Source organism: Mesoplodon mirus (genome assembly GCF_964341445.2).
Source record: "Mesoplodon mirus genome assembly, chromosome: X".
NCBI lineage: Eukaryota > Metazoa > Chordata > Mammalia > Artiodactyla > Ziphiidae > Mesoplodon > Mesoplodon mirus.
In genome coordinates, this window is record NC_138981.1 from 138951273 (window position 1) to 139085383 (window position 134111).

Sequence of the window (134111 nt, forward strand, 5' to 3'; positions counted from 1 at the left end):
AGCAGAAAATCAAATGAGAAAATTAATGAAACAAAAGATCAATAAAATTGACAAACCTTTAGAAGACTGACAAAGAAAAAAGGGAGGGACTTCCCTGGTGGCACAGTGGATAGGACTCCGTGCTCTCAATTCAGGGGGCCTGGGTTCGATCCCTAGTCAGGGAACTAGATTCCACATGCATGCTGCAACTAAGAGTTCACATGCCACAACTAAGAAGCCCATGTGTCGCAACTAAGGAACCCGCCTGCTGTATCTAAGACCTGGCACAACCAAATAAATAAATAAATATTTTTTAAAAAGGAAAGAAAGAAAGAAAGAAAAAAGGGAGAAGAAACAAATAACAAGTATCAGGAATGAAATAGGGGATATCACCATAGACCCTTCAGGCATCAAAAGGATCATAAGGAATTCTACCAATAATTTACATAAATGTGACAATTTAAATATAAATGGAAATGGACAGGAACTTCCTTGGCAGTCCAGTGGTTAAGACTCCACGCTTCCACTGCAGGGTGCAGAGGTTCGATCCCTGGTTGGGGAACTAAAATCTCAGATGCTGTGCTGCATGGCCAAAAATAAAAGTAAAAAACAGAAATTGAAATAGACAAATTCCTCAAAAACACGAACTACCAAATCTCACCCAATATAAAATAAATAATTTGAATAATCCTATAACTATTAAGGAAATTGAATTGATGACTTTAAATCTCCCCCAAAAAGAAACTTCTAGGGCTTCCCTGGTGGCGCAGTGGTTGAGAGTCTGCCTGCTGATGCAGGGGACGCGGGTTCGTGCCCCGGTCCGGGAAGATCCCACATGCCGCGGAGCGGCTGGGCCCGTGAGCCATGGCCGCTGAGCCTGCGCGTCTGGAGCCTGTGCTCCACAACGGGAGAGGCCACAACAGTGAGAGGCCCGCGTACCACAAAAAAAAAAAAAAAAGAAAAAGAAAAAAAAAAGAAAAGAAACTTCTAGTCATAGACGGTTTCACTGGAGAATTCTGCCAAACATTTAAAGAAGAATTAATATCCATTCTACACAATCTGTTCCAAAAAATGGAAGAGGAGAGAGTATTTCTTAATTTATTTTATGAAGCTAGTATTACTCTGACACCAAAATCAGACAAAGAACATTTAAAAAGAGAAGACTACAAACCAGTATCCATCATGAACATAGACCCAAAAGTGCTTAACAAAATATCAGTGAATGGAATTCAACAAAATATGGAAAGACATATACCATGACCAAGGAGAGTCTTATTCCAGAGATGCAGGCTGGTTAAATATTTGAAAATTAATCAGGAACTTCCCTGGTGGTCCAGTGGTTAAGCCTCCATGCTTCCACTGCACGGGGCGCAGTTTCAATCCCTGGTCAGGGAACTAAGATCCCACATGCTGCCTGGCGTGGTCAAGAAAAAATTACAATATCATTTATATCATTTACAAGAGCTCAAAAAAATTAAATGCTTAGGTATAAATCTAACAAAACTTATATAGGACTTACATGCTGAAAATTACAAAAATCTCATGAAAGATCTAAATAAATGGAGAGACACAACTTGTTCATGTATTGGAAGACTCAACATAGTAAAGATATCAATTTTCCCCAAATTGACATGCAGATTTAATGCAATTCCTATAAAAATCCCAGGAAGATCCCTTATAAACAACAGTATTCTAAAATTTATATTGAAAGGCAAAGGAATTAGAATAGCTAAAATAGTTTTCGAAAAGCAGAATAAAATGAGAAGAATCAGTCTACCCAATTTCAAGACTTATTACACAGCTACAGTAATTAGGATGGCATGTTACTGTCAGGAGAAAGTAAAATATGAATGGAAGAGAAGGGAGACCCAGAAATAGACCTGCACAGATATAACTAACTGATTTTTGACAAACGTACAAAAGCAATTTAATGGAGGAAGGGTAGACTTTCAAGTTACTGTCCTGGGGCAACTGGACATCCAGAGACAAAAAAATAAACCTTGACCTACGTCTCACACTTTATTCTCAGAATTAACTCAAAATGGATCATGGACATAAATGTAAAACTTTTGGGGAAAAAAAAAGAGAGAAAAACTTTGGGACCTAGGGCTAGGTGAAGAGTTCTTAGATTTGACACCAAAAGCGTGATCCATACAAGAAAACATTGATAAATTAGACTTCATTAGAGTTTAAACACTTTTGCTTTCTGAAAGACTCTGTTAAGTAAGAGGATGAAAAGACAAACAACAGACTGGGAGAAAATATTTACAAACCACATATCTGAAAAAGGACTAGTATCTTGAATATATAAAGAATTCGAGATCCCAAAGTAAAAACAAACAATCCAATTAGAAAATGGGCAAAAGACATGAAAAGACATTTTACCAAAGTAGGTATACAGATGGCCGATAAGCACATGAAAAGATGTTCAACATCATTGTCCACTAGGGGAATGCAAACTACAATCATAATGAGATTATCACTACACGCCTGTCAGAATAGCTAAAATAAAAAATAGTGATAATGCCAAATGTCAGTAAGGATGCAGAGAACTGAATCACTCATACGTGCTGATGGGAATGCAAAATGGTACTGCCTCTCTGGAAAACAGTTTGGCGGTTTCCTATAAAATTAAACATGCAGCAACCATATGACCTAGCAATTGTAGTCCTGGGTATTTATCCTAGAGAAGTGAAGGCTTATGTTCACACAAAAATCTGTACATGAATGTTTATTGCAGTATGTCGTTCATTTGTAATAGCCAAGAACTGCAAAGAATTCAGAAGTCCTTCAATAAGGGGTGGTTAAACAACTGTAGTCCATCCACACCATGGAGCATTCAGCAATACAAAGGAAGGAACTAGTGATATGCTCAATAATTTGGAAGAATCTCCAGAGAATTGTGCTCAGTGTAAAAAACCAATTCTGGGACTTCCCTGGCAGTCCAGTGGTTAAGACCCTGTGCTTCCAGTGCAGGGGGGCACTGGTTCGATCTCTGGTCGGGGAACTAAGATCCCACATGCCACATGGTGCAGCCAAAAAAAACAAAACAAAACAGATCATGGCTACCCGGGAATAAGGAAGGGGTGGGGCCGAGGGAAGTGGGTGTGATTATAAAAGGGAACAGGAGGGAACCTCGTGGTCAATGTCAGTACCTAGTTGTAATATCACACTTTAATTTTGCAAGATGTTACCACCATTGGGGAACTAGGTGAAGGGGACAGGAGAGCTCTTGGTATTGTTTTTGTTGTGGTTGTTTTTACAACTGCATGTGAATCTGCAATTATCTCAAACTGAAAAAGTTCAATATAAAAAATGGACAAAAGATTTAAATAGGGCTTCCCTGGTGGCGCAGTGGTTGGGAGTCCGCCTGCCGATGCAGGGGACGCGGGTTCGTGCTCCGGTCCGGGAGGATCCCACGTGCCGCGGAGCGGCTGGGCCCGTGGGCCATGGCCGTTGGGCCTGCGCGTCCGGAGCCTGTGCTCCGCAACGGGAGAGGCCGCGACGGTGAGAGGCCCACATACCTCAAAAAAAAAAAAAAAAAAAAAAAAAAGATTTAAATAGACATTTTACCAAAGAAAACATATGAGTGGATAATAAGCACATGAAAAGAAGCTCATCTTATTTGTCCTTCGGGAAACAATTTAAAACCAAAATGAGAGGACTTCCCAGGTGGTGCAGTGGTTAAGAATTCGCCTGCCAATGCAGGGGGCACAGGTTCGATCCCTGGTCCCAGAAGATCCCACAAGCTGTGGAGCAACTAAGCCCTTGTGACACAACTGCTGAGCCCGTGTGCCACAACTACTGAGCCCACGTGCCACAATTACTGAAGCCCGCGCGCCTGGAGTCCGTGCTCCGCAACAAGAGAAGTCCCTGCAATGAGAAGCCCGCACACCACAGCAAAGAGTAGCCCCTGCTCGCCGCAACGAGAGAAAGCCTGCACACAGCAACGAAGACCCAACACAACCAAAAATTAATAAATAAATAAATAAATTAATTTTAAAAAATGAGATGTCACTTTACACCCACTGGAATGGTCAGAGCAAAAAACAATTGTTGGAGAGGATGTGGAGAGACTGGAACCCTCATCTATTGTTGGTGGTTGTGATTGTTCATTTTATGTGTCCACTTGGGTGGGCCCTGGAATGCCAGATATCTGGTTAAACATTATTTCTGGTGTGTCTGTGAGGGTGTTTCCAGAAGAGATGAACATTTGAATCGGTTAGACTAAGGAAAGCAGATGGCCCTTCCCAATGGGAGTGGACCTCCGCAAACTCCTTGAGGGCCTGAATAGAACCCAAAGACCCAGGGAGAATCTCCTCTCTCTGCCTGACTGCGAGCTGATGTCGTTGGTGGTCTCTCCTGACCTTGGACTGGGATTTACACCATCAGGTCCCCTGGTTCTCAGGCCTTTGAAGTCAGACTGGAATTTATATCATCGGCTTGCTGACTTTAGATTGTGGGACTTCTGAGCCTCCATAATTGCATGAACCAATTCCTTATAATAAATCTCATGGGGTGTGTGTGTGTGTGTGTGTGTGTGTGTATAAAATCTCCTGTATTCCAGACATTGCAGACATAGTCTTCCTTACCTCCAGTGTGGACCAGCAGTCCAACTTCCCCTTGGTAGTCAGGATCAATGACCCCAGCCAGCACAGGAAGTCCATTCTTTGCCTGTTGATTCAGATGCATAAGGAGCCCAAGGTGTCTGAGTGACAGTTCCAGTTCAATGGAACCATTGCTGTGTTTCCTTGTGGAAGCCTCCACCCTCTGGAGCTAAGACCTCTAGGCCAGCAGAGCATAATGCTGCAGAAACAGGAAGCAAAGCTTTTGCCCGTGGGTCACTGGGGGTAATAGAGAGTGGTGCCACCCCCCTTTCCAGCCCCTGATGCCTGCACCGTGAATCCTGGCTGTGGGAAAAACAGCATCGTACACTGAACGCTGACTCTGAGTGTATACAGCCTTCTGGAGAACCTTGCCCCTGCACCAGAGGGTATCTCCACCTAGCTGGCACTGTAAGTGAGTCTGCAAGGGGCCCTTCCACCCATCTACCAAGCCAGCTGCCCTTTCCACAGTGGAAGTGGTCCAATGTAATCAACCTGTCACCAGGGAGCTGGCTGATCAGTCTGGGGATTGGTACCATATTGGGACTCGGTACTAGTCTCTGTTGTTGGCAGATTGGGCACTCAACAGTGGCCATAGCCGGGCTGGACTTGGTGAGTGGAAGTCCACGTTGCTGCACCTTCCATCATAGAATGAATACCATATGCACGAATATTTAAAGTGCTTTCGTTTGGTAAATTATCTTGCTTCTTGCTTATTTTATTGAATTTAGGTCAGATTGAGAACAATTTACTTTCAGGGAATAATGTCTATCATCTCAACTGTTTTAATGTTTTATGTTAATAAATCTCATGGTAGCAAAGCAATGATATATTGTCAGGAATGGAAGAAGAGTTTTTAAAGTAATTTTCACAAGCTCAGGATATTCGTTTTACACTTTTCTCTAAAATGAAGCAAGTGATGCTGTATTTTCAAAATTCATCTTCAATCTTCCTTTTTTTCATGATTTTTTTAAATTTGGTTGCACTGGGTCTTAGTTGTGGCAGGCGAGCTCCTTAGTTGTGGCACGTGGGCTCCTTAGTTGTGGCATGGAAACTCTTAGTTGCGGCATGCACGCGGGATCTAGTTCCTTGACCAGGGATCGAACCTGGGCCCCTTGCATTGGGAGTGAGGAGTCTTATCCACTTCGCCACCAGGGAAGTCCCTTCAATCTTTCATCAATAGTCAGTTCCAACAAATTATCCTGTAAAGTTGTAGTCAGATTTAAAGAATCTTTTAGAGAAATGCAAATCAAAACTACAATGAGGTATCACCTCGCACTGGTCAGGATGGCCATCACCAAAAAGTTGACAAATAGGGAATTCCCTGGTGGTCCCTTGGTGAGGACTCAGGTCTTTGCTCCAGAGATAACCTATATTTGCATCTGGCAGACAGTTGGGTCACTAGAAATCCCGGATTTCCTTAATCCAGTTTCCAGGGATCTAAATAGCTCAGATCTTGAGTACAGTCCCTTACAGGACAGAGCTGCAATCTTTCAGAGGGCTATTCTCGTTCCACCTTACACTTACTCCTAGACCTTTGGGTCTTTAACCCAAAGCATGAGGTGCCATCTCTTTGGTGGGCCCTGAACTCCAAGTTTTGATCCCCTGCCACATAAGTCTGTCAACAGCTGTGCTCAGCTTCTCAGACTCTCAGCTGCCTCTCCTGGACTCAGCAGGTGGCCTTAGGGTATAAGTCCCCTTAAATGCCGAGCTCACATCTCTTTCACTTTCCTCCTTCTTCCATATTTTGGCCTCAATTCTTCACCACCGGTTATCACTTGGACATTTTCAAGCAAATGTTTTTCATACTTTGTTGAGCTTGTCTACTTGTTCTCAATGAGAGCTGTGGTTCAAATTGCTTATTCTATCATCGCTGGCCACAGAAGTCATTCAGCACCATGATTTGAGGCTCTCTTTATGTCAGTGGGTCTACATGTAAATCTTTTTTTGTCTGTTTGTTTGTTTCGTTGGTTGTTTCTTTTTGTTTTGTTTTGTTTTTTTGCGGTACGCGGGCCTCTCACTGTTGTGGCCTCTCCCGTTGCGGAGCACAGGCTCCGGACGCGCAGGCTCAGCGGCCATGGCTCACGGGCCCAGCCGCTCGGCGGCACGTGGGACCAGGGCACGAACCCGTGTCCCTCTCTGCTGCAGACTCTCAACCACTGCGCCACTAGGGAAGCCCGTAGAAGGCAGATTTTAGAGGCCAGTGGGTGGGGAGGAGTGAATGGTGCCTTCAAGCCGAAAGATGCAAACAAACCCATCCCCAAAGCCCCTCTCAGGATGTGATTCCTGACACCACCCCTGTTACCAGTTTCTCCATCAGCCTAGATCCAATCAGGAAGCAGAAATGATGGCAGGTCCTTCCCTAGCGCTCTGCACAAGCCTGCCAACCCCTTGATCCTGGACTTCCAGCCTCCAGAACTGGGAGACAATTCATTTCTGCTGTGTAAGCCCCTCAGCTTGTAGTCCTTTGCTACAGCAGCCCCACAAACTCATAGAGCCCCTAAGCCTGGAAGGAAGGGAAGGGGCTGCGACTCCTCAAACTTAGCAGCTTGGACAGGGGCCCTGATCAGTGACGCTCAGTGTCTGAGTGGGGGCAGAGCCTAGCTAGTGCTGGGGTCTCTGAGCTCAGAAAAGAGCCCCAGGGGGCGGGGACCCAGACCTGTGAGGAGGACGGGCACTGGTTGCCTGGTGTTGGTGTCTCCGAAGTGGGATGCAACAAAGCTGTTTTTGTAAGTGTTGGGAAATCTGAAAATTGGATTCAGCTGGTGCCATGCAAACGAGCTGCTGACAGCTAGGATGAAGAGGACTCACGAGGGTGATGCTCCCAGGAAGGCGCACATCCCTTCTTCCTCTTCTGGCCTTGCAGTCTCCCTCTAACACCCTGTGAGAGCAGAGCCTAGGATGGGGCCAGCTGGCAAAGCAGGAATGTGGTTTGCAGAGCCTCTGCTCAGGCATCAAGAAGCAGAGGACAACAAAGTGGGTTGGGACTCAAGAGACAATGGCTTAATACCCGGCCCAGCCACGTTCCTTCTAGGGCATACACCCCCAAAAACGGACTGCGTAGATCCACTGTACCCAGAATAGCCAGAGCTGGAAACAACCCAAATGTCCACCAACAGGCAAATGGATGAGCGAATTGCGGTGCATCCACACGATGGATACTCCCCAGCAATGAACGGGAGGGAAGACGTCACAAGAAGGGCTGTCTCTGGAGCAAGGTGTTGGCTGGGTAGGGGCATAGAGGGGCTTTCTGCAGTGACGCAAATGTTCTGAGTGGTGAACTCAAAAGTGAAAAATGCAGGTGTGCACTTTATGTCATGCGTGCTAACTCCCAACAATGACATTTTTGGGGGATTTTTAGGGCAGTGAAATTACTCCGTATGATACTGTACATTTGTCCAAATCCATAGAACATACAACGCCAAGAGTGAACGCTAATGTAAGCTGTGGACTTCAGTTAATGAAAACGAATCACTACCGGATCATCACTTGTAACAAATGTAAGACGTGAATAATGAGGGAAACCGCTGAGGGACGGGACTGAGGGACTCTGTGTGGGAACTCTCTACTCTCTGCTCAGTTTTTCTGTAAACCTAAAATTGCTCTTAAAAACAAGTATGCAGCCCAGGGCAGACATGGCAGCTCCATCTCAGCAGGACCCCAGGCTCTTTTTATGTTGCTGCTCTGCCATCCTCAACAGCCAAGTTCCATTCAGCGGTGCAAGACGACTCTCCTCTCAGGCTGGGGAGGAGATGGAGCCGGGCAGGGAAGGGCACACTGTGCTTCTTTAAGGGCACAGCCCAGAGGTTGCCCCTGCATTCACATTCCACTGGCCCTACCTAGATGCAAAGGAGCCTGGGAGATGTATCTTCAGCTGAGCGAAATTCTATTGTTATGTAACAACAAGAAGACAGGTATTGGGGACAAGAAGCAGATGCTGCTGCAGGTGATTAAGTGGGGCTGATGAGCGTAGACAGCTCTTGAGGGGCGGTGCGGTCAATAGGGGCAGAGAAGCGGGGCAAGAGCTGGAGGGGCGCGTGGTGTTAGTAGTGGGTGTTTTTAGTGATGGAGGCTGTTACAGCATGTTTGCCCATGGAACTGATCAACAGGGACAGAAAAATTAGAGATACAGGAAAGGCAAGGAAAGCAGAGCAGGAGAACAATCGTTGATGGGTCCTGGTGGGGCGGGACCCAGTGCCTGGGTGGTGGGCTGACCTCAGACTTCCGCTCACCCACAGGGGCCAGAGGATAGAGCGTTCGGGTCTGGGGCTGGGGCTGGGCGGGGGTGGGGGAGGGGACGGATTTGATGGTGGTTCCTAGTGGCTCAGTTAAAGATGAAACCAAGGCCTCGGCTGAGTGCAGAGGGCAGGGGCTGGGGAGAGGTGCGGGAATCCGGCCTGGGAAAGCCAGGGAGTGAACCGACGCAGAGATCCCCAGGGTAGGCTGGCTGTCCCTGTGGGTCCACTTGCAGTTTTTGGTCATTGGTTTAAAGCACGCTTTACTGCTTTAGAGGGCTGGGCAGCCCAGGGAGCATTACTCCCCTGGGGCCCGAAGCTGCGGGAACAAGGGGCCCAACCGTGGTGAAAGCCTAGAGCTCAGCTCCCCTGGAGGCCAGTGGCAGCGAGGAGCAGGCAGCAGGGCCCCGCGGAGAGGCGGGCCTGGCGGGGCAGGTGGACTGCAGTGTGGAACACGGTAGGGGGGACAGGGTGTTTGGTAAAATGACAACAGCTCCTCTTTGTTTCCAGGTTTTTATTTGCCTTTTATAATTCTGATATTTATGTACATATATATATATACTTTTGCTTTTTGTAAAGGGCTCATCAACAGACCAAGCAAAGGCATATGGGGAGATGGTGGCTGCTGGGCGGGAGCACAGCAGAGCTGGGAGAACCAATCTTTCCTTTTTTTTTTTTTTTTTCCTGTTTTTATTTTTCCTGGGATGGGATCATCAAAGCTAATTGCTATAAAACCTAGAAACCACCTAGAGACTCAGACATCTGCCTACACACTAGTGGCATATGGGGAAAGGGCAAGGGTACAGACTTTCAAAGTCACGGTGTATTTACATTCCCAAGGTGGGGCTGGGGGAGGCTGAGGAAGGGAACTGTTCAGACTGGGGGCGGGGGGCTGCTAAGGGGTCCTGGGGTGCGGTGGAGGCTGGGAGAGGCCAGGGCCGGGGGGGAGGAGGTGTGCCTGCCCCGCACCTGGGCAGCGACGGAGGCCACTTGGATGTCGTCTGGTGGGTACCAAAGGCAGCGTGTGTATGGAACTCCTGAAAGCCGGCCGCAGGGTGGGGTGGGCCGGGCGCGACACCGGCAGTTGGGACTCTGGGCTCTCCAGATGGCCTCCTCTGCACCCATGGCCAGCCTGCCCAGCTCCCATCCCAGTTGGAGCAGAGATGGCAAAGAAAAGGGAGCAGATGGTGGGGACACTGAGTTCTGTCCCCTGTCCCAGCCAGGCTGGCCAAGGAATGGCTGCGGGTGCAGGTGCCAGCCGTGGTCCTGAGGAGACCCCACCAGGCAGCATCCCTGCTTCCTCTGCCCTGACCACAGCCTCTCTCTGCCCAAAGGCTGGCGAGGCAGCACCTGAAGGCTCCTGATGTGTGGGTGATTGGCTCCCGAGCTGGAGCAAAGCAGTATGTGCCCAAGAAGGGGTGCAGCTGGGTTTTGGCAATCAAGAGGGGACCAGGTAGTCAGAAGGGGATTAGAGGCAGTGAGTTCCTCTTCTCTGCCCCCGACTTAAGCCTCCCTCGGGCTCGGGGTCAGAGGGCCGGGCCACAACCTGGTGAAGAGAGGGAGGGGCCTCAGTCCCAAGGTCAGGGACCCAGCACAGGCCTCGGACTGGGGGGTCTTGGCCTCTGACTCCGCTGCGGCCTGGCCCTGGGCTGGCTGGACCCTGCTACTCCAGGGTCCCCGCAGGGTTGATGGGGGAGGCGGCCCCTGAGCTGTCGTTGCCTCCTGCCGCCTCCTTCTCCTTCTTGCCACTGTACTGGCCGATGAAGGAGCCGTCCTCGTTGAACTGCACGTCCACGCTGCCCCCGTAGTCGGCCAAGCTGTCATCACTGCCCAGGGGCTTGATGTCTCCGTTGAGGGATGGCTGGCTGCTGCCAAAGGCCTTCTCCTCGTTGTCACTGCAGGGGGAGGGCGGAAGGGAGTGGGAGGCTGCCCAGCCGTGCCCAGCAGGAGCTGGCAGGTGCTGGCCTGTGGAAGGAGGCCTGGCTGGGAGCGGGGCAGAGCCCCAGGGGCCTGGGTTCCGCCCGTCTTCCGTCTTCCGTCTTCCGTGTGCTCTGAATGTATTGGGGCAGAGGCACTCAGCCTGGACACACTGCCGGGAGGGCAGGTGGCATGCATAGCACGAGTGGGGCGAGGCTTGGGCATGCCCTGGATCCTGGGGGAGGTGGGGGGCTCGCGGGGCCTGGCTCCCATCTGCAGACGAGATGGGCAGGGGTACCTGTACAGCTGTGGCCCCGGCAGAGCCCAGAGAGTGGCAGCTGGGATGGGGACAGGCAGGCCCAGGAGCTGAGTGTCAGCGTTGGCCTCTCCCTGAAATAGGGAGCTGCCGGGCCGGAGAGCCGGGGGAGTGCAGAGGCCTGGCAAGCAGGGGCCAGTGGCACTCCCGGGCACACGGCGGCCATGGGAGGCCCCCGGCCCTGCAGTCTAACAGCATCTCCCCACCAGCCCTGCCTTACCTCTCCAGGGACCTGCCGGCACCCCGCAGCACGAAGGAAAGAGAGAGAGACGGGGTCAGGCCTGAAAGTGAGCAGCTGGGCGGCCCAGCAGTGCCTGCCCCAGCCCGGCTCACCTGTACTCGCCGAAGGTTTCGTCCTTCATGGGCCGGGCCTCCGAGTCCACCTGGGTGTCCTCCTTGTCCTTCACTGCAGACACAGAGAGGGCCCAGCTTCTTCTCCCGCCCCAGCCTCTCACTGGACAATGGGCCTCGCCCCAGGCGGGGACGCAGGTGAGGCTGTCCCTTTGGGCCCTGAACGCTGACAGCACCCTGTTTCAGCGGCTCTCAGGAACCGAGAAGCCTTCAAGGGTGGACTGCTCACCCCACGTGGGCCTGGCCACCACGCGCTCCGGTGTGCGCAGAAACTCCCCTCAGGCCTCCTGCACGCCCCCAACACGTCCACCCCATCCTGCCAGGGGCTCCCGGGACCAAGGAGAACTCGTAGGAGGGACGAACGGGGGCCCTTGGCGCGACCATCCTCCCTGAGCCCTGGGGTCAGGAGTTACCTGAGTACTTGCCACCCTTGCTGCGTTTGATAAAGCAAAGGATGAGGAAGATGAGAAGCAGGACGATGATGGCGCTGACGAAGCCGATGAACCAGCCCTCCGTGGCAAAGCCGGCGGGAGGGAGTCTCACTCGGCCTGGCAGGGACAGTGGGAAGGAGAACGGGCCCAGGCCCGGGGTAAGATGCTGGGTCCCGGGCGCTGCACACCCACCACCTGAGCCCGCCCCTCCAGTTCCCAGCCTTGTGCGCGGGCTTCCCTCAGAGCCTCTAGCTCCATCGGTCCACTCCCAACCCCTCCAACCCTGGGGACCGGGCAAGGGCAGGTGAGGGCCAGGCCCGTGGACGCCAGAGGGCCCAGGAGGAGCGATAAGCTGGGGCGAAGCGTGCTTGTAGCTGATGCTTGTGGGGGACCCTCTGGGGGGCAGGGAGGAGGACCTTCTGCAAAAATGGTTGCCCTGGCAACAGTTCAAACGGAGGATACAAAAAGGGATCGTTCCAGGGATCCAGACTTCTCCATCCTGGGCCGAGGGGCCCCCACGTACTGGGGGAAAGAGCCGAGCCGTGGCCTGGGGCCTGAGGAGGCTGTAGCCCGGCCGGGGCCGGAGGGGAGCTGACCAGGCAGCGCCCAGGCTCCCTTTACCAGTGCCGTTGGTCTTCACGGCCATCTGGTGCAGGAGCACCCTCTCCTTGAGCAAGTGGATCTCGTAGTCGGTGTCAGGCTGCAGGTCCCACTGTGTGTAGGAGCTCTGGTTGTAGCTGACGTACTGCGGCGGGAGATGAGCACCCAGCTTCTCATCTGTAGGGGTCAGAGGGCAGCAGGGGTGACCAGGAGGGCCCGGCAGCACCCTGGCTCCACACCCCGCCCCAAGCCCCTCTGGGCCCTGAGCCCCTTCCCCCCACCACAGGGTCCCCTTTTGCGCTCACCCCCCAGGGCTTTGAACCAGATCTGGAACCCGAAGTTGCACTGGCCCTCCTTGGGGACCCAGGAGACCACGCTGTAATTCTCGCCAGCCATGGCCGAGATGTTGCCAAAATCCGGGGTCCCTGGGGATTGAGAGGAGGGTGTGGGACCTCGAGGCAGCCCCCGGGCCGCCCTCGTGGGCCCGGCTGCGTAGCCCGCCGCCTCAGCCCCCTCCAGCTCACCAGATAAGGCCATGGTGCCTCCTTCCCGCACGATTGCCTCTCCAGGGCCCTCCTTCGTTGTGGCCTGGAGCTGGAAGCGGTACCGCAGGTGGGGGCTGAGGTTGGTCAGGTTGTGCATCCGCAGCTCAGGGTCCGGGAGGTCGAAGGACAACTGCTCTTTGCCCCCATCATCCACTGCGAGGACAGGCGAGGAGTCGGCTTTGGCCACCAGCACTGCCCACCCCCCGGCTCCCCTCCACCTCCCAGCCGGGCTGGGCCGGAGCTCTGGGCCCACGACACACGTACGAGGTTGGTAGGAGAGCACGTAGCCCGTGAGCACGCCATTGTGGCTGAGCGGGGGCTGCCAGTGCAGCAGCAGGCTGGTGTCCGACTGGCACTCCAGGTGTAACGCCTCGGGGTGTCCAGGTACTGTGGGGCACAGAGACCAGCGGCAGGTCCTCGCCCTGGCAACCCGGGTGTGGGGGAGGGCGGGGCAGGGGTGCAGGGCGCAAAGCTCACCTCCCTCGGGGGTGCTGAAGGTCATCTCGCTGGCAGGCCCCAGTCCCCGGCCGTTAAAGGCCTGCACCTCCAGATGGTAGGAGCTGTAGGGCCGCAGGCCTCCCAGGATGGTGCTGGTGCTGTTGGCAGGCACCACCACGTGGCCTTTGTGGACATGCCTCTTGCTGTGCTTCCTCTGACTGCCCTCCCACCAGTATGTCACCTGCAGGTGGACAGGAGACCCCGAAAGGGCAGAAGGCCTCTGGCAGTGACCCTGGGGCACGTGGAGCCTTCCTTCCAACCTGAGGACTTCCGGCAGAGCAGCTGGCAGAAGCCCGCCCCCAATCTTGTCACTCCCGGTAGCCTCACCCCTCACCCCGGGGATCTCCCCAGCCCCTACGCCTTGGACTCTTACATTGTATCCCCGGAGGTGGCCCTTGACCTGGGCTGGGTCCACAGGCCACCACCTGACCAGCACAGTGCTCGAATTGAGGATCTTGATGCCTTCCAGCTCAGGGCTTGCCTGGGGGTCTGGAAACGGCCAATGACATGGATGAGGGCCTGTGGCATCCTGCGGCCAGCCCAGAACCCTGCCCTCCCACAGCGGGAAGGCGGATCTGGATGCGATATGAGGCGCGGGCAGTTTGATGAGTAGGGCGTTCGCATGGTCTCAGGGTCTCTCCCTGCAGACTGTTTATTAGTCGCGAGAGAAAACGGGAACTACACTGAGCAGTAACTAGAAAACATCTTGACGTCTGGCAACGCTCTACGTTCAAGGAAAGGAAAGAAGCAGGATAACTAGACCCCATGCAGGATCCTGAATGGGACCCTGGACTGGGGTGAAGACAGCACCGGTCCATACCACGGGGGTATTGGCTGTCACTCAGGTAGATGCAAAGTCATAGATGCCAACTTATTGACGGTAAATTTCTTTCTGGATTTTCGTAACGGCACTTTGGTTATGTAAGGAAACATCCTTACTCTTAGGAAATGCACTACTGTATATGAAAAGGTAGGAGCTGGGCACCTGGGTGGATCCCTGAGGGGTGGGAGGGGAGTGGGCCAAGCGGGCGCACGCAGGCGGGGCCAGCCCAATACTCACAGTCCTCCCCAGAGTAGCCGATGGTGATCTGGGGCTCCGGGCCCTTGCCCTGGCTGTTGACGGCCTGGACCTTGATCTCATAGGGCACAAAGGTGGAAGTGTTGGACACCACCAGGAAGGGGTCGCTCACAATCTGTTCCTGCCAGGCCCCCTGTGTCTTCTGAGGGCGCCACTGCACGCGATACTGAACCTGGGGGGCATTCCAGTCCATCCACCGGAGCGGCTGGAGCAGGAGAACAGAAAAGGAGCTGGTTGGCCAAGAGCCCCTTCCCCGGCCTCTGACCCGCTCCCCAGCCCAGCCTCAGGGCCCTGGTCCTTAGGACGGCCAGGGGGAGCTGCAATATCTGGGTCCCGGTCTTATGTCTGAGGGTGAGCTCAGCCCAGGGGCCCCCGCACCTTCCACGTGACGACCATGTTGTTGGTCTCGTTTCCTTCCCCCTTCACATCCACGGGGTTCTTCTCCGGGGCTGCAAAGTAATGTGTTAACACATCAGCGCTGTGGGGCTCCTGCTGAGGCCGTGAAGGCCAGGGACCAAGGAAGCAATGAGCCTGGGCCGTTCTGGCCCTGGAAGCAGAGGGGCTTGGGCACAGTCATTGCTCTAGACTCTCCTTGAAGAGCCCAGGGGGCCCGGCGCCTGAGGCCCCTCCCAGGTGCTCACCTGCTTCTGGCGTGAGCACAGTCTCCGAGGCTGGGCTGGGCTCCCCAGGGCCGTATTTGTTGATGGCAGTAACTCTAAAGGTATAGTGGACATAAGGCGACAGCTTGAGGGTGGTGGAGGTCTGGTTCCCGGGCACCTTGCCCAGACTGTGCCACTTCTCAGGCGCCATCTCCTTGTCCTCGAATTCAATGTCATACTCTGCCAAGAAATGGAGTAATCGGCGTGTGGCCAGTGGGGGAGCAGTGATGGGGCGGCAAAGTCTGGCCCTCCCTGAGGAAGGGAGAGGGGGCCCCAGGCAAGTGGTGTTCTCGGGCTCCTGCGAGCAACCTGGAGCCCCCGAACACAAGTGCGTGCTTCAGTGAGCTGGGCGGCCACGAAGCCGCAGCTCTGGGAGGAGGGTGGGCCCGCCAGGAGGGAGGGCTAATGGGGCGCCACGCTGGGGGCCTCTTACTCTCAATGGGGGCGTTGTGGTCGTCAGCGGGGCTCCAAGACAGGCGCACCTGGCTCTGCTTCAGCAGGTGGCGATCAGACAGCTCCAGCTGAGGCACGGGGCCCGGGCTCCCTGAGGGCCAGAGAGGGTGGATCTCGGGCCCACTCACAAGCCGGCCGCCCCACCCCCCTGTCCGAAAGCGCCCTGCAATGTAAGCCTGGGCTCCCGTGCCCCCGCACCTCTGGGCCGCGAGCCTCATCCCATGCGGGACTCACCCACCACCAGGAGCCCTGCCCTGCTCTCCACGGCGTCCAGCTTGGTGCTGGCCACACAGCTGTAGTTGCCCTGGTCGCTGTAGTCCAGGCTGTGGATGACCAGGCGCCCGTCCTCTATGAAGTACCTAGAGGGGGTGGGGGGCACACGTGTCCTTCTGCTCCCGGCGGACCAGCTACTTCCTGCCACCTGCACTCTGCTCGCCCCGCTTCCCTCTCCTGCCAGCACCTTCCCCCTCAAAGCGGGGCACCCCCCCCCGCCAATGGATGATGTCCTGCCTTTCCCATTCTTCCCCCTTCCACCAAGCCCAGGTTGGGGCTGGGCCCGCACTTGTCACTGTCCCCAAGCTCCTGGAGGTCGCGGCCATCCCCACGCCAGGTGATGCTGTGCTGCAAGGAGGGGTCAAAGGAGGCCTGGCACGTGAACGTCACTCGCGAGCCTTTCTTCTCGATCGCGCTGCGGGGACCCTGCGTGATCTGAGTGGCATCTGAGGGCAATGACGGGAGGGGAGGGTCACTCCGGGGTCCCCCAGAGACCCTGACCCCCCTCCTGGAGGGGCTGTGCTGATCACATCAGCGATGTGCAGCGGTGTCATCGCACCTTTGACCTGCAGGTTAGCCACAATGGTCACGTTGTTTTGGTCGTTGGCAGCCTGGCAGAAGTAGTGGCCGGTGTCATTGGCCTGGAGGTCTCGGATGCCCAGGGTCCCATTGGTGTAGGGGAAGAAGCGCTCGTCCTGAAGCACCGTCTTTCCTTCCCTGTCCAGCCTGGTGTGAGCAGGGCAGGCCTGGCTCAGACACCAGTGGGCTGGGCCCCCCGGCCCTCCCTGGTTCCCTGGGCCAGAAGATGGTGCCCCCAGCTGGGGTTGGGGCACTTACCACTGGACGCTGGGCACAGGGGCTCCAAAGGCCTTACACAGAAGGTAGGCGGTGCTGCCCTGGACCGCCATGTACGTCTCGTTGTCTGGGGTCAGGATCTTGGCCGGCAGCTCTGAGGCAGGAGACACGGCAGGACTCAGGGTTGGTGAGCCCATGCGCGATCAGGAGGCACGTGCGGGGATGGGCAGGGCAGCTTCTCCCAGGAGGGCTTGCAGCCTCTGGAAGCTGCCAGTGACTCTTCCAGGCATTCTCAGGCCCCCAAGAGCCCTGCCCATCTTGCTTGCCCGCACCCGGCTCTGGCCCCTGCCAGGCTGAGCCTCTCTCAGCCTTAGGACACGCCATCCCCTCTGCCTCAGATGTGCCTCCCGTCCCAGCCACCCATGTCGTACCAATTATTTGAGGCCCCCCTGACAGTCTACCTCTTCCCAAAAGCCCCCCCAGGCCTAGCCCCCTAGCCTTCCCCAAGACTCTTGGGAGAGGAGCCGCTAGGCTGGCCTCGGGCACACCCTGGCCAGGATGAGCCTCTGCTCAGTGACCTGTGGTGCGCCAGACCACTCTCTGAGGCTGCTTCTTCACCTGGAAATACGGACAAGAGCCTGCCTCTCCTCCATGATCCCCACCCCGCTGTTGGGAGGATGGACGGGAGAAGAGGGGAAGGCTCCAGAGAGGAGAAAGGCAGCCACGGTAGACAGACCAGTTGCTGGCTGAGTCAGTCTGGTGGCCTTGCCTGGTGGGCTGCAGGGACGGACTAGGGGATACGAGGCAAAGAGACGGTGGCGGCTGGCTCCATCTGGCTGGCACTCACCGACAACATAAATGTAGGCATTGGCCAGCAGGAGCCCGTGCCGGTTACGGGCCTCACACTGGGTCACCATCGTGTCACTGGGCTGCACGTTGCTCAGGATCAGGGCTCCATGGTGGATCCGGTACTTCTGGTCCTTGGCCAGTTCTGTGTGTGCAGAGGTGGCCCGCGGGCCCAGCGCCAGAGCAGTGAGCCACGCCAAAGCCACTCCTCGTCCCCACCGTCCCCAGGGCTCCGCTCCCCGCGCTCACTCCCTGTCCCTGCCCGAGGCCCTGCTCACCCTCCACAGGGATCCCATTGATTCTCCAGGTGACCTCTGGTTGGGGCCTGCCCTGCACTTGGCAGTCCAGGCGGGCAGTCTCTCCCGGCCCGTACAGATGGCTCTGGGGCTTGTGCAGCCAGTACGGGGCAGCTGCAAGGAAGCAGGGAGCTGCCTTGAGCCCGCAGCCTGCAGCCAGCTCTTGGGGCCCTGGCCCTGGCCCAGGCCCTGCCCACCCCTGTGACAGTGAGTGCTGCATTCTGGGGAGCCTGAATGGGATGAGCCGGCAGAGGCACCATACCCTCCACGGTGACGTAGTAGGCATGCTGGTCACTGCCCAGGGAGTTCTCAGCCAGGCAGCGATACTCGCCGTCGTCCTCCTCAGCCACGTTCAGCAGCTGCAGGGTCTTGTTGTGGTTCTGGTAGGTGACCCGGTCAGCTGGCATGGGGCCGCTCGGGCGCAGCCATTTGATGGTGGGCGTGGGGCTGCCCGGGGCCACGGTGCATGGGCAGCCAAGGGAGAGAGCACAGGGGAGAGAGGACCAGGCCACTGAGCCCTGCCCCGAGGCAAAGGCTCTGCCCCGCCCCACCCCTCCCCTCACAAGGGGTCCAGACTCACAAGCCCTCCGCGATGCACTCCAGGACCAGCGGCTGCCCCTGCAGGGCCACCAGGTGGCTGCTGGAGTCGGTGGGGAAGAGCAGGCGCGGCTTCCTGTCCATCATGCTGTTGGCTGTGAGGACACAGAGTGGGCGGCACGGCTGACTCTTCCCTCCACCCACGAAGTTCCCAGGCTGGGTGATCCGGACACCCCAGCAAGCCCCCAGGGCTGCAGTTTCCTGCTCTGTGAAAGAGAGGGCCCCATCTCTGCCCTCACCACCCGGGGAGGCGTTTGGGCCAAGCTGTCTTCGAGGAATGCCGGGCTGGCCTGACCGATGGGATGGGCCATGCCTGGAGGCGAGAGAGCGGTAGGGCGGTATATCAGAGCCTTTGGGACTCACTGGCCTTGACCCGGAGGTCAATGGGCTCCTTCTGAATGATGGTCCGGGTGCCAGGGAAGTGGGCGTGGCAGATGTAGTCCGAGTGGTTGTCCGAGGTAAGCACATTGGCGAAGTAGAGGTTGCCGTTCTGGCCCATGGTCACCCGTTCATCTTGCTTGATGTGTAAGATCTCTGCGGGGTGGGGGACGCAAGGAGGCAGAGGTCAGGACCCCCAGCCAGGAATCACACCCACTGACACCCTCCCGCCCCCAGGCAGCAGCCCCTTGTGGGCACCCACTGCTGTTCATCCAGTAGATGCGGAGCGGCTCTGCACTGGGGGGTGGGTGGCAAGGCAGAATCACCGACTCCCCTTCCTCCGCCTCGACAGGTCTCACTGTCTCTTTTGGCCACTTGGGGGTACCTAGAAGGGACAGAGAGGCTGGTACTGTGGGTCTCAAGTCTCCTCCCGGCCAAGGCAGAGCAGGGGAAAGGAGGAGGGATAGCCAAGGGGGTGGGTCAGAGGGCCAGGCCATGAGGAAGTTCACGTAAAGCAGGCAGAAACTCTGGGTCCTTTTGGGGCTCAAGGCAGAGACCAGCACTCCATGCAGAGGAGAGGACGGGCAGGAGGCCAGATGGCTGTGAAGGGTTAACTCCACAATTCTCAGCTCCCACCAGGAGGACAGGACGAGGGCGGGTGGGGGAAGGCTGAGGTGCAGCGGTGGGGGGAGGGGAGCTGCGGAGGGATGCTGGAGTCACAGACCCTTCCATCATCCTGACACAGAAACCATGGCAACGGTTCCCAAGGTAACTGGAGGGGCAGAGAGGGGAGAGGAGTGCAAGCTCAGGAGGCAGAAAGCTCAGGGAGGATGGAATGCAGAGGGAAAACCCCAGGGAAAGGGCGACACAGATAAAGACAGAGCCGGGAGAGCAGGAAGGAGGGAGCTGGAGAGGCCAGGTGAGAGGTGGAAAGCAGAGGGGAGAGGAGACAGAGCGATGGGGTAGGCGGGAGGAGGTGACCCGAGAGTGGTAGAGAGGAGATGGTCATTCGGGGATAGGGACGGGGCAGAAGCCAAAGCCCAGGTAGTGGCTCAGACAGGCTCAGTCCTCTGCCCACTCAGTCAGTCAACAAGCCCAAGCCCACGCGCATCCCCCAGGCGGCAGGCCCCCGAGGCCAAGATGGGGTAGAGCACAGAAGAAGAAGAGAGGGAAGGGGAGATGGAGCCGACCAGGAAGAGCAGAGAAAGAACAAGGCAAGGAAGGAGGATGTGGCTACGGGCACACTTAACAGCCAGCTGAGGCTGGACTCTCACACGAGCTCCCCAGGCCTGTTTGGGGACCTTCTCATGTGCCCCAGGCCCTCCCCGGTCCCTGCAGCGCCTCGCACCCTCGGCCATGAGCTGGATCTCGTGGGACATGGCGGTGCCCAGCTTGTTGCTGGCAAAGCAGCGGTAGGTGCCCTGAAAACTCTGGGCGAAGTTGCTGTTGTTGCCCGCGATGGTGAAGGAGCCAGAGTGGGGGGCCTGGTTCACGGTCACACCCAGCTCCTCCCTGGGTTTGAAGAGGACGCCGTCCCGAGTCCAGCGGAACCTGCGGGCAGAAAAAGGCTCGGAGGCCTGAGGCCGGGAACCCAGGACCGGGGCTGGCACAGGCCAAGGCAAGGCTGCAAGCCGCCAGGGGCCCCGGGGATGGGCGAGGACCAAGGGTGATGAGGGAGATCTGGGGTGTCTGCACCCAGCAGTTGGGAGGCCCTGGGAGACACGAGGGCTGGAGATAAAGTCAGCGGTCAACCCCAGGGCTTAGAGGGTGAAGGTCACTCACTGCACTTCGGGTTTGCCGCTGGCCTCGCACTTGAGGCTGATATCATCTGTGGGGAAGACGACCACGCGCCGTGGAGACTGTTCCGTGATGACGGGGGGCTCCATCACTGGGGACAAGATGGGGACAGTGGTGGTGAGGATGGCCTCTGGCGGGCAGCGCGGCCTTAACCCCTGTTCCGTGGTGAGGGAAGCAGGGTCTGGAGCCTTATAGGCCCCACGGCAATGGGGTTGCGGGGAGAGGAGGAAGAAGCCCGGCCAAAAGCTGCTGGGGCAGATGCGGAAGGAGACAGAATAGAGAGAAGACGGCGCTAAAGGTTACAAAGAAAGAAACTAGAGGGGAGACATGAAGCCAAAGAGAAGGACAAAGAGTGTGAAAGAAAGAAAAGAGAGACAAGGAAAGCCAAAGACACAGAAACCAAAAAGGGCAAACCCCTCACAGGGAGAGAGGGGACCAGAGGGAAGGGCGGAGCACCAGAAAGAGACGGGAAGGTGAGGCAGGAAACCCAGCGGAGACAGAACAAAGATGTCCCCCAGGCACCCCAGGAGAGAGGAGGGAGGCTGATGCGGCCTCCAGGCCTCCGGCACAGGACCCAAGAACCAGAAAAGACTGCAACCTGCGCAGGGCGCACGGCACACAGGGAGAGCTGAGCATGTGCGGGAGGGGCAGGGACGTGCTGACACCCCCCCTTTTCCTCTCTCCTTGGCCTTCTGGGAAACACTCCCACCCTCCCCGTAACTTACCGTGATGTCCTTCATCTGAGAAATCCAGGCAGCAAGGGAGAGAGGGAGAGAAGAGCTGACATGCCGCCCCAGCAGGGGGCCCTGGCACGGGTAGAAGTAAGTGCGGGAAGACACCCCTGGGGGAGGGGAGGCCGGGAGAGGAGGTGCTACGTGGGGACACGTGCTGGCCTAGAGCTGTGGCAAGTCAAGACCCGGAAAGAGGGGACACAGCTCGCATCACCAGTTCTGGGGTGGGTCAATGCCCAGGGGGAGCCAGGCCTCGGTTCCAGCAGGCAGGCAGCAAGAAATCCGTGACTTTAGCAAAGAGTGTGCTTTGAACAGACCCTTGCGTCTTCCTGGCAGGGCCTGCAGAACTGACCCCCAGCCCACGCAGGATGCCTCAGAAGGCTGGGAGGCAGACAGTCCTCAGCCAGGGCACCCTCCCCTGCTCAGCCCGCTTCCCTCCTAATCCAATTAGCACAGCTCGGTGTTTTCAATTACCCAGGACCAGCCTTCAGAGCCCAGCTGCCCCCTCCCCTCCAAACCCTCCCAAAGGCCCTGCTGAATCTGAGTTTCCATTGCCTGCAGGGCCGGTGCCAGCCCTCATTTTCTCCCCTTCCTTCCTCTCAGCCTGCCACCAAGCTCCCTGGAGCTGAGGCCAGAGCTACTGCCCCCAGTGCCGCTGGACTCAGCCCAGCACTGGCCAGGGTGGCTGTGAGGAGGGGAGAGAGGGGAGGGAAGGGTGGAGAGCAGTGGGCTGCCTCTGAAAGCTTTGTCTCTGCTCAAGACCTCAGTGTAAGGGCCCCCAGGAGAGAAGGGGGGCTCCCTGGGGACACTGCGGAGAGGGCCCTGCGCTGGGAAGGGGCCAGTGAAGGCAGCCCAAGAGCCAGAGACAGAGAGAGGGACGACAGGATGGGGAAGGCAGGAAAGGAGACAAAGGGGGCCTGGAGTGGCCGGGGAGGGAGAGAGCTGGAGGATAGTTTCCAACAGGGAGGCCAGGCCGCCCGCCATATTGTATTGGGGTCAATAACAAGTGCCAGCCGGTGCCCAGGGCAGCCTCAGACTCGCCGTGGTCTTTGATCTACTTCTCTTTCCTCTACCCTGCCTTTCTCCAAACTCTCCCTGCCCCTCCACACACAGGTGTAGCAGTGCAGGCTGATGCTCAGGGCAAGGCCTGACAGCAGTTGAGAGGAGGGGAGGAGGACAAGCACGTGTGTGGGAATGTGGAAAAGTGGGAGTCTGGGCACGTGTGCGGATGCTCCAGGCTGAGCTGCAGTGACTTTGTGAGCATCCGCTCATGTGTCTGTACGTGGGTGTGTCTTGCCAGAGTACATCTGAAGGCTGTGTGTGCCTGCTTACATTCAGTGTACAATTTTGTGTTGCACACCCACTTCTGTGTTTGTGTGGATGACTGTGTTCCTTTGTATCTAAACTTCTCACTGTGTGCCTCTGAGTCTCTGTGCCTGGGTGGATACAGGTGGCTCGTCTGCGTCTACCCACATGCTTGTCCGTGTGCATCCGCAGCTGGGGGACTGGCATAGGCGTGACTGCATGCACCTATGTGTGTGTATCTAATGAGACATCCCCAACCTTTCTTCCCATCAACCCCTCTCCACCTCCTCCAAACCCTCACTGTCCCCCCAGTGCTAGGTACTTTCCAAACCCACCTCCCTCAGCCCCTGTCCCATTCCTGGCATGGACAGTCCCCACCTTCAGCCCAGGGCTCCTCTCTCAGTGATGCTGGCCTCCAATAGGTCCAGGCTCAGAGACAAAGGTGGAAAGGTGAGGGGGGGAGGGAGTGGAGCTACCGAGGATACTGCCCCTCACCCAAGCCCAACAGCCACTTACAACGGTGTGTTTTCAGGAGAAAACATCATCACAGTAACACACATTCCACACACACACAGGTACTCACATACTCACACGACCCACTACAATCCAATGTTAACAAATACCTACAGACCTTCACAAATGTGACCAGTAAGTAACGGTTATACTGACTCACAAACTTACCCATATAGGAAATCAAACTCACACTCGGGAATACCCACACTTAGCCCATTACACCACACACATCCACAAATACATCCAGACAAATGTAACGTCTGGCCAGCTCACAAGCATACACCAATACTCATGTTCGTTCAGTCACAACCCTCCAGCCACACTCCCCAACACCCACGCACCTACCCGTGACCCCCCCAAAGGTAATACTCCATCAGCCCCACCCCCAGCCCCACCAAGTAACTACACATCAAATCGCGAGGATCCAGAAGGCTAAGGGGTCTGTTCTTGTCTCAGTTCACAGAAAGGGCTACCAAAGGCCCAAGATAGGATTACCCAAGCCAGAAGCCGGAGCGAGGCTAGATCGAGCTAGCTGAGGACTGGGGATGGCCCCATTCACCTGCGCGCCCCATCCTTGGAGGAGGGGTGGGGCGGGCCGAAGGAGAGCGCGGAGGCCGGGAGGAGGAGGGTCCAGGGCCTGGCCCGCTGTCCGTGGTGCTGAAATCGCACCGGCCCTCCCTCACCTCTGGTCCCTGTCCGTGGTACTGAGATACCCCGAGTCTTCCACCCTGTCCTTTCCGGAGGTACTCACGTCCTGGGTACCTCTTGCCCACTCCATGCCCAGGAAAGGAGGGGTGAGGGGCCGGAACCGGGAGAAGGTGAAGAGGTAGAAGATAAAGAGAAGCCCAGCGCGGCGGTGAAGGGAGGCGCCGAGGCTCCCTCCGGTTACTCACATTCCTCGGGGATCTGGATGAGCAGGCAGGGGCTGCACAGGAGGAGAGGCCACAAGTACCGCAGCGCCACGGCCATCTTCCCGGCGGCGCCGGCGGCTCGGCGCGGCAAAAGCCGGCCGGGCTCGGCTCAAGCTCCGGCCAGAGGGAAGGGGGCTGGTGGGCGGCTTGGGGAGGGAGCCGGGGGTGGGGACACTGCGAGAGGGGAGGAGGGAAGGGAAAGGTAAGGGAGGAGAGAGAACGGACGGATGTTAGTGACTAACATCTGGGCGAGCCTGGGCTCCTGGCCCCGCCCCCAGCCCCGCCCCCGGCTGTCCGGCTCCTCCAGCCCTCCCTCCCCCCCACCTTGGAGAAGGCAACCTGCAAGAGACAGCAGAGGCTGGGGCTCGTTTGCCTTTCATCCCCTTCCTACTCTCTGTCTGTGCCTCCTCCGCCAGCTGTCTCTCCAGCACCAACTTGTTGCCCCGATCAGCTCCCCTGGGCATGCCACAGGCTGCTCTGTGCATGTCATCCCCGTGTGTGACTCAACATCCCAGCAAGCAGATGCCTACGGGCATGAGTGGGGATGTGGGTTTGCATGTAGCCAAATATGCACATCAGATCAGTATCTTCTTTGTGGCTGTGTGTGTCCATTTTCATCTTCTCACGGAGGGGGATGCACTCATGAGTGGGTGTGCGCACGCAGAAGTATGTGTGTGTCTTGTGTGTCTGTATCTATGGGGGATGAATCCTCATGTCTGCTATCTCTGTTTGCACACACAAGCATGCCTGCGCACATATGTAGAGAAAAACTCGTCACCGTCTCATTGCTGTGGGTTTCAGAGCCAACTGATCCCTGGGTGCTGTTCAGGCCTAAAAAGCTGGTGAGGGGCAATGGGGACTTGGGAAGTGGGAACAGGGAAAGAAGGAAAGGGGCCCAAGAAGGCTGCATTTCACAGAACAGGTTGAGGAAAAGGAAGTCTGCCCTCAAAAAGTGGCAGGAGGGAGGCAAGGAGGAAAGCACCTCCCTGCTGTCCCTCAGGCTCCTGGGGGGACAATAGAAGCGACTGTGGCCTCTCCTCTTCCAGATGCTCCAGGCCAGGGTCAGAGCAGGGGTCAGGAAAAGCTCTGGGACAGTGTTTCTGACATCTCGAGTGTCTGGCAAGCCCACCTTCTGGGTCTTTTTCTGAGTCTTCAGGGCTCAACTGATAGATGTGTCCACCGCAAGCCCAAGTGATGCCAGCTATATGCACATCCCACCTGCATGCAAGAAGCCCCAGCGACTGAGGGCCCGGGGGAGGGGGCTTCTCTGCCAATGACTAGAAGAGAAGACACTCCCAAGAAGACAGATCGTTTTGACTCCAAACAGGAAGAGGTGTGAGAAAGAGACAGTGGTAAAAGTGCAAGAAGGGCAAGAGCAGGTTGCTGGGTGACTGAGAGGTTGGAGGCTGGGGCCTGGGTCTGGATGCGTTCACCAAGTCCATGCCGGGCATCCTCGCTGTGCCCAGCCAGGACCTTATCAAAGCGTGGACCAAGCCTCAGCCAGAATGCTGAAGGGGTGGGTGGGGAGGCCTGGAATGCCATGCTAAGACATCCAGAGTGTCAGGAGGCAACCAGAAGCCACATATTGGTTTTGTGTAAGGTGACCCGAGAAGAGTGAATCCAGCAGACTGCCTGGGGACTGGGCAGGGAAAATGGACGGTAGCGAATAGCAATTAGATTAGAGCTCTCAGACTCCCAGACCCAAAGCTGGAGGGGGAGGGGGAGAAGCACCAGGGTGGGTCAACATGGATGGGTTGAAGGCCAAGAGAATGACTCGGAGGGTAAGAAGTGGCAAAGGCATGGCCAATTCCCAACTTGCAGGAGCCAAGCTGGGGCCCAGAAAGGAGGAGCAACAGCGGACCTGTTCTGCCCCCACCTTCCTCCACAAAGCCAATGCAAGCAGGGTGGGCCCCATGCAGCCTTGGCCTCAGCTTCAAGGCCTGTAGAAAGCAGTAGGAGACTCAGATCAGAGGGCAGGTGATCAAAAGGCAGCCTTGGGAGCTCTGAGCGCTCTGGTCTTAGGAGGGGGAGGGGAGAGAAACGAGAGAGAATCTCAAAGGCAGACCTTCCCCCATGAGAGACTAGAGCACTCCCTTTGCTGGAATGATGATGGCCGTTTGTCCCCAGACTAGGTTCCCAGAATTGGGTTTGGCATGTGTACTCCAGTGTATATGCAGGGGATATATGATACCGTCAAACCCCCTGGTCCCCACTCTCTGCCCCATCCCAACACCCCACAGTCTCACATCCAACCTCTTTTAGTCTCTGGTATTTGCCACCCAGCTCACCACCTTCCCAGGCACTCAGAGACGGGCAGGAGCCAGAAGGCTGAGAGGCCCCCGACAGCTGGGAGGGGCTCTGTCTCCTCCTGTCCCACTGCTGCCGGCTCTCTGATCTCTCCCCATTCCTCAGGCAATTACAGAGCAAGCAGCTCAGGTTGTCAGCTCGGCAGGCCCCCACCCCCCATCAGCACCTCCAGGGGCAAAGGAGGCGGGGGAGTGTTCCACAAGCTGGTGTACAGATGGAGCGAAGGCCATGTCTGCAAAGTGGGGGCAGGCTGGGGAAGACTGAAGGGTGACAGACAGGGTGAGAAAGAGGCAGGAGGGAGCAGGAGAGACAGAGAAGTAGGGCTGGGGGAGGGAGGGCAGGGAAGGGGAGACAAAGACGGATGCTGGACCGCCACAGTAACCAAGGTGGAGAAATCCAGAAACAGAGACCCAGGCAGTGGGGAAAGGAAGAGAAGAGGGGAAAGGAGCACAAAGGATGAGAGACAGCTCCAGAAAGCACTGATGAGAAATGGCCGAAAGAGCAAGAAGCCTGGGCGGGGTGGGGGGTGGGGGTGGGTGCGCGCGTGCGTGCACACCTACGCGCAAACCCAGTGGGGCCTCCTCGGCAATCCTTGTCCCTGGGGGGTGTGCCAGGCAAGAGACAGGAAAGGAGGAGAGATGGACCTGACTCAGAGGAGGTGGGCTTCTTGGGCTTGGAGGTGAGGTTGGACTGACAGGTAGGGTGGAGAGACAAACAGAAGGCAGAGAAGCTGCGAGCCAGGACCACAGACAAACAAAGCCCACAACGACAGACACAGAGCAGCACGTCCCTGGCCACTTGTGGCACTAGGGCAAGGAGACGGTTATAGACGAGATGAGCAAGCCACTGCTGGCCAGCCCTCAGGGAGCAGGTGGGGAATCCCCACAGGGGAGGAGGGCGAAGCAGCCAGAGGACCCCAGTGACTCCCTCCAAGATTGCTGTTGGCACGGAGAGAGCAGCCGCCTGGCTGAGGGGGTGCCGATGCGTCCACGGGCCGGCACAACCGTGAGTGCCCACGTGCTGGGGGAGGCAACGACCAAGGCAGGCTGAGTACCCATCCTCTCTGGAGGCCTCATGCACACTCACGGGGGCAGGGAAGGAGAAAGGGCGTGGTGGGCTCTGAGGTGGCAGAGCCAGCAGGGAGGGGCTCAGTGGGACCCTAGGAGAGCGCCAGCCCTGGCCACACCCTGGGTCCCACGGCCAGTCCTCTCCTCCGGCCTCCGTCCTTTGACCGGGGGGGTGGGGGACACTTGGGAGGTCGTGGAGCCAGGCTGAGACCTGGGATGGCTGCTTTTTTCTCTGTGCACACACACACCCTGGGGACCTCCAAGGGTGCCCTGTGCGTGCTCGCTGCACACAGGCCCGCCAGCTCCCAGGTCCTGCCTGGAGTCCTCTCTGCCCCTCCCATCTGAGGGAAATGCACCTGCCCAAGGAGAAGTCACAGGCAGGTAGCCCAGCCCGTCTGTTCCGAGTGGGGGCAGCGCTGGGGGCTCAGCCCTGGTATGTGAGATGGTCAGAGTGTGAGTGCCAGGTCCACGTACTTGTAGGCTTGTGGGGGCACCTATGCCTGGGCTGTCCCCTCAGCAGGGCTGCTGGGGGCCTTCCAGCCTGTCGGTGTGTATATGAGGGTGTGGGTGTCACCTACACCCCAGGCACTGTGTTCCTTTAAGGCTCCTCCTCACCCTCCCCCCCAGGCTGTGGCTGGCGGGTTTCCATGGAGATGGAGCCAGCTCCCTCCACTGGCAGAGATGGGGGAAAGCCTGCCGCAGCCTAATGGGTTATTTAGATAATACATAAAAGAGGCTGCTGGGTGGGAGCCCCCAAATGTACCCGGGGGCCCCAGAAGTCTTCGAGGACGGCTGCTTAGTCCTTGGTGCTCTCTGGCTCGCCCCTCCCTAAGGGAGAGCGCGCCCTCAGCCCCGTTAAGGCTGCGGTCTCCAAGGCAACGACAGCTCACCTGTAATGGACCATTCTCCTTACAGGATAAGGAAGGGGCGGGCCAGAGGTTAACCCTTTGTGGGAGAGGGGAGAACAGACAGTCTCCATTGAGAAAGGAAGGGGGTATCTCACCATCGGCAGCCAGACAGACATTCCGCCCCACTTCCCTATTTTATTAACTGAATTCGCGGATAGCACTTACCACACACCAGGGACTCTTCTAAACACCCCTACACGCGTTACTCGTTGAATCCTTAAAATTACCCTGGGGAAGGAGCACTATCATTATCCCCATTTTATAATTGAGGCAACTGAGGCTCAGAAGCGGAGCACCATGTCCAAGGTCACGGAGGTGGCACTGATGATCAGCAGGTATGGGGTTCTAGGTGGGGTGGAGGCGCCCAAAGCCGCCAAAGACGACTCGGGCGGTTGGCTCTCCTCCCAGTGTCTCAGGCATCGCAACATGTATGCCTGCTTGCGTTCGCAGAGGGCCAGGGCCTGGACAAGGATGGGCTCCAGGCCGGCCTGCCCCCTGGGGAAGGGCCTTATTTGCTAGGCAGATGGCAGGCAAATGCAGGGAACTGGGAGGGAAATCTTGGGAGGAGGCCACACGGAAGTAGGATGTGACCCACATCACGCCTCAGCGCAGGGCAGGAACCCCCCTATCCCTCAACCCCCCAAGGACTCCGCGCAAGAGAAGGCAAACAGCTCCAGGACAGCCTGGGTTTCTTGCTCCCCTCCCTGGCTATGCAGAATCTTGGGCTGCTCTGACTGCTTTCTCAAAACCAAAGGCTCCAGGGCCCCCTCACAAAGAGCACTTGGCTACCTGGGAGGCCCCTCTCTCCAGACAGACCTTAGGCACAGCATGGACTCCCTTCCCATGCAGAAGGGAAAACTGGGGTCCAGTGAAGCAGGCGCCAAAACTCCGGCCTCTCAGGCCCCTAGAATGCAAGCACTATAGCCAAGTTGCCCATGCACGGTTGGGGAAATTGACGCCCACGGCCTAAAAACTCTGCCCTTTCACCCCCTCTAAGCCCTCCTTCCAGCTCTGGAAAGTGGGCTTAGAACAAGATCAGAAGCCCCCAACCTGAGAAGTGAACCTGGCACCAGCGGGGGCTTCAGGGGCCGGGCAAGAGAGGGAGACATATGTCGGCTCCTATGGGCCAGCAGGGCTTGCCCCAGGACCCAGAGGAGGGAAGGAAGGCAGTGCGGGGAAGGGAAGGTGCCAGGCAAACAGAGAGGTGGGAGGGGCCCAGCCCGAGGCCCACCCGGAGCTGCTCAGCCCTGCCGGCCCTGGGACACCTGGCCCAAGTGAGGAGGGCAGGGGGCGCCTGGAAAAAGCTCAGACACTGTCAGGCCCCTCCAGCTGCCTTGGGGCTCCCCATTCCAAAGGGTAAAGAGCAGAGGGGGCACAGGAAGCCTGGGAAGGGACAATGGAGCCTCTGTTGTTCCCTGGGCTTCAGCATTCCTAAGGCATGAACGCAGGCGGTCAGGGGAAGGGCCAGAGGGCACCCCCCTCAGCGGGAAGCCCCACGTCTTACAGGGAGACACTGCGGCCTCCGCAGCCACCACCAGCAGCCCCGCCCCTTCCCAGCACAGGATCAGTGCAGGCACAGGAGGATCTGTGTGCGCACTCTCACCAGCACACACACACACACACACACACGATTGCACACATGCAACCAGATGGCTAATGCCCACACATGCGAATAGGAACACGGGACGCCATGCACACACTCCCACACCCAAAGCTGCCCCGCGCAAACCTCCCGATCTGCCTGGCTCTAACACTTCAGAGGGAAGTGTGGCTCCCGGGGACTCATCACCTCCCTTCAAGCTCCACCATCAGACTGGTAGGAAGACGGCCCGGCTCAGAAGGGCCCCTCAGTGTCTGGGCCCCTGACCCGAGTGCGCAAAGCCCAGGACACTGGCGCCTTCCTGCTCCACCCAATCCGAGGCCGTCCCTGCTGGGTTCAGGGCCAGAGACTGGGTTGAGCTGCCGGGTGGCAGGACAGCGGCCAGGTCCTCCCCCCACAGCTTCGTGACCTGGGGAGAACACGGAGGGGGGCGTAGGCAATAGCCCGAGGCTTTGGATGGGGGCACTGGACAAAGAAAAGCTTCTGGAAAGACTAGCAGTCCATCCAGACCCTCCCCGGCTCCTCCCCCTCTCAGACCACAGCCTCTAGGAAGCCACAAAGATCCTGTTGATATCTGGGGAGAAGGTGGGCTGGCCTTGCTAACCGCCAACTGCCTCCCCCAGGGTCCTCTGCTGGTGGCCACCAGGTGCCCCCTGTACACCTTCCAGGTCAGACGAGGCCCCCACGGGAGGTCTGGGCCCAACCCAAAGGCCTAGAGTCCAGGGGACGTGTTCTGGGTGGCGGTCACCCCCGTGCTGAGGTGCAGAGCGCGGGCCGAGCTTGGGCTTTAGGAATCAGGGTAGGGAGAGGTGCAGAGAGAGAAGATGGACAAAAGGGGAAGTGGGGAGGTGGCGACAAGGGCATCCAGGGAGGGGTGGGGCAGGCAGAAGCAGGGGAAGGAGAGGAGGGCAGTGCTGTGCGAAACTCCAACAGAGCAGGGAGGAGAAAGGTGACAGTGTGGGAGTGGAGGTGTAAAGAGGAAGGCGAGGGCAGGGAAAGCAGGACCAGGGCATCCAGGACGGGCCAGGTCAGCGAGCAGGAGGGAGAAAGACTGGGGGGGGGGTAAAGCCCCCCCCACGGACCTCAACCCAGCCTTCCCAGTTATGGGAGGAGGGGCAGGGCGAAGACAGCAGCCCCGTGGTCTGCATCACAAGGTGGGACAGAGCCCCTGGGATGGCGCTCTGGGTCGCCACTCACGCCCAGAGCGGGGCCTGGTGGAGCAGGGCAGTTGGCTGGGATGCCCATCTTGGCCAACCTTTGCCCAGGGCCCCCCTTTGCTCCATTCTCCCCAGACAGGCCCCTCCTAGGCCCAGGGCACCCCCGGAAAGCAGCCCCCCTCCTCACTCCAGACCTGTTTCAACCTTTTGCCCCAAGAAGGGGTTGGGGGAAAGCTCCCCTCATACCTTCACCCTGACTCTCCTGAAGGCAGGCCCGGCAAGGCAAGGCCACTTGCCCCGCTGGCAGAAAGGGTGCCCCAGGAGACGTTCTGTCCAGCTGCAGCCATTTAGACTGGCACCAGGGACCTTTTGCCTTGAAAGGGACCTTGGAGATTAACGAGTCCACGCCCCATGTGATAACCAAGAGGGCTGAGACTCAAAGAGGGGAAAGGACTGAGGGTCCCATGTCGCTGGCCTGGGCAATGGCGGGTGTGGCACACGGGCTGCTCCCCCACCCTCCCCAGCTGGCCTCGCCCGAGTGCCCGAGTGCGCACCACGGAAGGCATCCGCCTCAGCAGGGGAAGAGGCTGATGGGGGCACATCCTCAATCCCGGCCTCCCCTTTCCCTGAGAATAGTCACAAAAGAAAACAGAAAACCAATCCACACCCCATGAAGACAAAGACGGTGTTGGTCCAGTTTGTTACTGGCTTTTCCATGGGTAGCCCCGAGCCTGGTCCAGGCAGGCACCTGGCAGTGCAGCTGCCCAGCGAATGACTGCCCGCCCCGTGGGCCACTGAGCTCCTGGGCTGGGAGGAGCTCCTTCCTGCGCGCTAAGCGCCGGCTCCGAGCTTTGCAGGGGGCTGGGCGCTGGGCGTTGGGGGAGGAGCCTCTTGGGAGTGGGTTGTAGCAAAGCAGGGAGACTGAGGCTGGGGTGTGCTGAGCGGGATTCTCCCTCGGTAAACCGATCACCCAGGATCCTTAATTTCTTTTGTTCTTTTTTGTACATTTCAAGCATACCACAATAAGATGTATCACTTTTGGGATCGCACACACACAGATATAAATAAGTAGGAAGAGACAGAGACTAGGATGCAGCAAAGAAAATGTCCAGGAGCCGGGGACGGGTTGGGGGGGGGTCCCCAGCCTCAGCACTGACAAGAACTTGCCATGTGGCCACAGATTAGCTAAGCCCCCCCGCGAAAGCTAGGGGGCCCATGGGTGCACGTTGCATGGGCGCTGTGCCAGGTGAGAGGCCAGGCCAGGCTGAGTCCCATCGCCGGCAGCAAGGAGTTGGTCAGAGGAGAGAGGCCCCAGGCCACCTCCTGTCCCAGCCACCTCACAGGGGTCAAGAAAGATGGGGCTCTGGAGCAGTTCTTGGGAAGAAAGGGTGACTGGCTTATTCACCCTCGGGGTCACGTGAGTCAGCAGAGATGGCACCGGGCTGCCCAGAAGCCCCTGCCTCTGGGTGGAGTTAACTGGAAGCAGGGCACCTACTTAGAGGGGGGTGTCAGGCCCCCCACTTCTTGGGTGGGGGCAGATGGCCCTGGGCCTGCCTTCCTGAGACAGGCAGCGAAGGGCCGGGCTCCAGATACCCTGTAGGGGCAGCAGGTTGTACTAGGGGCTCTTTGCAACCCCTGACGACCAAGAGTCCCCCAAAATTTGCCCTAGGAAGGGGGGAAGAGGAATTGCAGACCCCTCTCATAACCAGACAGCGATAGGGAGACTTGGCAATGGGCGAAAGACCTGCAGTGGGCAAGGCAGGGCCCCAGGAGCTGAGGCCCTCCCTGCGTCCCCCTACCTACTGGGCCCACCTTCTACACTCATGTGCGCAGCCGCACCCTGCTGGGTGCCCAGGCCAGCCTCACTCAGTGCGCCCTTTCTTGGCCACAAGAGCCTGCAGAATCTGCGGCTCCAGAGGCACCCCACGCTTCCAGGGCAGGAGACTCTGGTCCTGGTGCAGGCTGGGAGCGTAAGCCCGGGGAGTCCAGGCTGGGGTTTAGAAAGGAGGAGGAGAACAAAGCCCCCCTTCCCACCTTAGGGCTGAGGGCCAGGCAGCGCCCAGCCCAGTTCTTTCCCCTGCCCCCCACTGCAGGGGCAGCCTAGTCTAACCTCCCCCCAACCGTGCTGGCAGCTGGATTTTCGGCCAAACAGGACTCTGGACTGGGGAAGGGGGGCAGCCACGCCCAGGGCCACACCCCACGGCGGCCGATGGGGGGGATGGGGGTCACGGCCCCACCGCGCTCCCCTTCTCACCCACTCACACACCCGGAGGGACGTGCCACCTTCAGCACCCGCCAGCCAGCACAGACCCTGCCTGACTTCCCCCGGAGCATCCCTCCCCGGGTCGGCATTTCGGGCGCCGCCCAGGTACTCTTCACCTGTCGGGCTCCGGCCCCCGGCCTCCATTCCCTGCCCCGCTGCGCTCCGCGGGGCCCGGAGCCGGGTGCCCGGCCTGGGTGGGGCTCTGGCCGCTCCGTCGGTGGTCGCGGGCTGGTCCGGGTGGGGCTCCCCGCTCTCGCCCCCGGGGCAGGGCTGGGACGGGAGGCTCGGGGAGCTGCATGCGCGGCCCGGGCGCGAGGGCAGGCCTGCCCGCCTTACCTGCGCTGCGGCCGCCGCTCGGGTTACCCGCCCAGCCTCCGCACTCGCCGGCCTCGGACCCGCCGCCCGAGCGCGTCTGCGATGCTGATGCTGCGGCGGCCGCGGCGCCGGGGCGGGGGCGGGGCGGGGCGGGGCGGGCGTGCGCGCAGGGGAGGGGGAGGGGAGCGCTGGGGAGGCGGGGTAGGGGGAGTGAGATCACCTCCCCGGCCGCCCGCCCCGCCCCGCCGCGCCCCTCGTCCCGGCGGAGTTGGGCTGCCGAGGCCGGCACTGGGAACTGCGGCGACCCCCTCCGGGAGGGAGCTCAGTGGGACCCCCGCCGCCGGGTCCCGCCTGACCCGCGCCCGCAGCTCTGTCGTCCCTGGCCCGGCAGTGCCCCGCAGCAGGGCACCCACGCAGCAGTGGAGGCTCCGGGCAGGAATCTCGAGGCAGGGGTGCCCCCGGGGCGCGGTGCTGGGCGGTGGGGAGAGGAGTCAGGTGGGGAAACAGATCCCCTCAGCCTCCACCCGGCCCTCGAGGGCGCTGGCGAGCGCCCGGAACCCACACGCGACGCGGTCTCGGCCGCGCCCTGGTCGTGGGGTGCTTGGCCGCCCCCCCCAGGGCAGGATTCCCGAGGCCCTGGGCTCTTCCCGGAAGCACCCCCCTCCCATCCTAGGCGCTTGGTCCGGGAGGGGCGCACGGGCGTCGATCTCAGCCCTCCAGGGAGGCGCAGAGGGGCGCGTGCTCCTGCGCAGCCCAGAGCCGGGGGTGGGGGGTGGCGGGGAGGTTGCTGAGAGAGCGCCCCCCGAGCTGCCATAGAGCATCCCCAGATCTTCCTCCGACTCCCTGTCGGTTTCCCCGGCGTCCTATTTCTTTGTCGTGGGGATTGGCCCTATCCCGACCTCTCCCGGCAGCCCCACTCCTCTCACTGGGAAGCGTGGGGACGCATCTCCTCCCCAGCGCCCCCCCACCCCAGGCTCGCGGTCGTGACCTCCGAGGCCAGGCCGAGGGCACAGCTATTCCGGAGTGAGCCGAGCCCAGCCGCAGGGCAAGGAAGGCCTAGGGCCCAGATGGCAGATTGCGGCCCTGTTGGCCACGGTATTTTTATGGGCATGCCTGTTGCCCAGTGAAGCATGCCCGGGCCCTCAGCTCAGCCTCCCCAGACCCTCCAAGCCATGCAGGGGGCCCACGTGGGAAGGGGCCTGGAGTCCCCCTCCCATCCGACCATCTCCTCGCCAGCTTCAGTTTCTCCTGGAAGGGGAGGGCTGGAGTGGCCCCACTTGCCCTCAGGGAAGGTCCGGACTCCAGGATTCTAGGTGCCTTTAGAAGGGGCGTGGACAAGACCAGAGTCTTGAGTGAAAGTGCGGGCTGGAGTTGCGGGGGACCAGGGAGCTGGGGGCAGGGTGTTCCCCAGAGTTGCCAGTGGCCCACCCTTTGGTTCCAGCAGACCCAGGGTGGGAATGCTGGCTGGGCCCTTGTGCCATGGTTGCAGCCCTTTCAGGAGCAGTGAGGAGGCTGGGGCTGGGGAGGTGGGGTTTAGGCTGGTGGGCGGGGCGGTGGGCGCGGAGGAAGCTGGGCCAGAGGGCAGGCCTGGGCGCCCAAAAGGGGGTATTTTCCATGAGGCACTGAGCTGCGGTTCACTTCCTGCCTGCTCTGATCTGACCTCCGATAGGCCTGGCCTCTCTGCTCTCCAGCCGCCTCCGCTCACCACCCTCCCCGCCAAGTTCCCAACCTCTACCTCCAGCCCCAACTTCCACAAATCCTTTAAGGAGCGTAGGGTTCCATGCTGATCCCTGGGATGAGAATGACTAGAGTGAAGTAAGAAGGGGATAGAGCCACTTCCTATGCTCCTACTAAGTGCATAGTGACGGGTTCAGTCTCCATTTGTTATACTATATTCATTACTATTATTCCACTAAATCCCGTTTATTGAGCATTGCCCCGGGCCTGCCAGTTATAAGCACATGTCATGTATTGGCACAATTATTTTGCACACCAACCAGGGAGGTCAGCCATTAGTCCACATCACAGATGAGAAAACCGAAGCCCAAAGAGCTCAAGGAATGTGCCCAGGGAGCAAGGCTGGGAAGAGTGTCTTTGTCTCATTAGCTCACTGCATCCACAGGTAACCCTGTGAGGAAGGTTCCATTACCCACCTCTCCAAGCAAAGAGCCCGAGAGGCAGAGGAGCAATCACGCAGCAGAGAGGCTCTGTGCTGAGCACTCCGCAGGCATTCACCCACCTGCTACTCAGCCCATCACTCTAAGTAGGCACCAGTATTGCCTCCATTTCACAGATGAGGAAAGTGAGGTTCGGACCAGTCAAGTGACTTACCCAAGATCTCCCAGAAGGTAAACGGCAGAGCTGGGATTTGAACTTTCTTCTGTGTGACTGCCGTGTGCAGAAATGGAGGGGCCAGCGGGAGCAGCAGCAGGAACAAGGGCAGAGCAAGTCCCAGGGGAAGCTGGAGGGGTTGGCCTCGAATAAGAGGGAAGCCATCCCTGCACTGATGCATGCTTGCCGGGAGGTTGGGAGGCACTGAACAGACAGACGGCTGGGTCTTGCCCAGCCACACCTGCTTCGAGGGCAAGTGCTCCTCACAGCCCCCGTGACTCACCCCTCTTGGGCACAGTCAGCTGGAGAGGGCAGCCCCCCAGAGTCCTGCCAGAACACCCCCAAGATGAAGGGCCATGTGATGAGGGGGCGGGAATCACAGAAGCCAGTGATGGGGGAAGAAAGCGCCAGTGGGCTGCAACACAGCCTAAATAAATAAATAAATAAATAAATAAATAAAATAAAATTGAAAGGAAAAAAAAGAAAAAAGGAGTTAGTTAGGACTGAAAGCTGAGCAGCAGCGACCATCCCAGCCATTCCCTCAGCTTTGGGCTGCCTTTTATTTTTTTATTATTTAAAAAAATGTGTGTATGTATGTATGTATGTATGTATTTATTTATTTGGGGCTGTGTTGGGTCTTCCTCTGGGCTAGTTAGCATTCCAAAAGGAAGGGACCAAAGAGGGTAACAGTGGGATTCCCCACGAAAACAGCCCAGGTACTTCAGCCTACAATGAAGCCCATACTTGACAAGCCCCCCCCCTTCCAATAAGCTTTATAGTATCCCATCCTTAAATATGAGATGACAACCACGGCTCACTAGACATCTGAGGATGCCTCCAACGTGAAAGCATAAAAGATAAAGATCAAAACGAAGAAGAAAACAATTAGTGGGAAACAGGATTGTAAGGGATAAGAAATATTTTCTTAAAAACTCCTTACTTTTGGACTTCCCTGGTGGCACAGTGGTTAAGAATCCTCCTGCCAATTCAGGGGACACAGGTTTGAGCCCTGGTCCAGGAAGATCTCACATGCCGCGAAGCGACTAAGCCCGTGCGCCACAACTACTGAGCCTGCGCTCTAGGGCCTGCGAGCCACAACTACTGAAGCCTGCGCACCTAGAGCCTGTGCTCCACAACAAGAGAAGGCACCGTAATGAGAAGCCTGTGCACTGCGACGAAGAGTAGCCCCACTCGCCACAACTAGAGAAGGCCTGCCCGCGGCAACAAAGACCCAACACAGCCAAAAATTAAATAAATAAATAAATTTATTTTTTTAAAAAACGCCTTAATTTCCTCAGGGAGATAATAGGATGAATATCCATGAGAGAAGAATGGGTGCCATCAAAAAGAACATTCAGAGAACAAACAAGAACTTCTGCAGTAGCAGAAATTCAAAAGTCAGTAGCTGGCTATTTTGCTTCTGCCTAGGATACAGAAAGTTGCAATACAACATCCCTACAAGATCATAGGTTCTTTTTCTTTGAAGCCTATCAGGGAGCTGAAGTTGCAACAACAACAAAAGTGGGCCAAAGTCTGAAAAATGGCAAGTCCTTCCCAGGGAAAAGACCCATTGCTGCTTTCATCCTTGGCAGAAGGAGGAACTTTTAATAAAATCTTTGAACGTCGAGTATGGGATGATGTGACAGTTTGAATCCCTAGGGGCCTTAGACACACAACACACACACACACAAGTAGCCTAACAGAAGAAGAGGCATGTCCTTTGTGGGGCATAAATGTTATTTATTATATTCCCTACTGTTCTATTACAATCAGTGTCTGGCATTCAATAAAAAAAAAAGATACATGTGGAAAAGCAAGGAAATATGACCCATGATCAAAAGAAAGGTATCAATAAAACCGGACTCATAGATGGCCCAGATGTCAGAATTATCAGAGACTTTAAAATATTAACATTTATCATAATTCCAGCATCCCCTAGGCACTTCATTGTCAAACTGCTGAAAAACAATTTAAAAAAAAAAAAACCTAGAAAGCAGTCAGAGAAAAAAAGACACGCTACATCCAGGGGAACAATAAGAGTGACAGCAGACTCCCAATCTAAAACCAATAGAGGCCAGAAGACAATGAAACCACACCTTCAAATGCGAAAAGGAAAAGAAAACATTTCAATCTGGAATTCTATATCCAGTGAAAATATCCACCAAAAATTAAGACAAAATAAAGTTGCACCCCCAGATGAGAATGAATAATTCATCTCCAGCAGACTTGCAATGAGAGAAATGCTAAAATAAATTATTTAGACAGAAGATCAATTATAGCAGACTGAAGAAAGGAATGAAAAACACCAGAAAGAGTAAATATATGACTATCTACTCTTTAAAGTAAAAATAAAAACAATGGAATGTGGAGTTATCTTTTTGTATATTGTGTGTAAAAATAATTATATGACAACCAGAACACAAAGTTGGGACTGTAGCAATCGGAATACTGTTGGAACATTCTTACATTGTTCATAAAGTAGTGGAATCTTTTTCTGAAGGTAGAATGTGCTAAGCCAAAGAAACAAACGGTAATCTCTAGAGCAACAGTTTTTAAAATAACACAAAAAGATTTGTAACCAAAAAGTCAATAAAGAAGATGAAATACTGAAAAGATCCAATTTGTCCCCCGCCCAGAGAAAAGGGCAGAAAAGGAGAAAAAGAAGGAAAATGGATGGAACAAATAGAAATTAAACATTGAGATGATATATTTAGACCCAAAATTATCAATAATTTTAGTAAGTATCAATGGACTAAAACTCCATTCCTATTACTGTTGCTGCATAACAAATTGCTCCAAAATTTAGTGTTTTTAAATAGTTACAATCATTTTCTTATTGCTCATGGTTTCTGTGAGTCAAGTATACAGGAAAGGCATTCTTCAAAAAGCTAAACATAGAATGACCATATGATCCAGTGATTCCACAGTTTTTATAAAAAAAGGATTTGGGAAGGACTCAACTGGGCAGCTCTGGCTGAAGGTTTTTTATGCGGTTGTCATCAGACAGTGGCTGGAGCTGGAGCAGCTTAGAGCTGGTCAGGCATCTCAATCTTCATGTCGTCTCAGAGCCTTTTCATGTGGTCTCTCCTCTGTAAGGGCTAGTTTGGGCCCCTTCATACCATGGCAGCCTCAGGGCAGTTGGACTGGTCAGGTGGTAGCTAAAGGCTGGAAGAGTGAGTATCCTTGCTAACGAGGCAGGAGCTGCATTGCCTTTCCTGATCTAGCCTCAGAAATCAAGTGGCATCACTTTTACCATATCATGTTGATTACAAGCAAGTCACAAGCCTGCCCAGATTATAGAGGGAGGGTTAAATCCCACCTCTTGATGGGAAAGTGGCAAGGTTCCAGAAGAGCATGTGGGATGGGAGATATTGTTGGGGCTACCTTTGAAAAACACAGTCTGCCACACACACCAGTTAAAAGGCAGAGACCGTCAGGCTAGATAAAATAGCTATATGTTATTTACAAGCATAAAGACACAGAAAAGCTGAAAGTAAAAGGACGGAAAAAGATACACCATGCAAACACTGAACATAAAAGAGCTGGTATAGCTACATTAATGCGAGATAGAGTAGAATTCAAGACAAAGAATATTACCTGAGGTAAAGAGGAATATTTCATAATGGAAAAAGGACAAATAATCAAGAAGATATAATCATTTTAAATATGTAAGCACCCAATAACGAAGCTCCCAAATCACGAAAGAAAAATTGACAGTGCCAAAGGGTTTTAGAAATAGACAAAGCTACAAACATAGTTGGAGACTTTCCCATTCCTTTCTCAGTAATTGACAAAATAAATAGGAAAAAAAATCATTAAGATATGGAAGATTTGAACAACACTATCAACCAAAGTGACCTAACTCATATTTATAGACTACTACAACCAACAAGAGAATACACATTCTTCTCAAGTGGAGATGTAACATTCACCAACATAGACAACATGCTGGACAATAGAAGAAGCCTCAATAAATTACAAAGGACAGAAATCATACAAAGCAGGATTTCTGATCACAATGTAGTTGAATTAGAAATCAATAACGAAACGACATCTAGGAAATCTGACTATTTGGAAATGAAAAAATAGATGCTTCTAAGTAACACATAGATCAAAAGAGAAATCACAAGTTGAATTAGAAATTTTTTTTTTTTTTTTTTTTTTGCGGTACGCGGGCCTCTCACTGTTGTGGCCTCTCCCGTTGCGGAGCACAGGCTCTGGACACACAGGCTCCGCGGCCATGGCTCACGGGCCCAGCCGCTCCACGGCATGTGGGATCTTCTCAGACCGGGGCACGAACCCGTGTCCCCTGCATCGGCAGGCGGACTCTCAACCACTACGCCACCAGGGAAGCCCAGAAAATATTTTTAATTGAATAAAACTAAAGATATAAAATATCATAAATTGGGGATTCAACTAAACAAGTGACTAGAAGAAAATGTATAATATTAACTACTTATATTAGAAAAGGAGAAAGGTCCCAAATCAGTTTTGTTTTTTGCAGTTTGTTATTTCTCTTAGACTTTGTTTTTTTCTGTACAGGAATTAAAAGAATTTTTTAATAGTTGAATTTAGGGGCTTCCCTGGTGGTGCAGTGGAATCTGCCTGCCAATGCAGGGGACAAAGGTTTGAACCCTGGTCTCGGAAGATGCCACATGGCGCGGAGCAGCTAAGCCCGTGCGCCACAACTACTGAGCCTGCGCACCACAACTACTGAAGCCCGCGTGCCTAGAGCCCATGCTGTGCAACAAGAGAAGCCACCGCAATGAGAAGCCCGCTCACTGCAACGAAGAGTAGCCCCTGCTCACCGCAACTAGAGAAAGCCCGTGCGCAGCAACAAAGACCTAACACAGCCAAAAATTAATTAATTAATTAATTTTAAAAAAAGTCATTCAGGGCAAGGAGAGAAGTCACAGCCTGCAGGGCTCCTAATCCATCAAGTACCACTCTCGTGCCTCCCCCAGCATGCAGACAGGTCTTGTCCCATTTTTAAAATTAATGTTCACTTTAATTCAGACCTCAGGTGGGTCGCCACGCTGTCTGTCTGTCGTCTTGGGTCCACTTGACTCGCAGTACACACTCGCACGAAGGCACACACGCGTGGTTTGAGTCAATGCATCTTTGCCCCGTTGGAGCTCTTTCACCTCCTGGGCCTCGCCTCCTCGCCCTGCGCTCCCCTGTCATTTCATTTCACCCGCTGTGAGCTCACTCAGTCCTCCCTCTGCCACTGTCTGCAAAGCCCACTCCACAGGTGGGATGCCCAGTTAGGGCACCTCTCTCCCTCCTTGTGTGCAAGGAAAGTTGCCTGCCACATCGGTAAGCCCCACACTGTGCACTCTGAGGGGATTCGGGATGGAGGAAACAGGATGCTGGCCCCAGATAGCTGAGGCACAGATCAAAGGAATGACCTCAGTGAGCATCAGACTCTTGCCTCTTCCCATACCTAGAAAAGTGGTGGATTCAGTCACCTGAAATGTCTAGTTTTCTTTAACTGACAGTAATCTTTTGATGTTCTCACTACCCTGGCTCCCCCACTTACCTCTTCGGAGCTGTCCCTCAGAGCTCTCTGAGAGGCTGTCCCCTGGACTGGAATCCTCAGAAAGTCCACCGAATAATACATAATCCTCAACTTTTCGGGTGTGCATTTTTTTTCTTTTTCTTTTTAAAATTTATTTTATTTATTGATTTGGCTGCATTGGGGCTTAGTTGTGGCACGTGGGTTCTTTGTTGCGGCACGCAGGCTCCAGAGCACACGAGCTCAGTAGTTGTGGCACGTGGGCTCAGTAGTTGTGGCTCGGAGGCTCTAGAGCACAGGCTCAGTAGTTGTGGCGCACGGGCTTAGTTGCTCCACGGCATGTGGGATCTTCCCGGACCAGGGCTTGAACCCGTGTCCCCTGCGTTGGAAGGCGGATTCTTAACCACTGGACCACTGGGGAAGTCCCTCAGGTGTGCATTTTTTCCAGTTGACACCAGGCATGGCCTTCCAGAGGCTTTGCTCGCGTCCTTCCTTCCCGTAGGGCACCTGTCTCCCCTCCCAGCCTCGGGAACCTCTGCTCTCCTGGTTTTCTCCTGGCTTTTTCGTCACTCTTTCTTCGTGTCCCTGGCTGGCTCCTCTTTCTCTTTCATCCCTGAAATAGCCTTCAAGTGTCCCCTCCAAGGCCTGTGCCTTCTCCCTCCACCCCCCAGGGGGGTAGGGCCGCCGCACCTGTTGAGCAAATGGTCCTGGTTCCTGAGAGCCAGTGGTAGAGCAAGACAGACAGATCCAGGTCCCACAGTTCTGACCCACTGCCCTGGCACCTGGCACCTGGGATGGTCAGTGCCCCCACCCCCTCTGCTCAGACACTGGGCTGGGGGAGCTCGGGGCCCACTCCTCGGCCACCCACAGAACCTTTCTGCAAAGGCAGTCCTACAGGGAGACGGTACTGGGCAGGGCAGAGGGGGCTGCGCCCGGGGAGGTGGGGAGGGTGTCTGTTCACTTCTGCCCGGGGCCTGAGGCTAACTGGCTGCTCCATGGCCAAGTCCTCCTTGGTGGCTGGGACTGGGGTGGCCTGGGGTCTCTCCATCTGACCAGCTCTTTGCCGCCTGCAGCGGGACTCGGCCCAGCCTCTCAGCTGGCACAGCACCGGCAGGTGCACCAGGGGCTCCTGAGTCGGGCTGTCAGCCAGGTAGCCAGACTCTCCGGGCACACCGGCTGGCCTCAGGGGCTCTTCGTTCCTCCCAGAGGTCCCAGCACTTGTTTCCCTTTACATCCAGGCCTTGGTGTGGACACAAAGCCCTCCCATTCCTTCTTGGAGCTGAGAGAAAGCCGCAGCAAAGGGCCTTCCCCCAGACTTTTCCCTGGACTCGACAGCGGGAAATAAGGAGCACAGGGCGCAGAGGTGGCCCCGAGCCCTGCGCCAGCTCTCCGCCGGGATACAGGCCTGCATGACCTCGTTCGGGGCTGGGCAGAGAACCCCATAAGGGGGTGATGGCCCGTTTACCCCAGAAGGCTGGCACTGCTTCCAGAGCTGCCCGAGATGCAGTGAGTGAAAAAAGGCGCTTTCACACCTGCTGGCTTAAGTCTCTGCCCATCCTATCGCCGTGGCTCAACTTTCAATCATTGGATTCCCATTTTACAGAGGGGGAAGCTGAGTCACAGAGAGCTGGCCACAGCCTGTCCAAGGTCCCACAGTGGGGGAGTGGCCAAGTGGGGACATGCGCTCCTCTGCAGGCGCCTCAGTTCCCCGGGGCAGAGGAGGGAGGTGTCATCTCACCGGCAAGGCTGGGAGGGTCTTGGGGACCGGACCCCGGGAGGCACACGGGGAGGGGGTGCACAAGGAAATAAGTGCCCGGGAACTCCATTTTCTACCCTTTTCGTTGATCTGGATGGCAGCAGAAAAGTCCTTTCTATGCTCCTGGGTTAGTAATGGTCGTGTGGTTACAGGGAGAGAGTGAGGATGTTCTGGTTCTTAGCAGGTGTGGCTGACGTGTTCAGATGTGCGGTGTTGCTATTCTACAACCGACTTCCTGGCCTTGGCTGTACTTGAGCCCCTGGTCTGTGAGAGGCTGCTTTGGTCCCTAGCCTCACGGGTCAACAGAGAGGACGGACAAACAGGAAGAAAGGGCCAATCTCAGCCTGGAGCCGGCCTCTGGGCCGCGTGCAGGCCACTGCCTTGGGCTGGGCTGGGCTGGCCTGGGCTGATGGAGGCCAGGGCCGGTGGCAGGAGCTGGGGTGGGGGTGGGGAGGGCGTGGGATGGGGAAAAGAATGGGCTGGAGGGGAGAGGAGGGAGGGAGGGCACAGGAGCGTGTGTGTGTGCGCGCGCGCGCGCGCACAGCATATGTGGGAGGAGGGGAGAGAGGGAGCTGGAATATGCGTGAGTGCAGAAGCTCTGAGCCTCCTTCTCCTAGGACAGGTGTGGGAGGAGAGAAAGTGTGGAGGTGTCCCTGGCTCCCACAGAGTCTGGGGAGGAAGCTGGATCTCTCGGGGACACCTTCAGCCCCAGCTTGACCCCGCCCCCCTTCTTCCTGTGCCTCATCTCCTGCGGCCTAATTGAGGAGCGGGAGGGGCCTTCGCAGGCTGGGGAGAAGCCCTCCTTCTGCCTAGTGGGGACCTCGGGAGAGCCTCGCCCAGGCCCGGAGAGGGGCAGAGGAGCCTGGCTTGGGAAAGGGGAGTCAAGCTTCGCCATGAGAAAGCTGTGTGATGCTGAGCCAGGCCCAGCCATCTCCAGTCGCAGTTTCCCCACTTATAAAATACACACGCTGAACTAAGTCATGGCCCAGAGCTCCGCAACCCCACATGTTAATAAAGGGGGCCCTGCGGAAGCGGGGGCAGGCGGGGGTGGTAGCGGATAGCCGGCTAGAGCTAAGCCAAGCTCTGGAGGGCTCAGCTCCCTCTCGGCGGGGAGAAGGGAGTCCTGGGATGGCTGCGGCCAGGAAGGGAAGCAGAGGAGGCCAGGAGCCTACTTCCCTGTGCCAGAGGCAAGAGGCTCATGGGGGAGGGGGAGGAAGTCCCCTCCTGATCAAGTCACTCCCAGAAGCCTGGTTGGGGCGGGGCAGGCGATGGAGTGCCGATCTGAGCTCCTGGGCCACCTTTGCGCCCGCTGCCTCCCAGCTGCCGCCCAGCTGCCTAGGAGCCCGGGAGCCCGGCCAGGTAAGGGGCTACATGCGGGCATACCAGCCCTCCCACCATGTCCCCAGCCCTCTGATGGCCACCTCTCTTGGCCTCTGTCAGGGCAGGGGGGGGTCTATCTGTCTGACTCGCTTCTTGTGCGCTGCCTAGGTAGGTCATAGGCTTGGTTCGTCCATCTGTCTGACTGTCCCTCTCTCCAGCGTCCCCTGCCTAGTCCTGGGAGGAGTGTAGCAGGGCTCCGAGGTCGATGACTGTCTCAGGGGCCAGACGTCACCAACCTTGATTAGGCTAAGGATGTACCCCCAGTGCCTGATCACTGGAACACACACACTCACGCATGCGCACGCGCACGCACACACATACACACACACACACACACACCCCACCACCGCAGCAGCTCTCTAAGGACCCCTATCCAGAGACTCTGGGCAGCCGGGCTGGCCCCTCTGGTGGGAGGCTGAGCTCGCCACCCCATCTCCTCCAGGCGCTCAGGACTCCTGCCCACCCCACCATGGTCATGGCGTCCACCACGTCGGGTAAGGTTCCAGCCACTGTCCCTACCCATCCCCCCACCCTTTCCTCCACTGGAATGAGCCAGGTGGGCCGGGCGGGGTTGGATGAAGCCAAGAAGCCCCTTTCAGAGACCTCCTTCACCCTCTTCTCCGGGCTGCTGGTGCGGGAAGGGGAGCGCATGGCCCCTATGTATTTGCTTGGGCTGGGGCTGCCCTTCCCCCCCCACCACATGCGGTTAGCGGGGGACGACCTGTGTTATGCTGGAAGGCCAGGATCCAGGGAGTGGGAGGCTGGAGGGAAGCAGAAGGCCCAGGTTGATGGCTGCCCAGGCCACCAGCTCTGCCTGACCAGCTGGAAGCTCCCTGGGCTCGGTTCCCCTGTAGAGCACACTCCCTAACTCGGGACTCTCCCCCAACCCCTGCCCAGCTGTGCCCCGGCCCCTCTCCCAACCTACGTCGCCCAGCAACGGCAGCGAGGAGGAGCCGCTGGACGCCCGGGACCCGCTGCTGGCCCAGGCGGAGCTGGCCCTTCTCTCCACGGTCTTCGTGGCTGTGGCCCTGAGCAACGGCTTGGTGCTGGGCGCCCTAGTGCGGCGGGGCCGGCGGGGCCGCTGGGCGCCCATGCACGTCTTCATCGGCCACTTGTGCCTGGCCGACTTGGCCGTGGCTCTGTTCCAAGTGCTGCCCCAGCTGGCCTGGGACGCCACCGACCGCTTCCGTGGGCCCGATGCCCTGTGCCGGGCTGTCAAGTACCTGCAGATGGTGGGCATGTATGCCTCCTCCTACATGATCCTGGCCATGACGCTGGACCGCCACCGCGCCATCTGCCGCCCCATGCTGGCACACCGCCATGGAGGCGGAGCTCGCTGGAACCGGCCTGTGCTGGTGGCCTGGGCCTTCTCGCTGCTCCTCAGCCTGCCCCAGCTCTTCATCTTCGCCCAGCGTGACGTGGGAGACGGCAGCGGTGTCCTTGACTGCTGGGCCCGCTTTGCCGAGCCCTGGGGCCTCCGCGCCTACGTCACCTGGATCGCCCTGATGGTGTTCGTGGCACCTGCCCTGGGCATTGCCGCCTGCCAGGTGCTCATCTTTCGGGAGATTCACGCCAGCCTGGTGCCGGGGCCGGCAGAGAGGGCCGGGAGGCGCCGCGGAGGGCGCCGGACGGGCGGTCCTAGCGAGGGAGCCCGGGTGTCGGCGGCCATGGCCAAGACCGTGAGGATGACGCTGGTGATCGTGATAGTATACGTGCTGTGCTGGGCGCCCTTCTTCCTCGTGCAGCTGTGGGCAGCGTGGGACCCGGAGGCACCTCGGGAAGGTGCGTGGCCGTGGCTTGAGCCGTGGGGGCCGCTCAGGCTTGGCTGCACACACACCTCGGCCCCTCCCCTCCCCAGCCGCGGGCTCCCAAGCGGACGCGGGCTGATATGCACTGCTAGCCGCTGGGTGGCACGTGGGTCGCGGCCTTCCCTGGGCACCCTCATCCCCAGCCCAGACCCCTGCACCACACAGGGCCCCCCTTCGTGCTGCTCATGTTGCTGGCCAGCCTCAACAGCTGTACCAACCCTTGGATCTACGCTTCCTTCAGCCGCAGCGTCTCCTCCGAGCTGCGAAGCCTGCTCTGCTGCGCCCAGACGCACGCCCCGCCTGGCCTGGGGCCCCACGAGGAGTCCTGTGCCACGGCCAGCTCCTTCCTGGCCAGGGACACCTCCTCCTGAGAAACGGGGGGCACCTTCCTTCCAGAGGCTCCACGAAGCTCAGCTGCCTGCCCGGGGACGGGCTCCGTGATCGCGCGGGGGCCCGGCAGTCAGCTCCTTGGTGCCACGTGTGGGGAGGGGCTGCGGTGGTGGGCTGCAGGGGCCGGCGCGTGGCTTCCACCCCAACCAGTGCCTGCCCTGCCAGCTGACGGAGGTCCTGGGAGCAGGGGGTGGGGGTGGGGGGCCCAGGAGGAAGGAAATGGGTGGGGCCGGGGGCCTTCCTTTCCCCGCCTCTCTAGTCCTCCTCTGACCTCCCTTCTGACTCTCCCCGTCATAAAAGTTCCAGCTCATTTTCCACCTGGCGAGTCTCCTTGGATCAGGGTAACGGTGGGCACAGGGGCAGCGCGGAAAGATTCTCAGAGCCCTCCCGCACCCACAGACACGTGAGCGGCTCTGGAACCCGCCACGCAGGCCTTCAAAGGCAGCCCCGTGCCAAAGAACCCCCTGCAGAAGCTGTTCCCAACCTTCCATCTTTGGGGTGCCGGGAGGCTGGCCCTGTACCCACCTGCCCAGCCCCACCGAGACAGAGAACTGGCTCGCGTCGGGGAGTCAATGCACAGGACTTTATGAATGGCCGCCAACACCAGGCTGGCACCCTCGGCTGAGCAAGGGCACCGAGCACCCGACAACCAGCGACAAGCCCTCACGGCCAGCCCAGGAGGGGCCTGCCCCCAGCCTCCCTCCTCGGCTGCCTCCCAGAGGGGCCTGAGCCAGGGCGGGGGAGGCAGGGGTGGGTTGGGGCAGCCTCGTCCTCCTCTCTGCAGACGGTCACAAGCAAGCATGCTGCACAGGACCAGGGAGAAGCAAAGGGCCTGGGGAGCCCGGCCGGTCTCGCCCGTGGCCGCCTGGGGCGGGGCGGGGCCTGCAGAGGAACCGGTAGCACCTCAGTGCGGCTTGAGGGGTGAGTCCAGGCCCTGGGGATGGGAGGCCAAGAGTGAGGCTGGGGCCCCAGGGCCACGGGAGAGGCCTTTGCTCTTGCCGAGGCGGCTGCAGGCCACGGGCTTCGGGCTGCGGGGCCCAGGGCCAGGGGAGCTGGTGGACGCTGGCCCGAGGCCCTGACGGACGGCGGTCTTCCCCAAGAGCTCCTTAAACACAGAGTCCATGGTCTGCGCCACGGCCTGGCGGGGAGGAGAGAAAGGCAGGGCGTCGGTGTGAGCGGCCTCCACCTGGCCAGCCAGTCCCCCACCCCCAGGTCAGTGCTGCCAGCTGACCCAGGAGTGAGGCCCTCGTACCCTCCGCTGCCCAAGCCTCTGCCCAAACTCCTCCACCCCCTGAAACAAAGTCCTCGGCCACCGCCTGTCCCCAGGCCCCTCCTCTCCGTGGGCCCCGCAGCTGTCGCCCCTCCCTTGCCCGGTTTCGCTCCTGCCACTTTTGGTGTGGCGGTCACCGTCTCCTCCGGGGACAACAATCCTCAGCCCAGCCCTGAAATGGGAGCCCCTCTGGCTGGGCCCCGGGTCCCTCTCCTCTTCCCACTCTCTCCCTGGCTGAGATCACAGCCACCACCCCCTGGCTTCGGGGGCCACCAGCGTGCCCGGACCTCCACGGCCAGTGGTCCCCTGCAGCCCAGGGAGGAGGGGCTGAAATGCCCCTGGAGAGACGTGCACATCCTAACCACCCCCAGCCTGCACTGGGCTGGGACCCTGTGTGGAAAGAGGGCCTTTGCAGATATAAGTTCAGGATCTTGAGATGGGGAGACGATCCTGGGTTATCTGGGCAGACCCCAGATGTAGTGATAAGTGCTCACACGGTTCCCGGGGCTCAGCCCGGCGGTGCCCAGTGGAAGCCCACAGTGGGGTGCGCTGGGCCCAGCGGACACAGCAGGGAGTCGGGGGTCCCCGGGCCGCACCCTTGGCCCCGGCCGCATCCGGCACCCGCTCTCTCCCCCTACAAGAACTACGACCCCGCCTGGCCCCCCAGTCAGCCACCTCCCTCAGCCTCTTTTCCATCTGCCCCTTTCATCCTCCCTGGCTCGCCAAGCGCCTGCCACGTCACCACCTTTCACCTAGTCTGGCTCTAGATGCCAGCCTTGAAGCCTGTCCCACTCACCGCGTCCCACTCAGGAACCGAACGTGAAGCCCAAATATGAGAGCCCCGGGTCCGCTTCCCTTCTACCCTGCCTCCAGGCCCGTCCCCCCCCCACTGCACTCACACCCTTGCCGGCCTGCCCCTCCCAAGGCTGGGCTCCACCGGCTTGTCTGAGGTCAGGAAGGTCAGACTTGAACCTTGGGAGGGAAGAGTCCGGTTCATAAGGGGAAGCAGAGACCCACCCCCGAGAGGTGCCCCCCACTTGCCACATGGCCACTCCCAGCCCTCACCTTATCCACCTCCACATGTCGCTCCGGGGATGCTGGGACCAAGCAGCGTCGTCTGTGCCCAGAGGGGCCCCCGGGTGTGCCGAGAGGGGTCTCGGGTTGGGTGCACGGCTCTGGCCTGCAGGGCACAGACAGTGGTCCTGGCGGGGGCCCTGGGGAGCCCCTGCGCTGCCTGGCAGTGGCTTCTCCCAGCCCGGGGTGCGGCCAAGGGAAAGGGAACAGTGAGGCCGGTCCCTCTCCACGCGGCTGAGGTCTGGCCCCACCCTCCTCCAGCCTGGGGTGGGTGGGCAGGGCCCCCGGAAGGGGTCTTCCCCTTGCTCACCTCTGGACAAGCTCCATGGCTAGGAGGGCCTCTGGGCTGCTCACCAGCTCCCCGGCGGCCGGCAGCCCCTGGCCCGCAGCAAGCTTCTCTGCCCTGGCGCCAGAAAGACAAGACCGCCTGTTAGAACGCTCATTCTGGGCTTGGGGTCTGGGGGCCAGAGGGCTCAGCGCTGGCCAGAAGCGGTCAGAAAGGCACACTCTGGGCCACCCCGGGCCTACGGAAGCGGGAACTCGGGGCGGGGGAAGGGCTAGAAGCCCGGGTGAAAGGAGAACCTCCCAGGAAGGGCCCCAACTTCACTCACTCACCCCGCCGGCAACGTGATGTACTTATGGGGGATGAGTCCCCGGGCCCCGGCGCGCTCGCCCCGCCACCAGTCGCCTGAGGCCCGCTCGTGCAGCCGCAGCACGTCCCCCCGCTGGAAGGTCAGCTCCTGGGCCGTGCGGCCCGTGTAGGCAAAGCAGGCCACGGCCTCCACAACGCCCTCTGGGTCTAGGGAGAAAAGGGGACCCCAGTGTGGGGGAGGGGTGGAGTGAGCATCCAGGGTGGGGACAGGGTGGGGCACTCCTTCCCACCCCCCTCACCGTCCTCCTGGGCCAGGCTCCCAGCCTCCGGCTCCGGCTCGTTCTCCCCCGCCGGGCCCTCCAGCTGTGCATCCCTGCAGTCCAGAGCAGAGCCAGGTGCGTGAGCGCACAAGGGACCTCCCGCCTGCCGGACCTCCCTCCCGGCAGCGCGAAGAGCCTACCCCAGGCAGCTGGCAGAAGGCGGCGCCATGCACTTCTCATAGACAGGGCCGGGCAGCAGGGCCAGGGGTGGGAAGACCCGCGAGGGCTGCACAATGAGCGTCTGCACCAGCTGGTTCACCCGGCCCTGCAAGGCCACCGGGTCCTGCCCGGCGGGTACGGGCAGCAGCGTCGGCCCGAAGCACACGGCCAGGTTGTAGGCATCCATCATGTTCTCATCGCTGTACTGGGCCAGGCTGGGGGCACACGTGGGTCACAGGCAGGGAGCTCTCGGCCCGGTGTCCCCTCACCCCAGCTAGCAGCTGGCTAGGGCCACCCCTGAGCCGCCCTCGCCCCTCCCCCTGCGCCGAGAGGCACTCACTGGTTGAGGAAGGTGAAGAGGTAGCGCAGTACCACCAGCACCGGTCCGGGCAGCCGGGCCAGGAGGCCGCTCACATGCTCCACCCGCTCCGCCGCGGCCTCCGCTTCTGCGGCCGAGGCCAGCGCCCCGGAGAGAAGCCGTGAGCGCAGCCGTGGAGGCCAGCGGGGAGGGGCGCCCCCGGGCCCGCCTCAGACCCCCGCCTCACCCGCAGAAGCCAGCAGCTCTCTGAACAGCTCTGGGGGGAATATCGGGGGCTGCAGGCACCGGAAGTAGAGCTTCAGCACGCCTGCCACCGAGTCCAGGTCATGGGCGGTGCAGCCCTCCACCAGTGGGTCCTCTCCTGAGGGAGACACGGTGGCGCAGGGGGCGAGAAGGTGGATTGCACCGGCTCTTCCACCCACCCCCACCCTCACCCCCGGCCTCGCCGGTCCCCACCTCTCTCAAAAGCGTCACGGATCTCCGAGACCCGGGGCTGGGCGCCGGACACCCGGAAGATGCCCTCGTGCTGCAGGCCTGCAGGAGGACGGAGAGCCGGTGGGCGCAGGATCGGGTGCCAGGCCAGCGGCAGGAGGGCCCAGGTCTTACTCACCGTTGAGGTTAATGAAGCGGACACAGCTCTCCACCACCAGGGGCACGGACTGGCCTGAGCTCTGGGGACAGGGACAGAGAGGGTGTTCCCTCCACTGTGGACACAGCACGTCCTGCCTCGTCACTCGCTTGCTTTTATTTTCTCTTAATGTGTTATGCGGTCAGCAATAAGGCCTGCGAGATGTATGCCCAGGTGTCCGACATCCCTGGTGCCGTCTCGGGCCATGCCTTACGCTTTACCTGCTCACTGTTTATTGCTGGCATGTGGACATGCCATCGAACTCCGTATGTCGACCTCGAATCAAGTAACATCATGAAACCCAAATTTGTTCACTTAAATAATCTGTTGATTCTTTTGAACCATGACATACAGAATCACATCCTGCAAATAACAGTGTTATTTCTTCTTTTCTGATCTTTCTTGCTTCCCTTACTTCCCTCTCTCGTACCCCAGAAGTGGGGCCCGCGGACACCCTTGCTTCTGTTAACTCAACTCCTCAGCCCTAAAATCACTGCCACCTGAGGCTTTCCGTTACTAGTTAGGGACGTGCCCTTTGATCAGTGCAGGCCCGGCAAAGGCCCACCCAGGAGGAGACCAGTGGCCGGGGCAGAGGATGCTGGGCTCACAGGCGGCCCCCGGGGCTGGAGGGAGAGCGGAAGCGGGGAGGGGCCCGCACTTGGTTGGCGGGTGACGCAAAGCAAGTACCTGGATAAACTTCTCCATGTCTCCCCCAAAGAGCTTCTGGTTATACTGGGAGCTGGGGCGGGGAAGGCGGCTCTTCTGGAGTTTTCTCTGTGTGTACTGGGTCCTGTCGTGAACAGGAGCTGGCTCTGAGGGGAGTGGGCGTGGAGACTAGGCTGCCCCGACACCCTGGCCCAGCCAAACAGCATGCTGGAGCTCGCGAGTTATTCCAGAACCCACTGGGCAAAGTGGGAAACAGGCCACCGAAGGACGAGCAACAGAGCCGGGTCCCAAAGAGAGGGGAGGTGGGGACCCCACAGCTCCTCGGGACAAGCTGGTCCCTCACGAAGGACTCACCAAGACACCTCCCGCTCTTCCTTGTCACCTGGGGAGGAGAAAACGTTGGTGTGTCTCTCGGGCCGGGAGGTTCCTCAACACACCGCAGAGGCAGAGGGCAGCCTGAAGGCCCCGGGCAGTCACAGGACAAAAGGCGGGATAGGGGCCGGGATCCTCGCTGGCTTATTCCCTGCGTGCCAAGCACCCTCTCTGGGTGGAGAGGACGTGGGCCGGGTGGAGGACCCAGGAGGAGAGCCAAGCTGCGGCCGCTCCCGGCCCTGGGGGTGGCGAGGCAGGGGCTCAGGGGGCCAGGAGTGGGGCCCACCTCGCTGAATGGCCTCCTGCAGCTTCTCATGCTTGGCCTGCAGCTTGGTGAGGATGCTCCGTCCACTCAGGTACTCCTGGAGTTTCTATGAAGCCCCAGGAAGAGTCCAAGGCTTTAGTCCTAGCTCTGGGCCTCCCCGGCCCCCCGCCCTCCTGGCCCCGCCTCCCCACCGTGACGTAGAAGGTCTCGGTCTCCTGCTGCTGCCCCCGCCTCCGGCCGGCCTGCCGAACCCCTGGGTCCGAGCTGGTGGACTTGAGGGACTCGGTGGAGGGGCTGGCCTGTAAGGAGTCGAGCATGTCCCCATCTTCCGACGCCACCACCTCCAGCAGGGCCTGCAGGGTGGCCTTCAGCGTCTTGTTCACCTGGGGAGGGGACAGCACCAGGACAGGAAGAAGTGGGAGACAGGTGAGGGACAGGGAGTCCAAGTCAGAAGGAAGGGGGAGGGCAGGCCATCTCTCCGGGTCCCTGTCCCTACCCAGGGCCAGGTCACCCATACCTCCTCTGTCTCGATGGTTTGTCGGTCCAGGCGGCTCTGGATATTCTGGGCTCTGGGCAGAATCTCGTCCCGCAGCTCCATCTCAACTCGGATCTCAGCCACCTGCAGAGGGCAGCATCCAGGGGGCTGAGGGCCACGCCTGACACGCAGGGTGGGGCTGGGCAGCAGGCACCGAGGTCTCTGGGGCCCATTTTCACTGCCTTGGTGGCCGACGCACAGGATCACCAGCCTTGACGCTGCGTACAGCCAGATCTGAAGCATGGCAAGGACACCTTCCCGAGGGGAAGGCGCACACCCGCACGCATGGAGACTTGTGCACGGATGTTCCCGCCAGCGCTACTCCTAACAGCCCAAAGGAGGAAGCAACCCAAGTGTCCAGCAGCTGACAAGAGGACAAGCAAAGTGTGGTCTCTCCATACAATGGAACGTTATTCAGCCATAAAAAGGGAGGAAATTCTCATACACGGGTGGACACTGAGGACAATACCCTCAGTGAAATAAGCCTTTTGTCACAAAAGGACAAATAGGATATGATTCCTAGAGACAGAGAGTAGATGCTGGGGGCCATGGGCTGGGGGAGGGGGGGGAGTTAGTGTCTAATGGGGACAGAGTTTCCATTGGGGAAGATGGAAAAGGTCTGGGGAATGGACGGTGGTGATGGTTGCACAACAATGTGAAGGTGTTTCATGCCACTGAACTGTGCGCTTAAAACGGACAAAATGGGGGCTTCCCTGGTGGCGCAGTGGTTAAGAATCCACCTGCCAATGCAGGGGATACAGGTTCAAGCCCTGGTCCTGGAAGAACCCACATGCCGCGGAACAACTAAGTCCGTGCACCACAACTACTGAGCCTGTGCTCTAGAGCCCGTGAGCCACAACTACTGAAACTTGTGTGCCTAGAGCCCGTGTTCCACAAAAAGAGGAGCCACCGCAAGGAGAAGCCCACACATCGCAACGAAGAGTAGCCACCGCTTGCTGTAACTAGAGAAAGCCCGCGCACAGCAGCAAAGATCCAGAGCTGCCAAAAAAAAAAAAAAAAAAAAAAAAACGGACAAAATGGTAAGTCTTATGTATATTTTACCACGATTATAAAATTTCTTTCCAGGCCCTAGAAAACACTGACATTAGAAGACCCACCCCTTCAAGCCCACATAATGCGCAGAAAACTAGAAATTGACTCTCTGGAAAGGATAAATCAGAGGGATTCTGGACTCAGGGACGCTAGTCACTGCTGAGGAAGGGGACAAAAGTCCATACTGCTGAGAGAGAATACAGCAGCCGCCGCCATCTGGGGCTGGCCAGGAGCTCAGAGCTGTGCCTCAGTGTGGGCCTGTTGGACATAAGGAATGTCACAGAGCATCAACATCAGACAAAGCCACTGTGGCCATGACGGCTGAAGATAAAAACGAGATCAAGTCATCAGCGTGTCTGAGCACAGACCAAAGCAAGAACTTTGTCCAAGCCACAAAAATGAGCAAACCTCCCTGTGTCCCAGCTAGTGTGAGGGACGGTTCCTTCCTCACTGATGATGGCTCTAGCCTCCCTTTACCCACCCCTGCCCCGTCTTCTCAATAAGATTTATTAAGACACCCTGTCAGAGTTACCCCTGTTTCCTGACAGCATCCAAGCCAGAGCCAAGCCCCTCCCCCAAGTCCCCTAACCCTTGCCCAAGTCCTCTGAGTCCTTTCTAGCACCCTCTTACTGAGACACCCCCAGTTCCCCGTGATGTGGGTGTCCCTCGCAGCAATGATCTGAGTCCCTGCCCAGCCACCCTGGGGGGAAACCCACTGCTGACAAGCTCTGTTCACACACATCAAATACGTAATGCACCTCTCTTCAGTGCCTCCTCTGAAATATGAATTGACGGCCAAGAACTGGCAGCCATTTGAGGGAGAGCTCTAAAGTGGAAGACATAGATCAAAGCAAGAAAACAGTGAAAATGCAGGGAACCGGGGGAAATGTCAAGAAATAGAATGAACATTTCAGAAAGATTTGAGAAGATATTGTATCCACGAAACAAGAAGAAAGGTCTATTTTAAACAGGAATTTGGAAAACAAACCAAAACTCTTAAAAACAAAAAAATATGAAAGTAAATAAAAAAAATTCAACAAGGGGTGGGAAGAAATAGTCGAAAAAATATCTAAGAAAGCAGAATTAAAAGGTAGAGCGATGAGAAATAGGAAAGATAAAAGATAAGGAAATCAGGGCTTCCCTTGTGGTGCAGTGGTTGAGAATCTGCCTACCAATGCAGGGGAAACGGGTTTGAGCCCTGGTCCAGGAAGATCCCACATGCCGCGGAGCAACTAAGCCCGTGCACCACAACTACTGAGCCTGCGCTCTAGAGCCCGTGAGCCACAACTACTGAGCCCACGTGCCACAACTACTGAAGCCCTCGTGCCTAGAGCCCGCGCTCCTCAGCAAGAAAAGCCACCGCAATGAGAAGCCCGCGCACCTCAACAAAGAGTAGCCCCTGCTCTCCACAACTAGAGAAAGCCCACGCACAGCAACAAAGACCCAACACAGCCAAAAATAAATAAATTTATTTTTAAAAAAAGATAAGGAACTTAGACTGTGAACCCATGGTGTTCAACATCAAATTACAAGAATCCGTGAAAGCAAGAGAAAAGAAAATTAAGGGAAGGAAATTACCAAAGGAATAATATGAGCTCAAAACCTTAAGACACAAGTTTCCATACTGACAAGGCCCACTGGTTGCCCAGCACCATGAAGGAAAAAGGATCCACAAGGCATATCATCATAAAATTTTACACGAGGGAAGAAGACTATCCTAAAAGCTTCAGGGAGACAAATTACAGGTCACGTGCAACAGTCCAGAAATCAGAATGGCATTGGACTTCTCACCTACAAGACTGAAAGCTTGAAGTGATACCTTTAACATTGCAAAAGGAAAATGATTTTCAACCTTGAATTCTATACCCAGCTACACTACCAATCAATTTCAAGGATAGAATACAGACATTTTTTTCAGACATTCGAAGTCAGGAAAGTATGGGGAAAGATGTCCACACAAACAAGGGTAATAAACCAAGAAAGAGAAAGACATAGGATCTGGGACACAGACGGTCCAACGCAAGAGAGAATGGCAGGAATGCTCAGGACGATGGGGAAGGGAGGTCCTGGACTTCACAGGCCTGCAAGCCAATCAAGGCCTACAAGCCTGGACTGGACGGCTCCAGGGCAGAGCTCTGAAGAGAAGAGATTGCCTGGTGTGAGGGAAAAGACGGAGAGGACTAGCACTCGGAGGTGGTGATGTGGGGAGGAGCCCTAATCATCCACGGAAGGAGGTCGGTAGGGCCTCTGGAACGCTGAAAAGCACTAGCAGCACCTGCCGCGGTGCTTGCAGCAGAAGCAGCAGCTAGAAGACTGGGAAGGGGTTGTGTCTGGGGAGCGGGAATCAGGAACAGAGCGGGTGAGTCAGACGAGGGCTGTGTGCCATTGGATGCCTTGAGTAACATTTGACTTTTTCAGATACGACTGTGGTCAAAATACAAATTAAGTAAGTAAAAGCTCAGTGTAACCCCAGTCCCTGCACAATGTTCATGAGGATAAACTGGTAAACAAAAGAATAGCTCGGAGGTGCATTAAAAAATTGCCTAGTGGGGACTTCCCTGGCGGTCCAGTGGTTAGGGCTCTGAGCTTCCACTGCAGGGGGCACAGGTTCGATCCCTGGCCGGGGAACTCAGATCCCACAAGCCGTGCGGTGCGGCCCAAAAGAAAAAAAAAAAAGATGCCTAGTTATAAGTTACTGTTTGCATGGTTTCTTTCCCCCCAAGTTTGCATTATGAAACGTCTAAGGTACACAGAACCATCGAAAGAAGAATATACGGACAGCTATATACCACCCACCAGCTGGCCTCAAAACCAGTGGCATCCTGGCTGTGTTTGCCCTTGCGGGGAGGGGGTGTGTGCGTTCTTTGGCTGAACCGCAGAAGTGAGCTGCGGAGGTCTGCTGGCTTCAAACGCAAGTCCGGGAACTTCAGAGCCTCATTTGCCTTGAGACCACTGAAGGAGGGTCTGAGAAATAAGCTGCATTCAGGAGTTTCGACTCGTTAGCAAATGGGAGGTAATTCATTCCACTTACCTACCATCACAATGAAGACCAGAAAACACAAAGCCGTTTGCCTGAAGGGGCGGGCAGAGACCCTCACCTCATCCTCACCTCATCTCCCTCGTGGGGCTGGTAGTCGAAACGCAGCGGGGGACAGAAGGCGGCTGCGTGCACCTCCAGCACCTTGGCCTTGTCCCCTGGAGGGTCTAGGGCTTCCACCACCTCCTCCAGGCTGCCCAGGCCCTGCAGCTGGGAGGCCTGGCTGCGGCTCTCAGCGGCCGTGTAGCTCCGGAGCACCTGCCCCAGGGCCAGGTGGAATCCCGTGTCACAGCACTGGGGGACAAGCGAGGACACGGCTCAGGCGGGCTCGGCGCATAGGCGCCCGGCCCCGCCTGCCCGCCAGCACTCACGTCCATGAGGTCCAGGACGTCACGCACATAGTAGTTGTTCACAGCGGCGTTGACGCTGGCCAGGCTGAGCAGGTACTCATTGCGCGCCTTTGTGCACTTGAGTTTGTGCTCCAAGAACTTGGCGTGACGCTGCTCAGGACCACACAAGCCCCAGGGTCACCCACGCGGCCCCAGCTCCGCCTCCCATGTAGCCCTCACCCGCGACACACGCTCTCTCCCCTCCCTTCCCCACGCGGACAGCTACACGCGCCGTCCCACCAGGTGCCTCAAACAACTTGGCCCCGAAGTCATGATGTCCTTCCTCCGCGACCCTGCCAGCCTCAGCGTCCCCATCCTCTCTTCAGGGACCGCCTCAAACACTCCTCCTCCCCTCCTGTCACTCAGTCACCCATTCGAGGCGTCCGCTCGCTTGTCTGCAATCTCACAGCACTGCGTGAAGCAAGGACGGGTGGGTGGAAGGGCCCCCAGGCTTCCGGCAGCAGATTTCTCTTTGCCCAGCGGGGCTTGGTGGGGGAGACCAGCTAGGAGCGTGCGGGCTGTCCCGGGCCTAGTGGCTCTTCTCCTGCCCGCTCTGTCTACCACTGCAGCTTGAGGAGCCCTCCAGAGCCAGCCCCGCCTTCCTGCTGCACACCACCTCCCTGCAGGGCCGGGACTCGGAAGGACAAAGACCAGGAGCCAGAGCCTCCGGACACGGACGGCTGCCCCCCAGGCCCACCTTCTCCACCAGCCGCCCTCCCTTCTTGAGGGAGCCCTTGCGGAGGGGCCCTGCCTCCGTGCCGGCACTTCGGCATGCCCGCTTCTCCTCCTGCCGCTCGGCTTCCCGGAGCTTGGCCTCGGCATTCACGCTCTCCATGTGGTACACCTGGTATGTCTTCTTGGCCTGCAAGGAGGCCCAAGGCCAGGCAGCCTTGCTCAAGGCCACGGCCGCAGCCAGCCCTCCTCCTCCCCCTCCCAGCCCGTCTGGGACTCGGACCTGAGCACTCTGCCCAACTACCCAGTGCCCAGAGCAGGAAGAGAGGGCCGAGCTTGCGGTCCTCGAAACCCAGGTCTCTCCTTGAGCCTGGCTCGGGGAGATGTGAGGCGATGGCCTCCCTCTGATTCGGGCGGGCCCTGCGGCACTCTCACCGTCTGAAGCTCGGACACCACCTCCAGGAGCTCCTCCTGCAGCTGTTGCTCCAGATCCTTACTCTGGGGGGGAGGGGAGTTAAGCACAGCCCTGCCCCAGTGCAACACCCGCCTCCAGCCTGCAGCGGCGGCCAGCCCTCAGCTCGGCACTCAAGGCTCCCACCGGCTCCCCTCTGCCCGACGCCCCCCGGCCTCCTGGGCCCTCCCAGCCGTGACACCTCTGCATCGGGCACCCATGGGCTGCCCTCGCTGGATCCTGAGGCCATCCAGCATCCCGTGCCCAGGGCAGGGGCCTTGCCTTCTTGACTATGCGCCCAACATCCTCCGCGATGTGGCTCAGGCGCTGGGCCAGGGGCCCCCCCAGCACGTCGCTGAGGGCCGCACTCTCGCGGCTCTGCTGCCGCGTCTGCTGCAGCAACACGGCCCAGCAGTGTAAGGGCGACAGGAGGGACGGCTCCTTCCTGGGGGAGACGGGAACTCAGACCGACGGGGAGCGGGGCCTCAGGCCCTGCCGCAGTCGTCCCACCGGCCAGTCCCCAGGACCCACCGGAAGCTCTGGTGCTCCCGGCTGCCGCCCCCCAGGCGGCCTGCGCGGCCAGAGAAGCGCTCAACCAGCTTGTCCAGGCCCCGCGAGTACTCCAGCTCCACCTCGGCGCGGCGCCGCATGAACTCGGCCAGATCCTGCAGCAGCTCCCGCCGCAGCTCGCCCTGCAGCTCCAGGCAGCGCAGCTGCTCGCCCAGCTGCCAGCGCATCTCTGTAGGGGCGGGGCGGGGGGGGGGAACGACGCGGCTCAGGCTGGGGCAGTGGACCCACCGCCGCCGAGTGCAGGGAGCGCCGGGCCGAGGGGGCAGGAGGCCGGCCCGGCGCTGCGGGAGGTCTGCCGTCCAGCCGGCTCGGGGCGGGCCTGACGAAGGGGACCTCAGAGCTGAGGCTGAAGGGAACCAGCCGGGAAGGAAGAACAGAAAGGCCCTTCCAGGCAGAGGGCAGAGCCCTGCAAAGTGCCAGGGGCGAGAGGGAGTGTGGAGGGTCCTGGAGGCTCGGAGCAGGTTGGGATGGTGGGAGCACCTGGCACTTGGGCTTCCCATGACTCCCCGGTTCCCCTGCCACTTCCTGACCTTTGGGTGCCCAGGACCCCAGGCAGGGTGGCCGCCCCCGCAAACAGAGACACACGGGGCTGCGCAGGCGCGGGGGGGCCACGGCGCTCTGCCAAACCTGCAATGAACTTGCGGCCTCGCTGGCTGGAAACCCTGCCCTCAGCCCCAGGGAGAAAGGGCAGCCCCAGCGGGAGGGCCCGACCAGCCGGTGGAGGCTGACCAGTGATGGGACTGAGGCAACTGGTCTGTTTTCTGTTCCCAGTACCGACTCCTAACTACCCACGTCCCAGCAGAGAGAGCCACACCCCGCTCCCCACACTGCTGGCTTCTGACACCTTATCGCTGACTTGATTTGGCAACTTTCCCCACAGACCTAAAGCAAAGAACCGCCTGAATGAGGAGCTTAAGCAACCCACTGGCGAGCCCTGGGCATCCCGGGGACATAACGCACTGTCTTGGCTTCTGGCAAGCGGGTCACCACTTACTAATTGCTGTCCAAAAAAGGGACGTTAAGTGACTCCTTAATGTTGATTATGCATCCAGTCAGTCTAGACATGGAGACACGGTGCCCACACTCCTGGGGACAGACAGCAGGGGGACAGGCACGCGCTAGAACGTGTCGGAACAAGTGGCACTGAGAAGACAGCACAAGAGCGGAAGGTGGGGACAGGGAGGTGTCCTCTGAGAGGAGGGTGGTCAGGAACAGGCGACACTGGAATAGAGAGCTGAAGGAAGCAACAGAGGGGCCGTGGAGCCAGCGTGGCTGGAGAGAGCTGCGCAGGCGAGGGGAGGGGGAGATGGCCAAAGCCCGCAGTTGGGGAGGACTCCCCGCTGGACGCCGAGGGAGAGGGGAGCCACAGCAGCGGAGCCATGGGGGTCCGGCTTCGCACTCAGAGCCCCTCAGGCTGCCATGGGGAGCCAGGGCAGAGGTCAGGTGACGGAGGAAACGTGCTCAGCCCAGGTGGCAGCTACTGCACCAGTCCAGGCAAAAGACAGTCAGGGACTTGGACCAGGCAGCCAGCCTGGGAGGAGGTGGGCAGTGGCAGGACCCAGGGTGGCTGTTGGAAAGAACTCTGCGGTGAACAGCTTGGTACTGGTACCATGTGGATTTCTGTCCCGCCAGTGACGTCCCACGGGCTGTGGGGCATGTGGCAGCCTCCATGGGTCCTGCCTGCCCAGCATCCCCATCTCCTCCTCTGATCTCCCTTTGGGGAATGTCCCCTTCTTACTCTCAGCCCCTGGGTCCCTCTCCCTGACTCCAGGTGACCCAGATGTGGCTCTTGCATAACCCATCCCTCGGCCCCTCCACCCTCCTCCACCGCTAAGACTAGCTCAGTGACAAGGCCCAGGGGCCACCATCCCCTCCCCGCGCTCTCTTTCCACCAAGGGGTCAAGCTGGGTAAATGGAAGCCTGGGCGAGGACTGCTTCCTGAAGGTGAAACCAATGCAGAGTCTCCTTCCACCGTCCGAGGCCAGGCCACTTGAGATCAGCAGAGTCTTCATTAAATCAGGGTAACAGTTTGGGGATAAAAGTAAATTTCATTTCATTCCAAGAAAGATCTGAGATGTCCCGGCTTGCCTCACTGTCCTCCGGCATCTGCCCCTTCCTCGTGGAGTAACAGTTCCCTGGGGACCTATCACAAGTGAACAGTGCTCAACGGGCCAGCACGGCAAACGGTTTCGTTTCTTCCGTTCGGTGCAACCAAGCCTTGGCTGGGATTCAGACCTGGTGTCAGGCAGACGTTGAGTCGGCAGGGTCTGAGCGCAGTGAGCTGGTGCCCACCTAGCTCCCCAGGCTCTCAGCTGAGTCAGCGTCCAGCCCTCAGATCTCAGCTGGGATGCGCTCATCAGGGAACCCTTCCCAACCTCCCCACAGACTAGGTCTGGCCCTCTTCCTGTCCCTTTTCTTGACATCCGCGCTCTCCCTTTATAGTGGCTTTCATCATAATTGAAATTAACTGTGTGATAGCTTGTTCACTATATGTCTCCCTCACTAGACCTGTGAGCCATATGGCAGCAGGGATTGCTTCTCCTGTGCTCAGCACTGTACGTTCAGGGCCTGGCACAGAACAGATGCATACAAAACATCTATCAAAAGGAAGGATGGAATCCACGTATGCTTGAATTGCAGAGCCAGGACTGGGCCTCAACAACACTTCCTGTGAGCGAGGCATTCGGTCTCACTTCTGCTGACAAGCAAAGCAGAAAAGATGGCCTCCCAAACCACGACTATGCTGACCTTTCAGAATTTCGGGTGTCAAGACAGTGACCCCGTTTTTCTAGCATAGTAGGAAGTTTCTTTGGGAGGGGTGGTGGGGGCACGGGGCGGGGGGACAGGGAACAGAAGCTAAAATCATTAGAGACCCAGAGCAGGCAAGGAACATCTTAAAAGACAGCCTTGCTCGAAACCCCAATTTTTTTGCAGTGTGAATGAACTGACCCATAGTTGCTGACTGAAGAGTTTCCAAAGTCCTTCAGCCTCATGACATTTGGGGGATGAGGCTGCGGATCATTCTCTCCATCTGAGGAATGTTGCAGACGAGGCTTGGAGAGCTGACTGGCCCTGCATGGTCACCTCAAGCTGGCTCTGGGCAGCAGGCCACCCTTCCCAGACGGGGAGGACTCGAGCACACTTTGGTGTAAGTTGCTTGTATTGGATAATTACGTTGGAATCTCCATCTCTGCATTGGAAGGACATTCGAGGTTCATTTCATGACACCTCCTAGGACCTATAGGAGTGGCCGTGAGCAAGTCACTGCTCCTCTCTGAGCTTCGGTTTCCTTCATCGGTAAAATTGAGCTATTGAGAGTGATATACGGGGTCGCACATCTGAAGACACCAGAAAAGTTTACAGCCTCAAACTGCTGGCACTTGGACGCTGCCTTCTTCCCTTTGCAAGAGTTACCACGCCCTGAATAAGACCCACAAAAGCAGTCAACTAAGAGTTTGCAAAGCTGATTTGCATACGATTTGCACAGAGTGTTTAACGGAACCCAAAGAGGTCTGCCCTTGCAGAGGGCGCAAGATCCCTCAGGCCAAGATACACTGTGCCGGTTTGAGCCAGAGACAGTGGCCTTCAACTCTGAGCCACCTCAGCGCCCAAGGGAGGGAACAGGGACTGGGCTGCAGGGGACTGGAGTGGTTTTAGGGTAAAGCCATCGCTAAATCCATCCCCCGAAGCTCTCGGACCCCCTACCCAGCCCCCGTCAGCAAAGTCAAGCTGCTCCATTTCACTGTGGCTAGAATACCACTTTTTTGGGGGCACTCGGTGCCCCCCTTCCCTCCTCGGAGTCCTTAGGTGAGGTGCAGGGAGAACCCAGGAGGACAGAGCTACCAAAGGGAGGGAGGAGGGAGGGAGAGTGGAAGGAAGGGGGAACAGCGGCGGTTGAGGCCAAAGGGGAGTGGAGAGGCAGGCAGGGGGCGCGGGTTCCCTCCCTCAGTCCCCTCCGGAGGTCAGTGGGGGAGGGCAGCGGGCCCTGGGCCAGCGGCCAGGACTTTTCGGGCTCCCCCCACGACCTTCGGGGTCTCCGTAGGGAACTGGGCCGGGAGCGCCCAGCGCCCTCTCACCTTTGACTTGCGCCTCATGGTCCGCCTGCGGCCCTCGCTCCCGGCGCAGCTTCCCGTGCGTGGCCATGGCCGCCGGGCAGCCGCGCCGTCGAGCTCCGTTGCTCCCACGCGGCCGCGAGCGGGCCGGGCGCTGGGACCGGGACCCCGCAGCCAGCACCCTGCGCCGGCCCCGCCCCACCCCGCCCCGTCCCGCCCCCAGCGCGGCTCCCGGGGCGGGGGCGGCCAGGGGCGGCCCGGCGCGGCCAGGCGCGGCCCGGCACTGCTCGCGAGGGTCTGGGGTCAGGGGGTGGGGTGTGTGTGCCCATTGGGGCCGGGCGTTGCCGTCGCCTCGCCCCGGGCACTGGGCGCGCACCCGGGCAGCCTTGTGCCCAAGGTTCGGCTGCCAGGGCCGGTGTGGGAGCCCCAAGGTGCCCGGCAAGCTGGCATCCTCTGGCTGCCATTCCCCCCCAGCCTCCAGAAGGCTGTCTGGTCACCACTGCCAGACTGCACATCGTGGCCATTGGCCCTGAATGCCAGTGCGCAGTGACACCATAGCTGCTCCAGACCCTGGGCTCCCTTGGGTCACCTGTCTCCCCCAGATCCCCAGGACATCAGACGGGGCCCACCCTTCCCAAGCACAAGGATCCTGGAGAGCCAGGTGGGAAGGGAGGTCAGCACCAGAGAACAGGACGTGCCTTCGCTCCCTCCAGGCCCCCTCATGGGGAGCGGGTGGGGGCGGAGGGCAGAGAGCAGGCTCGGGCTAAGGTTCCCCTTCTGCTCAGCCCTGCGGGGAAGAACAAGCCTTGTTGCCCCATAGGTGGTTACCACTTCCTGCTGCCGGAAGAGACTCTTCTGCCTCCTTTCCCCGGCAGCTTGCACCTGCTGTCCTAGGCCCGGGGGACTGGGGAGGGGCAGCCCTCTTCCTGCACCCTCAGAGCACGGCCTTACTGAGCCTGGGGGCGTCTTGGGGCCTCTCTTGGACAGGAGTGCTGGAGTTTCCCTTCACCCCTCTCTACCAACTCGAAGTCACAGGCCAGGCCGACAGGTTTTTCTCCAGTATACTGAGAAGGCAGGATGCAGGTAGCAAGTGACCAGCCGGACTGGACAACTGTCTTCAGTTGGGTGGGAGGGAAATCCCTGGGGTATAGATGGTGGGGATGGGGGCGAAGGCAGTTAGGCTCTGGGCTCGTGCCCAGGGGAGGCGGGCCTGTAGGCGCTAGTGCAAGGGGTCCGGGCATGTGTGTGCGTGGATGTCCAAGTCAGGCTCTGTGCATATGTGGGCACATGTGACCCGGACCTGCAGCTCTGGGAGGGAGGGGAGTCTGCGCAGGTACTTCCTGGCTTTCAACTGTGAGCATCTTGCTCGCCCAGAAGGGGAAAACATACCTCCTCAGCTCCCTGCCCCCCACCCCCAGTACCAGGCCCTTCTCTAAGGTGTAGTGTGTGCATGGAGCACTGGGGCTTTTTGGCCTGGGAGCAGGCCGGACCCCAGCAGGAAGGCATGCCCCTCATCGGCTAAACCCAACACAACACACCTTGCCCCCTACCCTCTATCTGAGCTCTGACTGGTCGCCCAAAGTTCCTCCCCCATTCAACAGAGCCAGGCACAGGACTCAAGCCCGCAGGAAACTGTGGCTGAACTGGTGTCGGCGCCTACTTTCAAATGCTCTCCTTCGTCCTTTTACTTTTAGGACTCCAGGAATACTCACGTGAAGCCCCATTCAGCCACTGGTGTCAAAACTTGAGTAACTAGCCCTGGCTTTTAGGACGCTTCTTTGGCATTTAAGGCAAGGCCGTACTGCTTGCTCTGTCCTCAGCTCTATTGTTCCCCTTCAAAGAATCTAAATGGTGCAGAAGGGCAGGACCAGATCTGCGGGACCTTGCTAAGCCTGTTGACAAGTGGAGTGAACGCTTGGTCCTGAGGGGTGACCATAGGGCTGACGTGGTCAGGTCTGCTGGGTGAAGGATGGACCAGAGGGAGATGAGATCAATGGGGAGGTTGTTAACAGATGTCCACGTCAGAGGAGAGCATGAATTGGACAGTGAGGCCCCTCCCATTTTCCCACAAATGAGCTTTCCAGGAGAAGTTTCACAATGGGGGTCCAGGCTGTGCACCTCTGTGTATAGGTTCATCCCCTGGGGAGACGTCCCCAGAGCCCACCCCCAGTCACACGGCTAGGGAACAGGAGTTCCTGCTTTTCCCACCCTCAGCCTTCCAGCCTGTGTTCGGCACCTAGCTACTGAAGCGGCCCCTCCCAGAGGCAGGTCCTGCAGAGAAGGAGAAAGTGCTGGGCCCCAAGGGTCAGTCGGGCCTGCGGCTTCCCCTCTCTGCCCTCCGCCCTCGCCTCAGCTCCCGCCCCCGCCCAGGAAACCCAACCGCCTGGGGGCGGCCGAGCGTCAACGGGCCCTCCTGGGACGCTGGACGCGGAGAGCACAGGGCGGGCCCGACGAGAGAGGAAGCAGTGTGCCGCAGGGAACCGTGGGAGCCCCCGCGGGCTCCCTCCTGCCAGCGCTGGGGCGCGGCCGAGGTAGCGCGCATGCTCTCCCCCTCGCCCGCCCCGCCCGCCGCGCGGAGCCCAGCCCCGCCGCCGCCGTACCAATCAGAGCCTGGGAACGAAGCCCGGCGCGGCTTGCGAACCGAAAGGGGACCGAAAGGCAGGCGCGGAGGGCGGGGCGAGGCTCCGCCTCCGACAGCAAGCCCGCGATTTGAGCCAATCAGAACACAGCCTCCCTCCCCCCACCAGCCCGCGAGTTAGCGGGCGCGCGCAGACGCATCTTCCTGTTCCCGGCCAGCTCGCTAGCTTACCGGGCTGCTAGTTGGTCACGTGGCAGGCGCCAGCCAGAGAGCGAATCGAGCTCCGTAGCAAATCATTCTGCGTAGCAGAGGAGCAGAGTGCCGTCTGCGGCAGCAGGCGCACAAGGTAAAGTGACAGCTAAGGAGTGCTGAGCTCCGCTGGGAGGTGGGCGGCCCAGGCGGCCCGCCCAGGTATGAGGAGCAGCAAACAATGGCGCTGCAGCCAGAGGGAATGGCAGGGATGAAACGCACAGGAGCCCATTTTTGGGTTAGAATTGAAGCTATGAAAAACAGAGGGCTTATAGGCTGCATGAAATGACATTATGCATTCGTCAAAACTCACGAGGCTTCCCTGGTGGCGCAGTGGTTGAGAGTCCGCCTGCCGATGCAGGGGACACGGGTTCGTGCCCCGGTCCGGGAAGAAGATCCCACATGCCGCGGAGCGGCTGGGCCCGTGAGCCATGGCCGCTGAGCCTGCGCGTCCGGAGCCTGTGCTCCGCAATGGGAGAGGCCACAACAGTGAGAGGCCCGCGTACCGCAAAAAAAAAAAAAAAAAAAACACGGAGTGTACAACGCAGAGGGAAATGTAACTGTGGACTGTAGTTAGCAATGTATCAATCTTGGTTCAAACACCTGTTAACACTTGTTGCAAAATATTAATGGGGAAACTGAGGGGGACGGGGGGCGGTCCACGGGAACTCTATACTATCTGCTCACTTCTGTAAATGTAAAACTATGCTAGAAAGCAAGCCCACTGATTATTTTCAAATGAAGGCTTGGGGGCTTCCCTGGTGGCGCAGTGGTTGAGAGTCCACCTGCCGATGCAGGGGACGCGGGTTCGTGCCCCAGTCCGGGAGGATCCCACGTGCCACGGAGCGGCTGGGCCCGTGAGCCATGGCCGCTGAGCCTGCGCCTCCGGAGCCTGTGCTCCGCAATGGGAGAGGCCACAACAGTGAGAGGCCCGGGTACCGCAAAAAAAAAAAAAAAAAGAAGGCTTGGGTTAGGAAGCAGATTCAAGGGGTATCACGGTGATCAAACAGACAGGACTCGCTGACATTTCGGTTTGCAGGAGAGGGAGGAATCAAGGACAGTTGCCAGGGCTCAAGCAACTGGGTAGCTGGTTGGGCCATTACCGAGATCGGACATTGGTAGAGAAGCTCAGTGAGCAGCTGGACTCAGGCATCTGGAGCCTGTCAAGGCGGCAGCAGAGCAGGGCTCGGAAGGCTCCCAGAACTCCAGGGTTTCCTTCCCCCTGGACCCAAAGATGGCTCCAAGCTATCAGACATCTCCAAAGCCCCAACAAAGCTCTTCCTGCTTGGCAGGAAGCACTGTGCCAAAAGGATGTGAGGTCCACATCCACAGGGATGCAGAAGAGCCAGAGAGGGGCATACACCCCCCCAAAAAATGTGCACGCTCGCACAGGTAGACTCCCCAAGGCCACTGGGTGAAGTTTATTGTGAAACCTCTCGGGGTGAGGATGGGGTGGGCAGGGCAGGGAGGGGAGCATGTGCAGGCTCTAGGAGGCCGAGTCAGAGGCCTCTGAGCTGTCCTTGACATCGGTGCTCTCCGTGGCCTCGCTGACCTCACTGAGGTCTTTGCTGTCTCCACCGCTATCCTCCGCAGCCAGGCCCTTTTCCTCACGACAGGCCTCTCCCGAGCTCGGAAGCGAGTTGCCCTTGCCCTCCACCTTGTTCTCGATGGAGCCCAGCACCACATGCCTGGCCTTCTCCTTCAGCTCCAGGTGCCGCCTCAGCTGCCACCAGGAGCCCGGGGAGAAACGGGAGTAAGGAGACGGCACCTAAGTCTCTAGACCACGAAGGCCCTCTCCTGCCGCCCGTGCCTTGTCCCTTGCTGGCGGCGGGGGGCAAGATGAGAGGCAGCAGAGCCAGGGCAGGAAACAGGACTGAGTCCGACTCCGGCGGGGGGAGCCCTGGCACTGTCCCCTGTGGGCCTGTTCCCTCTCCTGTAAAGTGGAGGTGCTCACGGCTCCCTCATGAGGCTGCTATGGAGCCCTCTGAATGGCCCTGGCCCCTGAGGAGCCTTGAGCAGAACCCTGACTTCTCTTCAGCCCGGTTTTGTCTGGCCCCTGAGCCTTGGAGCCAGCCACAGCTGTCCCCAGGCCCCGTGTCTCTCAGCACGTCCAGGGACCCCCTCCCTCTCCTCTCACAGCAGCCTCTGGGCAGGACGGGCTTCTTCCTCCTCGGAGAATGGAATCTTGGGCCGATGGCCTTCGTTAAAGCCCTGCCAAGGTCCGGCTCCCCGCCTGTCAGCTACGGAAGCTGAGGTGAAGAGGGCCAGGACTTCGGCGACGCAGCCTCCCACTGCCCCAGGCCACCCCTGCTCGCCTTGCCTGGGGACTGCGGCCCTGGCCCCGCAGGACTCTTACCTCATCGGCCATCTGGGTGAGATCCCGTTTCATCGCATATGCGTCTTCCCCATCTGCATAGTATTTGGGCTCCACTTCGCTGATCCTGGGGGCAGCAGGTGGAGAGAAGGAGGGCAACCCAAATCGGGGGCAATTCTCCTCAGCCTTCAGTGGGGCAGGGTGTCATTGCCCCCCCCAAGGACCCTTTGGGAGACATTTCCAACATGGTCTTCCCTCTGCTTTCTCCAACAGTAAGTAGCACCCAGCTCCTTTATTCCCCCCCCACCCCTGGCATCCTGCCACTGCCCCTCGTCCCTAACCTGGCCACCAAGGATCTGCAGCTGTGGTTTCCTGTGAACTGAAGCCCTGAATTTGGCAGTCCCCTCCCTTCCCCTCCCCTCCCCTCCCCGCTCCCTGTCACTTCCTGGGCATGCACGGCTGGCCCTATGCCTAACAGTTGCAATCGGGGAGGGGTGCTGCGGCGTCTGTTCTTGGTGGTCGTTACCAGGCAGCGTGGCCCCTAGCCCGAGCAGCTCGGGGGCCAGGCCTGCGCTGGGAGGTGTGTGTGCAGACCTGGGCACCCTGCCACTGAAAAGGGAGCCGGTCTGGATGGCCCAGAACGGCCCTGCCTTAAGACCCTAGAACTGTCAACCACCAGAGGCATTTGCATCCAGGCCAAAGATCCTGCCTCAAATACCCAGCCCTGAGGCCACTTCCCTTCCCAACAGTCCCTCCTCATCCCCCACCAAGCTGAAGCTGACGCTGTCTCAGTGGGCCCTCCACGGACAGCCCACCTCAGCCTCACTTTCCAGCGGCTTTCACCACAATGTACTGGGCAGAGCAGTTCCCTGCTAGGCTCTCTCTGTCCTGTGCTGGGCACACAGAGACTGCCACATCCCTGAGTGGACCCACCCTCAGCCACCGGGACACCCAGGGCTCTAGATCCCTCTGCTGCTCTTGCCAGTGGCCCTTCCTGCGTGGACGTGCCCAGGTTTATCCTTTCTTCTGGTCCCGCTTAGATGCTTCCGGGTGCCTGGTCACTCAGTTCTGCTCCTTGGCTTCTGTTCCTGTCCTGCGCCCTTGTCTCTGCTTCCGAACCTCTTCACCATGCTGCCCTTCCAGCATAGCCGCCACCAGCATCAAGCAAGAAACACCAAGCGTCCTCCGGAAGCACATGCCTCAAGCGGACTGCGGCAGGCAGGTGCTCTTGCCCCCAGGAGTGCTGTCCAAGGCCCGCTCCCCATCTCAGCTAACCCTAGCCGCCCTCACGCCCCTGCCTAGAAAGTAGTTCAGCCCATCTCAGCCACCTGGATAAGCCATACCTGGGGACCATCCCACTCCACGCGAAAACTCTAGATCTACTTACTGAAAGTTGAGGGTGTTGGAATAGAGGTGCAGGGCGGCCCGGTTACTGCAGGGGAATAAGGCACTGCTGAGCTGTACAGACTAGGCCAGGCAGGGACAGCACGTCCAGGTCCTGCCCCTCCTCCCGGTCCCCCTCCCCACTAAGCCCACTTCCCGATCTTCTCCAAAAGCCAAGGCAGCCCAGGATCCACATCAAGGCAGTATCCCCGCTGGTGGTGGTGGGATGAATTGGGAGATTGGGATTGACATATATACACGAATATGTATAAAATAGATAACTGATAAGAACCTGCTGTATAAAAATAAAATAAAATTCAAAAATTCAAAAAAACCCCAACAAAACAGACAGTATCCCCCTACCCACCCCCCTTCCCTCGGCCCTGGCTTCCACCTCTTCCTGACATGCAGGGAGACGTATTTGGCATTGAAGTTCTCGATCATGGCTCGGGAGGCCTGGTCCATCAGCTTCTGAGCCAGGCCAAGGCGCCGATGGGAACGCTTCACAGCCTGGTGGGAGAAAGGTGGGACCTCGGGGCGGCTCCAACTAACTTCCGCCCCTGCCCCCACCAGAGCCTGGGTGGGCCCTACGCACCAGCGAGGTGATGTGTCCATGGGGCACGTCGTCCGGGTCCTCTTCCCTAGAGCAAGAAGAAAGGAGAGGGGCTAGGCGTGAACCCCAAAGTGCGTCCAGTCCCGGGACGGGGGAGAGCCAGGACTCTCCAAACCCCAGGCAGCAGCCAAAAGACACGTGCAGTGTCAATGGAATACTGTTCAGTGCCAAAAAGAAAGGAGCTCTCAAGCCATGAAAAGACATGGGGGGAGACTTCAATGCATATGTCTAAGTGAAAGGTGGTCTGAAATGGCTAATGTGAGGAAACTGAACTAAAGAAACAGTCTATTAATTAACAAAACAAAACAAAAAACCCCAACCCAACCCAGGCAGCATCCGCCAGACGCGTGCGGTGTCAGTGTCCCTCCTCCCCCCACCCCCAGGTCAGGCACCAGGCTTGTCCCTCCGTCCTTGGTGACTCACATTTTGGCCAGGACATACCCCACAATCTTCCCATTCTCATCCTCAGCGATGTAAGAGAGCTGGGTGACAGGGAGGAAAGAGAAGGCAGAAAACAAGTTCCTGTCAGAGCTGGAGGCGCCCTTATCGGACACCTGGCCCCAGCGCCTGCCTGTCGCTGTGTGCGTGACAGACAGAAGGCGATCGGGCAGCGAGTTCAGTGACAGCTCCTGACCTCCAGGCCAAGTGGCTTGGTTTTCCCACATCACCCCGTGCCCCATGTCCTTAACCCGGAAGAAGTGGACAGACGCAGGTGGGAATACTGCCCCTACCTTGGCCCTGTTCTTCGCCCCTCTTCAAGGCGCCTCCTCTCCATCTCCTGCCACCCCAGCCGGAAACACTCAGGGCCTCATTGACCCATGCGCCCCCCGGACTCTTCACGACCTCGCGCGACCTCCCCGGCTCGTCCCAAGCCGACCCAGCGTGGAATTTCCTTGGCCTGGTTTCCCTCATCCCCAAATTCAACAGCTGCCCACCTGGGGCCAGGAAAGGCCATGGTAGAAATAGTATTTCATCTGGTAGTTCTCGGGCAGGCACAGGAGGTTGCAGTGCTGCATGTTCATCAGGTCCTCCGGCTGCGGGAGAGGAGGGCAGTAGAATGCAGTCAGGCCGGGGGCTGCGCTGACTAAGTAGGCCTCGGTCGTGTTAGAACCCTGCTCTGTCTACTCAGCGACCCCCGCCCCCCCCACAGGGCTGGGCGGGCGCTGGGACTATCTGTCTCTGCACAGGCCTGGCCCACAGCCGCTGTGCAAAAACTGACTTCCAGGAGTGAACGTTGAGCTCCAGGAAGCTCCCCGACACCATCCAACGCCAACCCGACATCCGAAAAGAAGGGGTTCGCAGCCCCGGCCCTGCGCCCCTGGCTCCCCCGGCCTCCTCTTCGGGTAGATCCAGCCAGCCCACGGGGACGTGGCCGTCACTTTTCGGCGCCGGGCGGCCGAGGGCGCGCAGGGCGGTTGGCCCGGTGCTCGGCCGGGCCCCTCGGGAGCGTGCGCACGCGGCCACCGGGCCCCGCTCCCACGCGGCGCGGACAGCCTCCGGCCCCGGCCCCTCACCCTCGCATTGCGGATGTTCATAACGGCGGCGGGGCTCCCGGCTCCCAGCGGGTCGTGAACGCGCAGTCAGCTGCCACCGCGCTCCGATGTGCTCCGAAGCGACGCCGGGGCTGCCAGGCCAGGGCTGGGGCTGGGGCTGGGGCTGGAGCTGGGCTGGAGCTGAAGCTGTAGCTGGGTCCGGGATCGCGGGGACGGCGGCGGAAGAGGCGGCGCGCGCCGGGCCCGGCCACCGGCCGGAAGTGCGCGCCGCCGAGCCCGCCCGCCGGGCCCGCCCTCCCGGCCGCTCGGCCTGGCGCAGAGAGGGCCAAGGGCGGGGTGGGCCTCTCCGCGGGGCGGGCTGGGCCAATGGCCGGGCGGGCCCCGGCGCAGGGCGGGCCTGTTGGCAGGGTGGGAGGGTCCAGCGCGCGGGGCGGGTCACTGGCTGGGCGAGCAGGTGCCCTCCAGCCAAAGGCGGCGGTTGGTCCCCCACCCGACACCCAACAGACGCTCACACACACGGGCAGTGGAGCAGGCTTGGCTTTATTCTGCGCCTCGGCGGGCGGGGTCGGCGGGCGGAGACCGGACGCTGAGGGCCGGGACCGGGGCGAGGCGGCTCAGCAGGTCACTCAGCATCTCCTCGCACATGGCGAGGCACCGCGGCACGTGGAAGCAGCCTGCGGGGAGAGGCGGGACGGCGGGTTGGGAGGGCCGTGGGCAGCCGAAGCCCCTGGGCCCCGCCCTTTCCCCCACTCACCTTTGAAAGGACCCCCCTTGATGGTGAGGGCGACCTTCCCTTCTCGGTTCAGGTAGCCAAACCATTCCCCGTATTCGGGATCGCGAAACTGCAATAACAATGAGGCAGTGACAGGCAGGCCTGGGAAAGGGGCGTTCACCGGCCCCACTAAACCGCTACGTCGGGGTCAGAGCCCGGGCTGACCCCCGGCTCCAGAATCGGTGCTCTTAAATGAGGTCCCGCCTCCGGGACAAATATGAAAGCAAGGGGCTTTCCCTTTTCCTTTTTCTTGGGGGGGGGTGGAGTTTTGAGTCTGCAGCTAGTTACCCCACTTGGGGAAGGGGCCGCAGGCTGTGAGATGAAACCTTGCAAGATGGAATTAAAAAAACAAAAACAAAAACAAAAACCCTGCTTGGGACTACTGAGCTTGCGCTCTAGAGCCCGTGCTCCGCAACAAGAGAAGCCACCGACCGCAGTGAGAAGCCCCCGCGCAGCAAAGAAGACCCAGCGCAGCCAAAAGTAAATAAATATAATTTTTAAAAATAACTATAAAAAAGGAAACAGAACCCTGAGGAAGTGCTGACCTGCCGTGTAACTTTGTAACAAGTTATTCCTTTGGAGCTCCTGTTCCCTGCTTCAGAGGGCTGTCTTCCAGTGGATGAGATTGTAGATACCCATTGTAGGTATCCCGGACAGAGGTCTGACTTCTGCCTTGCTCACCACAGGTCCCAAACACATCTACCCCTCCCTCGGAGCCACCTGAAGCCTGCCCCTGCCCAGCAGCTCTGTTGACCCTTTCCAAATTCCTCGCTTCTCTCCTGCCCAGTTCCTTCCAGATGCTCCAGGATAGACCTCAGAGCCCTGGCCTAGGCCCTTCCTCCCCAGGTAGAGACCTGAGTGGAACCCCTTCTCAGAAGGACCATAAAAGAAATCAGTGACATTGAAGTCCACTATCAAAAATGTCTTTTTAAATGGGGACCTATGAGTAGGTGTATTCTTCATAGGGGGTAAAACTAGTTCTGTATCTGTTCATTCTATCTTTCCAGTGACATTACTCATGTCCTTACTTATTATTCGACTACTAGATATGACACGGGAAGATAACAAAGGATTTGACTGTTTTCCTGTCCAGCCTTCCCATGGATGTCTGAATTTTTGCTTTCTGTATTGTTATGACGATTAGTGCATAGTGAATTACCTGTTGTTTATAACTTTTGTGATTGTTCAATGCAATCTCTCTTTCTTGAAAATGTATTCCTTAAATTTCACTTTATGCAGTTAAGAGCGATCACCTCGAACACATGTTCTCTATGAATGCATTCAATATTAATATATATCGCCTCTGGTCTTGTGCATCCCGTGTTTGGAAGCAGTGACGAGCGTGTGCGGTACTTGGAGATGCCTCTCTAGCCACAGCCTAACACGAAGACATTTGGAATTTCTACTGGCGACAAAGTCGGACACTGCTAATACTGTGGTTCACTGCTTTCATTCATGATGAACGTGAATGCTGGATTTCAGTTAGAGGTTAGTGCAAATAAAGATGGAATTTTCTCTCAGGTTTCAAAGCCCACAGACCTCAGAATAAGACCCCCCTGTTGTAATCCCTCCCGTACTGGGGTTTACTAATGGAGTGAGTCGTGGCTTTAGAAACACATCGGGAATCTTCCTTCATTCCCCATCCGGCTCAGCACCCGAGGTGCCCCTTGGCAGCAGCTGGCACAGCTCATCACTCTGCTCACAGCACTCAGGCCTCTGTGAGGGGGGGGGGCCTGGTTTCCTTCCTACCTCACAGCTGATTCTCATCTCCTTTGCTGGGCCTGTCTATTCCCAGCCCACACCTCTCCCGCTCGACCACACTCTGACCCCTGAGCCGCTGCAGCTCCCACCCTGGGCCAGGCCCTGGGCCAGGCCCCCACTCACTAGCCAGGATGACAGCCACAGCCCGGTCTCCCTGCCTTTGCCTAGTGCCCTATGGCCTCCCCTCCTGAAGCCCCATCCTTTTTCCTTCCCACTAGCCCCCCAGTGCCCTGACCTTGCTTTATTTCCCAGAGCTCTCATCACCATCTGTGTTTACTGGTTTACTTGTTTATGGTCGGTCCCACCAGCACCAAAAGGTGAGCTCCAGTGGGGCAGGGGCCATTCTCTTGACTGAACAGAGGGCACCAGGGCCGGGACTTCCAGGAACTGTCAGACCTACTGAGGGACCATGTCCGGCGAGGGGGGGAAGGAGGGGGTGTGCCGTGCCTGTGGTCTCCTCCACGCCGCCGCTGAGACCAGGAAGCAGCACTTACCTGGCGGAAAGTGTACTCGGCCACCTGGTAGAAGATGTCCAGCAAGGCGGAGTCCCCGCTCTCACTGTAGCCCATGAGGAAGGCGATCATGGCTTCGCTGTGTGGCCACCAGAGCTTCATGGCCCACTCCAGCTGAGAGCAGAGCGGAGGCAGGCATCTGAGAGCCCTGGACCCCACTCCACCACCCCTCCCAGCAGGAGAGTCACGTCTCTGGGGGCCTTAACTGCCCATTAGATGGCGACTAGCTTCCTGAGCCAGATGCAGCCCAAGTAGCCCCTCCCAATGGGCAGGGCTGGGGCAGGTGCCCCTTGAGCCCTGGAATTGAAACCCTGGCTGTGTCGTCAGTCTGTCTATAGGCCCTCGGACACTCAGCCACCCTCTGCAGAGCTCAGCAGGATCAAGGCACAGTCAGACAACAGACATAAGGGAGCAAATCTGCTCCCACTGCTGATGCCTTAGGGCCACTCAGAGAGCCTTTCCAAGATGAAGGGCCATGTGTCTCTGAGTGGGCGTGGTCTGCGCTCCCTCACGGCCTCCCTGTGCCACCGGCACAGGAGTCGAGCTTCCCACTGGGGTCACACTGGGCAGGTTCACTCCTCTGAGCCCCGGGTCCCCCTCTCTGAAATGGGTGATGACAGCACGCACCTCCCTGGGCAGAAAGCCTTCAACAGGCTAGTACCATGTAGCCCTGGGTACATTCCCACCTGGGTGGGGCATAGGCCATCAGCATCCTGGAAGTAGAAGAGACCTCCATGGTCAGGATCCCATCCAGAGCGGAAAGGCAACAATAGGAACTTGTCAATAACGTGGTCTCGAAGTTTGGGGTCACCTCTCCGGATGGTATGACGGAGCAGGAACCAGCCAGCTTCCAGCGCATGGCCTGGTGAGGGCTCGGGTAAGGCAGGCCGCATGTCCTCCCCCAGGCGGGGGGCTCAAGCGCCGTGCTGACCGCTGACTCCCTTCCTCTCTGTGGGGCCTGCTTTGAGCCCCCCAGCCCTGCCGGTCTGCCCCAGAGTCACTCTCCTGCTGCTGACACTCCAGCGTGGGAGGCCCGTCCCTCCTCCCCTGCCTGGTCCTCTGTGCGCTGAGGGCGGAGGGAGGAGGGCACTCCCCGCATCTGGAGTCCAGAACCAAGGCTGAGCGCCCCCTTCCTCCCAGGCCACCCCCAGCCCACCCTGCCCCTCACCTGGGTTCTGGTGTCTCCCCAAGCAGCCAGAAAGCCCCTCGCCATCCTCTGACACATTCTCCAGCACAGCCTGCCCACCCCTCTGCCGAGGGAGGAGTAGAAGGTAGCTTGGCCTTCAGCACCCCCTGACCCCCGCCCCATCATCCAACAAGAAAGACGTGCCCTCCCACCCTCCCTCCCTCCTGATCTGCAGGCTTGGGTGGCCTCGCTCAGAGGGGCTTTGGAGGAGGAGCCGATTCACTCCCAAGGGTCTGGACCTGTCCTAACCCTTGCTTTGGGCCTGGGCCCCTGATGTGGGGAGGGTAAGACACTGAACGGAGGCTGCGACTGGGAGGACTGGGCTCTGCAGAGGCCTGGGACGAAGTTGAGCCTGGCCAGGCTTCCTGCTCCCTGACGTGCCCGGGGCTCTGGCACCCACCCCGGCTCCCCCGGGGCCCTCGTTCCCTTCCCGAGGGTTCTGGGCCGCACCTCGCCCCATCTCCCCGCCTGTAAAGGGAGCCATCGGGGCCCCGGCTCCGGGGGTGGGTGCGGGCGGAGGAGGCGCCCCGGGGGTGGGGAGTAGGGGGTCGCCCTGCCCCCCAGCTCCCCAGGCCCTGCCTGTCTGGCAGCCGCTGTCCGCCTGCTGCCCTGCCCCCACCTGGACGTGCCGCAGAATCCTCCGAGCGCACCAGTCCCCCAGCTCCGCGTAGCTGCCCGCCAGCTCCTCGTCGGCCTCCCCGAGCTGCTCCACCAGGCTGAGCAGCATCATGGGCACCGCCATGGACTCCGAGGCCGGGGCACCAGGGAGCTGGGGCCGGCCCAGCCCAGAGGGGTCCTCCCGCACCCAGTGCACGATCTGATCCATCATCTCCACCGCTTCGCTCTGGGGAGGGATGAGGGGAGGCCCAGGCTGAGGCTGCATCCCATCCAGTCTGGTCCCCCAGGTGCTGACCTGCTGGGTCCCCAGCCCTGGGGTGGGAGAACCATGTCCTCCCTGCCACTCATAGGACACCTTCACCAAGGCCTACTCTGGGCCTGGCCCCGGGCTGGGGGCTGGGGGCTAGGGCTCCCACTCTGGGGGCGTAGACCATTCCCAGACAGTGAGGTCACGTTTGAAAGCAAGAGGGGGCCCAGGGAGGAGGGAGTGGCCCTCTCCCAGCCAGGGCAGGGCGCGGATTGATCCCTGTGAAACTGAGCAGCAACCTGCAGAGCCCTCTGGGGGGTAGACCCCGTGTCCCTTGCCTCTTGTCTGTAGAAAAGCTTTAGCCTCCTAGGCCTTCCCCGAGTTCCAAAGAGCAAATATAATCATAGAAGTGAGAAAATGCAGAAGCAAAGGAAAACTGATAAGCAACAGAAAATACTAATAGTTTAGCCGTAAAAGAAAGTCATGGACCTTTAGTTGCTCCTCAAGGGCTATAGGTCATATCCTGAGTCATATCCCTGAGGTGTTTTGCAGATACTAAGACCCCCAGCGGGTGGAAGAAGGTAAGGGCATGTTGACCACCGGCGTGTAGACCCCAGACCACTGGAACCAGAAGGCTGATGATGTTGACTCCCTCCCGAAATACCACCTGGTTACCTCACCACCAACCAGTCAGAAGAACGTCCATAAGCTGATCAGGTGTTCCGCCACCCCCTCCCTCACCTTGCCTTTAAAAGCCCTTCCCCGGAAGCCATCAGAGAGTTTGGGTCTTTTGAGCAAGACCTGCCCTTTCTCCTTGCTTGGAGGCTTGTAATAAACCCTGCACTTTCCTTCACCTGTAGACGCACAGTGACAGAACAGTGCAACAAGGCAGGGTGTTACCAGCAGCCCTGGGCTGTGGGGGCCCAGAGTAAGGACTGACGGTGATGACAGACCCGGCCCTGCACACAGGACCCAGGGAGGGGCTCGCATGCTGAATGGGAATGCTCTGGCAGCCATGCCCAGGACAGGCGAGGGCACGGAGACAGGCAGGGCAGCCTTCCTCCCATGCACCTGGTACTGCGCGTCCCCTGTCACCCTCCACAGCTCATTCATGGCCATGGTGTAGAAACACTCGCTGAAGATGGTCCGCTGCACCTTGACCGGGCGGCCGTCCCTCGTCAGCACAAAGGCACACTTCTTTGCAGGAGGTGCCACTCGGGCATAACGCAGCAAAAATTCGCCACCTGCTGGTCAGGAAGGTGGCCTGCTAGAATTTGGGTGAGGATGCCACCGCCTCCCCCTTCCTCCCTACCTGCGAGCATACCGGGCCCTTTGCTGCTTCTAGACCCCTCTAAGAACTAGGCACCTAGGTGCATGTGTGCTACAGAGTGACTTGGAGCGGCCTCTGGGGAGATGGGGACACGGAGGGGGCACCTGCTTTAGCTGCATTCAGAAGCTCAGGGCGGCGGAAGCGCTCAAGCTTGCGGTACAGGCGACAATACATCCACACCTGTGGGGGAGTGGAGGAAACATGGCTTAAGTGGGGAGCGGCCCAGTCCTCGAGGCCGGGATGACGGCAAGTCTCGGGTGCCCCTGTCGTACCTGCCTCCCCTGCAGCCAGACGTACTTGAGGTCGTCATACACCTGCCCGTCACGGCCAAGGCACGTGAAGAAGCCCCTGTGGGCCACGCGCAGCGTTAGCCGAGCGGGGAGCCGGTGGCGGGGGGGAGCCCAGCAGGCCTGGGTCAGCCGAGTGAGGTGGGGACTCAGCAGGGGTAGGGACCCCACCCAGGGCCCGAGCAGGGCGAGGCGCACCCGTGCTCCTGGTCGTGGGAGTGCTCCAACCAGAAAGCCACCACGACGTCCAGCTCGTGCCCCACACGCTCCTTCCAGGCCTGCAGGGTCTCTCTCTCCTTCTCCATGTCCTGGGAAACTTGCACTTGGAGGCACAGCTCCCCCTCAGACCTCCCCATCTTTCCGGGTCCCAGCCTCCTCAGTGGGCCCCTTGGTGCCCCAGCTCACCACAGGCTCGAGTGGACCCCAGGGCTGGGTCCCCCAGGCCCCCAGGCCTCGGGACCCAGCCCTGTGCCGGTCTGCCCTCCAGCCCCAGACCAGCCCCAGGACTGACCCCACCGCCCTGGGGAGCCTCCAGGACAAGCCCTCCTCCCCCACCCCCTCTCGGGTCCCACACCACTGGCCTGCCACACTCGGAGACTCCCGCTTGTCCCCCTCTCTCCTCCAGGAAGCCGCTCGGAGGCGAGCTGGTCGTGGTCGCGTGACTGTCACTCAGCTGACCCAACCTAGCCCCACCCACCCCTCCTCCCCGGGGTTCCGCCCGGGCCTGGGGGCAGAGCCCGCAGCGGGGGCGGGGCTTGGCTGGCTTGCGACTCCACCCCGCCCTCCGGCTGCGCCCCGACTCTTGGCCTACCCCACCTCTGGGCGGCAGAGTCCTGCGGAGCCCCTCTGCTGGGCAGCCTCCGCTCAAGATCGTCCCGGTGGGAAGTGCTGGGTGAGCTGGCAGGAGGATGGTCTGGGACGGGGGGTGGGGGGTGGGGCGGGGGGGGACCGGCAGGGGGCTGGACAGGGCGGGGCGTGGACCCAGGTGCAGCAGGAGAGAGAGCAGCTGGAACTGGCTGAACGCCTCGGCTCCTCTGACCTGGGCCCCACAGGGGAGCAAGTCCTCTCTGATGAAGCAGCCCCTCAGCACCTGACCTCTTCGCCCCAGGGACAGCAGCTCGAAGGCCAGGCAAGAGTGGGCAGCCTGGGCCCTCTCCGCCGTCACACCCCCGAGTTCTTCAGGCATATCTTCCAGCACCCGGATCTGCTTTTCACTTCAAGGCTCTGTGACTGTCTGATTAGGTCAGGTGCTCTGAGGAAGGCTGGCCGAACTGTCGCCTACTTGCCCAGCCAATGGAAGAATTATGTGGAGGGGGCATTCCAGGGACCCTGGGCTCCCAGTGGGGCTCAGGGAAGCGTGGCCTTCAGGGTCCGTCGCCCCGTCTTCCGGAAGGAGGGACAGCAGCCCAGGAGTGTCCTACAGCCCTGGGACAGAGGCCTGGCGCCCCTGCGGCTCCCGCAGCTGTGCGCTGGTCCCGACAGCACGGGGGACCGGCATCTGGTGTGCCCTGTGGCTGCTGTGCCCCTCCACCCTCCGCCTTCCCTCGTGCCTACGTAGGGGGGTCCCAGCCGTAGGCCCAGCTGGGCTGGTGTCAGCCACCTGCCTGCGGATCCCATGCCTTCCTGGCACTCTGTCTCCCTCATGCCTAGGCAAGGAGGAGCCTTGCTATGGGGAGGGTTCTAAGGTTCTTACGGGTGGCCCCCGGCCCTGGGTCCCAATCGCGAGGTGAGAGCCGGTGGTGTTCTTGTCCCTGGGCGGGGCTGGAGCCCAGTATTTTGAGACCAGTGCTGAAGATACCAGCAGCGTGGCCCTGGCCGTCCAGAGAGCCGTGCAAGTGAGCAGAGGGACGACGAGTGGGCGCCAGGAACCTGGCGCCCGTCCCCCCCCACGCTGTGAGCATCCACAGAGCCATGTACCACGTGTCTGGCAGATCTGCACAGGCCCCTTCTTTCCAGAGTCCCCCAGGTGGGCCCCCCGCCCCGGCTGGCCCTCATCCTCCCATCCCTGGACGTTGCTTCTCCTGCTCTAGCCTGAAGGACACGTGCCTGCCACTCTCCCTGGGCCTCTGTCCCTGCCAACCCCCATGAGCTGTGAGGCGCCTGGGCTCTGAGTCAGGTCAGAGTCGGTGTGGTGGAGGCGCGACGGGACCCCACACCCATGAGACCCCGCGCTTCCAGTGGAGGGAGTACCAGGGACAGGAGCGCACTCTGGGAGGCCTCTCAGGCGAGATGCCATGGCGCGTCCGTGGGGTAGAGAGGGAGGAGATGGCTTTTGGTACCAGAGCGACTTGCCAAGAGCGGGGAATGAGGCGGGGCACCCGATCCCTGTCAGAGTGCGGGGCCTGCAGCGAGGTGCTCCCCTCTGCCCCGCGTGGCACCAAGGCTGTGCTGAGCCTCGGCCACCTCACCCCGCGCTCCGCGGAGCTCCTGTCTGGTCCGCGCTGAGGACGAACTCTGCCCGTCTAACCCTGGGTACAGCACCACCCTAGCAATAGCAGCCCACCCCAACAGTGCAACTGTCACAGTTGGTTCAACAGAAGCTCTGCTGCTCCCCCTTGGGGGCCCTGGCCCGTGTGCAGGAAGAGTAGACAAGGAGTCACTCGGGCAGCGCCCACTGAGCACCAGAGGAGCCACCCCTCGGTTGACGCCGGGCTCTCCTGCAGAGTTGACATCCTGGGGGCTCTCCGGGGTCTGTGAGCGCTCAGTGGCAGGTGCTCAGCCCTGGCCAACCGTCCAAGGAGGGTGGCGGCTGGCGACCTGCCAGGCCTTGGACCCGGTCCCCTGTCCGCTGGTTGGGGAGAAGGAAGGTGACCTGGTCTCCACACAGGGAATCGGCAACAGGTGTCCAGGGAGCCCCTTGGCCTGTGGCCTGCGCTCTGGCCACCATCATGGGATCTTCTGTGGGCAACCTGGTCCTAATGCAGCTCAGTGCCAAGGCCACAGCCCACAGAACTTTGAGACACGGGAGCCAATGGGGAAGCAGAATCCCGCTCACAGCAGGCCCTGCGAACAAGAGGCTCCCTGAGGGTTCTGGTGAGCCCTGTGGGGCCCAACTTCCCACCTCAGGAATCCTCCTGTGGGAGCCCCAGACACAGCAATACGGCAGATGGTTATTTCAAAAAAAGTCTTTTAATTGTTCAAAATAGCACAAAACGACATCGCACTATGGTAATATTGAGTCACGGGGGTTACTCTACAATAGGTGAACGAGCTTACTGTTTCCAGAAACAAGAGATCAACGGGTGCTCGGGAATAGGGATGGGGGAAAACAATGGGACCAGGCGGTGGGCTCCAAGGTGACTAAACATGACGTTTTCCACAGCGAAATATACTATAATACAACAAATCAGAGGCCCCAGAGGGCGTGGGCCAGGGGCGGGGGTTTGCAGAGGCTGGGGTCCCCCCGGCCACAGCTGCGTCTCCAGGGCAGAGAAAGGGGTTTTGAAGAGACCGGCTGGTCATTTCAAATCCTTCTGTGCGACCCGCCTGCAAGTCTCACTCGTTGCCTAAAGCTTGGGCGTGGGGCAGCAAGCTGTCACTAGCTATTCCAAGCAGAGCCCCAAGCCCACCAAGCCTGGCCCTAGGAGGATGGGCCCAGCTTGGGGACTGCACTGTAAATTCACAGAATCGGTGGTACCACCCAACTTGCCCTCCCAGGCTGCCTCTGAGGCCAAGTTCCCCTCCATCATGCATCAGCTTTGTCGAGAGAGGGCGGCTGCAGGAAGCGGCAGCTGTGGGTGTTGGATGCTCTAAGCGGTCATGCCAGGGAGCGAGCCTGGGGGTCGTGGAGAGTGCTGTGAACCCAGGACTGGGTGTCAGGCCGTGGCCCCCACCTCCACACCATCCTCCTCAGCGACCCGATCTTGGGCTCTAGTGGACTCTCAAGCTCAAGCCTCTAGGTGTGGAGCAACTGCCCGTGGGGAGTGAGGTTTGACGGCTCACCCTCCTTTGTCCCAGAGGCCTGGGGACAGGCAGAGGGGCAGAGGGCGGGGGCCAGAAAGAGGAAACCGGGCTGGGCAGCAAACACCAGGCCCACAGGGGAGATTCCATGTCTCTCCTACCCTGGCTGCCCCAGCTTCTCCTCCAGAAAGATCCCTGCCAAGGCTTAGCCAAGGAGAAAAAGAGTTTAAACAAAAGGGGGCGGGGGGAAGATACACGTTCTGTACACAGCTAACAACAACAACAAAAAAAAGGGACAAAACCCCACACGCTAAGGCTAAAATTACAATAAAAATGTTAACTCCATCAATTTCAACTTAAAAAAAAATACAACAGGGCTTCCCTGGTGGCGCAGTGGTTGAGTCCGCCTGCCGACGCAGGGGACGCGGGTTCGTGCCCCGGTCCGGGAAGATCCCACATGCCGCGGAGCGGCTGGGCCCGTGAGCCTGCGCGTCCGGAACCCGTGCTCTGCAACGGGAGAGGCCCACATACCGCAAAAAACAACAACAACAAAAAAACAAATGCAGCAGTTGGTGATGTGGCCCCTAGCCCCAACCCCAGAGAGGCAGAAGCCAGGCTCCGTGGGCGGCTACTCTACGCCCCAATTGGGAGTCGGGAGGTTTTCACAGAACACTGCTCAGGCCACCACGGGGTTCCTTCTCCACCTCTTTCTTTTTCTTTCTTTCTTCTCTTTTTTCAAATGGGAAAGAAAAGGGAAGGGAGAAAGAGGTGGGTGTACGAAGGCCTCTGAGAAAATGTGTCAGCTTCCCATGGGAGTGCCAGGCAGGGCGGGGTGGGAGAAGCAGAAGGGCGGGTGGGTGTCGGGAAACACTAATGGAAGAAAATGCAACAGAACCAGACAGACACCCAGTTCAGGGTGTGGAGGTGGGGAAGGGGCCGGGGGGGGGGGACCTCTCCTCGGCTTCTACGCCCACCCCCCACTCCTGGGGCCTTGGTCCCCTGGCAGGCGCTGGGCGGGGAGTGGAAGGGGGCCTCTTCCACATCTGCCTTCTGCTTCCTCCCCACAGCAATGGTAAAATGTGCTTTCTCAAGATTAGTTTTAAAACAGAGGGAGAGAGAGAGAGAGGGAGAGAGAATGGCAGCCGGTGTGGTGGCCGGTGAGGGCGAAGTGAGCGCCGGGTGGGCGGGGCGGGCAGGCCCGGGCGGGTGGCGGTCCTGAAGCAGAGGGGAATCTGGAGAAGCAGCCAGGCGCAGGGCAGCTGCCTCTCACTGACCGTCTGCTTTTGATTTCTTTGGAGCGGATTTCCTTGGGAGACGGGAGGCAAAGGCAGAGCGAAAGCGTCAGTGTGGGTCCCCACGGTGAAGCGAGCGGGACTCATCGGGGGCTCTGACTGGGCCCTAGCGAGGCGTCACGCCCGGTTAAGCAGCCCCCCTCGCTTAAGGAGAAGGTGGGCCCTACTGTCCCCACCGCTCCTTCCTCCCGGGATCCGCCCACCCCCGGCCTCAGAAGGCTCCTGAAAGGCATTCCCCACTTACATTTCTGGAGAGGACATGGGCCGCTTGCTGGCCGGCTTGGCGCCAGAGCTGTCTTTACTGGTTTCTGAAAGGAAAGAGGCAACAGTGAGGGAGCAGCTCAGCAACGGGGGTGAGATGACTCCAGTGGCCCAGCTGAGGGGACGAGAGCGGGGACGACGCCCGTGGCCCCCCCAACCCCGTGCCAACTCTTGACAGAGCAGCCCGAGGCCTCTGCTCCCCACCCCGTGCCTCCTGCTGCAGGTCCCGGCAGCCCTCCCCGCCCCCCCAGCCCCGAGCAGCTTTTTCTGCACCCCCAGATAAGGCGAGCAACCCTCCACTCCGAGACATCGCCCCAGGGCCCTAGGCCCTCACCCGCCCCAGAATATAAAGCCACCAAGTCCAGCTTGGAGCCGGGTGGTCCCGGAGACGCTCGCGGGGCTCTCCTCCGCCTCCCCCCAACCTCTCCCTAGAGCCGCCCCAAGGAGCCCAACGAACAGCACCCACCTTGCAACCACCTGACTTGCGTGGCTGGGCCGTAGCCCTTCTCGTTGCGGGCAGCGATGCGGAAGATGATGGCGGGCTTGGTGGTGTAGTCGATGTGGGCGTTGGAGAGGCTGGAGGACTGCACGAGGCAGGAGGGGCTGGGCCCACAGTACACCCGCATGAAGGCCAGCTGCGCGGGGGTGGAGCTCTTGGGCTCGCCCCCAGACTGCGAGCTCTGGATGGCCAGGTACACCGAGTACTCGATGATCTTTCCGGAGGTCACAGAGGGCGGCTCCCAGGTGAGGTGAGCACCATCTGGACTCTGGAACCGAGGGGGGCAGAGACCAAAAGCTGGGCCATCTTCGGCCTTCGTGACTTATTCCCACCCCGCCCGCCCGGGTACAGAGGGCCTGGAATGCTTCAAAGCCTCCGGAACTGACTGCTCATACTTCACCCCTCCTGCTAACACAACAAAGCTGTTTCAGAGCAGAGTTCGAGGAGCTCCAAAGAGATGGCTTCTTCTGCCCACACCTGGAAGGCGGCCTGACGCGACAGCACAACGAAACGAGCGGGGCTCCAGACAGCCTTCCTATAGCCCTGCGTGGCCACCTAGCGCACGGCTTCTCGTTTAGCCTCCTGGGGCCTCGGCCTCCTCCTCATCGGGGGGTTAAGGATTAGATGAAAGACCACGTGGAGCACAGCACACAGTGTGTCAAAGCGGGAGGCGGTGGCAGAGGCATGGGGAGGAACTTGCCCTTGTCTCCCTGGCCGTCGCTGACAGAGCCAGGACCAGAAGCCTCACCCCAGAGCCAGCTGGCTCCGCCCACACCTTGGGGCCCCCTCCCGAGTCACCCCCACCCGGGCCAACACAGAGCGCACGGACTTAGCCGAGGGCAGAGGCTGACGCAACGGCGAGACTCACTTTGCTGATCTTAATGGCACAGGGGGCCCCCGGGAAGCCAGGCAGACACGTCTTAAAGGCTGAGATCTCGCTGAAGGGCCCCCGGCCACAGGCGTTGATCCCGGCAACACGGAACTTATAGGCAGTGCCAGGCTGCAGCTCCTGCTTCTTCAGCTGGTTATAGTCGGGCACCGTGCCCGAGTCGTCCTGCGGGAAGAGGCCGGGCGAACGGGAAGGGAGACACGGAAGTGACGTGAGAGGGCTGCTGGAGCATGGCTCTGGGGCCAGCAGAGGAGTTTTCTACCCTGGGCACGATGCAGGTCCACACGGTGGGGTGGGTGGGCCGGGGAAAGGGCAGCCACGGCAGCCCCTTCACGACAAGGGGGGGACAGGGCAAGGTGGGCCGACGCTGGGCTTCACAGCCACTTCAAGAGTCACAGGGAGAGAGAGGGGGCAGCTCTAAGACAGGCGTGCCCCCGGGGAGCTTCATAAATCGCTACCCACCCGGGGGTCTCAGCTCGCGGGGACACTTACATCCGACGGGGCAGCGTCATCGGGCGGCAGGAAATAGTGTGTCACCATCACGTTGGTGCCTTTAATGACCCCCACATCAAACCACTGGTTCTCTTTCTTCACGGGGGCTTTGCTGGGCGGGGGCGGTAGGTCTGGCTTCTGGAAGTCAGAGAGGGGAGAAGAGATCAGGCCCTCCACCCTCGGGGCCCAGATGCTGCACCCCACCCCCGAGTCCCCGTCACTCCAGACTCACTACGCCTAGGGACTCGATGCCATTGGCCACTTCTGTCAGGGTAGCCGCGGCCTGCAGCTTCGCGGGACTGGCGACCACGACTGGCTGGGGGGCCACAAACGTGTTGGATGGAGCCAGGCCTGGGAGTAAAGACGGCATCAACAGGAAAGGCCCCGGAGGCCTGGCTTTTGCGTGGGAGCCCTTCCCGCAGGCTAGAGGACACGCCCGCCTCTGCACGGAGGGGCCCGGGACCAGCCCCCGCCCCGTCCCGAGACTTTCTTCCACAATCAACCGAGTTCCCCGGGGGAGCAGGGCCCCACTCACTCTCGGTGGCCGTGGAGGGCAGCAGTGCCACGGTGCTGGGCGCAGCCCCGGCCAGCTCGTTGAGGCAGTTGCTCTCGATGCTCGGGTCGTTGAGGCTGTCGGCAGGGGCCAGCGCCTCCGTGGGGAGGTGGTGCTGCTGCTGCTGCTGGGCCTGCGCCTCCTGGAGCTGCTGCTGCTGCACCAGGGCGGCCAGCTCCTGCTGTGTCAGCACGATGGGGATGGTGGTAGCCTGGCCCTCCTGGCCCTCGGCCGACAGGTGGCTCAGCTCCGCCTGCGTCACAGCGGCCGCCGCCTCCGACGTGTCCATGGGCTCCCCGGTGCCTGCTCCAGGTGGACACGACTTCTACTTAGGAGGAGCAGCAGGCGGGAGAGCCCAGCCCCAGCTGCCCACGGTCACCGCCCTCCCGGAGCTAGGGGCAGCCCTGGTGGGCGCCGGCCCTCAGAACCGGCCCCCAGAGTCTCTCAGACCTCGTTTCCGGCCCACCTCTACCCTGCCCTCCCCCGCCCGAGAAAGCCCGCTTCCTTCCTGGGCGCCCAAGTCAGCCTGCCCTCCCCGTCAAGTCTGCGGCGTGCTGCCCTAGCGGGAGACAAGCCTCCTCTTCCCAGGCTGCCTGTCACCGGGGCCTGCCAGCCAGGGCTGCCAGCAGGGAGGCTCCGGAACCCGGGTTCCTCACGCCTCCCGAGGAGTCCGTCTTCCCCTCGGGGCTCCCACCTACCCTTAACCAAAGACAGTGGGGTGAGCCACCTACCGTGCCCCCAGCACCTACCCATGACGGCCTGCTGCGCGGCCTGGAGCACGGCCTGGATGGCCAGGGCCTGGGCTTCCTCTGTGGCCGCGGCCTGGGCGGCCGCTTCAGCAGCGGCAGTCACCGCCAGCTCCTCGGGGGTGAGCCCCGTTACCATGAGGGTAGTGGTGCCCGCCTGGGCCTCGGCCATCAGCTCTTGGGGAAGTGACAACTGGTCTACTTCGGACTGCGTGGGCGGGGGCGGCTGGACCACCACAGTGGCTACCACGGCTGAGCTGGCAGGCTCCTGGCCTGAAGACGGGTCCCCTGTACTGCTCAGATCCACGGCGGCCTGGAGCTCGGGGGCCTGGGAGGCTGACAGGACCTCGGCGGACTCCCCCATCAGGGGTGCGGAGGCAGGCTGCAGGAGCTGCCGTGGCGGAAGCTGCTGGCGAGGCCCTGGCGAGGCCTGGAGCTCCTCTGGGGGCTGCAGGATGTCAACAGCAGAGAAGGGCATGTCAGAAGTTTCTGTGTTGGCTATGGTCACTGTTATCGTGGCCGGGATGGGGACTTCGGTGGTCAGAGCCCCTGGGGTAGTCTCAGTCACTGATGAGATCTTCTAGAAAGGGAGAGAAGCCCCTGTCAGAGGGAAGGAGTGGGAGACCAGAACCAGGCAGACCTTCATCTTTCCCTGTGGGCCAGGATTTGCATTCCCCAGGGGCCGCCACGACCCCATCTGATGAGCAGGGGCGGCAGGTCACTGAGCAGTGGGGGGTGTGGCAAGAGGAGTAGAGACCCTTGACCTGCCGGCCAATTTTACCCCATCCTCACAGAGGTCTCCCTGCCTCGCCAAAGGGGCCCTCAGACTCCCGCTGTGCCACTGTTACAGGCAACAGACAAGTAACAAGCCATAGGAAACAGCTACAGAAAGAAAAGCGCCCAGGAGACACCCACCAAGCCTGGGGGCCTCCTGCGCCCTGCCTTGTCAGGCACGAGGCTGCCCTTCTATGGTCTGGAAAAGGAACCAGGAGTGGCACGTGCCTGGAGCGAGAGCGACACCTGGTGTCCAATCCTGGAACAGCGCAGGCCTGAAGTGCAGCGGGCAGCAGGGAGGCAGACAGAGGGGGGCCCTCCAGGGGCTCTTACCGGCACCGAAGGGCCCGGGACCGGTGTGGACTGTGTCACAGTGGTCACGGCCCGTGTCAGCGTGGAGGACACCGTTGTCGTGATAGGACTGGAACCTGGGATGTTCACGCCGTCGCCCTGGGTGCTCTCCACCTCTCCCTGGTCGCTGGTGGGCGGCGGGGGGTCTGCAGGGGGCAAGCGGAGAGCAGGATGCCAGGCCCCACTCCAGCAGGGTTTCCACCCAGCTCTGCCAGCAGGGGACACCATCGCCCAGAGGAGCCGCCCAGGCTAGTTAACCGAGCTCTGTGGAATCAAACCGAGGGCCTCTTGCTGGGGCCTGGGCCCCGGGGAGCACGGGTGCCAGGCTGGCTGCGTCCACCTACCTTGGTTGGAACTCATGTTGGAGGTGACGGTGGTGGCCGTGTGCGTGGTGCCTGTCTCGTGGGTCTCACAGGGTGGGTTGGAGCACACCCTCTGCGTCGGGAAAGGAGCCAGCAACGAAGCTCCAGCCTGGGGGGTAACTGCGGGTGGTGCCGCCCCCTCCAAGCCGGACTCTAGGGTTCTGTGGGAGGGCGCGGCGTCAGGGAGCAGGGCACCCATGCTGACTGACATGGTGGTACCGGTGGAAGCCGTCTGGTGCGTCTCACAGGGGCGGCCAGCGGGGGGCTGCTGCCCACCCTCTGGCTGGCCTGCACCCCCGGTGGACATGGCGGTGGTGGGCGTAGGGGTGGTGCCCGTCTCGTGGGTCTCGCACGGGGGATTGGAGCAGACCTGCGTCACGGTGGCCGAGGAGCACAGCAGTGCCTCCAGGGCCTTCGCAGTCACAGCGGCGCCAGGCGAGCTCTCGTACCCAAGCACGGGCATCCCCTGCACCTCAATGGGTTCCCCGCCACCCACGGTAGAGCGGGCCGTGGTGGCGGTGTACGTCGTGTGGGCGTGATGCGCCTCCGGCTGGCGCCCCCCAGACGCCAGCGGGCCCAGGCCAGCTAGGGGGCTACCCTCACCGCCAGGCCTGACCTGGGTGCTCAGAGGGCCCAACTGCACGAGCGTGGCGCCACGGCCACCAGCCTCCAGGGCCAGGCTTGGTCTGAAGAGCGGGCCAGCTGAGCACGGGGCCCCGGTGGCCATCACAGTCATGGTGGTGCTGGTCGCGCTGGTCTGGCGGGTTTGGCACGAGGGCTTGACAGAGCCCTGGGCCCCCTCTGACGCCCCGGCAGCCATGCTGACCCGGACCACGGCGGGCACAGTGCTTCCCACACAGGTGTACCGGACGTCTCGCCGCTGCCCGGCTCCGATGCCCGACATGGCGGTGGTGGCTGTGCTGGTGGTGCCCGTCTCGTGGGTCTCGCACGGCGGGTTGGAGCAGCCGTGCTGCCCAGCCATGTTGGAGGTGGCGGTGGTGGCTGTGTTGGTGGTGCCCGTGTCGTGGGTCTCGCACGGCGGGTTGGAGCAGACGCGAACCACGCTGCCGTTCTGCTGGCCCACTGTGGAGCTCACGAGAGAAGCAGCTGCCTCTTGTCTGTCGCAGACAAATTGCACTTGGGTGGGCTGCGGGTGCCCCCCAAGATTAGCCACGACGGTGGTGGTGGCTGTGTTGGTGGTGCCCGTCTCGTGGGTTTCGCAGGGCGGGTTGGAGCACACCAGTGTCACAGTGCCAGGCTGCACGTCACCCTGGCCTGAGTCAGCGATGGTAACCGTGGCCGTGGGCTGTTCTGTAGTAGGCGAGGCCAGAATGGACACGGGGAGGTCGTGCACAGGCTGGGCCTCTACCCCGCTGGGCGCTGTGATCAGAGTCACCTGGGTAGGCTGGGAGACAGGCTGGGGAAGAGGCCAGATGGGGAATTAGTACAGCATCCCCTACGGTGGCTGGGACCGCCAACTTGGCTCCTAAAGCAACAAAGCCGGCAAATCCAGGACCTGCTCACCCTCTGACCCCAAACACTGACTCTCTCAGGAACCTAGGAGGAGGTACTGCATCACCTCAAGGGCCACAAGGACTGGGAAGGGGCTGGGCGGGGGCAAGGCCTGGGCTGGGAACCCTGCTGACCCCAGGCTGTACCAAGGCCAGCCACAGACGCTTCAGCACTTTACCAGCAATTCAGCTTACAACGTACGAAGAGAAAGATGCTATATGCACCCCAAAATGAATTATCGTATCCTCTACAGTATCACGAAAGAAAAAGCCTAATGCTCAAAAACTAAAAATGGCTGAAATATATTATCTCAGCACGACACGCTATCAGACGGTGACTAAGAATCGTGATCACATGGCTACAGGGAAACCGTCCTACGGGTGCCACACACGGGAGGGAAAAAAAGGACCCAGCTGCACATGGCAGCAGAAGGAAGCCTGGAGAGGATGGCCCCAACGTGGAGACCGGAACCCTGAGGCTGGGCCCGCGCTTCCACGTGCTCTCCCGGCTGCCCTACCTGCATGGTGATGGTGGGGGTGGTGAGCCCACCGGCCGCCGTCAGCGTGGTCTGTGCCGCCGACACGGTGATGGCAGTGGGGTTGATCACCTGGCTCGAGAGGGTGGCGATGGTGCCCAAGGTGGTGATGGGTGTGGCCAGGGAGGCACTGGTGCTGTGGCCCCCGGCCCCGGCGAGGCTGGTGGACACGGTGCCTGTCACGGTGCCTAGGGTCGTGACGCCTGAAGGCAGAGAGGGAGGCGGGGGTGGGATGTGGGAGGAAGCCCGCTGTTGGCACCGCCTTCCCGGCAGCTTTTCTCCCTGGGCAGGCGGGGCCGGGGCGCACCCCAACTCTGCCCCACTCCCCCCACGGCCTACACACCTGTTGTGCCCTTCACGACCAACGTGGTGACAGCCGGCTTGACAGCGGAGACGGTAACAGGGGTGACCAGGCGGACGCCGCCCATGGGCACGGTACGGAGGATGGTGCCCGGCTGGCCGGGGGCGCCCTTCAGCACCACCTGGGATGACAGAGGAAAGCAACCCCACGTCACGTGTGGGCTGGCCAGACCCTGCGCTGGCCCTCCCAGGCCCCACGGGAAGACCCACGTGGCCTGCTGGGCTCCCGGACTGGACTCTGGGGTGAGGAGAGGGCCAGGCACGCCGCACCTGGGTCACTCCTTGCTGCCCGTGGCCAGTGGCGATTTTGGGAACAGCAGTGATGATTTTGGCGGGGGCTCCAGTTCCGGAAGTCATAACCTTGGTGGTGATAATGGTGATGGGGGACTTGATGCCGGGACTGCTGGTCACACCTGGAGGAGAGGGGGGCAGCCTGGCTTCAGGCCGGGCCACGAGGGACAGCGCCGGCCTCCCACCCGGGCCTGCTGCCAGGTCCCGTTTCTCTTGGGCCCCCTTTCAAGCAGTTACCCCTGCTGCCCCTTGATTAAAACAAAAAAGTACCAACTGTAGCCGTACCCCTGCTACCTCCCGACATATCTTAAGGAAAAGGCAGGGAGAGGGTGGAAAAGAGGGGAAAACCAGAATGGAAACACGTCGCAGCCCGCCCTCCATCTGCCTGTCTTTTCCCTCCTGACGTTGTCCCTCACCAGCACGCTGGAGGAGGCCCCTACCCGTGGCGCCCGCCTGCGTGATGATGGCCGACATGGGGATGGTCTTGATGATAGTGGTCGTGCCAGGCTTGGTGGTGCTGGGGGACACGCTGCTGATGCCCAGGATGGTGGGCTTAGTCCCTGCCCCGCTGGCCTGCGTGGTAGTGATGATGGTGGTGGGCTTCCCATCTGCTGATGTCACCAGCTTCAGGATAGTCCCGGCTGGCAGGGGCCCTTTGGTCTGTAAGGGGAAAACACGTGAAGTGGGGGTGAGCTGAACCGGCATCGTTGTCAAGATGGGAAATGTTTTTTTGTTTTTGTTTTTTTTAGTTTTAATTGAAACACAGCTGATCTACAATGTTGTGTTAGTTTCAGGTGTACAGCTAAGTGATTCAGTTATACCCATATATATCTATCCATCCTTTTTTTAGAAGAATGGCAAGTTTAACGGTGACTCTGGTCTGGCTAGTCTCCACTGGCAGCCCAAGCAACTCAGAATATTCTGAAGACCGAGGGTGACAGGACCAAGCAGCAGGACCTTCTGTGCCATCTGTGCTCATGGGATCATGTCTAGGCAGGGACGCGAGTTCTAACCCCAGGCCAGCGCCCACTCTTGCTTGTGTCACAGTCTGGGGCCCACGAGCTCACCTGGATGATCTGAGTCACCGGGCCTGTAGACGCCTGGCCTGTGACTGCAGAAGTCTGAACTGGTTTGGTCTGGACCACTGACATCACTTTGCCCAGATTGGAAATCTGAAAAGGAAGAGACAGAGCACAGAGAGTGATCCAGAGACCAGTCAAGGGCACGGCCTGGACTGGGCTCTCCTGGCACCCACCACTCACCAGAGCACTGCCTCCTGGGACAGAGATGGGGCTCTTCACCAGGGTGATGGTCTTGGTGACCCCACCCACCACTGTGGTCACCACCTGTGCTTGCTGGGCCACTGTCACAGTCCCCGACTTGTGTACTGTGATGATGGGGCGGGTGGACGTGTTGGCAGCAGAGGAGACAGACGTCCCCACCTGGGCGGCTGCAGTCTTCAGCATGCGAGTGGCTGGGTTGCTCACCTGGAGGGAGCAGAGAAGAGTGGTGGGCGGGGCAGAGAGCGCACCAGCCTCTGCCTGGAATGGCGGGGGCGGGGGTGGGGTGGGGAGAGGGCGCACAGCAAAACTCTAGCCTGCCCTGCCCCACGCATGCATGCGTGAGTGCGTCCCCAGCTCAGTTTGGTTTACCTTTCCTCTAGCAAAGCAAGGGAGGACACTGGGCCAGCAAGTCTAGCCTAAGGCTGCCACACCCCTACGGCTGCCAGCTTATTCCACAGCCCACAGCAAACACCAGTTACGGACCTACAGCCTCCATGGGTTGGTCCGAAGCCCGGAAGGAGTGACCGCTGTCTGATCACAGGGCCCAGAAGCCCCCGGCCCCAAGGCTGAGAACCAGGCCCAAGGGATGCTCACCATGACTGGCGAGGAGGCCACCTTCACAGTGGCTGGGAGGGTGGTGGTGCCAGGCGTCACGGCCACAGTTTTGACGATGGTGGTGCCGGCCGGGACACTCAGCACCGTGGGTGCCGAGGAAGGAGGGATCTTCTGGGTGGCGGCAGCCGCGGCTGCCAACGCCGCCATGCCACTCATCTGCGGGCTGCTGCCGATGACCTGTAGTGGGTGCAGGGAGTGTGAGCCCACAGGGAGTGCCAGGCCCGAGGCCACCACGCTCCCTGCTCCACGGCCTGCGCCAGAACCCGCCTGGCTCGCCCTGAAGCGGCACCTCTCAGCGTCAGGACTGCCGGGCCCTGCTCTACTGACCCCAGACGTGGACTCCTACCACTGACGAGGCACAACAACCCGGCAGCAAGAGTTACCAGTAGTTCTGGATCTTTCCTAAAGACCACGGAGACAGATACAGCTCTCTCCTCATGTGGCTGAATCAAACCCCAGCTGGCTAGATTCTCCCCTCAGGCTCCAGGACAAGAAAATATACATTTAAAATGCCCTTGAGGTCAGACGGGTTGTTCTGAGCCGTGAACTTATTAACCCTTAAGTTAGTGACGAGCGGTTGCCTCATCAGCGCTTTACAGGTCCAGGATGAGCGGGACTCAAACCCTGTCAGCGCACCACCGACCACCAGGAAAGCCCCGCCCCGCCCTAGCTTCTCACTGTCCCCTGGGCGCTCTGTGTAGGCACGACCATCCGCACGCCTGCGGGAAGGGAGGTCACAGTGACAGGGGCTTTCCCAGCCTGGCTGGCAGGTCGCATGGTGACCAACGGGGTTCCTGTTGTAGCCTGAGGACCGGTCACTTTGAGAACAGCAGGGACACCTGGCAAGAGAAGGGGCAGAGGCGAACAGCTTCTGTGACCTGCTTGTGCTTCACATCTGGCCCTTCCAGACACCCTCAGTGACAGCCTCCAAGGTCAAGACCGAGGTCCCCCGCCACCACTTGGCCACAAGCCTGCACGAACGGCCACCAGGTGTGCCGTCTGTCCAGCGGTCCTCACTCAAGGCACGTGACCCCCTGGTGGGCCGGATCCTGCCCTTGAGAGCCCGGCCCCCAGCTCACCTTGAGTCCTGGCTGCGGCAGGCACGGAGATCGAGCTACCAGGCACCGTCGGCAGGACCTGGATGGTGGTGGTGGATGGGGTCGTGGCCGCAGCCTGGGGCAGGAGCGTGATGCCTACTTGGGTCAGTGGCTGCACAGCAGGCGCGGCTGCTGCTGGGGCAGGGCTCTTGGGAGGGTTGGCAGGCACAGATGGGACTGGATTGGGTGTAGGGGAGGTGGCAGTAGCAGCCGTGGCAGGAATGTCATATTTCTGGAGCTGCAGAAGATAACTGTCGGCTGTTGCCACAGCCCCCCAGCTCACCTCCAGGGAGTTGGTGTTGGCTCGTACCAGCTGTACCCGGGCCGGGGGCGGTGGCTTTTCTGTAAGAGAGCACCGCTGGTGAGAAGGCGGTGGCAGAGACTTCAGGGGTGGGCATGGCAGCTCTCCTCTGGTCGGCCTTACCTGTTTCCAGGTACCAGAGGTCCTTGCAGCAGACCTGGTTATTCCAGGCCTTTCGGTAGCCGTCACGCCCACTCCAAATGTACAGGCGGGTGTTGATGGCTACAGCACAGTGGCCGGCGCGGGCCCGGGGAATATTGTCCTCCAGCGTATCCATCAGGATGGTCTCCCAGGCCATGGTATCTGGGGAGGGCAGGATGTGAAGGTTAGCAGGGGGCAGAGGAATAGACAACCCCCAAGGGCTCTTTGGCCTTTCGCTGTCAGGGATGGGGAATTAAAACCAGGAAGTCATCAAAGATTACTAAATTAAGACAAAGACAAAAACAAAAACAACTCGATATAGCAAAAAGACTGTAAAAAATTATAAACCATGAACTACAAACTGAGAAAACTATGTGAAACACACAGCCAAAGGTTTCCCTTCTCACACATCAAGCAACACAAGAGCCTCTAGAAAGAGATGGGCGAAGGTGAACGCAAGTTACAGAAAAGGTGACAAGAGGATCCAAGGAAAAATACATACCCTCACTCACGATTAAGGCAAACTTAACCCAGAAGGTGCCTGGCAGTTTGATGTTCGTGCTGATGCAGCCAGGGCTCAGGGGAGGGAATGGGGGCTGGCCCATGGGGAGAGTCAAGTGCCTACTGGGCTCCGCGAAGAGCGAACTGTTTGCCGGCCTGGCAAACACTGCCAGGGGCATCTGTGTGTGCAGCAACATCCCTCTGAAAGCAAGTCTACGTCTAAGTCTTCCTCTTTGAATACAACTGCACTTGGCAAGAATGGTGCGAGGATACTCACGAGAAGCGTTGGTGCAAGTTTTGACACCACGAGAGCAATTCAAAAGAATGAGGCCACTCGCCCTGCAGGGATGGGATGGTCTCCAGGACAGAGTAAATGCAAGGGTCAGGCGCCGCGCTGCGTAGAGCAGGCCGCTGTCCTGTTTCCTCGGTTTTAAAGGAACCTATAGGCAACGCTCGTGTATATAGCAAAGTCCCTGCAGGGTGGGTGAGAAACCACCAACAGGAGACAGGAAGGATGCTCTGCATGGTTACGCTGGGTAGGAAGAGCCTATTCAAAAGACGCAAAGGAGGAGAGTCCCTCAGAGCACTTGGACCACTGGCTACTCCTTGCGGATTCTAGAGGCACGGCCTAGCAGCAGCTCAGCTCCCTGCGCTCCCCACACAGCTTTCAGGCCGAGGAGGCCGCTCTGAGCCCAGCCCGAGGAGGCCATACCCAGGTTGAGACAGGCCAGTGTGTTGGTACACTTCCACTCCTTCTCGTGTGTGGCCACTTTGACGTCATCCATGACGAGAGGCACCCAGCCACCAAACACGTACATTCTGGGACGAGGGAGGGAAGAGTAGGAGAGGATTGTAGAGGAGGTGCCAAGCTAGAGGCCACCTCTTCCATCCAGAAACTTCTGAACACACTTGGTCCTCTAGCTCTCCCCAGGACGCACGAAGCTCTGGACGTGGCCCTCTCCTACTTGGTGGCTCAGCCCTCACAAGAACTGTGTCACCTCCAGTATGTGGAGCCTCGGTTTAGCTCACCTAAAGCTCACCTCAGTCCCCATCGTTCTTATATTCACTTTGGGACCTTGGCACTGACAAAAACACTCAGCTGCTGGCAGAGAAGACGGTCTGTGCCCCTCTACCCTCTGTCTTTTCTCAGTCCCCCAGGGTCATAATGGAAAGACGGGGCTGCCGAACGCCAGCCCAGCCAGAAAGAGGTCTCCTCAGGCCTTAGGGGTTGCTGGAAGGAAGCTGCGAGCCCACGGGGGTGGGGGTGGGGGTGGGGATGGGGCGGGCTAGGAAGGGAAAAGCCGTGGCTGGCTGCTCACTTGTTTCCTATGGTCGTAGCCGAGTGGAGACTTCGAGGAAGAGGTGCCACCCCGCTGAGGCTGGGCTTATTCCACGTCAGAGTCTCTGCAGAGCAATGGGAAGGGAAGGTTACCCACACTGGGTCGGACACGGGCCCTCTGACCCACAGGATGTGCCCCGGACACAGGGAAGGTGCGGGGAGGCAGGTGCTGACCCAGCGTAAGAATTCCACACCTGGACTCCCTACAGCCCATGGGAGGCCCTCTGATCACCAGGTTCTGGCATTTCCCAAGCTGTGTTTACCGTCCTCTGAACCTTCACTGAGCACCCGCTACAAGCCAGCACCGCGCCTGGGGCCGGGGTAGGAGCGGCGGGCGCACCTTCTGACTCCCCGCGAGACACACTCTCTCCCACACCACCTCCGCCACCTACAGAGCCGCTGCTGCTGGGGATTCTGCTCCCGAGACACTGTTTCTTTCGAGCACCGATGCTGCCCCACAGGACCACCTAACCCTCCAGAGATGTGTGGTCGGCCACCTTCTCCCCTCAGCCTTCTTCAGGTCGAAAGCCTGAACTCCTTTCAACCGTTCCCACTTCCCCACCTGCCGACCAGCCCGAGGAGTCCCCGTGGCTCTAAGGGCATCTGTACATCCCCCCTGACTGTGACAGAGCAGGGGGCCCCGCTCCTGGCACAGCCTGACCACTGACAAGTCGACAGGGACGGGTGCTACCTCACCTACACAGTTCCATTCTAGAAAGGCCTTTCCCTCTCCCCTCACTCTCTGGAAGACAGCAGACCAACTCAGCCAACCGAGCCCTGCTCTTTCTTCAAGCAACGCCACAAGCTCGGGGCAAAGATGACAGCCCCAGATGGGTCCTATCCTGACCCTGCAGCAAGTACGGGGCTGGGGGGGACACTCCCCTCCCCGTGAGCCCCAACACAACACCACACGCCGGCCGCCCCCACATCTTACCGATATCCAGGGTCCAGAGGTCACCCAGCCGGCAGCCACTCATCCCTCCGTAGATCACCAGCTTGGACTTCTTGTTGTCCTTCTCGGTGTAGACCACTGCGGTGTGCGACTCCCGGGGTGGGGGAAGGACGCCGTAAGTGATGGGAATGTCCCAGGCTACCACTCCAGAGCCTGGCCGCAGTTCCAAGATGTATAAGTCATTCAGGTACCTGGAGAAGGACAGTCAGTTATGGCAGGCCACTGGCTTCGATGGGTGAATAGTGGACTCCTGGGGAGACAAAGGGGGCTGAGGCCGCACAAACTCCAAGGTCTTCTACCTTCGTCCCGAAGGAGGGGCTACCAGAAGCTCCAGAGGAGTAGAGAGAGGAGAAGAGGAAGAGCCGGATGGGGTGTGCCAGTCTGCCCTGCACACAAAGCTGGGCATGATATGAGGGCCTCCCGGGTGAAAAGGGGGCACCATCTCAGGACTACCGCCAAACTTTAGAAAGGACAACACCCATCACGAAGGCTGCAGGCAGCAGATGCTGAGAAGCAAAGCGCCAGCTCTAAACTGGGTCCGAGGAGCAGGAAGCAGCCCAAGGCAAGGTGGGTTTCTACCTCCTGGCCTGGCCCTCCTCCCACGAGGCCTCCTCGGGGTTAGAAACCTCAGTGCTGGAAAGCTCCTTAGAGGGCATCCAGTGCCACCCTCTTGCTTCACAAAGGAAAGGGACTTGGTACGGCAGGCTTGGCTGGCGTGTGGGCGAGCACCCGCCTTCATGGGATTCCACGTGAACAGGACAAAGTCTCACCTCGGAATGTTGTTCTTGGGGTCCTCGCTATCGTTGGCCAGACCCCCAAACAGGTAACATTTGTTGCCCACAAGGGAGAAGCTGTGCCCGAGCCGAGGACACGGAGGGGGCCCGTTTTTGGGCGTCTTTGCTTTGAGTCTCTTCCACTCCCACCGGCTTGCCTGCAAAATCAAGACTCAGTGATTAAATCGGGGATGAGCCGGGCCATTGGCCGCACAGGGAAGGGCTGGTGCTGATGAGGGAGGGACCTGAAGGGAGTGAGAAGGTCCTGGGTGGCACGGGGCCTGCCCCCGCCCCCGCCCCAACAACCGGGGCCTCACCTGGAGCTCGTAGAGGTCGTTGCTGTATTTGCCGTATTCCACCATCCCGCCAAACACCAGCAGGCGAGTCCCATCGCACACGAAGCCATAGGCTGCACATCCAGGAGGGATGTCCCCTCTCACGGCCGGGATGAACCACTGGTTGGTCGCTGGAGAACAAAAGTTAGCAGAAGTCAGACCGCCTCGGGAGCCCCTAGAACCAGAACCTCCACCCCTCTTCCTCCCCACACCCACCAGCCTTCAAAATACAGTCTAAGAAAGGAGGGGCTGAGGCACTGCCTCTCTTCCCAAGGATGTGGGACTTTCTCCTTTTACCATCCAAGTGCCAGCCCTCTATCCAAGCCATCTTCCAAACCCCTTGGCCTCAGAGGCCACCTCAAAACAGCCTGTGATCACCCTGCTTCTCGTCACGGTCGTCTTAATAAGCAGGAAGTCACTGACCAAGAAAATTCGTCAGCTTCTGGCGATGTGGCCACCTCCCGCCACTCTACGGCTCATCGGAAAGAAACATCTAACACCCAAAATACCGTCCAGGGGCCCATGGCTGCACCTCTAAGTGGCCAAAAGAGGTACCAGTGCAGGCCGGGAGCAGCAGCCCGCGGTACAAGCTGGGGAGGACCATGGGGGTACGAATCAATCTCTACTGCTGTTTCCCGGGTGACAGTCCGGAGCAGCCCCCCCCGGGCCCACCCCCTCCCCCCTCCAGAACACGGGCAGAGGTGGCGGCAGTCAGTGCCAACTAAGCTGCCCAAAGCCCATCGCCTCTAGCCGGGCTGGGGCTCCCAACCTGCCCCTGCTCTGCCTGGCATCCTTGCCCCTACTGGGCCACCGCCCCCACGTCTGCTATGCCAGGTCTTCCCGGAAAAGTCCGGGGGCAAACACTGCCCTCTTGTGAGGGATGCCTTCTGTCCTATGTTATTTGAAGGGCCATCCCCTAAAACATACACCACACTCTCTCCGAAAACCCCAAACCGGCAGCCAACTGCAAATCTGATTCCACGGCCCTCGATCACTTTTGGTCGAACGTAGGCAAGCGAATTGGGGCTGAGGGGCCGGTGGGCAGGGCACGGATCTGGGAGCGAACAGAGCCCCTGCCGGGGCGATAGGAGCCGGGACAGCACTGCGCACCCGGTCCCTGACCCCGTCCGGGCTGGGTAACCCGACTCTACTTGCAGCTGGGCAGAGAGGCCTGCCCCCCGCCCCCCCCCGAAAGCACACCACACCTGCCGAGGTAAAGGCGCCCGGCTCGCCGCTTCCCAAGTGTACACGTTAGTTTGCGGTGGGCTGTGGGTCCCGTCCTCAGTTCAGCAGCCAGCGGGCCTCCGGGACGCCCAGCGCCCCCCTCCGGGTCCCCTGCCTGCTCCGCACGCCCAGGCCCCAGACCCCCGCGCTCCGCCCCGTCCTCACGCGCAGCACAAAGACAAACCGAGAAGAGCAGCAGCTTTCCAGGCTGGAGCCATCAGCCCTACCCGAACTGGGGGAGATGGCCTCCCGCGGTGCCCGGAAGGAGCTTCATCCAAGTTCCCGGGATAGAAGCCGACACAGACCTCTGAGCCTCCCTCCATGGACAAAGGAACAGAGACCAGGAGTGGAAGTAACTTACACGAAGTCACAGGGCGAAACACACACACAGAGATGAGAACCTTGTCACCAACTTAAAGTGACTGCTAGGTGCCCACCTGAGGGCCGGGAGGAGGCGACACGGGAAACGGCAGCTCTGTCGTCACCTGCCACCTCTGACTCAGCGGGCCGGGCTAGAGGGACCTGTGACGTCCTGACAGCTCATTCTACAGCACCCAAGAGGGGCTGATCTCATTCTAGAACACTCCAGGCAGGGCAGGGGCCCCCTGCACCGCCATCAGGAGCAGTCTGTGAGGCGGTGCAGCTTCTGGTCTGAAGCCAGAACCCGCTGCTCTTCACATCAAGTACAGTCCCAGTTCTACCCTGAGATGGCAGCTGCCCCCAGTCATATCGTCTCTCGCTCATGTAGCGGGGCGGGCAGTGCATGACCTGACCTCCGGGTCCCTCCTTCTCCCTAGGCTTGGGCTTGTCGCCACTCTCGGCTGGGAGGGGGGCCGAGGAAGGGAGGCCTGTACCCAGGAGGTGGGAGGTGGCCGAGCCCCTCCCCGCAGCTGCCTTCCTGCTCGGCCGAGGCTCGAAGCGGGGGTGGGGGGGGGTGGGGGGGTGTGTGTCTCAGAAGAGGTGACATGGGAGCGGGGCCTTGAAGGCTGAACGTGACTTCCCGACAAGTGAAACCAGCCGGGCCGAGCAGGAAGTGACTGTGAGAGCAAGAAGGACCCGGAACGGAGGGGGGAACGGGTTTGAGATAAGCTCAATTTAGTGACCAATTAGCTCCAGGGACAGAGGAACAGGGAGGTGTCTCTAAGGTGGTGGCCCGCACCCCTTAACTGAAGGGCGAGACAGCCCGACAGTCTCGGTGACGGCCTGTATTCTGCCTGACTCCACTGCCAGCTGGCAGGGTGACCCTGGACCTGTCACTTCCCCTCTCAGACCCCAATTTCCTCATGTGCAAAAACAAGGAAGTCCCACTAGATGTTTTCCAAGGCTCCTTCCAGTGGTATCAGCTGCAGACATTTGAGAACCACTGAGGCAGACCAGCCCTGGGCCACTGGTTTAGCAACCAGCCACACCCTCCCCTCACCAGGGCACACCCCACTGTGTCAGGGCCGGGTCTTCTGGGTAATCCGCTTTGCTGTTTAAGTAAAATTCCCCGAGGTCAAGGACAGTTGCTACCCTAAGATCTCCCAAAGGCCTGTGAAGTGTTTCACAGCCACCAAAGAGGAAGGACACACACTTTCTCACACACACCCTTCAAGTGCACACCTGCCACCCCCAGCCCTGTCAGCCCCTGACCCAGATCTCTGAGCTGACCAAGACAGCGAGGCAAGCACGTGCCCCCTGGAGCCCTTTGTCTTAGCAATGGGGAACTCTCTCCCAAGGGCGAGTGTCTCTGAGCACTCATCTTGCAGAAGGAAAAGCACTAGAGAGTATGCTCTGACCTCATTTAAAACAAAACCAAGGGACTTCTCTGGTGGCATAGTGGTTAAGAATCCGCCTGCCAATGCAGGGGACACGGGTTTGAACTCTGGTCCAGGAAGATCCCACATGCTACGGAGCAACTAAGCCCGTGCGCCACAACTACTGAGCCTGCACTCTAGAGCCCACGCGCCACAACTACTGAGCCCGAGTGCCACAACTACTGAAGCCCACGCGCCTAGAGCCCGTGCTCCACAACGAGAAGCCACCGCAATGAGAAGCCCACACACCACAGCGAAGAGTAGCCCCCGCTCGCCGCAACTAGAGAAAGCCCGCGCGCAGCAACGAAGACCCAACACAGCCAAAAATAAATAAATAAATAAAATTTATAAACAAACCAAAACCAAGATAAGCAGGAGGCTGGCTGTCAAGACAGCAGCTAAGGATGCTGCGCATCTGCGCCACAGCTGGTGGGAGAGAGGCAACACCAAGCCTGTCTTTCTGAGAACAGCAGGAGCTCAAGGCTCTGTCAAATAGCAAACACTTGGTGAGGACCGGGGAGCTGGGTCAGCTAACGGCTCTCCTGAGACGTCACCGTGAGACGTCACCGAGGGAGTTCATAGGGCACTTTCCAAACTGCTACCCTGGAGGAATCCAGGGCTGCAGCCCTTCGGAAGGCTGGCTATCCTCTACTATACAACACACCCTTGCAGATGGGGAATGAATTAACGCCAAAGGGCTCAATTCATTTTAATAAACTAATGAATACACAGAGGCCCCAGGAAGCAGTGGACTTTGGAGCTGATGGTAATTAGGCCCCTGCCCTACTTTCTAAAATTGTCTTTCCTTGCCAAGGAGCCTGCTCCAGGCCTTACGAGAATGAAGTTGGTCCAAGGAGTTTAGGAGGTTCTGCTCAGGGCAACGGCCTCTCTAAAAACAGCCCTGCCCCTCAACCTTACCTTACCGGGCTAATCGTTGCCGCTGCAGCTGTCTGATCTGGCACAGAGCACCACCAACCAGCCCAGCCTCACTGGAGGCAACAGGTGCTCAGGCCCAGAATGTGAAGGGTCACCGGCAACCCACCAGCCTCTTGAAAGTCAACTTTGTAGGGTCAATAACCTACAAGATGCAGAGAAAACTAAACTCTGTGCCTTGGGGGAGGCGGGGGTGGGGAGCACCCAACCGAGAGCCCAGCTCCAAGCCTCAGCACTCCAACCAACACCTTATCCCAGAGCAACCTCAAAGCTGGAAGGAGGTGCCCAGACCCGAGGACACCGTACCGCCAGAACCCTGGGACAGGATGGCTCTGGGGCCAAAGGAGCTCACCAGATGAGATGGCGAGGGGGAAAGAGCTGGAAGCCGGCCCCTGGCCGCGGCTGACCCGAATGCGACTGCGAGCTGCGGAGGGGAGCTTCCTAAAAGCACGCTGTCTGAGCTGGGAGGGGGTTTTCCGCAGCCCCGCCTCCATCTCTCAGGCTGTGGACTGGACCGCAAGGCACCTAGGCCCACCGCTCCCGGCGAAAACGCCCGCCGAGCCCCTCCCTCCCTCCGGGCCAGGCGAGGCCCTGCGGGCCAGCGTCCATTCAACAGGCAGCTCGGGCCCAAGGAGGCGCCAGGTGTACCAACCGGGCCAAGTGGCCACCACGGGGGAGGGGGCCGCAGGAGGATGCGGCTAAGCCCTAGAGACTTAGCGGAGACACCAGGCAACAGGCCGAAGGCAAGCCGGCACGGCACGGCAGCAGCACCCGGAGAGACAGAGGCGCACCGCAGTCTTCAGCTTTGACCGAACCTTGCCCCTCCCAACCAACCAGGCCCGGGCTTTGGGGGAGGCATGAGAATGGGCAGGGGAACCTCCTCAGCCTGCTGCGGGATCACTGGAATTAAATCATTTCTCACATCAAAGGATCCCAGATCGAGACAACAGGAAATCTGTAGAGAAACACTGGAGAAGTCAACGCTGCAAGAGGGAAGCAGCAATGTCGTCTGACCTGTGGGTCCCCAGGAGACGGTTACCCAGCGCAGCACACAACCCGCCCCCCTCCCCCAGGTCGGGATTAGGCTGCTCAACTCTGCTCCTTTTCTCGAGACGGCGACCTAATCTGTAATCTAGAAGTTGTCATTTCTCCCGAAAGAGCACCAGAGATGAGGAAGAGCGGACCGGGCGCAGGAGGAGGGAGGAAGGGGGTGGGACTCTGCGCCAAAGGGACGCATCCGCCCGCCTGGCGGGGGTAACGGTGTCTGTCTGAAGTCACCACCGCGGGCGCCGCCCCCGCTCCCTCACCAGCCAGGGTACAGGGTTCCTCTCCAATAATGAAAAGCGCCTCTCAAACACATGGGAATCAGGGGTGTAAGAATGGGAAAAAGAGCAAAGGGAAAGCAGAGATGCCGGGCAGAGCAAACGGTCTCTGAGGGGAGAAGTAGCAGAACGGTGCGGACGGAGAGGGGGAATAGGAGGCGGGGGAGAGGGCTGCAGGGGAGGGGAGGAGAAGGCGGGAGAGGGAGGAAGGAGAGAGAGGGAGGAGGGAAGGAAGGGGAGAGAGAGGGAGGGAAAAGGAGGGAGAGGGAGGAGATGAAGGGAGGAGGGAAAGATCCGAGAACCCAACGGGCTTTGCACTCACCCGTGTTGTACACGTGCAGTTCGTCCACTATCCCCTCGTTGCCGCCGCCAAACACCACGATGAGCTCCTTGATGGCCACGGCGCGGTGGCCGTGGCGGGGCCGGGGCACTGGACCCGACCAACCCACCACTCGCTTCCAGCGGGGCTGCAGGAGCACTGCTGGCGAGTTGGCGGGTGACACGGCCGAAGCCATAGTTCCGGGAAAGGGCGCGGTGAAAAAAGTCACCAAGCGAGAAGGGAGACCCCCAATTCCACTCACACACACCCCCTTTCGTCTAAGGCGTCTCGCACAGAGAAGCGGTTCCTCACACAGCGGTGAACGGCTCCATGGACGCCGCCATCTTAACTATTCTCCTTCTCTTCTACTCTTCCCCTTCTTCTCGCTCACCACGTCTCCTTAAGAGCCTCCTGAAGCTGTCGAGCGCCTAGACCCGAGAAGCTGGAGGCCGCTGAGTCCCGCCGCCCTGACTACTTGCCTGAGAGCTCCCACTTAGAAGCTCGAGCGGGAGGCCCTGGGAGCCGCCATCTTGAGCCGCCTCTCTCTCCTCCCTTCCTCAATCGTAGCCCTCCCCCGCCGGAAATGGCGGAGCCCCGGCCCGGTTCCCACACCCCCCCAAGTCTCCTGCACTGGCCGGCTTCCGGGGCGGGTGGAAATGAGCCACAAGCGCCGCGGTTGTCCCAGCCCCGCCGGAGCTCAGACCACAATTGTGGGAGCCGCCATCTTGAGAACGTCCCGCTTCCCCGCCCAGCGCTTAGTGCAGAGGCCGCTCCCTAAACAGCCTCGACACTTGTAAAGAATAGAGGCGCGCCGGAGGCCAGTGAAACGAGCTTGAGTTCTCGAGGGCTGCTCGGAGGCTCGCGCCGTACGGCTCGTGAGGTCTCGAGCGTCTCCCTTTAGTCCGCCTCTGCTGCTCAGGCTGCGCCTGCCGCCCTGGGAGTCGCCATCTTGAGACTAGCTCCCCCTTCCCCCCTATTCTCTTCCTCTTGGGTCAGTTCTTCCACTGCAAACCAAACACAAGGCAGCGTCCGATCCTCGCTTCCCTCCTTATGACTCCGTCCCACAGGAGCCGCTTCAAAGAGGCAGAGTTAGACCCCGAAGTGGCAACTGTACGGCAGGAGGAGCGGTAACGGCAGGGCGCTCATGCCTCCTCCCTGGGAGCCGCCATCTTGTGTGAAGAAGTAACAACTAAACATGGCGGCGGCGGCGGTCGGGCGAGGGGGCGGAGTCGGGCGACGTCACTGCTTCCCCCCACACCCCGCCCTCGCAGGCTTCTCCTCCCGGCCGAGGCTTCTTAAAAGAACCTCGCGCTGCCTCGCGGCGAGGGACCGGTGCCGCTGCGCGCTTGGCTTGGGGTCAGGCCGCGCTCGGGTCAGGCACAGGCGTCCCCAGCCCTGTGGCCACCGAAGCGCGCCCCCACGCCTCCGCCCTGGGAGCCGCCATCTTGCCACTTCCCCTCGCCCGGCCGTCCGCGGGCGTCAGTAGCGACTTTCAGCACAAAACAAAGATGGCGGCTGCGGCATCTGGGGAATGCCCGGATGAGAATGCCTCAGATGCCGTTGGCCCCGCCCCCTTGGGAACTGCCCCCTGGGTCGCTGAAGGGACACACGCCAGAGGAATCGCTTTAATTAGCAGTGGGGACAGAGCACAGGTTGCTGAGGGTGGCTGACGGAGACATTAGAGTCAGGCCTCGGACCGGGGAGCGGACGTTTTCCTGCTCCGCACGCCCAGCTGCCTCCGGAAAGGTGGCCCGAAGCCCGCCACCAGGGGAGCCGGAGGCGGGGTGAGAGTGGGCGGTAACGCGGCCTGGCGCGCCACGCCGGGGGCGGAGCCCTCCCAGGCTCCCAGGCCTGCTGTCCCGCCCCCACGCGGGGGCGCCGCCGCGACCGCCGGCGCCCCAAGAAAAAGAGCGGGGCCGCCGCGCGCCGAGCCGCCCGCCGCCCCTCCTGCTGTCGGGCGGGCAGCCAGGCTGGCGGCGCCTGAGGCGAGCGGGCGGGCGCGGGAGCGGTCCGCATCGCCCCGCGTCACCTCGCGTCACCCCGCCCCGCCTGCTTCCCAGGGCCTCGTGCCCCGCCCCGCGCGCAGGCGCATGGCCGCCTTTCGGGTCCGCCCTTTTTCGAGATTTGAATTTCCCCCAGCAAAGCGAGAGAGGCAAAATACCCGGATGGTGATCGCTGGCCTTTTCGCGCCAATCCTGTAAGTTCTCACAACAACCTTGAGAGGTGGGTACTGTCATCACCGCGATGTTCCAAATCTTGCAGGAGACCGTCTGGTCGCTGCACTGTCATGCTCACTGCCAGACGCAGGGTGTAATGCGCTGCTGTCCGGGCTCTTGGAATAACAACAGATGATTTTTCCTGTTTCTCTCATCTTTATTTGATCTTTACATTCACCAACCTCCAGCCGAAATTTGGCCTTTCCCTCAATTACAAGTGTAGGCAGCAAAGCACAGAGCGTTAGCCTGGTGACTATGTCACCAAAGGAAATGACAGATCATTTGAGATCATATAGCTTTTCTTTATAGATATCCTGAAATTAACTAAATTACAAGTTATTACAGAATAACTGCTTTGAAATTACTGTAGTTGGGCTTCCCTGGTGGTGCAGTGGTTGGGAATCCGCCTGCCAAGGCAGGGGACATGGGTTCGAGCCCTGGTCCGGGAAGATCCCACATGCCGCAGAGCAGCTAAGCCCGTGCACCACAGCTACCGAGCCTGTGCTCTAGAGCCCGTGAGCAACAACTACTGAGCCTGCGTGCCACAACTACTGAAGCCAGCGTGCCTGGAGCTTGTGCTCCGCAGCGGGAGGGGCCACTGCGGTGGGAGGCCCGCACACCGCATCTGGAGAGAGCCTGCTCGCAGCAATAGGACCCAACACAGCCAAAAATAAATAACTAAAATAAATAAATTTATTTTTAAAAAAGGAAGTTACTGTAGTTGTTCAACCTGCCCATAGATCCTGTAATTTAACCTGTTAGTAAAGAAGCACATATATTACTATATCATACATTTTCAAAAATACTTTAATAACTGTCTTTCGACATATTAAGTTTCTGTTGTAATTCTCTGTTTTAGTTTATGCATTTGGAAACATTTGTTTGACAAAAGGCCAAAGAGTCCTGTGACACAGCCAAAGGACAAGAGCCCTCATCTGTGTTTCTGTGCCACCAACTGCCCTAAGTGACCTTGTCCGTTCACGTCACCTCTCTGGCCCCAACTCCGTCCCCTGTAAAATAAGGAAGCCAAGCTGCTGGTTCCCAGGTGCCTTAGCCACATTCAGTGATTCTGTCCTCAGAGTTCAAGAATCACTACGGTAGTTCCAGGCTCCTTGGGCATCCAAGTGGCCCAGACTGAGCTCTCCTGCTGCTGGTGTCCCATGGTACAGCCCTCAGACTGGCATCCCCTTACCCGCAGAAAGGGAACAAAGGTGGTCAGGGTGGTCACGGGCACAATAAGCAGTTGTCATAAATGATACAGGCCAAAGAAACCACCACTGTGACACATGACAGTGGCTCCTGCTTCAATGCATACAGACTGAGGAAGCAGGAGAGTTTAAGGAACACGTCTTAACCCCTTAGCCAGGAGACTGTCACGTTTTGCAGGACTTCCCCCAAAGACCCCAGCACCAGACCAGGGGAGAGGGTGATGCTGGTGAGCCCTCGGACCTTCACATGCCAGGGGAAGCTGGGAAGAACTTTGAGAGTCATGTAACAAGTGTCACAGCACCTCGGGTGTGGAGGAGCTAGGCCATAAGGTACCCAGCCTGGCCTTCCTGGTGGACTTGGGAAGTTGGTTTGATTACACGTTGCTTTCAGCTTGCGCAAGGGCTCAGTAGCCTCTGCCCAGCAGCCGGAGAGGAGTCACTTTCCACGCCCTTCCTGGGCCTCCTTGTCTATCAAGCTGACAGTGTTGGACTCCGGTCCCCAGCTCTCCATGCTGGCTGGCAGACAAGAGGGTCAGGCTAGTGCTGGCCGCGTGGGGCCCGGGAGGCCTGGCTCTTCGCACCAGGGAGTTGGGCCCCAGGTGGCGCCAGGGAAGGACCTGGAGATATGAGGCCGGGCCTCAGCTGGTGTCCCAGCCAGACTCAGGAGCGGAATGGGGAAGTGCCGGTGCCAGAGCGGAAGCCACAGCCGAGTTGAGGGTGTAAGCAGGCCAGGCCCAGGAGGGACCCACAGGACTACATGAGCATGGCACTTTGGTGTCTGGCCAAGAGGTTGGGACGTGATCATGTGTGAGTGGACAGCCGGCCACTGAAGGGTGCTAGGCAGGGGCGGTCCTTGAGGGAGATGCTGGGGGCTGCTGTGTGCAGACCACGTTAGCGGTGGCCAGCCTGGAAGCGGGAACCCCGGGGCAGGGGCAGCCCCCCAGCCTGGAGGCTCCTTAACCGGAAGCTGCAGCGGGGAGGTGCGAGACAGTGCTGCATGCTGAGATGGCAGTCGGGACAAGGCCTTCAGTTCCTTTGTGGAAATGCTGGTCCCCTTAACAACAGGCCCCCAAGGCAGGATGGGAGCGAGAAGGCTGACCAAGAGACCCAGTGGGCCCCTTCCCGGGTCTGACAGGTGGGCCCCAGGGCCAGTCTGAGAAGTGAACTGGCAAACAGGATGAGGAAAAAGAGCAGGGGTGCTGGTTTTGTGCTTGAACCGAAACTGAGTAGGTCTTCGCGAGCACAGAATCAGACCCTGCCCCGCCCTTTCAGGGCCTGAACTGCAGGAGGGCAGGTGGACATTGGGCCTCAGAAATAAACTGTGGTCTACATATCTAAGAACTCATTTAATTCACACCACGACTCTGCAGGGAGGTACTGGTAGCATCCCCATTCTGCAGGTATGCAAACTGAGGCCTGGAAGGGTTAAGGCCCAAGATCACACGGTTAGTAGGCGGGGGCGCTGGGGTTTGAACATGGACAGTCCCTCTCATCCCCATGCTTGCCTGCCTGATTGCTGTCTTCGCTTTCAGTCACTTTCAGGGCATTGAACCTCTTCTCTTGTTGATATTAATACATCTCTTGGCTACCAGGCCAGCTTACACTGCAGCAGGCCCCAGAGCAGTTGACGGTCCATGAAAAGTCCACATTGTTTTTAAATTATCGGACTGCTTCTGTGACTGCAGGAAGTGGAAGGTTTTCTTGTGAGTCAAGGACAGAAGGTGATTTTGAAAGGCGCGGCACTTCGGGGGCAGGCAGGAGGGTGAACCAGGGTGGCAGGCCTGGGGGACGGCTCCCTGTGCCACCTGGCCTCACACCTAAGAAGCAGAAGGGAGTCCTCCCCCTCCCCTCCTCCTACCCACCCCCACCATCCTTGCGTTAGATTCCAGAACTCGGAACACAGCTAATGGTTTCTCATTTAACTGGGTATTTGGTTCAAAGGGCTTTGGGACTGGCTTGGAAACTTCCACATTTGTAATGCCACTGAGGTGGACAAGCCCATTCTAGTTTTAACAGCAGGCCTAGGAAAGATTTAAGTCTCTAAATGCAGTGGCTCGAAGGGAACTAGGGCAAGGGGCGGGATTTTTATAGCACAGAGATGAAAGAACAACAGCATAGGTATCAGGAGAGAGGGGCACAAAACCTCTAGGTGAAAGAGGGTTCCAGAGCCTTCTAGAGGCCATGCATAAGAAGGTGAATGGACTGTGGGTATTCCTGCACTTTTATTTCTGGTTTTTTTTTTTTCTGATGAAAACTGTTGGTGGATCCTGAGGCTGAGAATCGGGAAGATGGAGGCTCTTTTTTGGATGGTTTTCTTTCTACCCACACCCTTTAACTACACTCTTTTTCTAACCACAGAGGAAAAAGGCAGAACGATCCTCCACTGGTGCCAACCAATCACAGAACCCTCGCCTTCCTCTGGGCCACCACCTCCACTTGGGGCAAGGTCGCAGCATCTGCGTCGGAAATCACGGGGACTCCTTCCTGCTGGCTCAGCTGGGAGGCCGAGGAGTGTTTTCCAAAACAACTGTTTATCTGAATTCTGAAATAACAGTGAAGACGGCTGCTCTCGTAAGCTCTCTGACCCGGGTCACACATAGGCTTCCAAATGAAGCCCGAGTCGGGGCAGGCCCTCTTCCACGTGGCCCTGGTCAGCTGCCTCTGTGCGGCCACCGTCCACACCGGTGTTTTTGCAGGTGTCTCTGTCCAAGTGGGCTATGAGCACTACGCCGAAGTGCCGGTCGCCAGCCTCCCTGCCTTCCTGGCCATGCCCTTCAACTCGCTCGTTAACGTGGCCTATGTGCTCCTGGGGATATACTGGCTGCAGAGCAAGGCCAGCGCCCCGGGGGGCCCCACAGAGGCACGGAAGGCTTGCTACCTGAAGGACGTCTTTGCGGGCATGGCCCTGGTCTACGGCCCGGTTCAGTGGCTGCGCATCGCAATGCAGACGTGCCCGACCGCCGTGCTGGACCAGTGGCTCACCTTGCCCATCTTTGCATGGCCGGTGGCCTGGTGCCTCTGCCTGGACAGGGGCTGGAAGCCCTGGCTATTCCTGGCTGTCGAGGGCCTCTCCCTGTGCAGTTATAGCCTGGCCCTGCTGCACCCCCGTGGGTTTGAGGTGGCGCTGGGCGTACACATCGCAGCAGCTGTGGGGCAGGCCCTGCGCACTCAGGGGCGCCACGGCAGCACTTCCTCGGGAACGTACTTGGCTCTGGGCGTGCTCTGCTGCCTGGGCTTTGTGGTCCTCAAGCTGTGTGACCACGAGCTCTCGCAGTGGCATCTCTTCCAGCGGCTCACGGGCCACTTCTGGTCCAAAGTCTGCGATGTGCTCCAGTTCCACTTTGCCTTCTTGTTCCTGACCAACTTAAACACCTGCCGAAGATGCCCGCCTGCGGAGAAGATGCGTTAAAGTGTGGAAGGAAGGTGCTTCCGGCCGCTGATCCACCCTAACATCAAAATGCGCTCTCCGCTGGCATCCTGTCATCAGTGTTCAGTGTCCTGGGTGCAACAAGATAGGATGATGACAGAAGACTGCCCCTCCCTTCAAACTTATGGGCTTCAATACTCTGAGTATGAATATTCAACATTATGAAATGTTATGCTCTCTGTAACTTACTTTCAAAGGGTTAAAGCAAATATCTAAGGGCCAGGATGTGGGGTTCCATTTTACTATTCTTGTAATTTTTCTGTAGTTTGAAATTTTTCAAAATAAAATGTTGGGGGGAAATGACCCCAAGAAATCCATCAGACTCACAGTTGGACAAAGAATGCTTGTCTGCTTCGGGATGTGGGCTACAAGCATGGGCTGGCGACAGTGGGGCAGGGTAGCTTCTGGCTGGCGTGCCAGGCCAGGCTCTGGGGATACCAGTGAGCATCCCCAGAGGTATCTGGCTTCACGGAGACTGAGTCATAGTAAACACACGCGCCTAGCAGACTGGTGGGGAAATCCGAAGTCCAGAGCACTAACTCACTGTGACATCTGCGACTGCCAAGCTGACAGCAGGTCACATGGAAGTCACGTCACCTCAGATCCTCTGTGGAACAAGGCAGGGTGCGTCTAGATGAAAAAACACCCACAAATGTCAAAAGTTGAATCCTCAACAGAATGTTGCTTGCTGGGTCTTCCCTCAGAGCCAGGGTATAGCTTAGATGTCCTCAGCAGCTAGGGTTACTGAAGTGTCAAGTGTCTGTCACCCATGGAGAAACCCGGGTCCTTAGGAACCATGATCCCCTGATGGCATCTCAGCGTAGGGCCATGGAGTTGGCATCTTTCAACCCCAAAGCGTGCTTCTGATGCAGGTGATGATGTTTGAACAGGAGAACCCCCTGGGTGGGGGGACACTGAGGCCCAAGTGATGCTGAGGATTCTGCCTTTGGGTTGCCCTTTAGAGACTTGTTAACGTGTTCTTTAGACACCTGTTTCATTCCCCCTCACCTGAAAGGCATCTGGTCTTTAAAGACAAAGGTGAGGGCAGAAGGGAGAGGATGTCCTGTCCCTGCCGAATGGCATCTCAGGACGGGCAGCCCACGTGCATCTGTTCAGTGTCCCCCTGAGGCCCCTCTCCCTGGAGCCTCGAGGGTTGGCGTGTGGACCGTTGCCATGACTACCAAGGTGCTTTTGAAACCGGGTACCTGGGCAGGATGTTCTGTTCTGGGCACATCTCCAGTGGGTGGCGGGTCTCAACCAAGTTGTTACCTGAAGAATCCTGTCGGTGAACATTGCCTCTGCCCCTCCCCTGAGGACTGGGGCCCGGGGCGGGGCCTGCCGGTTTTGAAGAGCAGGGCCAACATTTGCTTCGGGAAGCAGCTTTGTTCCACTACAGTTATTTCGAAGGCTTTGTATGTCCTAGAAGAGGAAAAAGGCTATGGGCATCTCCTCGAAGAGGCCAGGGGGAGAGAGGGTAAAGACGTGATTTCTCGGGTGGCTCAGTTAGAGACGGAGGTGGCAGTGTGGAGGAATGGGAGAGGACCAGGGTCTGATGTGGGGTGGGCTGTGATCCCCCCCTACTTGGCTACCTCTCTCTTAGTCGCTGTTTCCTTCCTTGACAGAGTGGATCCCCCGAAAACTGGGGCTTTGCATAGCCTCATTCATTCCATACCTTTGAGCCGCAAGCACCCATAACTTACTTTGTTGTTTTTATTTTATTTTATTTTTACCAATACCTATTTAATAAATAACCCTGGGAACCTTCTGGGTTTCATTCCACTCGTGTGTCAGGCTGGGTCCCCACAGGAAACAGGTGTCACGTTGAGATCAGGGTGATTCAGGACTGTTTCATGAAGAACTACGAACACCCCTGTGCCACAGGGAGGGAGGGAAGGGGGGTGAACCGCAGGGGGTCTTTTCCCGCTCTGGGGCCTGAGGAGACCCTGGGCGGTGTGGACTCCACCCAAAGGAGAGACTCGTGTGGAAGGGACACCTCGGATGGGGCAGAAACCTCCAGAAGCCCAAGGTGGTCAGATGAAATGCAGGACGTCAAATAATGTTTTAGTACCAGTGCGTCCCCAATGTCTCATGAGATGTGCTTATACTAAACAAATGTTCATTGTTTATCTGAAATTCAGGTTTCACTGCGTGTTCTGTCGTTATTTGCTAAATCAGACGACCCTATATTGAACCCATCCAACCAAAGCCAGAGGCCTGGAACGTTCTCTGTCTGCCCCCTGTTTTTGATCAGCGTTTCTCAAAGTGTGGCCAGCCTCAGCCACGCAGCTTCCTGCGTCCCCTGCAGCCCTGGTGAGTCCTGGCTTCCGGGGCCGGGGCCTCAGCCAGCCTCAGCCAGCCTCAGCACTGCCCCAGGCTGCGAGGGCGCCCGCGATGACCGAGGTGCCGGAGGACGGAGGCTGGCGGCCGGGCCCCCTCTGGGCTCTGCTCTTTCCTCTGCAACTTGCCCCCGGAAAGCAGAGAAGCCGATGGTTACCAGATGGGCCCTCCCCCTGCGTCTGGCCTAACGGTTTAGAGGCTCCGAAGCTGGGAGGGATCTCAGAAACCATCTGCGCAGCGCCCTCATTTCGCAGAAACTGAAACTATACATGTGCGACTTTGCTGAAGGTTTCAACACTGAGCATCCGAAGGGCAGGCGGCCGGCCTCCAGGCCCTTCTGCTGTGATGCCCCACCTCTCCCGGGAAACAGTGACAGTGGCGGTACCACCTGGCCTCTTCCTCACTTCCCCACACGTGGCTCCCCTGAAAGTAGTGGTATTGGTTTTGCTCTGATCGTGCAGGTATACAGGCTCACGGTGGGGACAACGAGCCACCTGAGAGCGCCATCAGGGTTGCGGTGGCCCCAGCATGGGACACCCCCCTGCACCTGTCTTTCCCACTCACGGTGCTGGGCCAGATGCCACCCCCGGCCCCGCGCCGCTGCAGTGGCATCTATACCGGCCGCCCTCACCCCAACCTCCTGTGGCTGTCCCTTCGCCCCGGAGCTCGCCTTCCCCTGGGCCAGGATCAGGGGCACCCGGGTTGCCTTTCCCACTGACATTATGGTTCAGTTTCTAACAGCGACGACAGAGGCCGGGCATTTTATGCCAATCTGATGGGGGCAAAGCAAGACCTCGTTGTGACTTTAACTCGTGCCCCTCCACACACGCATGCACACTTGTGCACAACTGGTGCTTGTGCATTTGTCTGTTGGAAGTTAGGATTTATTCTTCTGTAGGTTGTTGGTTTATATCCTTTCCTCATTATTGGACTTTTTCTTCCAAAAGTTTGCAGGAGCCTGTTTTACGTTATAAACATTAACCATTCATCTGTCATACAGATGATACATACGTTTTGTTAATCTCCTTTGTCTTTTGCCTTTGTGGGCATCTTAAAGGAACGTGGTTGAAGGTTTCCCCAGTCATGGATGTCTAAATGTCTGTCTTTTTCTTTGTAGCTTTTGGGTTTCTTGTCTATACATCAGGTAGCTTTGTCAAATCTTAACATCTCCTATAGCTGCTACAGGTAGTTTTCATTATAAAAAGTTAATTATAAAATTATTAAGACTAATACTCATAAAATAGTTGAAAGTTACATTCAGAAACAAAACAGTGCAGCTGTCATCACTGTTAACAGGACAGTTCACCAAACTGTTCTTGACCGGAGCCCTTCACAATCATGTTCCATGGCGGAGAGGAAATGCCCAAACCCCTTGGAGCAAGTTTCATCGCAGCCTGGGGGACAAAGGAGATTTTGTTTCTTGGCACTTAAAATTGGGCACGTCCCACAGGTAAACATTTCCCTCTCACCTCCGAAAACCTCCATGAGTAGAAATCTTTGGGTAAATATAAAGTAGGCAATTTCTGTTCTCAAGCGAGCCCCCAAATAGCTATGAAATTAGGGAGCGCCTCTTCCCCTTCTAAGTGGGTCTTGGTTTCCCGGTGTTTTCAGCTCCCAGGTGCCCCTCGAGCCCTGGTTGCCTCTCTGCTAAGTGCTGAATTCTGGGGCCTGGCGCCCGCAGGCCGGGAAAGCTCCCCAAGCCTGCTTGCTGTTTGCAGCCCGCGCCCTGCTAGCCCAGCAGGCCCTTCTCACCATTTTCATGTGTTTCTAGTCTTTTCTTCCATTTCCTGCCTTTCACTTGGATCCTCAGAACTGCTGACTTGTGGTTTTACTTCTGCCTCTTCTTTTTCATGCAGCCTAACAGATCACACCGGGGCCTGAGCCTACTCTCCCGCCCCAGCGGCAGCCACCGTCCAGAGTTGGGTGGAGTCCACTCCCCAACACGTTCTGAGACCTTTCCTACAGGGGAGCGGGGGTAGATGACCGGCAGTGTGCACTGCCGTCTCGCACGTGCTGTCACCTTCCCTAGATGCACCACGTGGCCCTGATCCATCTCCCACCGGCTTCAGGACTGGATCTGTGGGTGTTTTTCCCCAGGTCTCCTGGCTGCCCATCAGGGTACTTCCTCCTTTGGTGCTGCTGTCTGGGCCTCTCTGCCTACGTGTGAGCACGTCGCTAGGGGATCTGCCTGTGCACAGCACATCTGCACTTCAGCTGAACTAGAAGTTGCCAAATCCCTCGCCATGGTGGTTGCTGAAATGACTGCCCAGCCGAGTTCCCGTTGCTCCGTGGCCTCACCAGCACGTAGTACTGGGAGAGGAGTTACTGTCTGCTGCTCTGATGGTGGTGAATTAGAATTTCATTTCCTTATGGTTTGCCTTTCTGGGCTTAAAGTTGAGGTTGCCTGGAAAAATCAAACATAGGATGCAGCAATTCCACTTCTGGGTATCTCCCCAACAGAAGGGAAAGCAGAAAAACAGAAACATAGATCAATGGAACAGTATAGAAAGCCCAGAGATAAACCCACGCACCTATGGTCAACTAATCTATGACAAAGGAGGCAAGAATACACAATGGAGAAAAGACAGTCTCTTCAATAAGTGGTGCTGGGAAAACTGGAGAGCTACATGTAAAAGAATGAAATTAGAACACTCCCTAACACCATACACAAAAATAAACTCAAAATGGATTAGAGACCTAAATGTAAAACCGGACACTATAAAACTCTGAGAGGAAAACATAGGCAGAACACTCTGTGACATAAATCACAGCAAGACCTTTTTTGACCCCCCTCCTAGAGTAATGGAAATAAAAACAAAAATAAACACATGGGACCTAATGAAACTTAAAAGCTTTTGCAAAGTAAAGGAAACTACAAACAAGATGAAAAGACAACCCTCAGAATGGGAGAAAATATTTGCAAACGAATCAACGGACAAAGGATTAATCTCCCAAATATATAAGCAGCTCATGCAGCTCCATATTAAAAAAACAAACAGCCCAATCCAAAAATGGGCAGAAGACGTAAATAGACATTTCTCCAAAGAAGACATACAGATGGCCAAGAAGCACATGAAAAGCTGCTCAACATCACAAATTATTAGAGAAATGCAAATCAAAACTACAATGAGGTATCACCTCACACCAGTTAGAATGGGCGTCATCAGAAAATCTACAAACAGCAAATGCTGGAGAGGGTGTGGAGAAAAGGGAACCCTCTTGCACTGTTGGTGGGAATGTAAATTGATACAGCCACTATGGAGAACAGTATGGAGGTTCCTTAAAATACTAAAAATAGAATTACCTTATGACCCAGCAATCCCACTACTGGGCATATACCCAGAGAAAACCATAATTCCAAAAGACACATTCACCACAATGTTCATTGCAACACTATTTACAATAGCCAGGTCATGGAAGCAACCTAAATGCCCACTGACAGACGAATGGATAAAGAAGTTGTGGTACATATATACAATGGAATATTACTCAGCCATAAAAATGAACGAGACTGGGTCATTTGTAGAGATGTGGATGGATCTAGAGACTGTCATACAGAGTGAAGTAAGTCAGAAAGAGGAAAACAAATATCGTATATTAACGCATATATGTGGAACCTAGAAAAATGGTACAGATGAATCAGTTTGCGGGGCAGAAATAGAGACACAGATGTAGAGCCCAAACGTATGGACACCAAGGGGGGAAAGCGGCGGGGGGTGAGGGGTGGTGGTGGTGTGATGAATTGGGCGATTGGGATTGACATATGTACACTAATATGTATAAAATGGATAACTAATAACCTGCTGTATAAAAAATATAAAATAAAATTCAAAGAAAAGAAAAAGGGAGGGAAAGCAGGGTCTTGAAGAGATACTTGTACACCTGTGTTCACAGCAGCATCATTCACAATAACTAAAACATGAAAGCAACCCAAGTGTCCATCAATGGATGAATGTATAAACAAGATGTGGTCCATCCAATCAGTGGAATGCTATTCAGCCTTAAAAAGGAAGGTCGTTCTGACACCTACTACAACATGGCTGCACCTGCAAGGCATCATGGTCAGGGAAACCAGCCGGACACAAAGGACGGATACTGTGTGACTCCACTTGTATGAGCTGCTTAGAGCCATCAGATTCCTAGAGACAGAAAGTAGGATGGGGGGGAACGGGCTGGGGGAGGGGGAGGGGGCAGGGCTGGGGGAGGGGTAAGGAGGTCACGGGCTGGGGGAGGGGGAGGGGGGCTAGTGTCTAATGGGGACAGAGTTTCCCTTGGGGAAGATGAACACTTCTAGAGATGGATGGTGGGGATGGCTGCACATCAACTTGAATGTACTTAATGCCACCCAGCTGGGCGCTGAAAAATGGTTAACGTGGTACACTTCATGTTATCTGTATTTAACTACACTTTAAAAATCGACATTGATCTCTGCAGTTCACTAGCTGAGACACCTTGAATACGCTTTGTCAGCCCTCTGTGCCTCAGTTTCCCCTCTCATACGGCATGGCTGGTTGTGAGCACTGGTCGAGGTGACCCATAAAAGCAGTTCAGGAAAGTGTCTGCTCAGAACCAGCTGTGGGTCCTGGCCGCTCTCCCCAGCGCAGAGCTGCATCTCTTGGGCTGCACCGTAGATGAGGAAACACGAATCATACTGGGAGTAGTTAATGGTTACTGAGGGCTTACTGTCGAGGAAAGTAAGTTTAGAGAAGTTGAATAACCTTCAAGTTTGTGGAGGTAGGAAGTGGCCAAGGTGGGGTTGGCCCTGGGGCTTCAGAATTCCCTGCCTGCTCTCGGCTGCTACGTTGTTATTTGTAATTAGAGTCCTTGCCACCATGGCTTGGGAGCCCAATTTCATTTTGAAAATACATTTAAAAATTGAGGGACTTTCCTGGTGGTCCAGTGAGTAAGACTCTGCGCTCCCAATGCAGGGGGCCTGGGTTCAGTCCCTGGTCTGGGAATTATATCCCGTGTGCATGCTGCAACTAAACGATCCCGCGTGCCACAGCTAAGACTCGGTGCAGGCTAAATAAATAAATAATTGAGACAGGAATCACATACCATACAATTCATGCTTCTAAAGTGTACGTTCCAGTGTTTTTTAGTATATTCTGTGCAACCATCACCATGAATTCCAGAAGAAACCCCAGGCCTGTTAGCAGTCTCTTCCCACACTGCCACCCAGTCCCTGGCAGCCACTCACCTGCTTTCTGCCGCTCTGGATTTGCCTCTTCTGGGCCTTTCGTATAAATGGACTGATACACCATGTGGCCTTTTGTGTCTGGCTGCTTTCACCCAGCATCATGTTTCCGAGGTTCATCCGTGTTGTAGCATCTATCAGTACTGCATTCCCTTTGACGGCCGCATAGTCCTCCACGGTGTGGCTAGACCACCTTTTGCTTAGCCAGTCATCAGTTGGACATTTGGGTTGTTTGTACCTTTGGCTCTTATGAGTAATGCTGCTCTGCACATTTGTGCCTAAGTTTCTGTGCGGACAGGGTGTTTTCCTTTCTCTTGGGTCGGTAGCTGGGAGTGGCCATGCTGGGACGGGGGCTGATTCCATGCGGAATTGTTCAAGGAGCAGCCTCACCGTTCCCACCACAGCACACAAAGCTTTTGATTTCTTGACATCCTCACTAGCCCTTGTTACTGATTTTTGATTATAAGCATCCTAGTGGGCGTGACATGGGACCTCATTATGCTTTGAAAATATATTCTTAATTTTCAAAACCCTCTCATCAGCACTGCACTGGCACACGCACCTGGTTGTGTCATGGGGCATCTCAGCTTCCCCAGAGAGCACCCTGCCCTTGCCGGGCAGCCATTTGGAAATGTTTTCCATTTGAAACTATTTGTCCTTGCCATTCAGATGGGCTTTCTTTCCAGACTGTTCTTTATAGTGTACAACCCAAACAGGTGGTGGAGCTGAGCCTGTGACACCCAAAACGAGCTGAGCCAGCCCCACTAGCGGGGCTTCTGGGGTGGCCGACACAACAAACAACAGATGTCACCTCTGAGAGGACTTCAGATCGGGGAACTGTCAGAGATTACAGAGATTGTCACGCTGCATCAAAACCACAACCTCCAGGCATATGCTGTTTACTAGACACTCACCTAAAACATATGCCTGCGGAAAGATCACACGTGAAAGAAGGAGAAAAAAAGATATACTCTGCACCTCCTAACCCAGAGGGAGCTGGCGTGGCTATATTAATATCAGACAAAACAAGAACATTTTAGGAATCATGTTAAAATAGGTTCAAAATATATAAAGCAAAAATTGACAGAACTCCAGGGAGAAATAGACAAATCTAGCACCGTAGAGGGAGGTTTCCATGGGCTTTCCTCGAAGGTATTTAGGTCAAGCAGACAACAGTTCTGTAAAGATTCAGAAAACGTGAAGGAGCCAGTGACTAAGGGCACCCTGACTGAGTCTTCCTCAGTCAGAGCATCTTCCCTCTGCCCCCATGGCCGCAAATGGTGTCTGAAGATGATGGCAAGTTGGAAGCTTGGTGTATTTGAAGAGTGTGATTAGGTTAGAAGTCGGTGCACGCATGTGCACACACACAGACACACAATTGCCACACATTGCAAAGTTTAAAAAAAATCGTAACGAGAATTTAAAAATACTTAGAACTACAGCAATAAAAAGAACGAAATAATAAAAGTTGTGGGTGATACTGAAAATGTTATTTAAAGTAAAATTTACAGCTTTAGGGGCTCACGTATCCGCATTATTTTTATTGACCCAAAACATATTAAGTGTAATCACTTGGACTTTCCATACACACAGCAGAGGCGCCATCAAACCAAGCCCCAAACTAAATGTTACCGTGACCTCTATCACTCCCGATTGGTTTTGCACATTCTAGAAGTTCATATAAATGGAAGCTTACAGCGTGTGACATTCATACACGTATCAGCACATTGATTCCTTTTTATTACTGAGTAGTAGTGGGCGATATGGATGTCCGACAGCTCTGTTGATCTGTTAGGCTGTTGATGGGCATTTAGTTGGGGGCTCATATAAAGAAAGCTGCTGTGGACACGCAGGTACATGTCTTCGTATGGACGTGCTCATTCATTTCTTTTTGGTACACACCTAGAGCGGAATGGCTTCCTGGGGGTAGGTGAAGTTCAAGTTCATAAGAAACCGGCCAGCAGTCATCTGAAGTGGCTGGCCCACTTTGCACCGCAGCTGGCTCCACTCCCTTGACGACACTTGGTATGACCAGTCTTTTTAGTGTTAGTCATCCTGGTGTGTGTGCACAGCCCTGTCACTGCGGTTTTCTCTTGCGTTTCCCCGCTACTGAGGAGGCTGAGCAGGAGGCGGGGGCGGGGCTGTTGGAGGAGGGGGGAGGGCGGGGGAGGGGCAGGGCCCCGCAGGGAGGAGCTCGGGGCCCCGCAGGGCCAGCTCCTCATTCCTGAACCGCTAGACCCCAGGCCAGCTGCCTTCTGGTTCCGAGCTGTGGCCTCGCCTCGCCCAGCTTCTCTGCGGCTTGGCAGCTGGGAGGCGGGGAAACCGATGTCCCCGACCTTGACCCCAGAAAGTAAAGACAAGCTTCCAAGTGTGTTTAATGAAACTGAAGGAGCCTTCTCTCAGAAGAACAAGAGCAGCACACAGGCAGACTCCCTGTGGCTCTCTGTCCGGGATCCATTCCGAAAGTCCAGGCCGGTGTCTGGTGCTCAGTGGGCGCTTCTGGCCCGAGTAACTGTATGATCTGGTTTCCAGACTTGACACACACACACACACACACACACACACACAACTGCAGATCCTTTTCACTGAAATGTTGATGCACATTTCAAAAATTAAAAATTAGCTCAGACAATCCAAAAGCAGATCAAGAAATGAATATACCATAACCAAGTGGAGTTCATTCCAAGACTGCAGAGATGATTCAATTAGGAATGATGTTACTATAATTAGTAATATTAATACGTCCAAGGAGGAAAACATGACATCGATCATTGTCAAAAGGTACTTGAAGCAATCCCACTTGCGGGGATCCACCCCAAAGAACTGAAAGCAGGCATCGGGACAGATATTTGTACACCATTGTTCACAGCAGCATTACAACAGCCAAAAGGTGGAAGCAACCCAACTGTCCATCAACTGATGAATGGACAAAGCGCAGTAGAGACACGCAGTGGAATGTCATTCAGCCTTAAAAAGGAAGGAAATTCTGATACATGTTTCAACGTGGACAAACCTTGAATACATTGTGCTGAGTGAAATAAACCAAGACACAATTGGACAGAGTGTATGATTCCATTCTATCAGGTGCCTAGAGTAGCCCAGCTCGTAGAGACAGAAAGTAGGATGGTGGGTGCCAGGGCCTGAGGGATGGGAGGGGGAATTATTGTTTAACGGGGACAGAGTTTCAGTTGGGAAGATGAAAAGAGTTCTGCGGATGGATGGTGGTGATGGCTGCACACCTGTGTGAATCATCTGAACTTAAATGCCACTGAACTCACAGTTAAAAGTGGTCAAAATGGTAAATTTTAAACTTTTTTTTTTTTTTTTTTTTTGCGGTACACGGGCCTCTCACTGTCGTGGCCTCTCCCGTTGCGGAGCACAGGCTCTATACACGCAGGCTCAGTGGCCATGGCTCACGGGCCCAGCCGCTCCGCGGCATGTGGGATCTTCCTGGACCGGGGCACGAACCCGTGTCCCCTGCATCGGCAGGCGGACTCTCAACCACTGCGCCACCAGGGAAGACTGATCTTGGCCTTTTTTGACCAAGTCATCTTGATGGGCTCACAGGGGAGTGGGAGCCAACAGTGGCCGAGGGGGTCTTACTTGTGAAATCTGACACCAGTACCCTTTCCTAGTCCTGTGTTAAGCTGAACTGGGAACAAACAGGCCACCCTGTCCCCACGACGAACAATTCTGGGACTGGGCATCCTTTCCCATTGCGTTGTCAAACTGGGAACGGAGCAGAGTACACTAGCGTTTGGCTTCAGGACAGACTTGCCCTAGGAAGGTAAGACTGTAACCCAATCCTGGGTGGAGCCCCACCGCTAGGCTGTGTCCACCAATCCAAAGTCCTGTCCCCAGGTTCCCACCTGGAAATCACTGCGTGGCTCTAAGGCTCTGAGCCTTTCTTCTAGGTTCCTCTGTCGAGGCGGGTGTTCTTCCTCATTGCCTTGGCAGTGAGTCCAGTAAACTCAGCTTTGCCTGATCAACAAGTTTTTCTGGTGGTCATTTTGGGGAGTCTGCCCCCTTGGTCACCTCTAGTGGCTCTGGTGGCTGCACACAGGTAGCAAGGGACCACGCACACACCCTCAGCGTAGCTGGTGTTAGGTTCCCAGGTTAATTAGCCAAAGATGCAGAATGGTCCGAAGCCAGATGGCCACACGGGGTATGGGGAGAGGGTGCAGACGCGGTCTCAGCCCCCAACAGGCCTCAGCTGGGGAGGGTCCCCGAGTCTCATTTCTGCTTACACTCGGGGATCCCTGGGCTTGTCCCACTGTGGGAATGCCTCTGTGAAAGGTGAGAACAATTTGCTGAACACGGGCCCTTTGCATATGATTCCATATCATATGTGATTTTTGTTGTACTCAGTTTTTCTACTTTTTGAGACAATTTTGGAGATTTTTATTTTTCAAAGAAAATCATTCATTTAATCTAGGATTTCAAATGTACCACCAGCATAGGGACTTCCCTGGTGGTCCAGTGCGTAAGACTCTGCGCTCCCAATGCAGGGGGCCCAGGTTCGATCCTTGCTTGGGGAACTGGATCCCACAAGTCACAACTAAGAGTTCGCATGCTGCAGCTAAGAGTCCTCATGCTGCAGCTAAAGATCCCATATGCCTCAACGAAGAGCCCGTGTGCCGCAACTAAGACCCAGCGCAGCCTAAATAAATAAATAAATAAATAAATAAATGTTAAAAAAAATAAGCTATTATTCAAATATACTGGCAAAGGTTACATTTGGTATTTAGTATTTTAAAAGATTTAAATTTCCTCCTTAACCCATGAGTAGTATTCCACTGTATACATATACCGCATCTTTTTTTATCCATTCATCTGTTGGACACTTAGGTAGCTTCCTTATCTTGGCTATTGCAAATGATGCTGCCATGAACATTGGGCTGTATGAATCTTTTCGAATTAGTGTTTTCGTTTTCTTTGGATATATACCCAGGAATGGAATTGCTGGATCACATGGTAGTTCTATTTTTAGTTTTTTGAGAAACCTCCATACTGTTTTCTGTAGTGGCTGCACAAATTTACATCCCCACCAACAGTGTATGAGGGTTCCCTTTTCTCCACATCCTCGCCAACATTTGTTATTTGTGGTCTTTTTGATGATAGCCATTCTGGCAGGTGAAGATTAGTACATTTTTGAATGGAAAGTACCAGGAACAAAGTTAAAGACACATCACAAATGAGGATAGAATACTTGTAACACATATGATCCCGATTATGGAAAGAACTCTCCGTACCAATAAGAAAAAGACCCATAGCCCAGTGGAATCTAACCATGAATATGACTAGATAGCTCACGTGAAAAGAAATTCAAAAGGCCAATGCAGGCAAACCAGTGAAGAACGTCCAACCTCACTCATACTGAAATGAAAGTAAAAAGCAAGATATGCCTTCTCACCGATTAGATTTGCAAAGGTGGGGAGTCCCCTGGTGGTCCAGTGGGTAAGACTCCACACTCCCAATGCAGGGGGCCCAGGTTCAATCCCTGGTTAGGGAACTAGATCCCACATGCGTGCCACAACTAAGAAGCCCAAATGCTGCAACTAAGAGTCCGCATACAGCAACGAAGATCCTGCAAGTGGCAGGGAAGATCCCGCGTGCTGCAACTAAGACCCGGCACTGGCTAAATAAATAAATAAACATTAAAAAACCCAAAAAGATTGCAAAGGTGAAACTTTTGACAATACCTGGTGCTTTGGAGGCCACGTGGGCTACATGTACCAAAATGACCTAGTGATCCAGCTCCCGAGGGCGTCACCTAAAAAATACCCTTGCCTAAGTGTGTAAAAATACACATGCGAGGATGCAGGATTGTTTATGGTGGCAAAAGCACAAACAGAAGAAAGAACTGGAAACAACCTGACTCTCCGCAGAGGACCACTTACGTCACTTGATAGTATATCCAGACAGTGTGCACACCAGGGCACAGCCTTTGGGGGCCCAGTTGGGTGCAGGGGGGCGAGCGTGGTCTGGGTCTCGGGATGTGGACCACTGAGGCTTGTGCGGCTGCGTTCTGCTCTCGGGGAGGAGATGCAGGCGGGGAAAGTGAGAAGGGGTTTGTCTTCCTTTGTACACTACACTCATGTACTGTTTGGGATTCTTCAAAAGGAGCAGGTATTTTTAAAAGGCAGTGTTTGTTTTTTTAAAAAATGGACTCTAAAAATGTTCTGGCTAGGAAAAAATGACCACATGGTGGCCAGGAATGGGACTCCTGATCCCAGGTTGGCTTTGCTCCCAGCCTGCTCACTGGTTGCCTTAGAAACAGGCTAAGAGACGGGGAGCCAGTTATCTTGGGGAGCCATTAAGGCAGTGACTCAGCAGAAAACCCAACCCAGGAGGGAGGTCTCCATTCACTGTTTGTGCCTGCTTTCTCTTCTAGAAAAACAACAGCGAGGGAGTATTTCTGATGTCACATTTGCAAACTGGTGAGATGATAAAAAATGAAGGCGATAGGACAAGTCGACCGTCTCTTCTAATTTGTCACTAGCTGAGCGGTGTCTCTCTGCTCTCCTGTCCCTAGGAGACCACGGGTCCCCTGCCCTCTGCCAGCCTGGACCCTCCTGCTGACGGTGCAAAGAAAGCTTCCTTTCGCAAGTGCTTACTCCAGGTTGCCACAGCAACTGATGGCCCGTAGAGCACAAGCAAACCAAAAAAACCACCCAGCATTAGCGGTGCAATTTAGTACGGTTCGTACCTTCAACGGAGAGAAAAGTGAAGGGACATAGGTTTGCTTGGACTTCGCTCTGGCTTGCCTGAGCACAGATCTGTCTGAGCACAGATCTGACTGACAGCACAGTTTAACCTCTGAGTTTCGTGAGGAGACCCGACTGGTAGGAGAGAAGGCTGGAGGGCCAGGCAGGGGCAGGGTCCCCGCAGCAGGATGCAGGCAGCTGCAGCCAGCCGTGACAGAGCTGACAGCGGTTTGGCCAAGGCAGGGCTACGGAGATGGAACGAGGCAGGGGGGAGAAATCCACAGTGTGGAAGAAGATAAGATGTGTTGGTTAGCTGGTGTGAGTGAAGGAGTGGGAGGCGTCAAGAAAAACTTCTGGCGACTTCTTCTGATTCTGGCCACGACTGATAAGAGTGTATCAGACTAACTCTCACTGAAAACAGCTAGAGAAGCTGGACAAAATATATATATATATTTTTTGCGGTACGCAGGCCTCTCACTGCTGTGGCCTCTCCCGTTGCGGAGCACAGGCTCCGGACGCGCAGGCCCAGGGGCCATGGCTCACGGGCCCAGCCACTCCGCAGCATGCGGGATCCTCCCAGACTGGGACACGAACCCGAGTCCCCTGCATCGGCAGGCGGACTCTCAACCACTGCGCCACCAGGGAAGCCCCAAAATGTATATTTTTAAAGAACCATTTGAAGGCACCAGAGAACAAGCAAGCAGCAAAGGCCTGACTTGAGGGGCTACAATCCTTGAGATGAGGGTGCACGCAAGAGTCACCCTGGCTGGTTCTCAAACAGCAGAGGAAAGAGGACAGAAGCAATATTTAAAGAGATAGTGGCCGGGAATTTTCCAAAAGTGACAGAAAGACATCAAACCCCAGGTTCAAGGAGGTTACAAACATTAAGCAACACAGACACCAAGAAAATCCCAGCTAGGCAGGAAGCACATCGCACAGTCAGACCGCTGAAAATCCAAGACAGAGAAGAACTACTGAAAGCACCTAGAGGGAAACAACACATTGACTGCAGAGGCACCGTAATAAGACTGATGATGGCTTTTCAACAGAAATAATGAAAGGTGACGGGATAATGTATTTAAAAGCACTGAAGGAGAAAAACTGCCAACTTGGAGTTCTATACCGAGCAAAATAGCCTTTAAAGATGAAGGCAAGGGCTTCCCTGGTGGCGCAGTGGTTGAGAGCCCGCCTGCCGATGCAGGGGACGCGGGTTCGTGCCCCGGTCCGGGAAGATCCCACATGCCGCGGAGCAGCTGGGCCCGTGAGCCATGGCCGCTGTGCCTGTGCGTCCAGAGCCTGTGCTCCGCAACGGGAGAGGCCACAGCAGTGAGAGGCCCGCGTACCGCAAAAAAAAAAAAGATGAAGGCAAAATAAATACATTTCAGGCAAACGTTGGGGCAACTCAACACCAGCCTACCTGTCCTGTAAGAAATATTGCAGGTAGTTCTTCAGGCTGAAGGAAAATGACCCTGCCCGTGAGAGGATGCTCAACGTCATTAGTCACTAAGGAAGGAGAAACCCAGACTTCAATAAGCTGGCCCTTCATACCTACTAGAACGGCTATCATCGAAAGGACAGACAGTAACGTGGGGTTGCTGAGGACATGGACAAATTAGAGCCCTCACAGGTTGCTGGTGTGGCTGTGAAATGGCGCAGCCCTTGTGGAGATAGACAGGTCCTCAAAATGTTACACATACGTTACCATATCACCTAGCAACTCCCCTCCCAGAGAAATGAAACACAGCCATAGGAAAACTTATACACAAACGTTCATAGCGGCACTCTTCATAGCAGCCCCAAAGTGGAAACAACCCACATTTCCATCTATGGAAGAATGGATAAACAAAGTGTGGTCTCGGGACTTCGCTGGTGGTGCAGTGGTTAAGAATCCACCTGCCAGTGCAGGGGACACGGGTTCGAGTCCTGGTCTGGGAAGATCCCACAGGCCGCGGAGCCACTAAGCCCGTGCGCCACAACTACTGAGCCTGCGCTCTAGAGCCCACGAGCCACAACTACTGAAGCTCGCGCGCCTAGAGCCTGTGCTCCACAACAAGAGAAGCCACCGCAACGAGAAGCCCGCGCACCACAATGAAGAGTAGCCCCGGCTCGACGCAACTAGAGAAAGCCCGCGCGCAGCAACGATGACCCAATGCAATCAAAAATAAATAAAATAAATAAATTTATTAAAAAATTTAAAAAATGAAGTGTTATTCCAAAAGTACTGACGTCTAGGCCATGGGATCCATAGAGGGGTTTTGGTGGTTTGCAGTAGTCAAGGTCAGAAAACATCTAAGGATGGATCATGCTTGTTAATGGCTCCTATGGTGATGTTATCCTCCGATTATTTTCTTGACCTTATTTTCGGTCAAGAAATGAAATCACCTGAGAAAGAAAGCAAGGGAGGGAAGGAGGGATCCAGGGTGGAAGACCAGAGCTGAGGGAAGGCAAGCAGAGCGTTAGAAGGGGACTCTATTTTTTTTTTTTTTTTTTTTTTGCAGTACGCGGGCCTCTTACCACTGTGGCCTCTCCCGTAGCAGAGCACAGGCTCCGGACGCGCAGGCTCAGCGGCCATGGCTCACGGGCCCAGCCGCTCCGCGGCATGTGGGATCTTCCCGGACCGGGGCACGAACCCGTGTCCCCTGCATCGGCAGGCGGACTCTGAACCACTGCGCCACCAGGGAAGCCCCAGAAGGAGACTCTATGAGGTAAACACAGCATAAGTCAAACCATGCCAACGTGAAGACAGGAGCACCAGGGCAAGGGGGACCCAAGAAGGATGACACAAGTGATACTGAAAGAAGGTGCGAAAGGAAACAGGAAGGAACACAGAGCAGATGGGACGACATGGCCATCTCAGGAGGGAGAATGGGGCGCCACCGGTTAGTGGGCACCGGGTTTATGTTGGAGATGATGAAAAAGTCTGGGGGTTTCACTAGTGCTGATGGTTACGCAGCACTGAATGTATCCAGTGCAACTGAATCGGATCCAAATGGTTCACATGATAAATACTATGTCATGTATATTTTACCACAACAAACACACGCACAACCATATGGGCAATTACATTAAAATGTCAATGAATAAACAATGATTGCCAGGCTGGATTAAATGGAAAAAAAACCCCGACAATATGTTGCTTAAAAGAGTCACGTTGTATTTTGAAAAAACAGCTATATTGAGGTAAAATTGCCATAAAATCAACAGCACGTAGTTTAAAGCCTAGCCTTTGAAAGTTCTATCTGTGAAATCGTCACCACAACTGAGAGAATGGCCATATCCATGACCTCCAAAAGTTTCCTCTCGCTCCTGGTGACCCTTCCCTCCTGCCCCTCCCTCCCCGCCCACCCCTAGGCAGCCACCTATCAGCCTCTGTCAGGAGAGAGAAGTTTGCATTTCCTAGAATTGTATATAAGTGGATTCATCCAGTGTGTATGCTCCTTTCACTCTGTAGTTATTCTGAGTCCAATAGTTTGTTCCTTTTTATTGGTAAGTTTTCTTCTGTTGTGTGAACACACAATTTGTTTATCCCATCACCTGATGGCCGTTTGGATTGTTTGCACTGTCTGGCTGCTGTGACTAGAGCAGCTGTGAGCATTCATGAACAAGTTTTTGTGTGGACATAGAATTCGTTTCTCTCAGATCGATGTTAGCGGGGGGAAGAGCTGTATCATGGTATAAGTGGATGATAACATTTTAAGACGCTGCCACACCATTTTCCGAAGTGGCTGACCCATTTTACATTCCCACCAGCAGTGGAGGAGAGTGCCAACTGCTCTACAATTTATATGGAAATGCAAAGGGCCCAGAAAAACTACGACAATCTGGAAGAAGAACAAACCTGAGGGCTCACCACTCACAGAAATTGAGACTTCCTCTAAGGCTGCAGTGATGAAGCTGGGGTGCTGCTGGTAGAGGGACACCAGAGAGCCTGGTGTAATGGAACAGAGGTCACATCTGGCCAGCAGATTGATGACAAAGTCCCCACTTTGATTCAGTGGGGAAGGATGGTCTTTTTACTAACTGGTGTGGGACAGACTGGATGTCCATGTGGGGAAAAAAGGACAGCTTGATGCAGGCCTCTGCCACCGGAAACAAAAATCAATTTGAGATATAGCATGGACCTAAATAGGAAACGTAAAGCAATGAAGTGTCTAGAAGTCTAAGGAGAATATCTTCATGACCTTGAACAGAGCACAGAAAAGATCAAAATGTCGAACTTCACTAAAATGAAGAACTGTTCATCAAAGACGTCATTAGGAGAGTGAAAAGGTAAACTCCAGAGTGGCAGGAGATACTATGGGACACATATCATCCAAGACCAATCCTCTGAATGGACACAGAAGCACCGCATATCAGCAAGGACAAGGACCTCATCACACAGTGTGCCTTTCCCAGGAGAGGACGTCCAGATGGCCAATAAACAAATGAACTCCTGTTCACCATTAGTCATCGGGGAAACGCAAACTTAAACCACAACGAGCCTAACCCCTGTCAGAACGATTACAATGAAAACGTGCTGGGGAAGGGGGTAAACTGGTACAGCCACTCGGGAAAACGTCTGTCAGAAATCTGCTAAAACCGACCGCACGCATCCCACGGGACCCACCAGTCCTGCTCCCAGTTCGGATGCTTGGGCTACTCTGGTACCGCGTCACGCTAGCTGAACTGAAACAACGTTTCCCAGAGTCCCGCTCGCTGTGTGGTCCCAGGTCAGGATTGGCCACAGGAGAAATCTGCATGGGATCTGGCAGCTGGGGGGCAGCAACCCACAGCAGCACTTCCCACGGGTCCAAATTCCAGGCCAGCTGCCCATGTGACTTTGTGCTGTGGGGTGCCTGCTTGTCTGTAGGCCACTTGCATCGCCAGCATTTGGATACAGCGAGAAAGATGCAGGCAGGCTCCATTCGGGTTTACTCTCCCACGAACGGCTGTCTCTCCCTTCCAGGGCCACGACTGCTGACCTGAGGCCCAACACCAGAGGCAGAAGCCACAGCCTCATGTAGATTTGCAGGTCTAACCGTATCTGTAACGATTATTCTCTTACCAATAGTCGCTCTGCCTCTCGGCCTAAACCCTAATGGATGTAACATCCAAGAGGAAGGGGGGCATCCGTAACCAAGACATGCATGAAAATGTCCAGGGAACCTTTATTTATACCAGCACCAAACTGAAAACAACCCAGACATCCGTGAAGGGGAGAAGGGACAAAATGCGGTCTGTTTCTACAACAGAACACCCCTCAGGCATGAAAGCCCATCAGCTACTGCTGCTCGCAATAGCACGGCTGCATCTCAAAACTATGTGCCGAGTGAAAGAAGCTGGGCACGAAAGGGCCCGTGCTACACAGTTCCATTTATGGGAAGTTCAAGAACACAGCAGACTCATCTCTGTGTTTGAAGCCAGCCTAGCGCTCCTCTCACGTGAGGGACCTTTGCAGGCTGACGGAAATGCCCTTGGGCTGCTTTTCAACCCGTCCATGAATCTTGACACCCCTCCCATCAAAAGCTGGACTGTAATTCCTTTCCCCTCGAGGGTGCAGCAGAAAGCAGACCATGAAAGGTGACACAGTCTCCAGCAGGCTGTCTCAAGAGGTTCAGTCTTAGAAGCCAGCCCCGTGCTGGGAAGAAGCCACACGGCCACAAGGAAGAGGTATGTGTAGGTGTCCTAGTCCCAGCAGGGTCCCTGGCTAACCACCAGACACGTATGGGAGCCTCCGGATGGTCCCAGCAACCAGCCTTCTGGTCACTCCAGCTGACACTGAGTTGTCCCATCGGAGCCCCGCCCAGGTTGCAAGTTCACAGGCAAAGTTAATGTCATCATTTCAGCCCCTCAGCTTCGAGGTGGTTTGGAACAACAGATAACTGGTACCGACTTAGATCTCAGCAGTGGCTGTCACCTGGCTGTTTACAGCTATATAGAGTCACTGAGCTGATGAAAGTAGATCCAGGAGGGAGGAAGAAATGGATCCTGCAGGAGAAAGATGGGGTGATCTCAGTATTGAAGAATTCCTCAGAAAAGAGGGGAAAGTTCTGATTCTGGCCAGAATAGCCCTCTCGGTGTGAACAACTAGGAAACCAGTCAAAATATTTGAAACAACTATTTTCAGATATCGGACAACAGGCAGCACAGGACTGTGATCAGAAGGAAAACAAATGTGGTGACTACTACGAGCAGCCTGCATTTCTGCCTGGAGATACTTTCCAGAATATGGTGCAGGAAGAGGGGGCTCCTGAGCAGAACCAGTGGTCTCAGTTATTAGAGCTAACAAACCAACAGCAGAGAAAAAATAGAATACCAGAAATATTTGATTAATCAGAAGAAATCAGGAGTAGAGGAGAAAAGGAACAAAGAACAGATGGGACAAATAGAAAATAAATAGCAGGATGACAGACTTAAACCTAACCATCACATGTAAATGGATTAAACAGACCAATGAAAAGGCAGAGATTATGAGAGTGGTTAAAAAAGTAAGACTGAGGGACTTCCCTGGTGGTGCAGTGGTTAAGAATCCGCTTGCCTACGCAGGGGACACAGGTTCAAGCCCTGGTCCGGGAAGATCTCACATGCTGCGGAGCAACTAAGCCCGTGCGCCACAACTACTGAGCCTGCGCTCTGCAGCCCGTGAGCCACAACTACTGAGCCCGCGTGCCTAGAGCCGGTGCTCTGCAACAAGAGAAGCCACCGCAAGGAGAAGCCCACGCACCGCAAAGAGTAGCCCCCGCTCGCCGCAACTAGAGAAAGCAGTGTGTGCAGCAACGAAGACCCAACACAACCAAAAGCAAATAAATAAATAAAATTGATTCTAAAAAAAAAGTAAGACTGAAAAAGAAACAAACAGACAAAAAATTAAAACAAAACAAAAAGTAACACCAAACCATATGCATCTATGAATGCACTTTAAATACAAAGACACAGATAGGTTAAAAGAACAGAACCGAAAAAGTTATACCACGGAACAAATTAGGCATAAGGAAGTTGGGAGTAGCCACTCATATTCATACCAGATAAAGCAGGCGTCAAAAGAAAGAACATTACCAGAGATAAACAGGGGCATTAAATGATAATAAAAGGGTCAATTTATCAAGAACACAACAATCCTAAATGTGTATGCACCCAATGATAGCTTCAAAACACATGCAGCAAAATCTGACAGAACTGAAAGGAGAAAGACAAATTCACAATTACAGTTGGAGACTGCAATCCTTTTCTTTCAGTGTGCCAGAGACTCGAACACTATCAACCACCTTGACCTAACTGACATTTACAGAACACTCCACCCAACTGCTGAATATATACTCTTTTCAAATACACATGGAACATTCACCAAGCTAAACCATAGGTTAAGCCATAAAACAAGTCTCGATAATCGTAAAAGAAATGCAACTATACAGAGTAAATTCTCTGACCACAACAGAATTAAAAGTACATAACAAAAAGATATCTGCAAAATTCTCAAATATTTGGAAACTAAATACACTTCTAAGTAAATGGTTAAAGAAATAATCACAAGGAAAATTAGAAAACATTATGAACTGAATGATAATGAAAACAGAACGTATCCAAATGAGTAGAATGCAGCTTATGTTAGAAAAAGAAAGGTTTAAAATCAGTGATTTAAGGTTATGCTTTAAGAAGCTGAAAAAATATGAGCAAAATAAGATTTATTACTCCAAAACAAGTAAAAGAAAGGAAATGATAAAGAGTGGAAAATCAGTAAAACAGAAAATGGGCAAACAATGGAGAAAAATCAGTGAAACCAAACTTGCTTCTTTGAAATGATCAATAAAATTGATAAGCCTCTATTTAGGCTGATCAAAAAAAAGGAAAGACAAAAATTACCAATATTGGGGATGAAAGAGGGGCTATTGCTATAGATCCTACAGACATAAAAGGGTAAGGGGGAATTATTAAGTTTATACCAACTGAGATGAAATGGGCAAATTCCTTGAAAGACACAAGTTATGAAAACTGACCCATGAAGAAACAAAATCTGAAGGGCCTCATATCTAATTAAAGAAATTGAACTTATAATGAAAAACCTTCCCACAAAGAAAACCCCAGGTGCAGATGACTTCACTGGTGAATCCATCAAACATTTAAAGAAGTAATACTGGGGACTTCCCTGGTGGCACAGTGGCTAAGACTCTGAACTCCCAATGCAGGGGGCCCAGATTCGATCTCTGGTCAGGGAACTAGATCCCACATGCACGCCACAACTAAGGAGCCTGCCTGCTGCAACTAAGACTTGGTGCAACCAAATAAATAAATATTGAAAAAAAAAAGAAGTAACACGAAGGATACACAAGCCCTTTAAGAACACAGGAGGGGAAGGAGACACTTTCCAACTTATTTTATGAGGCCCTGACACCAAAACCAGATAAAGATATTAGCAGACAACTACAGATCAATACCCCTCATGAACACAGATGCAAAAATTCTCAAGAGATATTAGCAAATGGAATTCAGCAATATATAAAAGGATAACACATCATGACAAAATGCTGTTTTTATCTAACGAATACAAAGTTGGTTTAATATTGGAAAATCAATTTATGGGGTTTACCATGTTGACAAAGTACATCTATGACAATCCTATAGG

At 57.3% G+C, this 134111-nt stretch overlaps 7 protein-coding genes across 23 annotated transcripts; 2 read left to right on the top strand and 5 right to left on the bottom strand.

The window, feature by feature from the left end:
* Window positions 1–9329: 9329 nt before the first annotated feature.
* On the bottom strand, window positions 9330–33835 carry L1CAM (L1 cell adhesion molecule). Of its 2 annotated transcripts, XM_082609668.1 has the most exons (27): window positions 33747–33835; window positions 24091–24282; window positions 20634–20739; window positions 20200–20402; window positions 19114–19236; window positions 18837–19007; window positions 18457–18568; window positions 18139–18323; window positions 17859–17990; window positions 17582–17725; window positions 16777–16888; window positions 16499–16665; window positions 16229–16385; window positions 15901–16025; window positions 15647–15757; window positions 15196–15393; window positions 14933–15003; window positions 14537–14759; window positions 13850–13965; window positions 13456–13657; window positions 13243–13365; window positions 12958–13131; window positions 12739–12858; window positions 12455–12610; window positions 11816–11950; window positions 11385–11457; window positions 9330–10713 (listed from the first exon to the last, which is right to left on the bottom strand). In XM_082609668.1, exons 2-27 carry the CDS (start codon window positions 24164–24166, stop codon window positions 10482–10484), a joined length of 3747 nt encoding a protein of 1248 aa, XP_082465794.1. In that variant the 5' UTR covers window positions 24167–24282; window positions 33747–33835; the 3' UTR covers window positions 9330–10481. The 2 variants fall into 2 exon arrangements, with proteins under 2 accessions (XP_082465794.1, XP_082465795.1); XM_082609669.1 differs by lacking the exon at window positions 24091–24282.
* A 9221-nt stretch (window positions 33836–43056) lies between these two features.
* On the top strand, window positions 43057–46886 carry AVPR2 (arginine vasopressin receptor 2; the record flags this gene model as incomplete). The annotated part of the gene is made up of 4 exons (XM_082609510.1): window positions 43057–43077; window positions 45150–45201; window positions 45605–46489; window positions 46681–46886. The coding sequence occupies exons 2-4, from the start codon at window positions 45177–45179 to the stop codon at window positions 46884–46886; spliced, it is 1116 nt and encodes a 371-aa protein (XP_082465636.1). The 5' UTR covers window positions 43057–43077; window positions 45150–45176.
* A 583-nt stretch (window positions 46887–47469) lies between these two features.
* ARHGAP4 (Rho GTPase activating protein 4) lies at window positions 47470–65045 on the bottom strand. Of its 2 annotated transcripts, none has more exons than XM_082610307.1 (22): window positions 65042–65045; window positions 59239–59446; window positions 58990–59152; window positions 58692–58754; window positions 58282–58446; window positions 57567–57695; window positions 57268–57489; window positions 53088–53189; window positions 52762–52953; window positions 52592–52676; window positions 52288–52315; window positions 51955–52057; window positions 51250–51310; window positions 51096–51173; window positions 50866–51000; window positions 50661–50766; window positions 50302–50535; window positions 50141–50214; window positions 49865–50048; window positions 49560–49652; window positions 49241–49355; window positions 47470–48043 (listed from the first exon to the last, which is right to left on the bottom strand). In XM_082610307.1, exons 2-22 carry the CDS (start codon window positions 59442–59444, stop codon window positions 47810–47812), a joined length of 2772 nt encoding a protein of 923 aa, XP_082466433.1. In that variant the 5' UTR covers window positions 59445–59446; window positions 65042–65045; the 3' UTR covers window positions 47470–47809. The 2 variants fall into 2 exon arrangements, with proteins under 2 accessions (XP_082466433.1, XP_082466432.1); XM_082610306.1 differs by lacking the exon at window positions 65042–65045 and adding an exon at window positions 63354–63518.
* Window positions 65046–67549: 2504 nt separating this feature from the next.
* On the bottom strand, window positions 67550–72341 carry NAA10 (N-alpha-acetyltransferase 10, NatA catalytic subunit). Of its 2 annotated transcripts, none has more exons than XM_082610236.1 (8): window positions 71981–72341; window positions 71402–71500; window positions 70890–70948; window positions 70449–70494; window positions 70248–70363; window positions 69858–69902; window positions 68513–68597; window positions 67550–67879 (listed from the first exon to the last, which is right to left on the bottom strand). In XM_082610236.1, exons 1-8 carry the CDS (start codon window positions 71999–72001, stop codon window positions 67643–67645), a joined length of 708 nt encoding a protein of 235 aa, XP_082466362.1. In that variant the 5' UTR covers window positions 72002–72341; the 3' UTR covers window positions 67550–67642. The 2 variants fall into 2 exon arrangements, with proteins under 2 accessions (XP_082466362.1, XP_082466361.1); XM_082610235.1 differs by having other exon boundaries at window positions 69858–69905.
* A 142-nt stretch (window positions 72342–72483) lies between these two features.
* Window positions 72484–79298, bottom strand: RENBP (renin binding protein). 3 transcript variants are annotated; one of them, XM_082610234.1, is made up of 11 exons: window positions 79254–79298; window positions 78871–78980; window positions 78658–78733; window positions 78490–78565; window positions 78127–78302; window positions 76810–77034; window positions 76173–76254; window positions 75691–75866; window positions 74987–75118; window positions 72714–72801; window positions 72484–72633 (listed from the first exon to the last, which is right to left on the bottom strand). In XM_082610234.1, exons 2-11 carry the CDS (start codon window positions 78975–78977, stop codon window positions 72500–72502), a joined length of 1272 nt encoding a protein of 423 aa, XP_082466360.1. In that variant the 5' UTR covers window positions 78978–78980; window positions 79254–79298; the 3' UTR covers window positions 72484–72499. The 3 variants fall into 3 exon arrangements, with proteins under 3 accessions (XP_082466360.1, XP_082466358.1, XP_082466359.1); XM_082610232.1 differs by lacking the exon at window positions 79254–79298 and having other exon boundaries at window positions 78871–79230; XM_082610233.1 differs by lacking the exon at window positions 79254–79298 and having other exon boundaries at window positions 78127–78299; window positions 78871–79229.
* Window positions 79299–81779: 2481 nt separating this feature from the next.
* Window positions 81780–106090, bottom strand: HCFC1 (host cell factor C1). 8 transcript variants are annotated; one of them, XM_082609678.1, is made up of 26 exons: window positions 104424–106090; window positions 98809–98957; window positions 98489–98649; window positions 97701–97909; window positions 96747–96831; window positions 96140–96246; window positions 94909–95088; window positions 94467–94826; window positions 94066–94226; window positions 93367–93564; window positions 92752–92976; window positions 92557–92661; window positions 91906–92149; window positions 91469–91611; window positions 91182–91320; window positions 90821–91041; window positions 88774–90208; window positions 88412–88575; window positions 87308–87881; window positions 86541–86864; window positions 86238–86356; window positions 86006–86143; window positions 85493–85678; window positions 84592–84892; window positions 84109–84172; window positions 81780–83878 (listed from the first exon to the last, which is right to left on the bottom strand). In XM_082609678.1, the coding sequence occupies exons 1-26, from the start codon at window positions 104614–104616 to the stop codon at window positions 83839–83841; spliced, it is 6225 nt and encodes a 2074-aa protein (XP_082465804.1). In that variant the 5' UTR covers window positions 104617–106090; the 3' UTR covers window positions 81780–83838. The 8 variants fall into 8 exon arrangements, with proteins under 8 accessions (XP_082465804.1, XP_082465807.1, XP_082465806.1 ...); XM_082609681.1 differs by having other exon boundaries at window positions 81781–83878; window positions 86541–86861; window positions 87308–87752; window positions 104424–106089; XM_082609680.1 differs by having other exon boundaries at window positions 81781–83878; window positions 87308–87752; window positions 104424–106089.
* A 288-nt stretch (window positions 106091–106378) lies between these two features.
* Window positions 106379–111570, top strand: TMEM187 (transmembrane protein 187). Of its 5 annotated transcripts, none has more exons than XM_082610908.1 (2): window positions 106379–106643; window positions 110203–111570. In XM_082610908.1, the coding sequence occupies exon 2, from the start codon at window positions 110453–110455 to the stop codon at window positions 111251–111253; it is 801 nt and encodes a 266-aa protein (XP_082467034.1). In that variant the 5' UTR covers window positions 106379–106643; window positions 110203–110452; the 3' UTR covers window positions 111254–111570. The 5 variants fall into 5 exon arrangements, with proteins under 5 accessions (XP_082467034.1, XP_082467037.1, XP_082467035.1 ...); XM_082610911.1 differs by having other exon boundaries at window positions 106379–106617; XM_082610909.1 differs by lacking the exon at window positions 106379–106643 and adding an exon at window positions 108336–108651.
* Window positions 111571–134111: the final 22541 nt, after the last annotated feature.

Excerpts from the sequence above, each read along its gene's own strand:
- L1CAM (XM_082609668.1), bottom strand. The coding sequence starts at position 24,166 with ATGGCCGTGGCGCTGCGGTACTTGTGGCCTCTCCTCCTGTGCAGCCCC. Across the intron at positions 13,132-13,242 it reads CGTGCTCTCCTACCAACCTC|TGGATGATGGGGGCAAAGAG; the intron begins GTACGTGTGTCG and ends CTGTCCTCGCAG. Across the intron at positions 11,951-12,454 it reads CGTGAAGACCAACGGCACTG|GCCGAGTGAGACTCCCTCCC; the intron begins GTAAAGGGAGCC and ends TGTCCCTGCCAG.
- ARHGAP4 (XM_082610306.1), bottom strand. The coding sequence starts at position 63,420 with ATGGCCACGCACGGGAAGCTGCGCCGGGAGCGAGGGCCGCAGGCGGAC. Across the intron at positions 59,153-59,238 it reads CGGGAGCACCAGAGCTTCCG|GAAGGAGCCGTCCCTCCTGT; the intron begins GTGGGTCCTGGG and ends CGTCTCCCCCAG. Across the intron at positions 57,490-57,566 it reads ACGTCCTGGACCTCATGGAC|TGCTGTGACACGGGATTCCA; the intron begins GTGAGTGCTGGC and ends CTTGTCCCCCAG.
- NAA10 (XM_082610235.1), bottom strand. The coding sequence starts at position 72,001 with ATGAACATCCGCAATGCGAGG. Across the intron at positions 70,949-71,401 it reads ATGGCCTTTCCTGGCCCCAG|CTCTCTTACATCGCTGAGGA; the intron begins GTGGGCAGCTGT and ends CCTGTCACCCAG. Across the intron at positions 68,598-69,857 it reads TCCAACACCCTCAACTTTCA|GATCAGCGAAGTGGAGCCCA; the intron begins GTAAGTAGATCT and ends TGCTGCCCCCAG.
- RENBP (XM_082610232.1), bottom strand. The coding sequence starts at position 79,028 with ATGGGGAGGTCTGAGGGGGAGCTGTGCCTCCAAGTGCAAGTTTCCCAG. Across the intron at positions 78,303-78,489 it reads TCTGAATGCAGCTAAAGCAG|CAGGTGGCGAATTTTTGCTG; the intron begins GTGCCCCCTCCG and ends CTTCCTGACCAG. Across the intron at positions 72,634-72,713 it reads CAAGGGGGGTCCTTTCAAAG|GCTGCTTCCACGTGCCGCGG; the intron begins GTGAGTGGGGGA and ends CTCTCCCCGCAG.
- HCFC1 (XM_082609676.1), bottom strand. The coding sequence starts at position 104,616 with ATGGCTTCGGCCGTGTCACCCGCCAACTCGCCAGCAGTGCTCCTGCAG. Across the intron at positions 91,612-91,905 it reads GGGCCTCCTCCAGCGTGCTG|GTGTGACCAGCAGTCCCGGC; the intron begins GTGAGGGACAAC and ends CCTCTCCTCCAG. Across the intron at positions 83,879-84,108 it reads CCCATGTCCTCTCCAGAAAT|GAAATCCGCTCCAAAGAAAT; the intron begins GTAAGTGGGGAA and ends CCGTCTCCCAAG.
- TMEM187 (XM_082610908.1), top strand. The coding sequence starts at position 110,453 with ATGAAGCCCGAGTCGGGGCAGGCCCTCTTCCACGTGGCCCTGGTCAGC.